A 121,896-nucleotide genomic window follows, 5' to 3' on the forward strand; every position below is an offset into this window, starting at 1 on the left:
ACCTCACCCAGCCTAGGGTTGGTTTCTTGTAAGGCCTCTCACCTTGCCTTGTAGACAGCTGACTTCTCCCTTCACATGGTCTTCCCACTCTGTGTATCTGTGCCCTCATATCTTTTTTTTATAGGGGCGCCAGTCATATTGGATTAGAGCCCATCCTAACAATCTCATTTTAATTTCGTTACCCCTTCAAATACCCTGTCTCCAAATACAGCACATTCTGGGTTAGGACTTCAGCATGTGGATATTGAGGAGATGCAATCAAGCTCACAGCAGGCAGTTGCTTTAAAAATTAAATATGTAACTACCATACGACCCACCAATTGCACTCCTGGGCATATATCCCAGAGAAATGAAGACTTGTGTTAACACAAAAACATATACACAAATGTTTATAGCAGCTTTATTCTTAATAACCAAAATCTGGAAACAACCCAGATTTCCTTCAATGGATGAATAGTTAAACACACTGTGGTATATACATAGCATGGAATATTACTCAACAATTAAAAAGGATAAATTATTGATACACACGACAATCTGGATGGATCTCCAGATAATTATGTTGAGTAAGAAAAGCCAATTCCAAAAGGTTTCAAATCATATGATTCCATTTATATGACATTACTGAAGTGGCACACACCCATAGTCCCAGCTACTCAGGAGGCTGAGGTAGGAGGATCACTAGAGCCCAGGAGTTTGGTCTGGCCTGGGCAACATAGCAAGATCCCATCTCTAATACACAGATAAATGGGTAGGTAGATATAGATAGATATTCTTGTTGATTTGCACTATAATGTCACACTAGCATTAGGGAAACCTGCATAAAATGTACAAAGGATCACTCTTTATTATCTCTTACAACTACATGTGAAACTATGATTATCTCAAAATAAAAATTTTAACGCTTTAGAATTTTCCATTGTTCTTGAGCCAAAAACCTATTACATCCTACGTAATCTATACCCTGCCTACCTTTCCAGTCCCACCTTGTATTCACTGTGATCCAACCCAACTGGCATTCTTTCAGGCTTGCAAATGTCCCTTTCAGACTTAGAACTTCACCCACTCTATTCCTTCTTCCTACAGTACCCTCTCTCAACTATTTACCTAGCTAACTCTTGTTTATCCTTCAATTCTTTTATATGTCATTTTTTTCCTTCAGTCACTCACTAGCTGATGGGGATACATCATACAAGAAATATATGGTTCATACCAACAGAGTTTACAGCATTTGATCATCTGGGTCCAGGTTACTTTTGATGTTTATTTTCCTTTTGTTATCCCAAGACTTTAGTAAAACTTTGTCTAAACATCTCAGGCCTCCCCCAACTGTTCTTTGGATTATGATAATTATGAAGGCCAGATGGTCAGAGTATCAAAAGTGTAATGGAAGAAAGAGCAGAACCTTCCACTGAGCTTAGCCAGGGCAGGTAATTACACAGTGAGAAATGCCCAAGGTGAAACTATTAGGGTACAAGAATTGAGGCTGCAAAGAATTGAGGCTCTTCCTTCACAGGTTGTCTGTCTCTATGGAGAGTCTGAGGGTTTTGTTATATATGTTATGATGAAGTTTTATTCTGTTTAAACACACACACACACACTCTCTCCTTATACTCATATGTATAATTTGTTAGCTCTACTATAAATTAGGTTGATGTAGATGAAGACCCTAAATGACCACTGGGTGTCATTGCAGTCTTATATAAAACTTGGTGTGGCTCAGTGTTCAATGTTTTCTGGAGTGTGGTGATAAATTTTGTTCAGTTCTAAATGGAACCAAAGCACATTGTCAATTCAGAACTTAGCTATGTGATAACACAGGCAAGTAGCACATAGCTGAGGACTGGGAAAGAAACAAAAACAATGTCTTGAAATGGCCTAAAATGACATCCCAAAGTCCTTTCACTTAAGTTTGTATACTTTCCTCAAACAAAAGCCATTTGGGCCCTTTTAATGGGAAGTTTCCTTTTTCACTTTTTTTTATTAGAAGTTATTCATTATTAGTACTTCTTGCCTTTGTACTGCCTTTGCCTTGGTTCATCCCATTAACCTAGGTACTATAGGCCCAAAAAAGACTATAGTAGAAGTGGGCTTATCACCCCATGACAAGTCCTAAGCATAATAAGCATGTGCCCAAGGGAAGAGTGACACTGACGTGGAGGGGAGGGCCCCACGTGGCAGGGTAACAAAACTTCTACAATCCTTCACCTTTAAAAGAAAACACATATGATTTGAACTTAGACCTGACAGAACCCCACTAATGATCATTTTAAGACTTATGTTCCTAATGATAACAAGAAGCTGTGCTATTTCTATTCACGGGCTGAATGCACCTAAGAGTCAAATGATCTGAATTCTGTGCTTGGCTCCCAATTCATCTGTTTTCTCACAGATAAAGGATGATCTGGATTTTTTCCCTGTAATTTCCTGACAAAGTCATTGCGCCCTGACTCCAAGGTCATTGTATTGGTTGTGATAACTAAACTGCTATATTTATTTTCAATCCCAAAAGTCAGTACCTTAAAATATGAGAAGCTTATGTCTTGGTCAGATAACCTCCCAATCAAGTGCTGAAGATTCCCTTAGGAGTAATTTTCCTAGGTGATTTCCTAGGGCTATGTCATCTACATAGTTGAAGCTGGTTCCAGCCAGTGGAAGAAGAAAGGGAGCAGGGAGGAGTCATAACTCTTGTCTTAAAGGTCCTGTCCCAGGATAGGCACACACAACTTCCACATCTGTCCTAGTGTTTAGAATTGAGTCACATGGTTACACAGAACTATAAGGGAGGCTGGGAAATGGCTTAACTGCATTCCCCTAAAATCAGATTTTGGAAGACAGCACTTGAACTATTCTACAAGTACTCCTCACTACTCCAGATAATGAAGTATGAAGTTTTATTTTGATTAAACACTAAACTGAGTCACAGAGACGTTAAATAACTTTCCCAAGCTCACAACAGCTAGCAAGTGACCAAATTAGGATATGAGCCCGGAGTCCATAGTTTTAACCACTGTATATATCAACCCTAGAAGTATTAGAAGCAGCCAGGTACAATGGCTCATGCTTGTAATGCTAGCACTTTGGGAGGCCAAGGTGGGAGGATCACTTGAGGCCAGAAGATCAAGACCAGCCTGAGCAACATAGTGAGACGCCATCTCTACAAAAAAAATAGAAAAATTAACTGGGCTTGGGGGCACAAGCCTGTAGTCCCAGCTACTTGGGGAGCTGAGTCAGAAGGATCATTTGAGCCCAAGAGTTTAGACTGCAGTGAGCTATGATCATACTACTGTACTCTAGCCCAAGCAACAGAGTGGGATTTTGTCTCAATCAATCAATCAGTGAATTAGAAGAAAATATGGAGAAATATTTTTATAATCTTGGGGTAAGGATGGCAGCTATAATCATGACCTGAAGACTCAGAAGGCCTAAAGGAAAGCAGTCACATATTTGGCCACACAAAATTTAAAATTTCTTAATTTCTTATTTTTTTTTCCAAGAAAATAAACAAAAGTAAATGAGAAGCAATTAACTGGAGATAAATATTGACTATAAACACAATAAAGAGTTAATCTCCACACTATAAAGATTTCTTACAGATCCATTTTTAAACACAGAAAATGGACAGAGGACATAAACAGGCAATTCACAGGAGAAAATCAAACACCAATATAAGAAGACGAGCCTGGTTCTGCAGCAAGTGCCTGTAGAACCAGCTACTTGGGAAGCTAACGTAGGAGGGTTCCTTGAGCCCCACTGTTGGAGACCAGCCTGGGCAACATAATGAGACATGTCTCTTAACAAAAAAAAAAAATACCTAACTCCACTAATAGTAAAAGCTATGCAAATTCAATATGGCAATATTTTATGCCTATCATATTGGAAAAGTTGTTGAAGATTTCTAATACTCATTCTTCGTGAGGGTGCTGAGAAATGAGCAAAGAGCTTAAAGTGTCCTTTTTTAAGGGGAATTTATTGTTATCTATTAAAAAATTGACCCACAATTTAGTTACTAGGATTCTAGCTTACAGAAATAATTGGACATGTGGAGAAACTCCCCAGAAGATATTTATCAAGTGTTTTTTGTAAATACTGCAAATAACCTAAATGACAATTCATAAGAAGATAAATTATGATGCATTCTGCGTATAGTCCTTAAAAAGAAAGTAGTTGCTCTGTAACCACTCACATGGAAAGAAAAGATTTCTAAAAAATAAAAATGTAAGCAGTTCGATCAAATATTTACAAAATAAACAACATATATTTACATATATTGATGCATACATTTTTCAACTGCATAGAGAGAGCCCTAGGAGGCCTTTTGCCCAATACATTTCTAATACTATTTGATTCTCTGGCAACTGTATATTACTTTGTAATTTTTTGAGCGGTAATATTTCCTTTTATTTAAAAAGGATGCAGGGAGGGCATAGCTGTCCAGAGTCAGTTCCCTGTAAATAACTCGCCAAGTTTCCTCCCCTCATCCCTCTCTCCAGGTTCAAAGAGGCAGTAGAAGCAGCCCACCATGCCAGGCCAAGAAACTATGGAGAGGCTTGGCCCGGGAAAACTCTGCCCAGCATACTGAATAGGGGCGTCCAATGCGGTACTGGTTAGGAGCAGTGTCTGCTTTTCCAAAGTTCAGTGCAGCATGAGGCCCTGCACTTCCCCATACCCAGTGCTGACCTCTTTCCAAAGTACCTGGACCACACACTGCCGCCACCTGGGAGCCCCACGCCCCAAGCTCCCGGCCTGCTCTGGTCCACTGGAGCCTGGAGACAGCGTCCACCCTCACCTCGCCCGGCCAGGAGGCCTGCCTACGCACGGGTGAGCAAGATGGGCAACAGCCTCTCCATCTGGACCTAGGCAATTTAAAACCTGTGGGGCCTGGGCCCAGGTTTCGTGGTGAACCTGGCAGCAGACCACAGAACATGTAACGATGTGTTTCCAGGCAATAATCTCATGAGGAAGGTATCATTATTACCTGCATTCCATAGATGCCAACAAGGAAGCACAGAAAAATTAACTAATTTTTCCAAGGTCGCAAAGTAGCAGCAGTGATTCAAGCCAGCAAAGCCTGGGTCCCCAGCCTGCTTGTCAGCTCATGCTCTGCAACCATAGGAGGTGGCACAACTCTTTAGCTGAGCAATGGGTAAGATGAGGGAGTGGACAGACTGGGTGGAGAGAAAGGAGTACTCTGAGTTCTGAGCTTCCTTCCAAGGTCTCCCAGTCTGATGCTGTGTGTGTATGCACCACTGAATAGACAATAAAGTGAAATGGGCCTGATTCCGGTCTAAGACTGGGAGGCAGACGGGAAATTGTCTCTGAAAGTTCCAGAAACATGCTGTACTGACAGCCCAGCCCTGTGGACGTTGAGTTTGGGCACACGCACAGGGTTCACCTCCGCAGCTCTTGTGGAAGAAGTTGCCATTTCAACCCAACAGCCGGAGCCAACCAATGCGGACACACAGAGGACTCTAGGGCCAGGACCAAGGCGACGCTCCCCTCCCGGCTCCCCAGCGCAGCTCCCCCGCCACCCCCAGCGCAGCGGGGCACAAACGTTCCCTGCGGAGAGCTGGTGGCTGCAGAGCTTAGTGTCGGGGACCATAGGAGGTTGTTTTCTTTCAAATTTGAGAACAAATCTTGTTATGGGCCATTTGCACACCTCTCTTTACAATGCCAGTGCTTCTCTAAGTGCAAAGTGAACGTCCCAGCGGTCTTTTTTGTTCTTAGGGGGGAGCCATCTGAGGGTGTGGGGGGATTAGAGGGAATGTAACTTACTCCATCAGCATTCGTAGCCATCACGACCTGAGCACTGAGATCTGGAAGCTTTTAGCCATTGAAGAACCCGTCTCTCGCTCCTGCTGAAGCTTGCCCACCTGTGCCCTGAGTGTGGGGCTTGTGCGTTTGGGTTCCACACTTGGGCCACTGGCCCAGAGCGTCGGAGCCTGTGGGATCCCTCGCCCCATGCAAGGCGCCCTCGCGAGTCGAAAATCCTAGTTCTTTTTGTTTTAACCATTGAGTAGATAGTAAAGAGACTAGGGTCAGAAAGACCTTAGAAGGCAGACGAGAAATTGGGTCTGAAAGATCTTAGCAGCATGCTGAACTGACCACCCAGCGCTGCGGAAGGGCCGCCTGGGAACGTCTAGTATCCACTCATTCTTGTTTAAGCACCTCGTGCTTACACCACAGCAGGGAGCAAAGGCAATCCCTGGCGGAGTCCCAGCAGGCACAAAAGACCCAGCCCCAGAGCTGGGCTTTTGTGTGCGAAGCCTGGAGGCGCGCGCCTCTCGCCCTCCCCCGCGACGCTTGACACTCGAGTCAGTTTGGGAATTCTCCCGGGGTCCTTCCGGGGCGACCTTCGGCGCAGTCCGGCGCGCTTTCTCCTCTCCCAAGAGAACACCCGGGTCCCCCGGTCCTCTCCTTGGGACCGGAAGGGCGCGGTCGACCTCGGGGCTGCCGATGCCCCTTGCCGTCAGTTCCCTGAGCTTGCAGCACCACGCCCAGGGAGGCATGATGCGGGTTTCTCCCGAGTTCCCATGGCCAGAAACCTAGACTGGAGCGACAGCGGCCTTGCCTTTGTGACCTAGATCTGAGTTCGAGTGTGAGTTCTGCTGCGTGTCCATTAGCAAGTGATTTGATCTAAGCCCTGGTTTCCTTAATGTGGATGATGGCGTACCCACCAAAAGGGCGATTCCAGGAGTCAGTAACTTAACCAAGGAAACAGGCTTGGGGGAACGTCGGGCGCTCAGTAAATGCTCAATAAACACATGCTGGCTATTGCTGTCTCCACTGGCCTCTGCGCTGCTGGAAGACAGGAATCCCTCGCGCCCAGCACACTGCCTATCCCGGTAGGTGGAGGAGCAACGGCTGACAGACTCTCAAGCTCAAGGGGAGGAAGGGAGTGTAGGCGGAAATCCGAGACAGTCACCGGCCCCAGCCGTGACCCCCAAAGAGTTTCTCCAATGAGTTTCCATTGTGTAATCTCGCTGGGTCTATGCAGGGGGCGCGGGGGTGCAAAGTGAGATCCGAGGACGCAGACCCGGGAGTCAGGGATCCTGTCTCCTTAAGGGCTAAGGGGCTGCGGAGAGCTGACGGCTCCTCAAGTCCCTCGAGGCTGCGTTAGGAACCAGCAGGGAAAACCAGGCTGAGAGCACTAGCAACGCGCAAGGGTGGGGCGACAGTTGTCCCATGAAGCTGCCAATGAAGGAAGAACAAGCGCGCTGCGGGTTTGGTCGCGAAAAGGTAGATCTGGGAGGTTCTCATAAATAAATCCACACCCTCTCCCAACGTCGAGTTCGAGGACAAACTCAAAAGGATTCAAAAGCTTAAGTTCCTACAGCTACTACTTTGGGAACGAAAACACGAAGGAATGGTTCCGAAACCGGCACGGCCTCTCGGACCAACGGCCGGGAAACTTGCGTCCCCGGAACAATCGACGAGGAAGTGCGGAGAGGAGGACACAGGGCAGTCCAGCAGCAGCGCGTGTGGCCCCCGAGTGGGTAAGCCACTGAGCAGGGGCCTGGCCCCGCTGCGCAGAGACGGCACTCAGGCGCCCACCGCCTCCACCAGGCCGCTCCCGGCTCCCTGCCGGCAGGGGGAATCCTCTCCCCGACGGTGCCCCTCCCAGGCCGGCGTTCTGCGTAGAAGAAGACGCCCGATAGCCGAGCCCGGGCAAAGCGCCGAGCCACGCCAGCGGTGGGGCAGAGGCCTGAGAGCGAGGCGCAGACCTGTCCTCTCCAGCTCGCCGTCTGCTGGAGACCCGCAGCTGTTCAACCGAGGCTTAAATACCCTTGAACTGGCGCTATAGCAACAGAGAAAGGCGGCTCCTGGCGAGGGAGGAGGAGCACCTAACTTAAAGGAAGTAGTTTCTGTCCTCGAGTCCCAGTGGTCATCTAAGCCGTGGGAATGATGATTCTATCCCTGTCTGGCGCAAGGATTGGCACTAGGCTCCCATTGGAGGAGACGCCGAGACTCTGTGATCAGATAAAGTGCTGTGACGAGAGCCGGGGACACAGGATCCAAAAGCAGAAAAATCTTAGCGATGGGCTTGGAACACGCAAGGCCAGAGCAAAGACACAGGGCTACTCTCCTTCCGTCCCCTTTCTCTAGGTCCCTGCGGAGGAACCCAGAAAGAGAAAACCGAAATCAGAGAAGGGGAAAGAGGCTGCCCTGAGGAGGAGGGAGGAGGAAGCTGGCTGCACTCAAGCATCCGTATTCCCCCCAAACTCCTCTTAGATCACCACGGAGAGGGGCATCACCCTGCTCTGAACTGTGTAAGAAACTGTCAGTTCTCTATGGTATTGTCTTCCTGGCTTTAAACCAAAGTAAGGAAATGGTTTGGCTATTGTGATGTATTAATCAGGTAATTTGGGCAAACCCAAGTTTGTGTTCAAATTTTCAGAATTAATACTTAACGTCTCTATTTGATTCTCCAAATGCAGTTGTGGTTTCCACTTTCTTCTCTCTCTCCCCTCCCCCCCTCCTCTTTTTCTCCTTGCTCATTGCCTGTAGTGTCTTCTCCCCCAACACACAGCGCCTTGTATCCCAGATAAAGGGGGACTCAAGTCATATTTCCATTTAGAAAGATGCCATTTTCCAGATCTTGGCTGACCTGGACTTTAGGCTGTTAATGGAGGTTAGAGAAGAAGTAAAATACAACAAACCTGCCACCGTGAAAAAGTCTGGAGTACATGCTTGCAGTGGGAACAAAGGAGCAGAGAGAAGACTAAGGTAGTTGGATTTTTAAATTTTCATTTTCAGATAAAAATTGTTCTATATTGGGTCAAAGCAGCTAGCACTGTGGTGACAGAAAGAGTTGGAATTTGAAGTTAAGACACCAAAAGGCAGTGGTGATTAAATATCAACCATAAATATCAATATCATGATTAAATATCAAAACTATCATTTTGTACCTGGGGCTCACAAGGCAGGCAGACCACAGGGTAAAGGGAATGTAGTTTGGTGGTGGTGAGCCCCACCGAATGTGTCTAATAATATCATTCTTTCCCATCTAGGGGACTTCTTTTCTTGTTTTGTTTCGAGACAGGGTCTCATTCTGTTCCCCAGGCTAGAGTGCAGTGGCATCGTTGTCATAGCTCACTGCAACCTCAAACTCCCCGGCTCAAGTGATCCTCCTGCCTCAGCCTCCTGAGTAGCTAGGATTACAGGCGAGCAACACTATGTCTGGCTAATTTTTCTTTCTTTTCTTTTTTTTCTTAGAGACGGGGTCTTGCTATGTTGCCCAGGCTGTTCTCGAGCTCCTGGCCTCAAGTGATCCTCCTACCTTGGCCTCCCAAAATGCTAGGATTACAGGCCTGAACCACCGCGCCTGGCTTTCAAGGACATTCTTTAACCAAAAGAAAGCTGGGGACTAAATCCAAGTGGAGAAGGCGCGTTACCCGCCTCATTATTCCGCTGTGCGAATGCTGGAGTTTTAATTACACACTTGCTTTTTCTGGAGAAGAAGTCCAAAGATCATATTTTTCAAAGTATCAACTTGTTTTCCATTAGACAGTTGTTGCAACAAGTTCTTTCAGCGACATGTTATGTCTTTAGGAAGGGGTGCTTCAGATGGCGCGCACTAGCACAATTTTGTGGCTTTTAATTACTATTTTGTTCTTTTCGGGGGTTTCAGAGGCTGGCGCCTGGGCGTGATTAGACCGTCTACCGGACCCGCCGCAACCTCGAACATTGCCCACCAGGTGGCGCCACAAAGCAGGCGCTGCCGCGTGACCTTCGGACTTGGAGTCCCGCAAGGCGTGCGTCCGTCACCGCCCAGCCAAGGTTCCCAACAACTAGGATATACATAGACATGTAGAGGAAGTCGCCACTTCTTATTTAAAAAAAAAAAACAATAGAAGAAGAAATTGCAATGATAGGGCAGAACAGAGTAGTAAAGTGCAAAACTGTAAAATAGGGTTAAATTAAATGTATGAGACAAAAATTTTCTATCCATTGTAATTTAGTAAGACGTGATAAACCTAGTACCTATATTTGATAAATCTGTAATCTCACCTACGTACTATCCCATTTCTTCTTTCTTAAAAATATCGAATTATGAGTTAGAATGAACTTTGAAGGCCATCTGGTCAACCTTTCCACCCTAAGGAGGAAGTCTTAGGGATCGCTTTGCGAGTGTTAATTACCCATCAAATATACATAATTACTCAGCCTCGGTTTGTCAGGAAAGTACAAGGGAAAGTGGTTCCAAATATATTATTAGCAATAATACCTTTGCGTTTATATTGCCTTTCTTTCCAGCAACAAGGGGGAAACTTTTACATATTATCTAATTAATTGTCCTAATATCCCTGTGGATTGGTTAGGAAGCGAATATTATACGTGGTTTATGGATAATTTAAATCCATTGACTACGTCAAGTGCCAAGTGGCTGCCAAGAGTAAGCGCCAGACACTTCGAGGAAAATCGGAGATAGAGCTGGCCGGGCTCTCGGCACCGATTTATTTTGATTAATGTGTTTGAAAACTGACCTTGGCCATGTAAGTACGAATCACTGGAATTGGCACTTCCACACAGAATAGGATGGGGACCGCGCTTCTTCCTCTGAGGCAAAACGCCAGTCTGTCTTGACGACTTCTGTCTTCCCGCGGCGCGCTACCCGACTCCCCCCACCACCTCGGGCCCTCGCCTAGCTGCTGGCTTTCGGCGGCCGGCAGTGTGCACTCCACTGTGCGCTCGCGGCGGCCGCAGCAGCGCAGCGCCAGCCATGTGACACCCGGCCCCCCGGCCGGGCGTTCCCGGGGGCCTGGAGGCCCGCGGCCCGTTGCTTCTGATTGGCTGTTGCTAGGTGACGTGGCCTGTGCTCACGTGACAAGTGTTAAATGCCCACCCTGCAGGAGCCCGCCTGGCAGACAATTGTAAAGCCGCTCCGGGCGGCTCACCTGCTCCCGCCTCCCGGAGCCCCGACCCGGCCTCACCACATCTGCCCCCTCCACTGCCCGCCCCCCCGCCCGAGCCGCGCTGGGCAAGGAGCCGAGCGGGCCACGAGGCCGAGAGAGGATGTGGCCCGCGGCAGCTGCCCGGAGCAGTGCACGGTGATCGCCTCCCTCGGAGGAGGAGGAGGCGCCTAGAAGGTTGCCTCATTTCTTGTTTTTCCCCCCACCCGCGTAATTACATTGGCTGCTGGAGGGGACCGGGAGAGACGGAGGAGGCACCTCGCTTCCCCCGTGCGCCCGCCACCCCTGCTCTTTCCTGTCCCGGGCCAGGATGACTGGAGTCTTTGACAGTCTAGTGGCTGATATGCACTCGACCCAGATCACGGCCTCCAACACATACCACCAGCACCCGCAGCCCCCGAGCGGTGGCGGCGCGGGCCCGGGCAGCAGCAACAGCAACAGCAGCAGCCTCCACAAGCCCCAGGAGTCGCCCACCCTTCCGGTGTCCACAGCTACCGACAGCAGCTACTACACCAACCAGCAGCACCCGGCGGGTGGCGGCGGTGGGGGTTCGCCCTACGCGCACATGGGCTCCTACCAGTACCATGCCAGCGGCCTCAACAACGTCCCTTACTCTGCGAAGAGCAGCTACGACCTGGGCTATTCCGCCGCGTACACCTCCTACGCGCCCTATGGGACCAGTTCATCCCCGGCCAACAACGAGCCTGGTATGCATAACACCGGAGCCAGGGGTATCAAATCGGTCTAGTTACTGGGATGGATGGGTAAACATATTTGGGGAGAGGGGCCGATCCGAAGCCCTGGATTTTCACACTGCCTGCTCACCACCTGCTCTTGCCCTCTACCCTCCCCAAACTCCAGTCTGCCGCGAGTCACCGGTTACATCCCTCAGCGCTCAGCTGGTGAGAGCTGGTGGCCTCCTGGGCCGGGTGGGAGCGCGGTGTATGCCTCTTGGTAACTGCATTTCCACGCCACCTGCTTCTTTTTCTCGGGTGTGCGCCTGTCTTCCCCTTTCCTGGAGGGTTCAGCTCCCGGCGGTGATGGCGCTAGTCCGCGCGCTGCAAAGTTGAGCCTGTAAGCCTCACATCTCAGGGAACCCGCTTCTTGGCTCAGGCCCAGTCCCCTGCAGGGCCCTCCAGGCGGGCGGGAACTCTAGGACCCATAAGCTGCTGCTCCTCATGATTCCGTTTCGTTGCAGAGAAGGAGGACCTTGAGCCTGAAATCCGGATAGTGAACGGGAAGCCAAAGAAAGTCCGGAAACCCCGCACCATCTACTCCAGTTTCCAGCTGGCAGCTCTTCAGCGGCGTTTCCAAAAGACTCAATACCTGGCATTGCCCGAGAGAGCCGAGCTGGCGGCGTCTCTGGGCCTCACCCAGACTCAGGTGGGGCTCTCTCGCACAGCAGGCGAGGAGGGCGCTGGCCTGGAATGGCCGCGAAACAGGCGGGTTCAGGACAATGTTTTTAAGAATATATTTTATGTAGCTTTAAGGATTTCCAGGCCCGCGTCTCAGGAGTCCTAAACTTCTAGGCTGACAGCTGAAAACTTCTAAGGGGCCGTCGCGTGGGAGGGAAGGAAGGACCCGGGTGGGCAGAAATCCTGTACTTCTCGCTTCTGATTAAGCGGGTGACATAACTGGCCCTCTGACCCACCTCCCGCCATCACCATCACCACAGTGCGCATACATCAGCAGTCTTAGCCTTTTGGGGATTACCTCCCAGTGGATCAGGCACCGCAGAGCCTCCGAGGCGGCCACACGTGATCCGCTTACCCCGCCAGAGTGCTCTGTGCGCTCGGGGCCCACCTCTAGCTGGAGGTCTTTCTCAGCGACCTCCCCTCTCCTGCCCCGTGCCCAGGTTCCTCCACTAATGCTCGGGTCTTATTTCCACAAAGGTCAAAATCTGGTTCCAGAACCGCCGGTCCAAGTTCAAGAAGATGTGGAAAAGCGGTGAGATACCCTCGGAGCAGCACCCTGGGGCCAGCTCTTCGCCACCTTGTGCTTCGCCGCCAGTCTCGGCACCCGCCTCCTGGGACTTCGGTGCGCCGCAGCGGATGGCGGGCGGCGGCGGTCCCGGCAGCGGTGGCAGCGGCGCGGGCAGCTCGGGCTCCAGCCCGAGCAGCGCGGCCTCGGCTTTTCTGGGCAATTACCCTTGGTACCACCAGGCCTCGGGCTCCGCCTCACACCTGCAGGCCACAGCGCCGCTGCTGCACCCCAGCCAGACCCCGCAGCCACACCACCACCACCACCACCACCACCACGGCGGCGGGGGCACCCCGGTGAGCGCGGGGACGATTTTCTAACCCCAGGGAGAACACGCCAGAGACTGAGAGAGCAGAGAACAGTTACCCTCAGAGCTCGCCCCCGAAGGTCCCTCCTTCTGGCCCGCTGTCGCCACCCACTCCTCCCGGAGGTTGCGACCTGTGATGGCCCGCCCCAGGCTCCACTCCCTCGTGCAGCCACTGAGCGGCCGGGACCTGGGAGGCGTCTCCTCGCCCGGTGGGCTCCTCTCGGGAGAACCGGACAGCGGCGTAACGAAGGCCTCCTCCCCACGGCCGCATTTCCGACCTGAGCCCGCCTCGGACTTGCCTCCTCTCTCCTCTCCGCCGGACAAGCTGCTCCGGCGCCTTCCTCGCCCCGGGCCAAGAGCAGGGTCCCAGAGAGGGAAGCCTCCCCCGCCCGTGAGCCTTCCCGGCGTTCTGAGGCTCCTTTCTCCTCGCCCGCCCTGGGGCTCAGCTCTAGTCCGCTTCGGTTATTGACCTCCGGGGTCCTGCGTGCCCGCCCTCCCCCACGTGCCCCCTTGACCCGGGCGGCCCCGCCGCTCTTTTCTGCCAGGCTCTTCCCAGCCCTCTGAGCCCCATCCCCTCCCCCAGCTGAGCGCTCCTCCAGGCGCACTCCGTTAGCTCTCTCCTTATCCATCACCAGTGGAGTTTTTTTATTTTTATTTTTTTAAAAGTTTAGGTGCCTTTGCGGATGACCTCATTTTGATGTTGAAAAAATGATTTTTTAATATGTGAACACTGCAAAAAAATGCGTTTAAATTATCTTTTTTAAAACCTATTCAGGATTATTAGCCTGGACTTGGACACAGTTTGTAAATAAAGGTGTCTGTGCAGATTTTCCCACTGATTTATTTGTATAAGAATACTCATCTTTTCAGGCTTTTTTGTAAACCCCCAGTTGTGAAAACTGCGGTTTAGCAGTGACCTCAGCAATCCCTCCGTTTTATTTTTCCCTTTGAAAAAAAATTCTGTTAAATTAAGCTACTGATTTGGATTTGTTATATCTTATCCTAAAGTCTTTGTTGTTGAAATGAAAGGTATTTTGGGGTTATTTATTATGAAAACAACGTGCTCTTAATGTTGATTTTACAATATGAAGAGATTATTTAAATAAATTATTGTTTTCTTTGGATGTGTGCGCCTTTTCCTTGGTCCAAGGTTCGATCGGTCGTGTGGTCAGAGCTTGAGCCGCTGCCCAGGCGGGGAAGCCTGTCAGCCGAGAGCGACATTGACATCTTCCGGAGGTGCGGCGAGGCGAAGACAGGCTCGCTGGCGCGGGACCGAAGCGGACGGTTCACGCTCCGCCCGCGCCCGAATCCTCGCGCGGGGTTTGCCAGCCGGCGGCGCGGTGACTCACTCAGCGCCGGGCGGCTCCAGCCTCCGCCCGCTCGGCCCTTCTGGCGCCGGCGCCACCGCCCCGCGCCTCAGCCCTCTTGGCCGCCCCCGCGTCCGCCTTGCTGGCCAGGCCCTGCATCCGAGCTGCCGCGGGGGACTTGCTGTTCCAGGCCTGAGCTCAGCTGCAGCCTGGGGGTCAGACCCCTACATTGGATCTCCCCTCCGTTTGCCCCGCGGCCCTTTGGGAGCTGGCTGAACCGAGAAGTCTGTGAGTCACCCTGGGGAGGAACGGTTGGCTGCTCTGGAATGCAGGGCGACCCCAACGCACAGGGCTGCGCTAGCACACACACAATCACACACTGATGCACACTCTCACAGTCCCATCTATACTGTTCACATTCTCTGATACACACACAGTCACACTCTTGGCCTCGTTCTCACACACAGGCATATACACGATGACACACACTAGAACACCCTCACCATCACACGCTCATAATCACAGTCTTACACTCACAACACTGACGTACAAATTCATACACATGCACGTACACGCTCATGTATACACAAACAGAAACTGACACCCATTGGGATGAGAGTGACATCTTTTCCATCTCACACTCTTGGAGGGGAAAGGTCCACATATCATGCAGTTCTCTTTCTACCTTGGGCCCCACACAACCAGCGTCCAGCTTTGGAAGTGACCCTACCTTACGGCATTCTCTGCAAAGGCCAGGAGTTGGTTAATGCAGGTTTGAACTATTAATAAAAGTCCCTTTCCTTGAAAGCTCTGGGGCCTAGAGTTGGAAGCTCCCTGGCTTCAATCACTGACTGTGTGACCTTGGGCAACCCACTTAACCTCTCTGTGTTACAGCTTGCAGATCTATAGGATAGGAGAAATAACAGCTAAGGCTTAGAGTTGTGAACATATAATGATGTAACAGTGCCTGGTATGTGATAAGCACTCAATACATTTTAATTAGAATTTAGTATTAACTGTTGTATACAGTACCCCCAAACAGAGAGGCTTTACTTTTGCCTGTGATTGTAAAACCTGGAGTTACCCAGATGCCTTTCCAACTTCACCTTGTGTGGAAGAGCAGCATCCTGGGGCTGGGGGAGCTCTGGCCGCTTGGGGAGGGGTAGGAGAGGGGGTTGAACCCCAGCCATCCCCTCTGAAAGTACTCTCCTTTGCTGGAGAGGATGTTGGGCACAGGCTATAGAGCCCTGCTTACATGGTCCGGGCCTCCTCCCCTCTAGGATGGTCATTCAGGCCATCCATATTGTTGTGTGTCTTCAACTCATCTCCCAAAAATAGACATGGGGCAGAGGTGACTTTCTGGCCTCAGTGGCATCATCCTGAGAGGAATCCTGACTTTTCTGGCCAGACTGTTTTCGGGTGTCCTCTGAGTCTGGTTTACAACAGAGTGCTACCCAGGGAATTGGGGTGCCGGGAGCGGCAACGAAGGCTACACAATCCAGTGTCCTTTTGCGTTGTTTTCCCAGGCTAGGGGGGCCTGGGCTGAACGAAGCCTGTTGACCCGCGTTTCTGGTTTTCCCTAAGCAACCACTGTCTGGCAGACCCCCATCCGTTTCCACCCACCCCCACCCCAGCTCCAAATTCTGTGGGTTTTCTGAGTGCCAGTAGCTGGTGCCAGCCTTCCTCCTGCGGTTGACTGTACCCTCCCCTCCTTCGCGCGCACTCCCCTCCCCCCTCCCGAAACCAGCAGGGAGAGACGGGCAGTAAATTGGCTGGTGTCGAGGATCTGCAGCAGACAAGATGATTAAGAGGCCTACGCCGGAGCGCCCGGGGCAGGGAATGTCAGACCAAGTTGGAATCACGCAACAGGCCTTGGCATGAGCCGAGCCTGGGAGTCGGGAGGGCGGGCGGCCCCAGCTCCGGGGTGGGCCGAGGCCCCACAGACTTGCCGGAGTCACCGAACCTGGCACCCAGCGGCGGCGGGGTCGGGCCGGGCCACGGTGCGCCTTTCCCCGGGGAGCCGGCGAAGCCGAGGGCAGGAGGGTGCAGGGGCCAGGCGAAGGGGGCGTTTCCACAGACAAGGAGAAGGGCAAAGAGAAGGAATCCCAAGGACGCACCCGGGTCCCAGAAGTGAGGGGGCGGGGAGGAGGAGGGGTGGGCCAGGGGAGAGACAAAGCCCGGCTCCGGGAGGCGGGGGCCGGCTCCAGCCCCGCCGGGGGCGACGCGCTGGCAAGCCTTTCTCACAGTCTCCCGGCCCGCCCGAGACGCGGAGCCCTGTGATCAGCCCGCCGCCACGCAGACAGGCTCCCCCCGCGCTCGGCTGCGCTCCCCAAAGCGCGAATGAAAAATGGAAATGGGAAGCAGCGATCTCAGCTCCCTACACTGGGAAACCAGCCGCTCTGAGAACACACATAAATCTCCATTGTAATCCCCCTCCATTTGCTTGGGTGAAATATCAGGCCAGAGACAGGATATGACAAGCGCTGGGAAGCAGGGGGAGGGAAGCCGAAGAAAGAGGGGTGCCCGGCCCTCTCCGCTCCACCCTCTGGCAGGGCTCTGCGAACTCCGGCAGAGCGCGGGCACTGAGTTCCAGTGCCAACTGCGGGCCGCCGGGCGCTCCTGCGTCCTCCTCCCCTTCAATCCCGCTCTCCCCCAACCCCGCGCGCTCTCGGCCCACAGCTACCTCGCCCCAAGTGCGCAGCTCGGCTGGGCGCAGACCCCCCTCCGGCTGCCCCGAATTCCCGGCGGCGGCCCCGCGGCTCCGGGACCGACTGGGGAGGGCAGAAAAGAGAGGGAATGGATCCCAGGCCTAATCAGCCCTGCTGCAATGTGTCCCCCGGCCTTCTTTTAGGATCACTTGTGAAAATTGTGAATATCCATACTGTGTAACGATTTCCGACATTGGTGGGGCGAATTTTGGGGAAGTATCAGATTTGGTGGGGGCGGAGGGAGCGCAGGAAGACTGGAACTTTGTTTACAAACAGTTCTGGGATAGAAGACCGGGCGGGGTAGGGGGCAGAGAGAGCCGCTCAAATCCGAAGTAGCCAAATGGTCCTGGTCCCCTCCGCTGATAGGAGTCCCACCCTGGTCCCCTCTGTTGTTAGGAGTCCCACCCACCAAATAGAAGGATGTTGGGGAGCAAAAAGCCTCCTTGCCTTTCAAAAAGTCGTTCTCACAGCCAGTAAAACCCAAGCACAAGCCCCCTACTCCCGGCGCTCCCAGCACTTGCTCAAAAGTCACAAGCCTGCTCCTTTTCCTACAGGGAACAGCGACCACCAGTGGCTTTAACCTGTTTAGGGTCAGAGACTCCTTTGAGAATAAAGCTACAAATCCTCTCCTCCTAAAATACAGACAGGTCCCTTCGAATTAAACTTTGGGGTTCGGAGTCCTAGAAGAGGTTAGGTGTGGCGCTATCCCGGGAGCCCAGTTACACCAAGTCCCTCTTGGCGCTAAGGGACCTAGGTTTTGCGGAGACTGGCGACTTCTCGCAGGGTCGTGACACCCAAAGCAGCCCCAGGGAACCCAACCCCCCGGACCCTCGGCCGATCGTTCCTCCCCACCCGAGATCTGCCGGGCGAGCGGCGGCACCCCACACTCCCCCCACACACACCGCTGCGGGGAGGATGCCGAGGCCCCACATCCCTCCGAATCCCTCCCCACGGCGGGAGTTCCCCTCGCGGGGACGAGTTTGGCAGCGATTGCCACATTACAAGATATTACATTCCGCCCTGGGGCCTGGGGCCGGGCGGGTTGGGGGAGACTATGTTTCCTGAAAAGAAAGAGCAGGTACGTCTTGGAGTAGCAGCTGCTCGGCGCCTCCACCTAAGAACGCAGATACAGTCTCCAGACAGACCTTTCTTCCCGGGGTCACCCCGGCTCCGGCTTCCCACTCATCCTCCGGAGCCACAGAGCAAACGCTGCACAGTGTCTTAGCAGCTTGGGGGCTGCACGGAAGCGCTCCGGGATTCTCCAGAGGCCACTTTGGGGGTCCCCAGTTGAGTCGAGTCCCGCGCTAGGAGTTGGGGGCAGAGGGTTAGGTGCGGAATGGGGTAAGACGAAGAGTGGGTCCACCAGACGGGCCCAGGCTGCTGGGTAGAGGACTACAAGTTCGGTGAAGGAGAGGCGAGAGGGAGGGAAGGACTGGAAGTGGAGTGCGCTGGGGTGACCCCAGGGGGCCGACTACGGCCCGCAGCGAGCAAACATGGCGGGCTTGCCACACTCCCGCCCATCCTCCCTATTTGGGTCCAGAAGTCTCGGACACCCAGAGGTGAAATCGTCACTCCTGGAACAATGGGGACCTCTGGCCAGAGAGCCCAACCGAGTCCGCGCTGCTCCAAGCGGCCGCGCTCCCGTCGGCTTCTCACGCCGAGCGCCACCCGGCTCCCCCGCCTTAGGGGCAGCCCCCGCCCCGCCCCCTCCTCCGCGGTCCTGGCCTCGGCTTCTTAAAGTCGCAGGGTGTCTCGGTGCCCGAGAGAAGCGCCGCCCAAACGGGGAGTTAATGGGTTTGTTTGTTTGTTTTTTGGTGGGGGGACGCTATCTCCCCGCCGTAGAGACAAAAGAAGAGCCTAGGCAGTCTCAGGGTGGGCCGCGCGGACCCTCAGGTCCTTCCCTCCTCGTCCCACCTCCCCAAAGCCTCCAAATAGCAGGCTCGTATTCGCCTGCACTGGGCGGCCGCTGGCCCTCTCTCCTGAGGTGACCACCGCTGGCACCAACACCTCGTTTAGCCAGCTCTCCCCCACACCCGGCCACCCGCCCCACGGGCCTGGCCTGCCCCTTCCAGGGCCCTGCCCCAATGCACAGAGAAGCGGGTTAGCAAGAATCCGGGAATGGGGCCGAAGGAAGGAGGTGGGAGAACTGAAAAGAAAGAGAAAGGAGGAAGTGGCGGGCGGGGGGATCCGGTTCAGTCACTTTTTCTTTCTCAGTTGCTGCTGTTTAGGATGGGGGGCCCAGGACCTCTGGGGCATCCAAGCGGGGAGAGCAGGCGCGCTGCGAATGGGATTCTCTCCTCGACACGTTCACGGGGAGGACAGTGAAAATTTGCCCTGGGTGGCCAATTTCTTCATTTGCCCCTATTAAAAGAAAAAGCCCAAGAAATTCAATTAAAGCCACCCTGGCCAAGGCGCTATTTGAGGCATGAATGTCTCCCCTAAAGCTGCAGCAATCATGTGGCATTAGACACTTCCGGAATCCTATAGCCAACCTGAAAAATCCCAGACCCCCTTTTTCCCTAATTTTTGCTCTGATCTGTAATTTTATCCACATTTGCACTAGTTTGAGCATTCTGGCTCTCCCATCTGAAAGCCTGCAATTACTATATAATTCTTCGCAATTTCAGATGTCCTAATATGGACTGTAATTTTTGCGCAAGACAATTTCCTGCTATTTCAAGCATCAACATTGTCAAAGTTGTATGTACATAATAAATGGGAATATCAATGCATAGTTTTTAGCATAACATCTTGACTCCTCGATAATTATATCCGTTCGGAGCCTACGCAGAATTAGCCTGAATTGCATGGTAACTGCTGCTGCTTTAAAATTTTTAAAAATTACTCATAATTTTCCCAAAGATTACCAAGATCTCGAGTGCACAATGTCATCAGCGTAATGAAGAGTAAACATTTATGCTAATAATCTGCAATTTTTTTCATCAGCTATAAAGACAGAGGCTATATAGCCGAAAATTTCAGTCCTATTCTGCAAGCGCAGCGCTGCAAAAAGCCTGCGGCGCTCGGAGGCGCCTGGTCCTGGGGACCTCTTTCCACTCTTTACTCTCAGGATAGGAGGATGGGGCTGGGGGAATTCTTTTTGGATTTCTGGTTTTGTTTTGCTGTGGTTTGGTCGATTTTGTGTTTTTCTATTTTTCGTTTTTTTCCCTTTTTTCTTTTTTTACCTTTTCTTTCCCGTTATTCTCCCAGCCAAAAGCTGCCTTCGACCCTTTTGATTTGATGTAGCAAAGAGTGTGTGTCCAGATTATCTGAAATTGACACTGAAGAAGGTAAGGGTGGAAACCGGTTTCATTTTTCAGAGGGTTGGAAGGCTGCGCTGCGCCCGCCGCTGCGGCTCCCGCTCCGGGAGTAGGAGGGTGGGGGAGTGATTATGTATGCACCAGCTAATTCTTCCATCAAAACTTCTTGTCAGCGATGTCAGGATTATTTTTTTTCCTTTTTATAAAAACACTTGATGTTTCGGGAAGTGTTAATCCCCGAAGATTGGGGGATGAGGGAGGGGGTAGGGAAGCGGTGGGTGGGGGTGACATGTTTCTCGAGCCTGGGGAAGGCACCCTTTAGAGACGTTTGCCAGTTTACAATGGAGTTGGGGTTTGTCGTGGAGCTAGGGACCAGAGGAGGATTTCTTTAAGGCAAGGGAGGGAGGGACCCTTGCCCTCTGTATTGCATTTGATGGAGGTTCCTATGGCCAAGTGGGATGAAGAGCAGAAAAGTTTGCTTTAGCCTATGATTTCAAGGGTGTTTAACCCAGGCGGTGGAATGACAAAAACCAGAGAATTCTGAAATCAGTTTACAAAAGATACAGAAAGAAAGAGATGGAGACCAGGTAAAGATTTAAAGCTGGGAAACTTCTTTCCTCCCAATTTTCCTTGATCTAGTATCTCAGATCCTACTCCAGCACCCAGATCTACATTTTGCCTTTGGGCAAAAGAAATTGACAATTTCTTCAAGGGAGAGATTCAGTTAGTTTCTACATCAACTGACTCTCTAAGAATAAATTCATGCTTCTGTGCATATAGATGCAGGGGATTTTAAAAGTTTTTGTGGCCCTAAAAACTAGTACAGAATTAGGAAGACTGAAGAGCCATCCATCCCAGCCCAGGTGCAGATTCACAGCAGAAATAAAAATAAAAGAAAATGATCAGTGAGAGAAAGCTGTGAACTATAAATAGGTTTGCAGTATTACATTTTAAAAATCTTGCCTAGGTTTAGGATCTGAGTTCTTCCCCAATTAGACTACCACTCACAGGGCTACTTAGCCTCTTCAGGCTTGTGAAAGCCAAGACCAGTGAGAAAGGGGCTGTTTCTTCTGTCCCCACCCCTACCCCTACTCCCACCCCCACCCCCTTTTAGAGCTAGTGTGTGTGAGAGAAGATATTAAAGGGGTATCTGTTGTTTGGCAATTTTGCTAAGTCTGTCTTCATTACTTTGCTGCTGTGCATTTGCTAATTTGGAGGCCTGGCCATTGACAAGCTTGCTCCATACACCTGCAAGCAATTTGCCGGCTCCGGTACCGGAGAATTGCAGAGATGGCAGCTCGCACCTATTTGATTTTTTTTTCCCTTTTCTCAATGCACAGCAAATTTGGCTTTCAGTGCGTTATCTCTTTTGTTAATGCAAAAAGATTCCCTGGGCGAAAAAATTGCTCATAATTACCAGAGAGATGGGGAAACTGCATTAGAATAAATAAACCTGAAATTACTGTAATTATGTTGTGTTTGATGGGCCCGGCTTGTAATCAAGAAGAGAATACAGTGAAATGATGCTGACCCTCTTGGGTTTGCAGCTGTACGCGCACTTTGGGGTCTTTTTTTGCAGAAAAGAGTCATTTTGATAATCATTAAGCTGTGTGTAACCTATTTCAGAAGTGTTTTAAAATGAGGTTCACATTTTTTGAACAAGGGGAAAAAATCCCAAAATTGCATTTTGCCATTACAGACTCATACATAAGGAAAGGTTGTGTTTTCTAAGTGACAATTGTTAAGACATAATATTCGAAATCAGTATTTAATCTTTATAATGAGGTATTGTTTAAATATAACCACCTTTAGATTATTCATAGTTTAATTAATATACTCATTATGAAAATCTTTGAATCAGATATTTGATGAACTACTTGTCAGTAACAAGGCAGCATTAATTAGGCCTATATTGAGATTAACATTTTTTAAAAGTACAACCGCTTATAATTATAATAGAGCCTAACTAAAGACCGCCTTCGTTGAGCTAAAACTAATAATTTCTCTATTTGAACTGTTAGCAAGAGATTATTAAATTAGTATAAGCTAATATCTCAAAGTATTAAAATCTGCTTGACCAAACAGATTTCGCCTGTGGCTTGAGGCACTGCGCCCTAGCTGTAGTCTGGGGGACCCGAATCAGTTGCGTGATTCTCCCACAAGCAAAGTCACATCTCCCAGGGGAATCCAAATCTAGGAAGACCCCTGCCCCGGCGCCGCTGGAGTCTAGCCTGGAAAATTGGTTCCCTCTTTCAGCTTTGAGGCCAGTCCAATTGCTCTCGCCCTGGTCTCTGAGATCTGATCTCCCTCATTAGCACTCATGGCTCTAGGGGCCATTGGGAGAGGAAAAGTCCCAATCCCAGGCCCAGAAGGAGCCTCGAAGTCCCAGGCTTCATCCTCCACTACCTCCCTTGCTTCCTCCATCATGCCCCCCGCCCCCAGCCCTGCCACTTCCTCCTCCCCTTCCCAAAGGGCGTCGGAAGAGCCCGGCGCATCTGATCTTTCACCAGCACCAATTGAAAAATGGGTGCTTGTCACAACACAGATCACTGCCTTCCAGGTTTTGCTCCCCACCGCGCGCCTGAAAGGGCCCCCCAAAGGTGGAGGGCCAGCCCCCGCGGGCAGCAGCGATGGAAGGCGGATGCGGGGAAAGCAGAAGTCGCCCAAAACAGCCAGTCTGGGCCTGCACCTTTCCGGAGCTGCCTCGGCTGCTGGGTCTGGGGTTGGGAATGGGGTTAGGCTGGGGCGCGGGGCCACGAGGAGAAGGGAGCCAATTTGGTTTTAGCCCCTTGGAGCCCGCGTGCTTCTGGAGGGAACTGTCCCGAGCACTTCACTGCAGGCGTCCCCAAAACGGCCAGGCCTTGAGACTTTCGGGCTGGGGTGGAGTAGGGATGATGTACTTGACTCTGGTCAGCTACCTTTCCCATAGCACCTCCATTTCTCGGTACACCTAGAGAAAAGCCCCAGATCATTAGGCAGGAACGGGCCTTTGGGCCTTTTTCTATGTGGAGGGGCCAGCCAGGGTGGCTCCCTGGGACAGTACCCTGTCCCCTGGAATGCACTGATTGATTGGGAGGTAGCCTGGCAGACGTGTCCTTCCGGTCCCTGCCTGGCGTCTGGCCCCGTCTTTTCCGCGACAGACTCTAGCGCCTCCGGGCAAGCAAAAGCTGGGAGGCCAGAAATCCGGGTTGGAGGCTAGTGGCAAAGCAGAGTGTTTCTGCTTCCTGGCTTCCAGGCCTCCGGAGATGGGGCTGGGCGTGGGAAGAACTGAAATCTATCAGGCGGGTTGATTTTGAACTCTGGCTTCACCTCTTCTCAGCCGGTCTTCACCGTCCTTTTGGTTCCTATGCCTCAAGCTCTGCCCTGCGGCACCTGTTCCTGAGCCCCCTTACCTGGGACCCTCGCCAAGTATTCTCTCCCCACTCCTCCAACTCAGGTACGGTTCAGACACCTTAGGGGTGGAAAGAGCAAGGCAAGAATGACAGATCCAGTGGGGCGCCCCACAGACCTCAGACGATATCGTGGTGTGTGGGAGGCTGGTGCCCTCACTCCGTCCTCATGAGTTGCCGCTCTGGGCTACCTGTCTCCAGAGCTGGGAGTCTGGCCCACCCAGGCACACTCTCACACAGTGCACGAGATAGCAGCTCTTTCTCTAAATCATAATTTTACTGTCTCAAAGAAACTTTATAACTTATTTACAAAGTTCTTTTTTCCCCAAGATACAAAGCAATAAGTTAACATTCTCAATATAAAACTAAACTTTGACATAGAGAACACAAACACGGTTGATTTCAATTGATCACATTTTCCAAATTTCACAAGTAAAATGTCAAGATTCTCATTTCACAAAGCATGGGGTTTTACAGCCACACAAAACGGAACGGAAAAAGGCTAAGCTTGTGCAACATGTTTACAGAACAATAATAACAATAATAATATGTACAGTGATTAGATCCTGCACTGGAGACTGTGCGTTTAGGGTGGTGACTGGCATTATTCTGTGGTCGAGCCTCTAGAAATTGTTGTAAAGCTGCTTTTGTCTTACTTTAAAGCCCACTGGAATTAGGGCGCTTACTCAAGCCTGCCTGTTCTCTCTCCGCTGCCCATCGGTCCCCTCTCTCTTTCTACCCAAGGTGGAAATCAGGATTTTCCTTCTTGTCCAGGCAAAGCAACCAAGAGTTCCCCCCGGGAGGAGAAAATCGTGTTGGCTTCATTTATCTTTTTAAAAAATTTTTTTAAATCAATACTGGACATGTAAAAAAAATGCAAATCATCGGGCTCCAAACTCTCCATACCAGCAAAGTACAAAACGTACGGTATAAATTAAAAATCACCACGTCCTCCTCATTCGTTTTTCCGGGTGCGTTTAAAGTAAACAGTGCGTTTGAACAGTGTGTTCCTCGCGCTCCACAGAACCTCGAATTGGCAAACACTCAGCCTCAGGCCAAGTCCATTCCTCAATAAATAAAACCCCCTCCCTCCAATTTCCCCCAATTCCCAAACAAGCTACACAGATGGTCAGGCAAAACGTCCCAGGATCCGAAGCCCGGCGGCCAGGCAGGACCCGTGCCGCTGGAATCTGGTGACTTTTTGCAGAGGGCGCAGAATGAGGACAGCGGATGAACGAGGACCTTGACTCTGTCAGCACACAGAGCAAAAAAAGACAAGAGACTGACAGGACAGAAAAGATCTTTTGCTTTTTCTACATTTTTTTTCCTGATAGTCCCACAAAGCTAAGGGTCGGTGGGCCGGGTCGAATGGGTTTGTCTTGCTGCTCAGGGCTGTCTCGGGTGGCTGTGCCTGCCCTCTGAGGCCACTCTCCGCTGTCACCTCTCGGCCCAAACCGGGATTCGGGCTGGAGCAAAGCCGCCGGGAGGGGAAGTCGCTGGGCCGGACCTCGCGGGGAGGAGATGGAGGGTATCCTGCCTTCACTGTTCCTTCTTCTTCCCTCCCTCTGGGCCCTTCTTTTCTGGGCCCAGGGCACGCGGACTGGGTAGATGGACCTGGAGGCGGAAGGGGCCCGGGCGGGGGGAGACGGGAAGGAGGCAGGTGGGCAACCTCACATGAGTTGGGGTTGCTGCATAGCTTCTTGGTGCGCCGAAGGGTACCAAGACGTGTAGCTGGGGATGTAGGACCCCGTGCTTCCGCCTGAGCCCTTCCCGGATGAGGAGTTAGGGTTCCAGCCTGGCGGCACGGGTGGGGAGCCAGCAGAAAGGGCCCGGCCGTTGGCCAGCGCGCTACCCTCCAGAGCCGCCCCTCCCTGCTTCATCAGCTTCTTGAACTTGGAGCGCTTGTTTTGGAACCAGATCTTGACCTGCAAGAGCGGACAACAATGTGACTCGGGCTGGGACCACTGAGCCTACCCTTGGTCTGGGGAGGAAAGACAGGGGACCGCAGGACAGTAAGAGATACGAGCCCCCCACTACCCTGAATAAGCTGGCAGCTCCGTGCCGGAGGTGGAGACCTCCCCCCTCCCCCAATAAGAGCCAAAGGCTCCAAGGCCAGACTGTCTGCCACCGGTCCATAGGCGCAGCTCTCAGAGAGCCAGTGGGGAGTTGTGGTGAGGGGCGCGCCGTGATCCAGGCCTTAGCCCGCCAGGGGCTCAGTCTGACCAGGGCTACCATTTGCGGAAGACGCAGAGCCTGCACAACACCCAGCCAGCAATTCCAATGTCAACATCAATAAAATAATCGAAAACCTAGGAAGGAGTGGAAGAAATTTATTTGCAAAGCTACCCGCCTTCTCTTTGCACCGTCCTTTCTGCCCATGAGTGAGTTGGGGATTAAGGGGGCCGCAAGCTTTTGTTGCACTTTTCTTTGGACTCAAACCAATTTTTCCTTAGGGTCCTTTTGCTTTCCCCAACTCTGCTCCAAATTCCGAACCTGACGTTGGAAACCCGTGCTGGCGGTGGTCAGAATGCCCATGTGCTCCCCGGGGTCTTAGAGAAATCTGGGAAGGAAGGTCCCGTTTCTCCTTGAGGATCTGGGACTTGAGAGGTGAGAGGGCGGAGGAAAGGGTTCGCCCCCACCCCCTGGCCGGTGAGAAGGAGGAGGAGGAGGAGGAGGAGGAGGAGGAGGAGGAGGAGGAGGAGGGAGACAGAAGCGCGAACCCAGGCCCAGAATGATTAGTCACACACTTTAAAGGCAAAGGAGGGATTAAGCCCCGAGTCTATTGTTCCAGTTGTTCAGGCACGTGTGACCTCAGTTCCCAAACAAAACGTCTGGGGAAATCCTTCCTGCGCCCTAATCAGATTGTCCAGGGGCAGAGGGCCAGGCGGCAGGCAGCTCAGGGTATAGAGAGCAGCAGCAGAGCTAGGGCAGAGAGAATGAGGGAGGAAGGAGAGACGCTGAGAGCCAGGGGTGAACACAAACACACACACAGTGACACTCCGACCCTGAGGCCCAGCGAGCAAGAAATGAAGCCCGGGGCGCAGGCCGGCCGCGGGAAGCCTGCTTGGCGCAGCGGAGTGGCAGCTGCGAGGTACCTGCGTCTGCGTGAGTCCCAAGGAGGCTGCGAGCTCCGCCCTCTCGGGCAGAGCTAGGTACTGAGTTTGCTGGAACCTCCGGTTCAAAGCCTGCAACTGCAAACTGGAATAAATCGTCCTGGGTTTGCGGATCTTTTTCCCCTTGCCGTTGAAGCGCACTTCACCGCCTTCCACCACCGTGCTCTTCTCCGAGTCTGCCCCTGGAGGGACAGCAGAAGCGGGAGCCGTTGTTAATGCGAGGGGCCGCCTTTAGTACGGAGAGCCGCCGAGAGTGAGTGGCTACCGAGGGGTGGCAGAGGCAGGGACGGGGAGAGAACGTTCAAGAAACTCTGAAAGACATGGAAGGGTTCCCCAAAGTCCGAGGGCCTGTCCTGGGCTGCTGCTGGCGGGATGGGGCCATTCCCAGGAGCGCTGCTCCTGCCTTTGCAGGGAAAGTTTGCTATTTTTGCAGACGGTAGTTGAGGTTTAATTACCCTTAATTGCATACATTGTTTATAGCGCTACGCAATAAATAATTACCGAGACTAATACGTGCACATGTGGGTTTCTGTTTTCCAGCGGGGCATTGTGTGCTTAGCGCACCGAGCCGCCCAGAGGCCCAGCCTGTGCCAGGAGACGCTTTCGGATTTCTCTCCTTTGCTGCATTGTTGCAAATTGAGTGGATTTTTAAAAAATTTTCTTTGCTATGACAAGGATCCATAGATTGATATTCGAAACCTCTACTACTCCCGCGTCCTCCCCACCCCACCCACCTCTGTCTCCCCCTCTCCTCTCCTCTATTCTTCCCCTTTCTCTCCTCCTTTCCTTCTCTCCCTAGTACCTCCTTCTCTCCCTCTCCCTGGCAAGCGCACGTACCTGGGTCCTCCAGGCGGCTCTGGGCGAGGCTGGCGCTGCCCGGGTAGGACTGCACCGAACTGATGTAGGGGCTGGACGCGTGGCTGCTGACCGAGTTGACGTAGGGGTAGCCCAGCGGTCGGGAGAAGGATGAAGCTGAGCTGTAGGCGCCGTCGGGCTGCGAATGGCCCGCCGAGTGTAAACAGTGCATGGAGTAGTGCCCGTGGGACATGGGAGAAGGAGACATTTGCTGGTTGGGCGGCCCAAACTCCATAAACACCGCCTTGCCCGACACGGGGCTGTTGAGACTTTCTGGCATGGTGGTCATGGTCATCTCTTCTCGCGGGGTCTGGGTGTGGGACTTTCTCTCCTCTGCTTCCCTTTTGGGGGTCTCTATGTTTCTCAGGACAGGAAGGAACCCAATTTAAGCGGAACAGGGGTTTTCACTTTCCATTCATAAGAAAATGGAGTTTGTCTCTTTGAAAAGTCTAAGCATGATGCTGCCGAGCTCCCCAAACTCGGTTCAAAGCTTTGACTCAGCCAAGGTCATAAATATTCATGAGCTGGAGGAGCTGATTGGTCCGCTGTCTTGCATAATCACTGGGGATTGGTCCGAGGCGCTCGGGCTCCGCTGGACTAGAGCGGGCGAGGCGGCCGGGCCTCTGGAGAGACGCGTCCACGCTTCCCGGCCGGGGCTTCTCTGCAACAGAGCGCGCCGTGCGGGACGCACAATGGGATGCGGCGTCCGCGCCGGGACCTGGGCGGCCCGCGACTCTTCGGCCTCCCCCCTCCCTCGAGCGCTTTCCTCCCCAGAAACCACTAGCGGCTCGGGGCCGCCGCCCTCTCCCCGACTGTCCCCACCCTTCGCCCGCCCCCAACGCTGGGGACCCGGGACCGCTTCTCGTCTACGCCATCCAGTCCAGCCCTGAGCTAGGGAGGCTCAGGAGCCTAGCCGCGGCCTCCAGAGCTCGGAGTCGCGCACTGGGGGGCGCCCGAGGAGGCCAACAGACTGCGGTCCTCCCGAGAGTCTTGTGCCTAGCGCAGCGCCTCCTGGCCGCGCCTCTCTGGCCCGGGTCCGCTGTGCCACATCCCTGGGGTCTGGGTTTGAGGGCCCTCCGGGCGAACTCACTCGGCCGCCGCGCCGCCGCCGCCGCCGCCGCCGCTGCTCCCTGGGGCCCGCTCGCATTTCTCCAGGCCCAACTGGCCACTCCAGCTCGAGGCTGCACGGGTCTGATTAAAGCAGTGCGCGCGGAGAGCCAGAAACCCGCGCTTCTCCTCCCAGGAAAGGCGGCCGCACCGCCCCCTCCCCCAACACATCCTCTTTCCCTCCCAACCTTCCTCCGCCCCCCTCCCCTCTCCACTCCCTCTGCGCCGAGCGCCCCGGGCTCACTCGCCCCGAGGGCGCAGCGCGGCGTGGAGCCCAGGGGCCGGCGAGCTCGAATCTGCTTGAGTTGCGGACTCCAGGGGGTCATTCTTCGGCCTCCTGGGGTCTGGTGAGAGTACCTAGGGTTTCGAAGTCCCTGGGGGACCGAAATCCTCAGCAAAACCAGGCCTGTGGTGGGCTTGCATGTCTGCGTGTAGACTTATCTCCCATTGTCGCCCACGATCTTCCTCACCTTCAGTGGCCAAAGCGGGCGCCACTGGGCCTGGGGGCCAGAGCTGGTGGAGGCAAGAGCTGCCGAGGCGCCTTCTGATATCTGGGGTGCTAGGTACAGAAAAGCGCACAACCACCGCCCCCCACCACTACCACACAGCCACCCCCTCGCGGGGTGGCGCACACCACCCTGGCTGCTAGGGGATGTTGTTCCCCATCCCGCCAGCCCACGGTGAATCCCAAATTACTTTGTTAGGTAATTAGAAAGTGTTGATAATTATTTCTTTCATAATTTAGCGGTGTGACGGGAACGGGGAAATGATCTTGTGAAAGTTCACACGTGCAGATGTATTAGTTACTGATTCATTTGATTAAATGGTAGTCTCAAGTGCTCAAATCCGCAGCTGAAGGCGCCCCATTAGCATAACACTGATGTTTAATTTTCATACGCATAATTAGCCATATATTTAACACTAATAGCAACATGCAGCCTTTCAGCGTTAAACAGCCCGGGATTTGATCTGGCCTGAGCTGAACCTTCGTTGCTGCACCTTCCCCTGTCTGGAGTGTGCAATGATCACAGGACAAACCTCTGTAATCAAGCACATTTTGGCAGAGGGAACACCAATAAAAATGAACATTCAAAACAAATTACATCGGTGCTGTCGTTACAGATATTAGTAAGAGGGGGTTTCTCTCTTTTTTAACTTGTGTAGCAGCTGCTGGTGCCCGCAGAATTCCTCTCCTTTGGTTTAAGGGCATGATGCTGGGGGCAGAAATATTTCAGGAAGCGTGGTTGGAGCAAAAAGAAAAACAAAAGCCAAAAAAAACCCACAAACCCATACTCCAAACCAATAACGGGTTTGCCAACGTTTAAAAGATTTTTTTTTCTTAATCACCGAACCCCACACGGTGAGGCTTTGTGGCAACAACCAGCTAATGACTCCGCCACCAGACAACACCCAGAGCCGCTCGGCTAGTCCCGATTTCCGAGTCGCACTTGTGGTTTTAATTGCTCCTTTCTAGTGCCTGTTTTGGGGTGTGGAGTGCCTTGCCGCGTGCCCAGCACAGCCGCTCGGATGCCGCACGGGCCCCGGGTCTCTTGCGCGCGCCTTGAGGGCCCTGCCCACGTAAGTGATCGCCGCGGTGGGCGCCGGGTCGGGTTTGGGACCTGGGAAAACGGAATTGGTGACTTCTCGGAGCTCAGGGCAAAGCGTGAGGAAACCCGACGGCCGGGCTGCCTAGGCACAGTTTATTCCGGAGAATTGCAAGGTGGGGGAAGGGGAGAGACCGCGGCACGTTGTGGCAGTCTCCTGGTTGCTCCGTCCCTCCACATCTGAAGGGGGATCGAAGACCTTCGCGGCGCAGGGGACCTGGTTAGCTCCAGGGAACAAAAGTCTAGCATGCGCCCCCTCGGGAATACGGTTTCAGAGCCTTGTTTAATTTAAAATTGAATTGTGTGTGGGCGAGGAAGTGTCTACACGCTGAAATTATTTCTTAGCCCAGAGAAGCAGGTCTGAGGAGGGGCGCTGAGCCGCCTGGCCCTAGCAAACTTGTCAATGTGGGATCTCATCTGTCCTCAGTGAGCTTGGAGTAAAACCCTTCCACCCCACTGCTAAGGCGACACCTGTTCTGAAATTTTGGTTTGCTTAGATCGTTGCCTGTCCCAACTCTGAGAGGAAACAAAACTCTTCCATTTGTCCAGAGGGTTTCGGATTCTGAGTAGAACCCACTGGGGGGTCACCTCAGGACGCGATGGCCCTGGTGGTGGTAGCGGTAGCCACACTTGGCTGGAATCCCGGTGGCTCTGCGTGAGGTTTGGGGCCAGTTCAGCTGGCAGAGGGGTAGGGAGGCGTGGACGAGGTATTTTTAAATCTACTTCTTAATCTCTATTTCAGAGCATGTTAAACGGAGTTCGTTCTAATTCAAGTTTGTTACCTAGGGAGCTGCTGAGTGTTGGCAGTACTGACATACGCGCGCGCGCACGCACGCACACACACACACACACACACACACACACACTTTAGGTTAGTCACTTTAATAAGTGCGATTTTAAGCCTGTCCCATAAATACCTCCACCTCGAAATAATTGCTGCACAAGCAGTGTGTTACCCAGTGGTTGGTAAAATCCTGTGGTCCTAATAAAACCATCCTTGGGGAAGCTCGGAGTAAACCGATTCGCAGATAAAATACAGCACTAATGGTTGTAATCCAATTGCTCTAGGAGAAAAGTGAAGTCATTCTCTGGCAAACTTTTCAAGGACAGCTGGGCCCTGTTCCTCTCTAGAAAAGCCTGATTGTTCTAGGGCAGCAGCCCCAGTCTCTGGGCCTCTTCTTGGCCAACTCCTGAGCACACCTAAAGTTTTTCTATGGATGTTGTAAACCCTCAACCCCTCCCTCGTCTTTTCTAGCTGTCAGACCCACTAGACTCAGATTCAGCTCTATCCAAAAATCTACATTCTGGACGCAGAGAAGCTGAGCTGGAAGGGCTGGGGGCAGCCGAGAGAATCCCATGTTCAGGGAAAAGCTGGAACTTATCACGTTAGGAGCCCACTCATAGTCCTCAGTTTCCCATCTTCTTCCCCACCCACCACTCTGAGTGTCATAAAGATGAGCCGGCCCTTGGTCCCAGCCATGAATGCCACCTGTCCTGGTAACTACAGGTGCCCATGTTTCCTTGGCAGTCCCTCGAGTCTAAGCTATATTTAGCTGAAGGCAACTTTGCAAAACCCGCTTCAGTAGAAACAAGAGTTAGCACAACCAGTGACCGCCCCACACCCTCACTGTGCTTGTTCCTAAAACCATAACCAGAAGGGGACGGCTTCCTTCGTGGACTGCTAGAGGCGCAGCCGCTCCCTATCCTTGAGCCCAGGTGTGAACAGGTACTGGAGAGCAAGCGCAAGGGAAGGAGGGTGCTGGGGCCGGGAGGGGCCTGGGGAGACAGAGCGTGGGCCCTTGGATTCCTGCTCCTCAAGCGGGTTGGAGATGCCGGCTGGACGAACCGGAGTTAAACCCGCCAATTCCAGCCCAGCCAACTAGGCCCTTTCTCCCAAATGTGCGGATGTCACCTCTCGCTGAGACCTGGTCTTCAGAAACACCAGATCTTCGCGAACTCTGCAGCGCCCCAGCACGGGTTCGTAGAGGGCCAGTCTGGGAAGGGGTCAGTTTAGGGACTAGACGGCCCGCTAACCCGCCAGAACATTCACTTCTGAGCGAGGGGGGCCGAAGCTTTATTATCCTAGTGGAACAAACGGTCTAGACTGCGTGTGTGGGAGGGGGTTTGGGGGGTGGGGAGGGTCTCAAACTTAACCTCTGGGATGGCCCGGGAGGGCTGGATGCGGGTGGGGGAGGAAGAGCCACAGGGGACCGGGAAATTCACGTTTCTAGATTGATAAAATCCTGCGGGCCAGACCCAGGGTCCACTGCCAAGGAAATGTTTGTAATCAGTGCTTCGGTTCGCGGGCTAATCTTTTCATCGCAAAGCCGCGATGACGGTGGGTGAAGGTGAAAGAAATGCAAGGGCTGGGGGTGGGGGGGCAGGTGCTGGCCTCTGCGAGTGTCCTCAGGCCAGCCAATGTGGGATACACAAAGGAGAAAAAACAGATTTTAAAAAATTCCCAGCTAACAGGTTCCAGTTTTTCTCTCCGTGTGCACGCGTTTAAAAAGTTCAGACACTCCAAATTAACCACCCGCACTCTCTCCCTTCTAACTGTCAGAGACGCAAGGCGCGCTGGCACAGTGGGTTTAACAGTTTTTATTTTCTTACTTGGGCAGTGTCAGTGTAAGAGAAAGAGGAAACCGTGCTTCTCCTGGAATCTCTTGTCTCCCAAACGAGGGCGTCCCCGTTCCCCTCCAAATGCGTTTCCCCAGCTGGGAAACCAAGCCCGAAGCCACATGGCCCTGGCAGGGCTTCGGATCTGAGTCTCCAATTGTCCCCAATCCCCACCGCGTTTCCCAGGACGCTATTAGGTGCTGGGTAGGTTATCGCGCGACCTGTCGTCCCCCTGTTTCTTCTAGAAGTTCTTCCGCTAGATTTCAGCAATTTAGAAAAGTAAGACGCCTGGCCTCGGCGACCTTCGGGCTGCTCCTCAGGCCTCGTGGGGCAGTTTGGTCAGGATCTGCGCGCCCCCCGACGTGATGAGAATTGTGTGCTCGAACTGGGCCGACCTGAAACACACATCGCAGCCGTCAGGACGCGCGCAAGCGCCCGCGGGGCCGCGAGCTTTAGCGCTCTCGGACCAGTCGTCCCTCCTGTACAATTTAAAAGCAATGGGACAGAAAGCAAACACCTTTGATTGTCTAAGGAGATCGCAGTCCATGCATCCTCCAAGACTTTAAATTCTGGGGATCCTTCGGTGATGATTGGCTCTGTAAGAGGGAAAATATTTACTGCAGTGACCTCACCAGATTCTTGTCAAACATTGTTTCGGCTGATTATCAAAAAAGAATAAGAAGGTTCTCCCTCCCGCCCCTCAAGTGCTTCCCCCGTGGGTTCATGTTGTCATCTTGCAAGGGCTGATAATTGATGTTGCCTACATAGTATACTACAAACAGTAGGAAAAGGAAACGCTACGGCATTCAAAAATGTATGAAGTTGCCTAGTTCGTAATTTTTTAGAGAAAGAAGGGCATTTTAATCAAGACTTAATTAGGACCCCGTGGATAATAACCACCCAAACACCAGTCCCACTTATAAATACCCATCACTTTTTAAAAATATTTGAATTTTTAAAACATGCTCAAAATGTTCATTAATCAGCAAATAACAATTTTCTTATTTCACTCTAATTGCTTCCCCATTAAGTCCCACAGTCAGAAATATGATGCCTTTGCGGCCCTAGGTGATTGGAATTTGGTGGTGACACCAATCACATGGGCCGCCAGAGAGCACATGCCACTTGCTGACAAGGAGCAAGGCACATAATCGCCTCTAGTTACTGGGTGTTAATGAAAAAACAAAACAAAACAAAAAACCAAGCATCACATTATGTTGGTAACAGAATTAGAGGTTGGATGACTGCCGTCTCCTAAATGTGTCGGTAAGTATCTGATTTAGGAAGATGGGGCTCAAGGATATTATTTAATCAGATTTACTATGCATCTGAATTATTTCATTATGCTGATTGGCTTTATTAGTCCTTCATGGGACTGCCGGGCCTAGGCCAGCACCGCAGCTTCTGCCCAGCAAGCTATGGCCCTGGGAAGAGCTCAGCATTTACCTATGGTGAATGCCATGCCCTCCTCCATGAGTAGATTGTTGTCATTTGCTGCAAAACAAAAAACATGGGGGTGGGGGTGAGAACATAAAATGGGGAGGAGAGAGAGTAACAGGACTGGGGGCGGGTTGGGGCCCCTTTTAAAAACGTGGTCATTTTGTTTCTTTTCTTTTAGAGGAGAAGGAAGGGTGGAGGATCCTAGAGTCCTAGACTCCTGGGCCTCAGTCTTTACACTATCTGTGCTCTGACTCGAGGTCCCTCCAGAAGAGTCTGCCAACGCCTGGCAGGCAGGGGCAGCCTGGGCATTTTAGACACATGTCTGGCTTCCTCTTCCCCTCCCACTGTCCCTCCAGGCCACCTGTTGGGTCCTGACCCTTGCCCCCATCACTCTCAGAAGAGAAGGAAGTTTTGGGAAAGTATAGAAAGGGAGGGCAGCCTCCTCCTGTGTGGGTTGGAGGAGGAGGTACGGTCCCAGCTTCAAATAATTTAACTCCAGGTATTGGCACCCAGTAGGGCACAGGGCTGATGAGATCTTTCTGCACTGTCACCTGGACCTCTTCCGAGCTCCCTCAAGTGAGGCTCTTTGGCCAGAAAGGAGTTCTGACCTGCTGGATCTCCAGGGATCCTCTAGGAGTTGGGTCCCAGGCAGTAGTTCCTCTATGGACCAATCCAACCTCAAATGCACAGGTCAAGGCCCCAGGACCAAGTTTCGTTTGGTCCCTGTCTAGGAATGTCTCTGTCCATACAGCTGTCTCCTACCTTAACCCAAATCTCACCCCTTCAGGCTCACCCCTGCCTTCTCACCGTAGGGTGCACACCCAAGCAGTGAAAAACAGGAGATTCTAGGGAAGGAATACAGGGTGGGCATAATCTAGAAATCACTAAAGAGTACATGCTGCTAAATACATCAGCTGTCAATGCTGTGTAGGATGTAATGAAGTTTAACCACAACAGTCAGCGGTTAGAAATGGGGGTAGAAAAAGAAAAACAGAAAACAGTCATATGTGCACGCTGCTGGGACATTGATGCAGTGTTGTTTTGTTTTCAGTAACTTTTTCTAGACAAATATCCCTTGTGCCTTCCAGCCATGTACCCTTCAGGAGAAGACAAAAAGCAAAATAAACCTTATTTTGGGATTGAAAAAACTGCTGGGCTCTAATCCAGTAACATAGTAATGTGCTGGTTAAAATTAAGTAGACACTCCCCTACCAACCTCACACACACTCACACACACTCGCACACTCACACATTCACACACACGGATGATAATGTGGATTTGAAGTTGGAGGAAGAGCTTGAGGGGCAAAACTGCCATATACTGAGCCCATTCAAGAAACAGCTTCCAAATTAACTTTCTTACCATGATGCCAAATTTCTGGATGTCCGTGAAAGTAAGATCCTATTCCATGTCCTACAAAATATGGACAGACTTGCAAACCATTCTGATGAGTTATGTGGCTTTAAAAGTGACCAAAAAATATTTAATTAAATTAGGCATGTTTTTAATGCATACTAAGATTAAAAAGTCATTTAAAAATATTCTCTGAAAAAGAAAAGAATCAGTTATAGCTAAAGTCAGATGATAACATTGTTTTCATCATTCTGTAATAATTTTAGTTTTTGCTGTTGCTTGTAACAACTCCCTTTGGATATATGAAGAAAGAATGTATCTAGCATAGTAGGTTGAGTTATTTACCTTAGTACACCATTCAACAAGGACCCTTCTAGACAACAAATGAGTGTGCATACACACATATAGGTTGATATACATAACCAAGATATATGCACATATAATGCAGGTCATAAAAGCCTGCCTGGTTTTTATAGGTTTTCACAAAAAGACTGTTCCAATTACTACTAATTTGGGAACCAGAGGAAAAAAATACAATATAGAAATATGAATTTCTACTTCTATGGTTCCCTTTATTCTTCTCTATTTCAAAACATTATGCATTTTACAGACACATTCACACAAAAGGTTGAATCTGCTTTGTCAACATTCTTGAAACCCTCCAAAACTTTGTGATCATTTGGGAATTCTATTCAAGACCTACACCACTAATAATATTCATAAAGAATGCTTTTTAATCATAAGGATCCTTAAGAAAGCTAATACTGTGATTCCTAATTCTTTTATGTTGTCATTGTTGTTGTTGGAGACAGGGTCTCACTCTGTTGCCTGGGCTAGAGTGTAGTGGCATCATCATAGCTTACTGCAACCTCAAACTTTTGGGCTCAAGCAATCCTCCTGCCTCAGCCTCCTGAGTAGCTGGGATTACAGGCACACACCAGCAAATCCGGCTAATTTTTCTATTTTTTTGTAGAGAAAGGGGTCTCACTATGTTGCTCAGGCTACTCTTGAACTCCTGACCTCAAGCGATCCTCCCACCTCCTGAAGTGCTAGGATTACAGGCATGGGCCACTATGCCCAGCCTGTGATTCCTAATTCTTAATGCTTCATTACTTACTTCTACATGCAAATGTTTTGGGTTCCATCTATCCCACATAAATGAAACCTAGCACATAGAATCCAACCCTAAAATCTTCAACTACAAGTTTGAAAAGCTGTTGAAATCAGGCGAACATGTTTATTTTGGGGAGCATCAGACAAGAACATATATATCATTAACAATTTATATTTTCATGTTGTCAAAGGGCATCATGTCCCTAACTCTAACCATAACAATGGATTTGGACTTATAGGAATACTATTTCAATTCTTAGCAGAACCAAAGTTTCTAGTTATCAAACTGAATTATCCAACAGACCCTAGGTTTACTTTAACATGAACCCAAAGGCTTTTAGCCAGCATCCTTATGGGCATTTGTGTCTATATACTTTTTTCTAAACACTCCAGACTTTTAAGATATCTTCACTTAGACCAGGATGTCACCATAACCAGCAACAGAGAGCCTCTTATTCAGATTTGATTTTGATGTAACTGATAATGCAGAAATAGGCAAGCTATGCATATGTGGAGGACAGGAATGGTAAGTCAACGTTTTCATCTCTTAAGTTGTATTTTATGGTTATTTCTGCTGGTCTTTGCACTTTGGGCAGGAGGTATTTCTATTTGAGATGGGTGTTTAACCCTCAGCTGTGAAATCCTCTAACCTCTATATCCATGACACGTTTCCCAAAGTGTTTCTATTTGCACTACACAATTTCTGAATAGAAAGTGAGGATAGAGAATGGATAGAAGAGAGAAGAGAGATTATTACATAAGACATAATAATTTAGATTTTGTTTTAACAGGAATGGGTTCTACCCAAACCTATAAATTATGTTAGTTTAGTCCCAATAAATCTCAATGATGGTGATATGATTCTAAGAGCATTCAATATGAACTATTCTATTTTCTTAAAAAAAAAAAAAAAAAAAAAAACTCTAGGCTTTTTTTTTTTTTTAAGAATCCAGCTGATTGGCAGGTATCACAGCTACATCTTAAATGTGTGTTACAATGGCAATGTTATTTTAATTTCCGATGAGAGGAAAGGAAGAAAGTCCATTCTGGAAAAACAATTGGGGTCCCACCCCCATCATACCTCTCATTCCTCTTCATATAATAAAAGAAGCTGTGCAATTACTAGGTGGCTAAGGATCTGAGTGCATTCTCCTATAACTAGCTACTCCCTGGTCCAGCTGGGACTTCTGGCTATAGGAGGATCACAGAATCTGTGTGTCATGGATGCAAAGGTTAGAAGATTTCACAGCCAAGTGGAAAAGAGAGGACAAATTTTGCTCAGTTCCTTGGTTGAGCACCCATCCCAATACATGATTCCCAGGAGCTAAGTATATACTTTTGTCTGCTTTTCAGGGTATTTTCCTTTTGGATTGGTAGTTAGTTTTTAACACCTATTTATTGGGACTAAATAGGATAAAATCTCACTAATGTTCCTAATTACTGTTTAAAAGCATGCCTCTTCTACTATTTCAGGATAGACGGGGAGCACAAGATTCTTTACCTGATTGTAGGCTTTAAATCTGATTCTTAGAGACAATCCAAGTGACTTGTAGTAGCAAATCCCACTCCTCTAACATGAAAGCAAGAGCTAGTAACCCTAATTGTGGGTAGGTGGAGCATGTCTGCACCTCTTGGCGGGTGTGTTGGGGGAAATGGAAATAACAGAGTGGGCAGGAATGTCCAAGAAGTGCCACAATTGCTCCCCAACACTGGCCACCGCGGGGCCATGACCCTTTTCTTGCCTGGACATTTCACCGATGAAATCTGCCTTCTCTTTGCTAAAATCTACTGAAAAGAATGCTCCTGGTATTAGCTCTTCTGATTTTTTCTAACTAAAAGTCCTTTAAGACAGTACAACACCTACCTACCCACAAACCCAAGCACATTTATGATTTGAAGCCCTTCATATGGAATATTTGGGGAGGGAGAAGAGGAAGGTGTATAAAGATAGTTTATGAATTTAGGTTTCAATTATACTGTACTATTACAGTTCATGTTTCAGTTATGGTTTATAGTTGAAAGAAAAATCTCTTTTAAGGAATTTCATCTTGTGACCATCTTCTTCTGTTTAATTCCCTTTCATGAGGCAGTTGTTCTCAACTGAAATGCTGTCTAGATAAATTTCTTAATACATTTCAGCTACTTTTTGTGACTAAAAATACATTCCCCAAGAGGGCAGAGGAGTACTGTGTTTAAGTACATGCTCTTATAAAGAAATAAAAATGCACATGGCAATAGTTTTATTGCCATTTTTTACATGAATCCTGTAAACAACACTAATCTCCAATGGTCACATCTCTAATAAAGGATCTCAAATGACACCTGATTTTGTAAGTTAATGGAATTTTACTTTGATCTTTCTAGATATTTATTTTAAGCAGTAGTCTCTGAATGAAGGAATGCACAAATCCAGGGATTCCCTCGAATGACAAGGGATGTTTAAGTACAATTGGTAATATTTTTGAAAGCCAACAACTGTTTTCAAAAAAAGTGATATTTTTTTTTGTTTCAAACTGGATCACAAATTACTGTATTTTTCTTACAATAGTGCTGAACTTTTATTTGAGGTTTTCTGTTTCTGAAAAGCAGACATGATAGATTGAAATAAAAGATAATTTATTGCAATGCTTACTTTCATGTGCAGAGAGAAGCAGTGTAATTGTAATTTACAGTAGCTGTCAAGAAAAATCCATCACAGATGACATTAAAATGACTTATTTTGCCTGAGCCACTTATTGTTTAAATGTGCATAATCTAATAGAAAGAGATTATTTTTTAAAAATCTGCTTCATATTGTTCTAAATTAATATCAAAACATATACTTATGAATTAAACATTAAAAACCATTTATTGATACTTTCATCATGACATTTACAACTCTAAGTTTAAATTATTTTTGATTGAACTGTCACATATTTGTGATGCATGAATCTACACATTCACAATATACTTGTATATACAGATCATATAATCTAGAGATAATTACAAAAATACAGATTTAGAAATATTTTAAAGCAAATGGAGGTGCAGTGAGTACAATAACACTGTGACCTAAGGATCACTAGGCATCCCTCCCAAAGCAAAAGGGCACATAGAGAACTCTTTTCATTAAATCATCTTGACTGATACTTTTTGAGAGACATCATCCTATTCTTTAGGTTTCAGAGGAGAATTTCAGAATTTCCTATAGAGAGCTCAAGGTTTTTGGTAACATAATACTAAAATAAGCTGCTTGAATGCTCTTTTCAGAGTGTATCAGTAGAGGGGAGGCTATGCAAAAGATGGTAAATATCTTTAAATAAATGGGACTGAGTTGAAGAATGTTTGTAAACCTTTGGTCTGTAATGATTTCAAGTACTTTTGGCTTAAAGGTGGATATCATTTGTTTATTTACTCCCTTAAGATTTTGCCTGAATAAGAACAGGCAAAATAATAGATGTCCAGCAACACAGCTTTAACACATCAGAACAAACATTTGTTAGAATCAGGGCAGTTTCCTCTCCTGTGGCAGACATGAACCATCTAAATAATGAAATATATTAGGGTAAAAGTAAAAAGTTCATTGTCTATTATTTTCCACATAGTTTTGTAAGTGCAGTTGTTCGGACTGATCTGGTTTTCAAAGGAGCTTGTACATGCAAATTCATACTCTGCGAAGACTGACCTTTGTATCCAGATAGCTAAAATCCAATGTCACTTTCAATTCTACTCTTCTTCTTCTTTTTTTTTATGTAGCTAGAATTAATGTAGTGAATATGTAATGAAATGCATTATCCTGCATGGAGATTTATCAGATTTTCCAACTGAATGCTATGCTTTGCTAGTACTAGCTGGAGTTCACCTGCATGTTGGTGTGGCGTGTGGCTCTTTTTTGTAAAGAGTTAAGTCGTACACAAAAAAAGGGAACAAAGGTCAGCACCCAGCCGCCACTTGAATGTGAGATTTTTCTTTTTATTCCCCTTGATGTATACTAGGCTCTGTGTTATTAGTCTTAATGATGGAAAATTGTAGTGTTGATACAAATCTTTTTTTCAAAGTAGTAGGCGGGAGCTCCATTTGTTAGTAAGTTTTTTTTGTGACTAAAAGCCACGGACAGTACATTTATGTAGCAGTAAAAGGCCTAGATGCTCTTTCCATAGCAGAGCTAATTATTCCTACTGTGACCTTACTGATCTAGCCTGTTCCTAGTACATCTCATCTGCACGCCTGTTCCTCTGTGTAGATGGTGTCAGAGAATATGAAAAACCCTATAATGAAACCATTTTCATGATGGAGAAAGGCTACTGGAGTTGCACTTGCTACAAAGAGGCTCAATTATATGAGTAATTGTGATAATTTTCTACATTCATAGCCTTCAATGGGGAAAAAAGAATGAGAGCCACAAAGGAAAATTACTTTAACAAGAAAGTACAGAGAGTAAAAATGGAAGAAGAGACAAAAAGGGGAAAAAATAACCAGAAAAAAAGTTTAAAAAATAGATCTGGAGGGAGGAATAGCGAGACAGGGAGAACAACAGAAATGCTCAAAAGCCCATGTGCAGCTGTGTTGCACAATTAAATTGAATTTTTTTTTCTGCAGTTGATGAATGTGACTACTGCAAATGTGCCTCTGTAGTTAGCTATCATTTGTTGTTCCGTGACAGGAAAAGGATAATTACCTCTCAGAGAGAATCAAAGGCTGACATGCCCTTTAGACACAGCCATGAATGCAGAGCTCGATAGAATGCTTGAATAAGAATCTAGTGTTCTCTGCCCCCTTCTACTGAAGAATAAATTTTGTTAAAATGCAAGAACACCACCAGTAAATTTGTTGAACCCTAGGTGTTCAAAAATATGAGGTGCATCTATCGACTCATCCCATTTGCAAAAATAAAACTGCATTTTGAATTCATTTCTATTATATTCATGGACAGTAAGATAGTGAGATATGCATTAAATTTCTTTTCCCAGTAGGGGTCTGATTCAACATTTCCTATGAAAGAACAGAGAGACACTATCCTTTTTTCCCAGGCTAGTTAGCCTATAATTTAAAACTGTCAAAAACACAATTTTGTTCAAAGTCTTCAATAAAAGCTTCTCAGATATAACCCAAAGAGATTTTACTAAAGTTTGATTCAGACACTGTTACAATATTTTTAAAGCCATAAATACATTTAACTGATATTTTACTGCCTTTTTTTTAAAGTATTTGAAGGCTTACAAAGAAAAAAGGCAGCATCTTTTCAAGGTGACTAAGCCTTCCATCCTTTAGACAAATGGGAAGTATTCAATGGTTCATATTAATGAGAACAGTACTTTAAAGGGTACTGATGTGATCATCTTTAACAAAATGCATTACTTTAAAATGAAAACACATATTCTGCATGTCTACTTCAAGACACTTATGGGGAAAAAAGACCTAAAAGTAGGTAACATATTACAAAGAAAAGTCTTAAATTCAGAAAATATACATACACTCAAAAAGTAAGCATAGAACACTGTGTGAAAAATAAACAATGGTTTAGAGGAAAAATGAATCAGACCAAAAAAGGACAGAAGATCATCCTTGCAGGCTATTTGCTAATCTATTAATTTGAAAGGTAAGGCTTGCTTCAGCTAACACTTTTTATCTTTGTATCATAGGAATACATTTCACTTCATTCCTTTATAAAACTTCGCTTTTCTCCTGTCTCATTATCCAAAGATTGGAATGCTTATCCCTTCTTAGGTACTTTCTTCCATATGGTGTGATAATATGTCAAGCTAAAACAAAAGCAGCTATATAAATATTGCTTGCTCCTCCTAGAAGTTGCTTTGCTGACCCTGGTATAATTCACTTGTTTAAAACCCTTTTTTTTTTTTCCATCCCAGGGAACAACATTGCAGCCTGGCAGTTCACATACTGATATCAGACTGAAATGATGGTTCTGAATCACAAAACATGTCATCAACTTTATACCAAGCCACCAATAACCTTTGTACCATTTGCCAACCCTCCCTTTACTTGTCAATGTAAGGCTTACCTGATTGTGTTTCCAATTACAGAGAAGGGAGCCCCTGCTCTGCAGGCTGCAATTGCTTCATCTCTACACCTTCTGGCAACCTCCACTAACTTTTTCCCACATTCATCCACGTTGCCCACCAAAAATGTTTCAGCGGTGTCTCCATGATAGCCATTGTAATAGACCTAAACACAGGCAAAAATTTTAATATATGTCCTTGTTTAAAAATCTACTCTCCCTCAGTATATATTGTGGTCATCTATGTATTTAGTAGACTCATGTGTTTTACCCTTCCACAATTACTCTCTAGTTTGTATATAAAAAAGAAACAGGTATACCAAAGCCTTGCAAAAATTAAAAAGATGAAGCCATAAAATGATATCGTAAAATTTAAAAACAAATAAGTAACTACTATGGCTAGTTCAGCATTATGATTGGAATACTGGTGTAATATTTTGATTCCTCAACTTATTTCTAAGAAGACAAAAATATATATCCAAAAATTAATGACCAAAGACAATGATCTACAATTACCACAATAGGTTTAGAGAACCAAGAAGTATTTAACAGAGTGAAAAGTTTTCTTCAATGTCATGAAGACTTACTTGATCTTTTCTTTACCAGTTCTATATTTGGAAGTAATATATAATGACAAGAAGAAATAAGATAGACGTGTTGCTATTATAACAGACAGTAGGAGAATTTAGTTCTAAGAATTGAAGTGGACCAATATAGGAGTGCAATATGGTATAGAAAAATCCTATGTCGAGACTTGAAATCTTAATCAAATGTTCCTGATAGGGGGGTGGGGGGCCATGGGCAATATACATAACCTAAACTTTTGTACCCCCATAATATGCTGAAATAAAAAAATCTTAAAAATAAATAAAATTTAAGTTTTTGTGAAATTACAAAGAAAAAAACAAAAAAAAAAGTTCCTGATAGAAGAATGTTAACAGAAAACACTATATATGAATTTTTAAAGAATTAGAATATAATAAAACAGGCTTAAAAGTAAAATTACAGAAAATAGAATTTTATCAGTCTTCATTGATTCAGTAGCCCTACAGAATCTTGAAAGATACCAGATTCATTATAAAAAATCAATGATTACCAAACACTATAACAGATATAGAAGGCAAAGGAGACTGGTTGAATACTGATCCTTTGATGTAGCATGGAATCTGTTATTTTGCATAAATTGTCCTATCTAATTATTTTTCATATTTTTCTCATAAAGTATTAGAATGCAGAAACTATTATAAAAATATATTTGAGCTTTCTGTTTTGACACTGAATTATCTTAAATCTGTATACTATCCTGCATTTTAAAAAAGCTGCTTTCATACACTTTGTGAAGGTAGCAAGAAAGGTCTTCATTAGATCTTCACTTTATAATTCAGGAAACTGAGGCATGAACAAGTAACTTGTTTAAGGTTAGTGACACAATAAAAGGGCAGATTCAGACTAATATGATGCATTATTGGGTTCTAATCAAGTGTTTACTATATCAAATTATCCTAATTACCTTGCGATAGAGTAGTGTTTTATACACTTATTCTCACTGACAGTATTTTGCAATCCAGGAAAATATAAGTTTTGATTTTATATATAAGAATATAAAATTTGCTAATATAAGCATGATTATTCAAGAATATTGGCAACTGTGAATGTTTATATAACTGCTATTAAGTAAAAATGTATTATTTTTTAAAACCTTTATTCATCTTTTCATATTATTGTTACCTTTCAAAATGACTACTTGAAGGATTCAAAATATATGGAAATACAATACTTTTGAAAGTCTATGGGGCAGTCATCTGTAACTTCTGTTTGTACCCACAAACTATTCTTATCTTCTACTTCATTTATTTAACAAATATTTATTGAGCAACTACTATAGGTATGGCATCAAGTCTTTTTTGAAAAAACATTCAATTTTCAAGAGGGAAAGAAATCCATTTTCTTGTGATGTATACTAGATGTATGTAAACAATTATAAAATTCAAGGAGTATTTTCTGATAAAAGTATAGGATCTGATAATGGACTTCTTCACTTAATAAAATATTTCATAAAAAATATAATTTGTTAAGATACTAACCTGTTTCCTAGATTCCTTCACATTTCTAGACACTTGAAAGTATTTTACTTTGCTTTATGAGTTTCACAATTGTGAAAGAATCTGAATGTTAAAAACAACTGTTTATTAAAAGTCTTCAGGAAACTTAGAAAAGGAATATGGTATTCTCTTTGGACACATAGGAAACAGTAGGGAAGAATATGCTGATTTCATTCAAAGCAGCAATGTTTTATAGAGGGTGATTAGGTGAGATAATAAATGTAAAACCCTAAAATCAGATACAATCCAAAATAAAAGCATACCATGAAAAAGATTTTACTCCAGGTACACTTCAAAAAATACCTCCTTCGACATGATTCTGAGTTGGAAAGATACCAACATGATATATGTGGAGCAAACATTCAAGTATTCTAAGTAGGACAAAATGATATAGGAAATAGTATCAGCAATGAAAGAATCTTTGCCTATCTCCCCACACAAATTGATATGAAGAAAAAGGTTAAATTAATTTAACTAACTAAAAATCTCACTGAATACAACTATCAGATGCCTATTTTCATCTCATTCCCACTCCTGCCTAGGTCTCATGGTCTAGATACAATTCTTAAAAATATTTCATTAATAAAAACCATATTCCTTGAATAATGTCCATCTCAACTAGTTCTCATCAGATGTCTAAATTTCATTTATTTATTTAAAATTTGTTAATCATCAGATGTACAGAATTTATTTACGATCTACCTAATCCAGAAATACCGTTACAAAATTTTTTAATAAAAGGAACTGTGAAAATATAAATAATCCAAGTCTGAGAAAGGTTAAGAAAATTAGAAAAGGGTAGAGCTTATACAATTTGAAGTCCCTATGTTAAATTGCTTAGGTTTGTTATTTAAAAGAAAAGCTATTAACCATTTAGTGAAGACTTAAGTTCAGACAGAAAATCACTCTGCTTGTATGCTTTGAGCTCAAGGCTCTCTATACCAGAAATGGAACATGACGATACCTTCAGGGATTTTAATAAATCTAGGGAACACTGCTAGCGAAAGAGTTGCTGTCCAAATAGACTGACACACACAGGCCAATGTAGCCCCTAATGACAGAGTAAGATAATGACAGGCCCCACTCAAAATCAGCAGGAAGAGGAAGATCAATCTTGGCAGAGTGAAGGAAAAATGCTGGCTTTCTTCGTGTTAGCTCATCTCATACATATCTAGCTTCAGCAGCTGCCCAGTGCTATGGTGCTCTGCGTTAACTACACAGTGGATCAATAACAATTACACCTTCTCAAAAACATGACACATAGCAGGATTGGGTTGACATTTCACTTAGGCCAACATTGATCTCAGTGCATCTGATTCCAGCCCTAAATTCAAGTCAGGCCTGGGTTTACTTGGAATAAACACAGAGTTAAAGACAAAAAAGGAAACCAGCTGCTTGCGTCTGGGTCTAGAAGTAAACAGCACTTCCACCGGTGCAGTTCACATTTTCAATCCACTCTTCCTGTTGCTACCAGCAATTCTGAAGTTGATCAAAGACTATTTTTTATATGATTTACTCACTGTGACATCAATCTTGATAATATCTCCATCCTGAAGAGGTCGACTGAAACATAAACAGAAAAAAAATGGTGATAGGCAGATCTCAATAAAAGGAATATAAAAATAAATAGCTAATGACTGCTATCATAAACCCAATGAGTTAACAATGATGATGTGGAGTGAAGGAGGAATAAATGGAATAACTTATGTTTAACTTTATGTTAACTTATGTCAGACACATCACATTTTACAAGCAATACATAATATGAACACATTGCCACTGTTTAAAAATCAACTATTTTTTTCAAAACATGCACTTGTTATCTTAATTTTACTAAGAACTAAAACAATAGTTGATAGCAAATATTTGCCTATATTTGGATTTTTACCATGTATATGGTTAAAATCTAAGAAGGTAAAAGAAATATTTAATGCACAACCTCTTCTCTAGATTACATACTGCTTTAATAAAACATTAAATGGTGGTGTTATATCCATTTAGAAGCAAAATACTTCCAAATTTCTATTTTACCATATTCAACTTCAGAAGTTTGTCAGTAGGTTTCAAAAGAATGATAGTATCTTTCAGCATATGTTATAGATCTTAGTTTCATGTTTTACTTTCCAAAGGAACAATATGTTATTAAGAAATGAATACCTGTCAGGAATACCATGACAGAGCACGTTGTTTACAGAGGTACAAACAGATTTTGGAAAACCTCCATAGCCTAGAGGTGAGGGATAGGCATTATGACTGATGATTTCCTGATGAACAAGAGCATCTATCTCTTCAGTTGTCATGTCAACCTAAAATATTAAATACAGAAATTGTGCAGTGACAGTTGAAGACATCTCCTGTATTTATCAATTACATCTATAGCAATGGCACTTCTATATGAGACTGTATAAATTTACTATGATAAACTTACGGTACAATATTTTAATTAATAATGATTAATGTTACAATCCTAAATTGTGCCTTTTTTGACAATCATTTGGGTATATGATGGTGTTATAGACTATTGGGAAATAGGAATTTTAAACTCTAGGATTCTCTAAATCATTTGTGAATCATTAAATGATACAACTCCATTTTAGCCTGAAGATTTCAAAAATACGTTCTTCAGCAATTCCTTCTTCTTTCTTAATGGTTAGTGTCCTGGGCTAATGAAAGCATATAAATAAATGCTCAAAAGGATCTTGAGTTTAGACAACAAAGCTTAAAAAGTAGGTCAACCCACACCTTTTTATCTCAGTGAAACATTACATGGGTTTTGCAGCAATGGCATGGATATTATGGGGCATCATTTAAAAACTGAGTCTGCTATATTTTGTAGAGATTTGATTTTCACTAATCTTGATTTCTTTCATGCCTAAATAATTTTTTTTTCTTTTTTTGGAGACAGGGTCTAGCTATATTGCCTAGACTAGTCTTGACTTTTGGGTTCAAGTAATCCTCCTGCCTCAGCCTCCAGAGTAGCTGGGATTACAGGCGTGAGCCACTGTGCCCAGCTAAATAAATGTGTTTCTAAAAAATATTTTTCCCTCACTAGAGGGTATCCCAAACTAAATTGCTCCCAAACTAAAAGAAAGCTGAAATTGAGTTTTCTAAGTTCACGAACACTATCTCCATGAACTTACAAATAGCATTCTCAACCAAAAATAAAATCTCTTATTAAACATTAAGTATTTATTCAACAATGTTCTTTGTGTTATTTTATATTCACATTATGCTTAGTCATGTTGCTATAACAAGTTTATTACATAGATGATACCATAAGTTATTTCATCTTTGAGTATTACTTTCTTAAGTCTGCAGGCCCTTATTTTGGAAACTATAGGCTCATATTTTTTTTCATGATCCTTATATTGCAGGGTATTTCAGATTATTATGAAAGAACTAAATCTTGCAGGACGGTTGTACACAATTACATTGCTGTATTACCTATACCTGTGCATATCTGGTCTGATCTTTCTTTGCAAAGCTAATGCAAGAAAACAGGAGACAAAGTACAAGGCAGGGCAAATCTTCAGGCACACACCAATAATGTGGGGAATAAAAGCAGAAGCAAAAGAGCAAAAGTCAAAGCTATCTGCCATTGATCAACCTGGATTGGCTGATTCAGCCCAAAGTATCTCTAGAATTCTGTTAGTTAAAACTGAATTTGGATTTTAAATTACTTCTTGAATGAACACATAAAATAATAAAATTCCTTTCTCCCATATCGAGGCTTTACTTAATGCTTTAAAACAAATTAGATATGTACAAAGAAAAGTTAAAGAGTTAAAAGGAAAGAAAAAAAGCAGTGTTTGTGGCCCCTTATGCAAGTCGTTCTGAGGCTTGGTGAGACGCCACCTTTAAACTCTTCCCAGCCAGGAGGAGGACATGACGGGCCAGCTGACAAGCCTGACGAAGCCCTTGAATCTGATCTTCATTCTTAACTTCTATGCTGTCTCCCCAGTCGGGTACAATGCCTGTCGTCACGTAGTCTGGCTTCTTTATGTGCTTGAGGAAAAAGGATTGAAAACGAAGATCAGAACCCAGCGCACGACAATGGGATCATTTTTTCGGACACAGCCTCCTGCTTCATGGAGCTCTGCCCTTCCTGCCGGAGCACCGACCTCCGAAGCCAGCACAACAGACCCTCCAGGCTGCCCTGGTTCCTTCCCCTGCCCTTTTGAACTTAACATTGCCTGTTAGTGCTGCCTCTGGATGGTCTGTTAACCTTACCAGGCTTTGAGTCAAACTGGACTGAAGTAGACTTCTGGTCAAAACAAACAGTAGTTTTCTTTTCTTCCTACTCCCAACCCGGTTAGAAGTATGTCACCATTGATGAAAAATAGCACCAAGCTTCCAATTTGCCAAATGGTTAATTAAGAGCACTTTCATCTTCTTAACACAAAGATAAAATTTATGCAAAGGATAGCTCCCAACACCCTCTTTCCATGAAAAATATGTAAAAAGGCTGCCTGTCAAGTTCTCTGAAGCCTATTACACACACACACTTCTTACACTTTGCAACCATACTCAAACCGAGAGGCTAGAATAAAACAACTTTCTTTTTTTCCCCAAGTACATAAAAATCACCTAGAATATTTCCATTATCTGTCAAGAACAAACAAAAAGCACCTCCCAAAACTCAAAACAGACGACTCTGATCACTCTTACAGACCATTCTCCACCACTTACTTAAACCCGTGGGCAGTATTGAGAAAATAAATACTATCTTACACACAGAGCTTCTTTCAGTCCAAGGTTTTGCACAGTTCTTTACAAACTATTTATAGTTTGTAAAGCATTACAAACGATTAACATTGTTGAACCATACATAGTAAGGCTACACAGCAGTTTAGGACAGGAAGCTGAGAGAGCTAACACTATTCAGTTGAAACATCGGCACAGCTCCGGAAGAGCTGAGGTTAGGGCTCGCCTCTTTGTGAGGTCCACCACGCAGGACTTCAGGATCTTTACTTATTCTCCTGCTCAGATGGGCTTTTCTGATACAGGTAACGCCGTTATCTGGCTTGCCACAGCTGAGCTCTGGAGGAGCACCTGCTCTCCTGCAGCTCCACTGCACGTGCCCACAAATGCTCACCCGGTCTCCCCCAAAGAGCCTGTGTTCTTGTATCCACTCTGCTCTGTGATCGGGCAAGGTTATAGCTACAGGCAGAAGGGCTGTTGGGTTGTCACTGAAATTGACTGAAATGTCTAAAACAATACATCTCCTCTCTGGAGATTTCTTTTTCTTTTCTACTAAGGAAAAATAATGTCAATTTTGTGACTAATTCCAAACGCTAGCTCTCACTGTGCTGGCCAGGCCTCAGCTGAGCCAGGGAACGTACTCTGGATCTCGTGGCTCTTCTGTCACAGCAGCCTTTGCCATGAAAATGGGCCACTCATCTTCAGGAAGCATAGCACACTTAATGTGGGTTCAGTATAAAAAAATGCATAAAAGGGAGAAAGCAGGTGATTTTTGTGATAAATCTATATTTCTTTTAGCTGTTCTTCTTCCTAAAGGACTCACACACCTCCTTTATATTGCATTTTGAAAAATGGATAGACTGCTTTCCACAGAATTGCAATCTCTGGAAAAAAAAATCAAGAATGCTCTGAGGCAAGATGTTTTATTTAATTTACTCTAAAAGACAATTCAAAGACAGCAGCAGCATCAATAAAACGGAAAGTATAAGAGCAGGCTTTCAAAAAACTCCACTGTATTAGTTTCGAGAAATCTCTTTGGAATCACCCCAATTTTATAGTCAATTTTTTTCCTCTAAAAAAGTTAGGAAACTACATACATGGAGTTTTATCTTCTTCTTAGGAATTTAATATAGAAAATTTCATGATAGAAATTTTAATTCTAAATAAGCTAAGCAGTTGAAAGCGCAGAGCTTTATTTTTAAAAAATTGATGTTACAGCAATGCAGGATGTTAAAACTTCTCACATCACCATTTTAAATCACAAACCAAGTTTTAAAATTATGACTCGAATGGCTCAGAAATCAAAGATACAAAAACGTTTGATCGCTTCTACAGTCAACCTTTATCTTGGCTGGAAAAAGCAGCAGATAATAGGCGACACAGTACCTTAGGGACTGGATGAGCTGAAGAAACTGCAGCCGGCAAAACTATATTGTGTGAAATATCTCTTTGTCTCCGAAAAAAGAAATTTCTTCTTTGTTGACTGCTTGACTGCTTGTGTAAGTAGATATGATTGAGTGGTGAAGAGAAAATTCTATGACAACCTATGAGCAGAAATAGACATATGTTAAGTTAAAAAAAAAAAAAACCTAACATACTCCATTTGAAGATGTTGTACTGCTATCTATTAAATCATCATTCTAATACTTTATTGACTCAAAAAGGAAAAGCCCCAAATAGAAAGGAAAGCAGTGGTATTCTGAGCTCTAGTACAATAGTAGCACAGCATATTTATTAGCTAATACTATGTTTACATAAATGCTTGACAATGGAAAACTCTAGTGGGAAACTAACATATAGAAACATCTGCTAAGCACCAGGTCTGTAAAAAGAACAATTTCTGCTGTGATACCTTATGTGGCAATGTCCAGGCTAACCCTGGATTCAGGGCACTGTTTTGATGGCTTTATACTCTTTAAAGCCGTTTTCCTTTCAAGAATCACGGACAAATTGCCAGCTGCACTTTTTGCCCTCCATAGGATTACTACCCTGTGTTAAGTTCTCGGGCAGTGAGGCATTACACTGAAATTCATTGTGATGAATGCTCAAGGCAGATAAAGACTAACTAGCAAAAATGTAGTAGGTGTAACCTCCCCCCATAAATGAACATAGGGTTCAAAGTAGTCACAATGGCAATTTAGAAATATCTATTAAATTTTTAAATGCACGCATCCTTTGACTCAGTAGCTTATCTCTGAGGACTTTTTCCTGCAGATATTATGCAATGATAGATGTATAAAAATATATCCTCAATGTAGCATTGTTTATGGTGGGAAAAAAAAGGAAACAACACAAATGTTTCTAAATGGGAAACAGCAATAGGGACTGGTTAGATATATTATGGTATATCTACACAACAAAAAACTCTGGAGCCATTAAAAAGAATAAGCTAAATCATCTCTATGTAACAATATAGAAAGAAGTCACAATACACTGTTAGGAAAAAAGCAAATGCTGAAAAATATGTATAAAAAGCCTACTAATGTAAAAAGAGCTTATACACTTAAATAAGCTTATACATGTCTATAAAATTTCTGGAAATTGATATTCATCAATAGTGGTTATTTCTGGGGTTATGAGATTGGGGCTGGAGGTAGGAAGGAAGACTTTTTGATTACTTTTATTTTCTCCTATACTGTTAGGATTTTTTAACTATACATTTCCATTATTTTTATAATAACAATAATTTTAACAAATACCCAACAGGTCACAACTGCATGGCAAGAATTGGCAAACTACACCCCAAGGACCAAATCTGGCTTGCTGCCTGTTTTATATAGCCCAAGACCTAAAAAACGATTTTTGCATTTGTAAATGATTGCAAAAAAAATAAAAAGAATATATTGTAATACATGAAATTCAAATTTTGGTGCTCATACATAAAAATTTATTGGACCATAGCTACCCTCATTTGCTTACAATTGTCTATGGCTGATTTTAGTGGTAAAGTCGAGTAGTTGTGACAGAGACCATATGGCCCACAAAGCCTAAAATATTTACCCTATGGCCCTTTACTGAAGAAGTTTGCTGATTCCTGGTCTAGAGCACTGATTCTCAAAATGAGATTCCCAGGCCAGCAGTATTAGTGTCACAGGGGAAAACAATGCAAATTCTCGGGCCTTTTGTGACTCAAATTCTGAGGATGAGGCCAGCAATCTGTGCTTTAACAAGCCCTTGGGGCGATCCTGATGCACACTCCAGTTTGAGAACTACTGGCTGAGAGTAACATTTCAGCTGTGAAACGTAATGAAAACATGAATTGCAGGTGAGCACTGGCCCCAGTACTCAGGATCTCTCAGTTGGGGAAAGACAATGATGCAAACAAACCCCAATGGTCAGAGACTCGGGGTCACAAGGTTCACTTGATTATTTTCTTCCATAAAGTTGAATGGGATATTGTTGAATCAAACCTACGGAGGTGTTTTTAAACAATTCCAAACACCAGAAAAAATGCCAGTAATATCATTTCTTTAAAAAAAAAAGTTGCAAAAGCTTAGCAGGGTGCTTCATACCTTATCGTCCCAGCTACTGGGGAGGCTGAAGCAGGAGGACCACTTGAACTCAGGAGTTCAAGACCTGCCTAGGCAACACAGCAAGATCCTATCTCAAAAAAAAAAAAAAAAAAAAAAGAGAGAGAGAGAAAGAACAAGAGAAAGAAAAAAGAAAAGAAAAAGGGAAAAGTGGCTTGATAGAGGTAGGTATATATTCCCTAAAACTTACGAAGTACAATCCTTCCCTAATGACAATACCAGCAGCCCTAGGATTGTCAACTGATACATGAGGGATTGGGTTGTGTCCTAGGAAAAGCAGATAGTCAGAAAGCAGAAGCCTGGACTTTGTTTCAGCTCCACCACTTGTTAGCTGAGTAGCACTGAACAAGTGTCTTCTTTTGAGTCTCAGGTGAAAAGTAATTGAAATAAGGAATGTGAAGGTCCCTTGCACATTTAGTAGATGCCCAATAAACAATAGTTCTTCCAAGAATACATAGTAAGTAAAATAGGAAAGAAAACATGGGCTCCAGTATAGCTTCTAATAGTTAACACTTACTTTGTGTCAAGTACTGTACTAGACACTTTACATATGTTAGCTCATTAACCTTCACAGAAACCCTATGAGTTGTAGACTGTCATTACCCCACTGCACAGCTGGAGATACTGAGGCACACAGGGGACATGCAGTAAGTGCCAAAGCTGAGGGAAAGCAGGTGGAGTTGCCTCCAGGAAGTATAGTACCTCTCTCACAGCATTAGAAAAACATGAGCTAACACACATGCCAACACCCAGAAAATATAAAAGTCATCATAAAACTATTGTTATGACTATTATTATGTTATTTCTCTAAAAGTGGTAATGGGTTGACCCAATCCACCCACTGCCTCCAGCCAAGCTCCCTTCACTGACCAAACACAGGCTTCAGGGAGGTGGCTGACAGAACTGTTAGCTGGGCAGTCTGTGGGTATGGAATGGAAAATGTGGACTCAGGTGGACTCAATCCATGACTCCAGCCCCCTAACTGCATCTCTAGGTAGGACCACATACAAGACACAAGTTCACAAGTGCTTCCCTTTGGAGGAAAGTATGTCTTATGATCACTATTAATAATGATAATACTAACAGAAATAGTAATAACAATAGTGGCTAACATTTCATGGACACTTTCTTTAATTAAGCTCAGTGCTATGTGCTCCATATACATTATCTCTTACCAGCTCTGTCAGTAGGCAGGCAGCTATTAACATCACTATTTTATGGAAACAGAACTAAGGCTCACATCTCTCTGGTAATCAATTACCTGGCCCCAAGCTTAGTCCTCTGAGTCCAAGTCCAGAGCTATGTCTGGTATTCCAAGCCACTCTCAACAGTGTGCACGGGTTCCTATAAGTTTTATTGGCTAGAGTGCTTTGCTATATAATGTGTTCTTTCAGGGACTGGATTTCAAGGACATTTTTTTTTCTCATCATGAAAAATGTAAATATCATGTGACCAGTTAACATTTAGAATAAAGATATTTTTTCATGAAAATTCCTAGAAATGATCTAATGGGAGGCGTTGTGGTAGTGAAAATAGCATGAGCTTTGAAGTCAAACAGATTTGAATTACCAAAACTCCTGAGCCTCACTTTTTTCACTATTAAATGGGACTAATAGTGCTCTCTCTACCATGAGGCTGATCTGAGCATTTGCTGAGATAACATATATATGTACACCATCTTTAAAAAAATAGGTGCTTGGCTGGGTGTGGTAGCTCACACCTGTAATCCCAGCACTCTGGGAGGCCAAGGCAGGAGGATAGCTGCCTTGAGGTCACGAGTTTGAGACCAGCCTGAGCAAGGGTGAGACTCCGTCTCTACTAAAAATAGAAGGAAATTAGCTGGACAACTAAAAATACATAAAAAAATTAGCCAGGCATGGTGGTGCACAGCTGTAGTCCCAACTACTTGGGAGGCTGAGGCAGAAGGATTGCTTGAGCCCAGGAGTTTGAGGTTGCTGTGAGCTAGGCTGACGCCACAGCACTCTAGCCCGGGCAACAGAGCAAGACTCTGTCTCAAAGAAAAAAAAAAAAAAGGTGCTCCATAAACATTCATTTCTTTTCCTTTCCCTTCTCCACTCTCTGACATGTTCACCTCTAGGACCTCTCAGTTTATTCTTTCATTCAGCAACTACTTACTGAACTCATTGTATGTGCCATGCTCTGGATGCAGGGAATATAGTGGTGAACAAGGTGACAAAGTCCTTGCTCTCACTGAGCTTTCATTCTTGTAGTGGGAGGCAGGCAGTAAGCAAATCAACAAATACATTAGGTTATATCAGACAGTGTTCTACATGATGAGAAAAGGACCACAGTGACACAACATTGGGTGGCACCTTGCTGTTTTACCCCTGGAGCTAACTATGTGACCTTGAGCAATACAGTGGACACTGACCAAGAGCTTACTGGTGCCAAGCTCCGTGTCGAGCACTTCACAGATGTTACCCACTGAGATGCAGAAGCTTTGTAAAATGAAAGAGTTGGACTTCATAGTCTTTGAGGTCCCTTCAGCTCTGAAATTTGTGCCTTCATAACAACATTTGATTGTCATGCTTCATCATAGGCAATGGGATGATGTAGCCTCTGATCAATTTTAGGACTCATGAAGATTTTTTGCAACATGGCTGATTACACAAAAGAGAGAGCATCTTTATCAGTATTATAAAGTTCAAGGACATAGTCATTTGCAGGGGAACCTTTTCTATGTACTTAAACTTGAAGCACAAAGTCATCAGGCCTCTACTAGGACATCTAGATGAGGCTTTTGAGACATTCACTTTTAGGATGAACAGTGTTGCCAATGTACCTGTGCTGCCAAACTACGGCCTCAACGCGGAAAAGGTGCAGGCGCACCCACAAGACTGGATGGCAAAATTCTAAACATCGGGAACACAGCCTGAACAGATCCAATCTGTTGACAATTATGGTTCTGCAGTGTACTCAGCAATTCCACTTTCATAAGAGATTTTTGTATTTGAAGTGAAATCTTTTCTTTCAATCTGATAAAAGACACCCTTATAAATGTTGTCACAAAGTAACAGGATAATAAGGTACCATACTGTGTTTATTCCACTAACTATTCATTACAAACGAGAAAAAAAACTAGTATTTTCACAGGTGAAATGAAGAAATGGGCTTGAGTCATGATACCGTTAGAAGATAATAGTTCTCCAATTAACCTGGAAAAAAAATGGGGGAGGTCCCCAACGTTATCATATTGTAATTAATAAGTAGTAATTAAATTTTCTAAATACAGAGGGAGCAAAATTAAAATCCCCAGACCATTACATCAGGGTTAAAAAAAAAAACCCCAAACTATAGTATCTGATATAGATCAACGTAGAAAAGGTGTGTTGAGTTTCCTACATATTTTTTTTACAAAGCACAACTGATACCATATAACCACATGTAACAACCAACTTGCTACAATCAATGTTACAACTAATTTGATGGGTGATGATCATCATCAGAGAAAGGGACTCCAGCCAGTTCCCACCAGCCCAAGGGCTGGCCTCGCTGTCTTCGTCGCACTTTCACCCAGGACCCCCACAGCACACACTCTTTTGGTAAAGCTATTTTGGGGAAACAAGACGCAGGTGTGTACTAATTACCACAGGGGCAAGTAGACTATCTGACGCTCAGGAGACGCCTGTGGGAACTCATCAGAAACCTCAGAAGAGTAGGAGAGCCCAGAACAGCAAGGAGTTCCTTTGAATTAATTTGATCTTGCAAGAGATGATCATAGTGAGCATTGTCCCTAACAAAAACTTTATAAAGGGTTTTCTTAGGCAGTAAGTCTATACATTATTTGTTACAAATACTAGAATATTTACTGTTACCAAAGGTAATAAGAATTAATTTCAGTGGCACAAAAATTCTATCAGCACCTAGTTTGAACTAAATGCTGAAAATTATAGGCAACTGCTTCTTTCACTCCATGGAGGAGCATACTGTGCAGCCTGAACACCTCTTGAAATTGCTATATGTCCTCTGGATCCTGCAGCACATTTTTCACATTTGAAATATGCGTTTGGAATGTAAATCTAGGTTATGGTTTTAAATATTTTCATATTTGTACTAACATCAATTTCTAAATGCTGCATTTTATTTCCCTTTACAGATTAAGTCTGAAAGGTGGGATTATAGAATTCAAGCATGATGGAGGGAGGAATGCATTTTAAATAACTAATGTTGTTGCACACAACATGCCCTATATTTATTGGCCTCTTACTCAGGGTCCATTTTAATTGTCATCTGCTCATGCATTCTATACCACATAATGAAACGCTTCCATTTCACCCACTGTGCCCTGGGTTTTTATGTGCACCTTTACTAATGACCCTTAATTAAGCTGATTTCATCCTTGAAAATGTGAGTTTTCTTTTGGTCAACAAGTATTTTTAAGGGAGAGGTCTGAATGAACTTTCAGAGAGACATTTAAAATGCCTATTATTTTAAGCAGTTGTAAAACCGAACAAAGTACATTTGTACTCAACTGTGGGCTCCCAACACCTATATTTTTCATTGTACGTTTCCAAGGAAGCACTTTCACCCTGCAGCATGCTCTCAATCCTCAGTTATGTTATATTTCAGAGGTATCAAATATCTGGGTAGAAAACAACACAATCAAGTAGCCTGGCACTACTTTACAACAGCTAACAATGTCAACCAGAGATAATATGTAATTTAAAAGACACCCTGTAAAATGTCTTACTGAATATATTTTTTCATAATGATCAGTAAATGCCAAAGTCTAGTAACAAAACTATTATTTATAGCATATTAACATCTAATTGATTTTACAAATGGAGGCAATTATTTTGGATGAAGGGAGGAATGCCTGCCAGATTTAAATGATTTATGATTACCAAGAGAAAAAACAACAATGTTTTGCTAATTCATTTTCAAATACGGTTCTTACCTTCATTGAAGACTTTAATTTTAAACCAAATGATTTGCCTTAAATACTATATTAACTTTAACAACCAATAAAAGCAATATACTTTGCAACAGCAATCTGATGTATTTTTACCTGTTTAAAAATGTTGCTTCCTACAGTAGGGTCAGAAGGGACTATACCATAGGAATACATTCTCAAGGTGCTGATTTAGAACCACAGAAAGATCACACTTCATAAACTCCAACCAATTACCCAGAATAGGAGCACAGGCTCTTACAGTGCTGTGAGAACAGCAAGTCCAAGAGAACACTGCAAATGCATGTAGACCTTATATTTCTTCACCTAAAACACTGTCTGCTTGACAGGTTTCATAACTTGTGCAAATGTTATGAAAGAAAAATTAAATTGTCTGCATCACTTGATATAACTTTTATTGATTTTTATAATCTAGTACTAAGATGTACATGTTTCAAATATAAATGAAAAAGATTGAAGGTTCCTTCCCATTTCAAGGCATCTATAAAGCAGAAGAGAAGCTCACATTTCACAAGAAATAACCTGTGCATTTGTTGAAGGAAAAAAAGAAAAAACACCCAACTAGGGAATGCCCCAGGCTGAAGCAGATACTGATTGGGCAAAGCTAAAGGACAAGGGCCCTTGAAACTAAACAAAAGCAAATTCATTTTGTTGACAGATGTTGATTACATCAAAGCAACAAGGAACTCCCCCAAGTCCCAATTTTTTTTTTTAAACAATTAATACCACTCTACAATCTACACAATAAGGACAAAGTTAAGTTTTTTAACCAATCATAATAAACATTATTAAACTTGTTTTAAAAGAGTTTCAGTTCAGTTAGAGACTATTCCAGTGTGTTTTTAGCTATGGGCTTCTCCAAACAGTGGTTTATTCATTCCCATGGACATGTCTGGGAAGCCAAGCTGGCCATGCCATCAGCCCCTTCCCTCCAGGGGTTAACTGCTCTGGCTGCCAAATAAAATACAGAGCGAGCCATGTAATTATGGAGACAGTCAAAGGGCAGGCTCTATTTTGAAATCTATTTGCACAGACAAGGTCTTCCAATTGAACTTACAGGAAACAAGCTGGTAAAGAGCCTTCTTCTCCCCAGATGCTTTCCACACTTTTTCTCCAATTCAGGAAATCATGGATATGGACACCATACACCACTGCTTCCTGGATTTCAAGCTAAGATGCCATTACAGAGAGAAGAGTGGATCTGTTTCACGAACCTATAAAAAACACTTTTTTTTTTTTTTGGCCTAATTAACAGCATTTGGCAACAGCCTCTGGATGATAAAGCTACACTGTTTATTAAAGAACATTTCTGAAGAGGATGCAGGCCCAGTTGGTATGCAGGTGTTGGAAAACAGCTCATTTTTTTAAAGGCCCAAAATAAAGCACATAGTTGAGTCTAAAATATACTGGCATAAATACTTGTCTGAAATAAATATTCTACTTGACATCCAACAGTGTTGTCCTTGAAGTTATTTATAGCTAAAACTGTTAAAAGAGTAACAAAGATTCCACAGAAATACAATGGAAATGTGTAAAACATTTTTACATGACAAAAAAGTCATAACTCACTTTTATGCCAAAACATAAAAGTTCATCCTAGTTGCTTGATGCTCTAAGTTGGCAATTTCTATGAGGATGCATCATCCTCATGTTAAAGTAGGACTGGGCCACTGCTACTGATGAAACTTAGTAGTCAAATGAAGCTGAGATAGTTACTAGTCTGTAGATGTCAGAACTCATCTTAAAACCATAATCCTGGGAGCCCTGGTCCTAGAAAAGATGAACTGGAAAGTCGGTCACAGTTAGAGGGTTTCTGGGGAGGGGAAATGTGGCAGCCTGAGGGTCCCCTCTTCCAATAATAACAACATTCAAGAATGGTGCCCAGGTCACAAAACATGACCTTCCCTAAGGCTCCATCAGGAAGTTGGCTCTATGCTACATGCCTCCTCCTTGTCAAAAATTCATCAGTGGCAACTGATAGAGTATAATATCAATGACAAGTTCAGAAATGGTTTAGGAAAATACTTCATTTTGTTTCTTTACAAAAGCCAGATTTGATAATATATGATTATTCATTAGTGTACACCACCAGCACCCAGGGATCTATATTTAAACAAGCAGCATTGCCCTCTTCTTGGGAAACAAAAACACCCCAACTTACTCTAGAAACACAGATCAATAAATAGTCCAATGTAATAATGTAGACTCACGTTTGTGGGCCTAGAAAAAAAAATTCCTTTAGGTGGGCCCAGCTATAACTTGGGGAAGGGTGCCAAAGATTGTAGTAAGAACTCAAAGTGTAAAACTTAAAGCAGATCATTTGGTGGATAAGTGGAAGTTATACAGAAATGATTAATTTGTACAAGGAAATAGAGCTATTGTATGAAATTTCTCCATTTAAGATAAACAGTGTTTACTTCAAAACTTAAATTGAAATTCATCTTTATAATCATAAAATATTGAGTCCCACTCAAATAGTATACACTTAGCAAATACCATTGTCTCTCAGCTAAAGTTTAGAGAAAAGCAGCTTTTTAGCACTTCAACAATACATATACTCAGGCAACTTCTTGGACAAAGAAATATTGTATCCTTCCAGAGAAAATAAAGGAGCTGTTTATTAGGGCCATGGTTAAAATGTAATAATTCATTCTAGTTGAGCCCTGTGAAAAATGTCATCAAAATATCATTTTCTTTGCCAGATTTTCTGGATGCCGTAATATCATTAAAATACAGAATAAAAGACAAGCTCTGATCACAGTAGAAGCAAAACACCAAAATGAACCAAATGCTCCATCAAAGTAATAGCAAAGAATTTCACACAGTCCTGGTACCCAGGGAATGCACACTTCTAGGTTAGTACAGAACATCTGGCAAATTTCAACTTTCCAAAGTCTCTCAAAAGAAACATTCCTGTTACCTCACACACTTTGGTTAAAGAAGAGGAAAATAGAACAATTTTATATTAAAGCACACAAATAGGAACCAGAAAGAGCAATTTCATAGAAATCATCCATGGAATTCAATTTTAGAGAAAGTCCATATAAAAACATGAGTTTTAAAGAAATTGCCATTGTAAGAAAGCCCTTCTTTAATTCTTAAAAAAAAAAAACTATTTATAAATATTACTGTCATGTAAAATGCTACTCAAAATATTAATTATTTGGATTACAATACCTAATAATAGAAGATGCAAGGACTTATAATCTATGATCAAACACAGGCTTTAATATGAATATTTTAAAATTGTATGAAAGCATTTGAAAACAGAATAATTTTAGTCTTCATATTATAATAACGTCAACTGAATTCTATATGCAGCATTCTCTAGGTACATTGTTGGATGCATTTCTTTCTTCCTTTCTTTTCAATGAGCTATTTAAAGTTATTGTTACATAAGCAAACAATTGGTATGAACTAGTGCAGAGCTCTGACCAAAACTGTAGTATCAATACAAAAACAAACAAACAAAAAACCCCAAACCAGCCAAAAACAAAAACAAAAGAAAAAAACCCTACATCTTAAAGCTTTTCTGAGGACGTTTTCACTGTACAACTCCAACTGAAAGGCATGAAATAAAAAGAAAATATTTGAATATAGATCTTACAGAGGTATTCATTAAGGAGTTATTTTCAGCAGAAAAATGAAGAGAAAGTATACAGTAGCCTCTTTAGTACAAGAGAAAGTTACAAATATTCTGAAGGCAGCTTTTTGAACTGGTATAGATATGTTGCCATAAATAATTTTATATTCAATTCCACTGGGTAGACTTGGTTAATCATATGAGTAATCACTCCACAGCTTTAGGCATTAATGCAAAAAGTACAATGTATTAAAATGGTATAGGCTTAAAAGGGGAGTTCCATAGAAGCCTGCTTGTTTGGCCCTTTTATCTTTTTTTTAAGATATAGATATTCAACTCTTTGTTATTTTTGTTCTAAAGATTAAAAATTAATACTACCACCCCAACAAAATATACTCTTTACCTGTATATAGCAGGCTGCTTCTCATATCTGAAAATATAATATTACTTGAAAACTTTAGCCAACTAATTCACACTTACTAGAATGACAAATTCATCATCTCATTTTTAGATTAAAGTCTTCAACATTGCCAAAGGACTAAAATATTTGATGTGTAAAATATCTGAAATATATTTATTGTCTAATGTGAGTATATTGTACACTTTTTGAACTATACTTCTACCAGAGTGTTAACAAAAAGAAAAACAAGCCCCAAGTGCCTAATAAAACACAGCCAATGGGGGTGGGGGGTAAAAAGAAGGAAATTGTGTGGAATTTAAAACACTTTATATTTTGCTTGTGAATGTATGATGGGAATTTCCCCTAAAAGATGTGCCTTCCTAATTATATTTACTTGGGTTCTTGTTTAAATTGGTTTTTCTTCTCTGAGTACTCATTGGTTTACTTGGACAAGTTAGATAAATTCTCTATGCCTTAGTTTCCTCATTTGTTAATAGAGATAATAATACCTTCCTTACAGGGTTGCTATGATAATTGTATGACATGATATTCAGAAAGTGGTGGAAAGTAAGCACTCAATAAATGCTAATTACTATCATTGGTTACCTGACTCTGGAAGGAGGCCACTCTAAAATGGACTAATCAGTACGTAGAAACCAGGATGAATTTTGCTTGGATAATCCACAAAGTAATTAATTCACAAAGTAATCCATGACATGCTTAGGCTGGGTCACAGTGTTACTACTTAAAAGCCACGCTATCCAAAGCACTGGGTCTCTCCTGACCTCATCACGGGGCCAGCCTGAACATCAAGTAAGACTGTAGATATAGAAGCACTTTACAAACTGGACAGCATCTCATGACTGTAGTGTATTGACAGAAGGCTTAAACTCAGTAGAATGAATTATGTACAGCCTAATTTTGATGTTTGTCTGAGAGCTCCTTGCTAGCAGTGGGCCCTTGCTAGTATGCTATGGTTAATAGTGAGGTCTAAGGAAAATCTCCTCTTCCTTTCACAGGCATAAAAGATCCTGGCTTTTTTTAAGAATCATATCCTTCTAAAATGTATTAGTATACAGAATAGTTCTTAAATTTCTGCAAAGGCTGGGATGGGAGAAATCATGTTATAGAGTGATTCCACTTTGCAGTGACGACAGCCCCTGTTAAGCTCACTATCACAAACAATTTTAGGAGTTCGATCAGAATGCTGCTATTTTTATTCTGTTACTAAATAGTATTCAGTCAATGTTGTGCTTAGCCATAAACTGTAATGTTGTCCTTGGTAACTTCAATAACTTAATGTTTGTAAGAATTTAAACATATTTGTCTTGGTGTGCAATCTGTTTAACAGAAATATTCTAGAGCTCACCAAACCTTATTGTTTAAATGTACCAAGAAGTATTCTTTGCATAAAAATTCCTGTTTATTAAATAGTGATACAGGAAGAACTTATTTACATTTCAAGCACTACCAACATACATCATTTATGACAAAAAAGGCAAGCACTCCATAAGAAATGTTCAATCACTGTCAATCACAAACACTAAAATATACATAAACCAAAGCACGCCGTGTGAACTGTATTAAATTCAGCTAAACACAGAATTACTAACAGAACAAACAAAAAAACAAATAATTATCAGTGACTCACAGACCTATTTACACAATACACAAAATAACTTGGAAAGGTGTAACCATGGAAACCTGATAGCCTAAATTCAGTGCCTTTAAATTTTGCATTTATTTAAACACTGTGCAAATGATGTCCTTACAAAATTTAAATATTTTAAAAGCTGCCAAGGCTTATCTTTGTTATCAGATCACTGATCAAAATAGTTTGAACTATAAATTAGTTGTCTTTAAAATTATTCACAGACCAGTCTAATGAAACTATGATAAAAATGTCAAACAAATTTTTCCTAAAACTGTTATTTTCACAAGCACTGATTAACAATTGAAAAAACTCAACTATTTAGAATAAATCCCATAATAGTCAAGTAATATTAAAATATACTTTCACATAAAGACTTTTCTTAAACTCACACTGTTGCATGCAACCACTCTCACTTCCTCTAATTAACTACTAAAGCAGAAATGCTATTAGTTGTTTTGGTTTGTAAGTTATTTTCACTGACAATTACCATTTGAATTGTTTAATATTTAATGCTATAGTTAGTCCTAATGTCTTATACTTTATTTCATAACCTAAATAACTAAAACATTATTTTGTAGTTCCCTGGCTCCCACACTTAAGATGTAATGTTCAGTGTGTATTTCATTATGTAGATGAGCAATGGATGTTGTTTGACATGATTTAAATGGGTCAACAGTATTTTCCTAGTCACATTAATCATTCAGACAGCTAGAATGGGGAGAAAAAAGGCCTTGAAAACTAAAACTAGAGAATCTATTCACACAAATGACACTTAACCATTGGCGGGTTATCCAGGATGTGGTTAAAAAGAAGGAAGAGTTACAGACTTTGAACACGTTTCGTTATTTATTCAGAAGCCACTTCAAGACCCTAGCTCTATTTTCAGAATCCAAGTGAACACCCACAGAGACAGATTTCTGAGATACCAAATATTTTAATTTTTAATAAAGCATTAGATGGAAATCTATAAAAACTTTTTCCATTCAAGAAGAAAGAATAAAATTTGGGGAGCCCAGCTTTAAATGAGGCTGAGCCCTGAAAAACGGGGCCAGGACTACGGTATGTATAAAAATACACAGCAGTACAGGAACGCAGCCGACACTACAGGCAACAATCCTGTCTTCACTTGCTGAAGAGGCCTAGGAAGTAAAGACGAGAAAGGGAAAAAGGAAAAGCAAAACTGGCCTTTAGAAATAGCTGCAAATCATTTTGCCCCAGCCCTGAGTCAAAAGAAAGTCTGATGAAGAGCATAGAAAGCAACAGATGTGAATTTACAAATAGCAACTCCATAGTTTCCTTTTTTTTGAGACGGGGTCTTACTCTGTCACCTGGGCTACAGTGCAGTGGGGTCATCAAGCTCACTGCAACCTCAGACTCCTGGGCTGAAGTGATCCTCTTGCCTCAGCCTTCCGAGAAGCTGGGACTATAGGCGTGCACCACCACATCCAGCTGAATTTTTTGTAGAGATGGGGATCTCACTATTGCTCAGGCTGGTCTTGAACTCCTGGCTTCAAGCCAGGTATGGAAGTGACACACAATCACTTCCCTCCCAAGAGAAGCTCTTTGCTGGGTCCGTAGCAGCCGTGAAGACAGTGTCTACCAACTTTTTCATTCTGGACCCGCTTCTCAAAGGTCATCCTCCTGAGTGGATGTGCTCTGCCCTCTCCTGAAACCACAGGGAATGAGCCACAGAGTCCGTTGGAAGTCCATGTTTTGTTTTGTCTTATTTCTGATTACGAAAATGGTATATTTGTGGTATCAAATATTTTTATAACAATACTGAAAAAGGTAAAAAACTAGAAATAGTAAAAAGCTTCCTCAAGTGATCACTAATATTCAGCAAATACACTTTAGAACACTTCTCTATGCATCTACTAATATATATTTTTATCATATATTAATTTATATTTTATGCATATTCTGTTTGTACACACAATTTTATCAACTATTTTGGAAGCTGTTTCTCTCCCTAATATATGGAAAGCATCTGTCTCTAACAAAATACGGATTTACATGCTCCTTTTTAGTGGTTGCATAGCCGTCCCTTATACAAATGGGTCATATACCACTTTATTTAACCAATGCTGAGCATTTATGTAGGTTCTTTTCAGGGTTTTTTGGGGGGAGGGGAGAGGCTTGCATAATGTGCTTTTTACAAGCACAGCTGCACAGGTGATGAATTATTCTTTTTAGTTTAAATATGTAGAATTCTTGGGTTAAGAAACATGCACAATTTTAAGATATTTGCAAAACTATTCTTCATAAAAGTAGCAATTTATATTCCTAATGATATCTACTTCCCTACAGCTTCATCAATATTTTAATGTTAAAATCTTTGTTAGTCTGATAAATCTAAAATGGTTTATCACTTTTACTTATTTTTCTTCTGATACTGCTGAGCTTGATGATATTTTCCTTTGTTTATTTCCATGTCCTCTTTCGTGAAGTCTGCATTTAGGTCTCTTGGGTTTTTTAACCAACTTATTTTAGAGAGTGCTCTATGAATTAGACACATTCAACATTTGTGTACTATATTGTTTCAAATACTTTTTCAGTTTGCTTTTTGCATTTCAACCACGTTTAAAGTGTTTTTGGCTATATGAATGGGTTTACATTAAATTTATAGATTAATCTATGAAGAATATGACTCTTTAAAATATTTAGTTGTTTTAGTTAAGACGAGAAATGTCTTCACATTTCCTACAGTCTTCTTTAATGTCCTCAGTAGAGATCTAAAGTTTTCTTCATTTAGATCCTGTATGTTTCTTGTTATTTGTCTATTCCTATGTATTTTATCTTTTTGGTTGCTATTACAAATGAAATTTTTATAATGGAATATAATGGTATTATATATAATATAGTAATTTATTTTGTGTAATATTAAACTTATTTTTCTTTAAAAACTTAAGTTTTAAAAACTGAAGTATAACACTCTAGTGCCATATTTTTATGCTCATTCGTATATCAAAAATCATACATACAGACTCACACACTTTCCCCACTGGAGGGTAGTGAGCTGGGACTGACTGGGCTTAAGTAGACTTTCCTTCCCATCACTGCCAGTTGACCCCTTTCTCACCTGGCCTTTCCCCAAATATTAATATCACCTTCCCTCATCACAAACACGGAGTGCTAGACTGGGTGGATTAACAGATGATGGAAGTGCCAGCAAACTAGGACACCAAAAAAAAAAAAAAAGGAATATATATATTTTTGGAAGGATTTGATATTTAGATTATTTCCCATATCTGGGCACAGTGGTACTCAAGAGGCAGAGGTAGGAGGATCACTTGGGCCCAGGAGTTCAAGGCCAGCCTGTACAACACAGTGAGACTCTGTCTCCATAAATACAATATTTCCCCCCAAAAAGCAATGACCTAAGTATCAGGAGAGGAAATTAAAACGTTTTTAGCCTTATTGTTCTTATTTATTCTAATTTTACAGCTTAATCTTGGTTTTTCCTTTTTTTCCCTTAACTACATCTGAACAAAATCTTTTTTTTTTTTTTTTTTTTGAGACAGAGTCTTGCTTTGTTGCCCGGGCTAGAGTGAGTGCTGCGGCGTCAGCCTAGCTCACAGCAACCTCAGACTCCTGGGCTTAAACGATCCTACTGCCTCAGCCTCCCGAGTAGCTGGGACTACAGGCATGTGCCACCATGCCCGGCTAATTTTTTCTACATATATTTTAGTTGGCCAGATAATTTCTTTCTATTTTTAGTAGAGACGGGGTCTCGCTCAGGCTGGTCTCGAACTCCTGACCTCGAGCGATCCACCTGCCTCAGCCTCCCAGAGTGCTAGGATTACAGGCGTGAGCCACCGAGCCCGGCCCAAAAATCTTTTTTTATTAAGAAATTTCTCTTATGGGTACACAATTGTATATATTTATGGAGTACATGTGATGTTTTGATATAGGCATACAATGAGTAATAATTAAATTATTATATATTTATAATTCCACAGGGTAAGTGAGGTATCCATCACCTCAAGCATTTATCATTTCTTTGTGTTAGGAACATTCCATTTCCACTCTTTCAGTTATTTTAAAGTGTACTGTAACATCATTGGCCAAAGTTTCTTTGTTGTGCTATCAGATATTGTTCATTCTAACTATCTAATTATTTTTGCATCCATTAACCATCTCCACTTTATCCCCCACTCCCTGCTACCCTTCCCAGTGTTTTTGTTTTGAATTATGCATCTGGGTTAGGTTGGGGCAACATATTTTTTTCAGTGCTAGAGGTCCTGTCTCTAATAAAAAAAAATATAGATCTACATGATCCTTTTTAGTGGTTTCATAGCATTCCTTTGTATGGATGGGTCAGATAGCACTTTTTATTTAACCAATGATGAGCATTTAAGTCAGTTATTTTTTTGTTTTTTGCCTTACATAATATGCTTTTTGGTGGTCCCATCCTGATTCAGTCTTTATATAACTGTAACTGTGGTTATCGGGCACAGGAGGACCTGAATGTATTGCATGAACAGCACTATCAATTAGAAAATTTTCCCCAGTCTTACAACAGGGAGAGAGACCAAGAACTTTCAACAAAAATAACTTTAAAACTAATCTGCCAGTCTGCTGAACAAGGACTCTGCATAGCTCTAGTTCTTAGAATCCTCCTGCATTCAGTTTGATTTCCCCCTGGGAATTACACTATGTCTTAAAGTTGTAGAAGAGGGGGTAGGAATCCTCTCACTATTGCTCCCTTAGGGCAAATGCTCTCCTGATGCATGTTCCTCCATGAATTTCAGAATACTACCTCCAACTCCACCTACAAGTTTGGAAAATCACTGTGCCATATAGTTGATTTAAACAGTTGACTGACAGAAGCACTGGGCGGGGTGGCTCACACTGGTAATCCCAGCACTTTGGGAGGATCCCTTGAGGCCAGGAGTTTGAGACCAGCCTGAGCAACATAGCAAGACCCCATCTCTACAAAAAATAAAAATAAAAATTAGCCAGATGTGGTAGTACACACCTGTAGTCCCAGCTACTAAGGAGGCTGAGGGAGGAGGATCTCTCCAGCCCAGGAGTTAGAGGTTACAGTAAGCTGTGATCATACCACTGCACTGTAGCCTGGGCAACAGAGTGAGACCCTGTCTCAAAACAAACAAACAAAAAAATTGATGGAAGAGAAGACTAATTTTTTTCCATTAAAAATATCTGATCTAACTGGGCACAGTGGCATGCCCCTATAATCCCAGCTACTCAGGAGACTGAGGAGAGAGGATCACTTGAGCCAGGAGTTCAAGTCTAGCCTGAGCAACATAGTGAGACTCCCCCATCTCCCAAAAATCCCCAAACAACGATAAAAATATCTGATCCGGCCGGGCGCGGTGGCTCATGCCTGTAATCCTAGCATTCTGGGAGGCCGAGGCGGGTGGATCGCTCCAGGTCAGGAGTTCGAGACCAGCCTGAGCAAGAGCGAGACCCCCGTCTCTACTAAAAATAGAAACAAATTATCTGGCCAACTAAAAATATACATAGAAAAAATTAGCCGGGCATGGTGGTGCATGCCTGTAGTCCCAGCTACTTGGGAGGCTGAGGCAGTAGGATCGCTTAAGTCCAGGAGTTTGAGGTTGCTGTGAGTTAGGCTGACGCCACGGCACTCACTCTAGCCCGGGCAACAGAGCGAGACTCTGTCTCAAAATAAATAAATAAATAAATAAATAAATAAATAAATAAATAAATAAATAAATAAATAAATAAAAAGAAAAAAAAATATCTGATCCACAGATAATAGCACAGAGGAATTGATTATACCCTTTCCTCTACTTTTGCCTATATTTGAAATTTTCAATAGCGAGAAGTTTAGAAAGTATTTGATCCAGCACCAAAAAAAAAAAAAAAAAAAAAAAAATCTTTCCTAAAGAATTCTAAGAAGTGTAGGAAATGGAAGAGTTATTTTAAGTCTAGGATGCTCTATTCATATGTGAAAAAACAAAGCACTTAAAATGGACATGACCTGCAGTTGCTCCACGGCTGTAAGTTAGGAATTGCCTTAGGACTGCTGCTTCTTAATGGTAGAAACCATGCGATTGTTCATACATTTTTAATTTGCAGTTCACAGCCACACATGCTTCTTGGAAAAGGTCCTGGGGCTCAGAGTTGTAGCTGCTCATTACATTGTACAAGTCAAACTCCTAAAAGTACACTAGAGCACAAGAGAGCACACAGGTCTGGACGCTTAATTGTTGCTGAGCACAGTATGATATAAAGTGCTGGCAGATATGTGAAAGTGTTTCGGGCTTGGCCATTGTGATGATGTATAGAAGGACAGGAAGTCTTCATGGAAGTTAAGTGCAATAAGGGTTGGAGAAACACTACAGAGCAAGGAAAGTTCCATTTCCACCTTCGTGTTAATTAAACCTTAGGTGGCAAGTAGATTTTTGCAGAATGGTGTGGGGACTTTCAGGTAGGTATCCCAGCGATAATATATAACACAGGAAGGCAATGAATCCTATAACGGAGGCAGCAGTGGACTAAAATGGACAGAATTTATACTTATAGCTAATACTTAATCATTGCCAAATCTACCCTGCTCTCAACTCCATTGTCATGACTACATGATGCTGACCTTAATGAATAATCTGAAACACTGGCAATACTTGGGTTTCGTGATGGCTAACTTCAGATCTCATAAATATTATGTAACCCTAGTCTTTTTGCCTCTAGCCAATCAGCTTGACTGCACAAGTGGTAGGCTGACATTGAGAATTTATGAGCTCTGCTGCATTAGTAATGCACATTTCCTTTTGAATTATTCTAGCCTGTAGCCTGAAGCAGATTATAATTATCATTCCTTTGCCACACAAGTCTGAAGATCTACAAGTGGTTCAGGTAGTTACATTAATATATTTCAATGTTTTAGGTGGGTTGATAAATAAAAACCCATATGTGATAAATGAAAAACAGATGAACTCATGTATTGCGACAATTTTTAAAATATCTTAGCTAATTAAAATTTGGTCTCAGTCACAGTAGGTCCGTACAAGATGATTCTCTATTAGAGATGTTTTTCACTTTGCCATTAAAAAAGTGATGGTATTGTTCAGTTTGCTTGGAGCAGAATATCCAGGTAGTCAATGATCTATCTAAATTACAGATAAAGTTAGCTCTACACTAAGATAAACATGTGGTCTTAGCTATTTGCAATGCATTTTCCTGCATAAACAATGTGGCTAAGTTCTCAGGCTAGCCCATTCAATAACTGAAATACATTTTTACAATGAAAACAAAAAACTATTATAGGAAACAATTCAGCAAGCACATATTTTACCTACATTATGACTTTTTTGAGCTAGCCTGGGAATGTTACTGCCATTTATTAAATACAACATAGTTTTTAAAGGAAAATGTATTCCACATTGTTAGACAATGAGGGAAAGCAAAAAGACCACTCTACTGCTTCCTACCTCCCATTCTCAGCCTTTTCCTTTCAAACCCCAAGTGGAAAGAGATGAAAGCTGAGTACTCCTGAAAAAACTAGAGCGGAGAGGAGAGGGTCAAATCCCATCCCTTCCCATGGAACCTGTACCAGCCCCCGAGTCAGGACTCTCATGTCCTTGCAGCTTCTTCCACCTTCTATAGCAAGTGCAAGGAAGCAAGTCTCTGTCTTAAAGTTCAAGCCACCCTGCTTACCTACCTCTTAGCACCAGAAAGAACATCTCAAGCCCCAAACAGCCACCTTGAAAGGAAACATGGTGGGTCTGGCAGACTAACATCACTCTATCCAGAGTTCACCAATATGGACAGGAGGTCTAGATTTTAGCATTCATAACTCAGGTGTAACCAGTGGAGCTAGACTGTCTAGCTTCAGCTCTGGTCTGTGATTTACTAGCTGTTAAGTAACTTGTCAGCAAGTTACTTAACCATTTCATGCCTCAGTTGCTTCATCTGTTGAAAAATGGGAAAATAGAAAATTATTATAAAGAATGGGTTTATATGTATTAAGTGCTCATTAGCACAGTGCCTGGCATGTAGCAATCAAAAAGTTGAGCTATCATCATTATAAGTTTAATATTACAATGAATGAAAAAGGTACAAAAATGCTCTCTCTTTTTTAAAAGTGACACCATTTTTTTCTGGTCTCTAGAGTAGTGTAGTAGTTGGTAGACAGGAGGATGTAATTTAGCAAATAGATATTAATGCCCAGGAAGAGTTTATGTACCTCTGAAACACTTCTACAAGCGCATGCCTGCACACATACACATACACACACACAGACACACACACACACACTCACACATACAGTCCTCAAATAAAACCCAGACTTTAAAATTACAAGTACATATGAGTAACAGACAACAGTACCCTTACTTTACCTATGTTGTTTTTAAAAGAAAGTGTTTTAAAAGTCTGACAATACCAAGTGCAGATGAGGATGTGGGGCAACAAGAACTCTCATACACTGCTGGAGAAATTGTCAACTGGTACAACCACTTTGGAAAACTGTCAATATAAAGTCACTAATTCAATCCTAGCTGTATACATAATAGAAATGCATACAGAGATGCACCAAAAAGACAAACACAAGAATGGCTGTAATAGAAAAGAAAAAATGGAAACAATCTAGAAGTCCTTCAACAGTAGAATGGATAAATTATAGTAAATTCCTAAAATGGAAGACTATACAGCAAGCAAAATGAATGAATTACAGCTACAGACAATAATATGAAAGGATCTTTAAAATATAAAAATCGTGCTGTTTAGGAATCTATACATAAGGGGTAAAAGGAAAGCAAGAAAGTGAACACTGCTAAAGTCAGGATAGTGGCGACCCAGGGATGGAAGAGATTTGGACTGGGAAGGGACATGTCAGAAACCTTCTGAGGTACTGGAAATGTTCTGGGGTTTTTTTAAACTGGCAGAGTAGTTACATAGGTATTTGCTTTATAATCACTCATTAAATGGTACACTTGTTTCACATGTTTCTCTCTACATATTTCACAATAAACTGCTAGAAGGGAGGGAAGAAGGAACTACAGAAGGAAGGAAAGTAAGAAGGAATAAATAAGGCCAAAACAAGAAAACAAACAAAAAAAACAGAAAAAGCATTCTAACAATCAGGTTTCTGTATATTATGATGTAAGAAATTTTAAATATTTATGTTAAATTCACGCATTTTTTTTAAGTCAAGAAAAATAAGAAATCAGAAATTATTGGCGGGGCGCGGTGGCTCACGCCTATAATCCTAGCACTCTGGGAGGCCCAGGCGGGTAGATGGCTTGAGGTCAGGAGTTTGAGACCAGCCTCAGCAAGAGCGAGATCCCCGTCTCTACTAAAAACAGAAACAAATTATCTGGCCAACTAAAATATATATAGAAAAAAATTAGCCGGGCATGGTGGCGCATGCCTGTAGTCCCAGCTACTGGGGAGGCTGAGGCAGTAGGATCGCTTGAGCCCAGGAGTTTGAGGTTGCTGTGAGCTAGGCTGACGCCACGGCATTCACTCTAGCCAGGGCAAGAAAGCAACATTCTGTCTCAAAAAAAAAAAAAGAAATTATTCACAATTCTTACTACACAGTGAAAACATTAATATTAATAGCAATAGTCTATACTATATTTAATTGACTAGGCCATGAGAAATTTGTGTTTGTAAATTTAAAAAAATGAATTCTTATAATTATTACTACAAACTACTTAATAAATGCCCTTGATAGCTACTTAATTACATTTGTATTCCAGAGCTTTATAATTGATATAGTGTACCTGGGACAACCATACTGTTTGCTGAAGTAGAAAAAGCTACTAAATTTTCTTAGCAGAAAAACTGTATCCTTTTAGGAATTTTATAATAATAATAAAACAGCTGACATTTGTAGCAATTTACAAAGTAAACTCATACATATTATTTAGTTTGGCCCAGCAACCTGGACCAGGTAAGGTACACTGGGAAGATACCCTTGTACTTACTTTACAGGTAAATCCTCCACCCCCCCCCCCAAAAAAAACTCCACAAAAACCAAAATAGCTGAGACTCAAGGAGGTTAAGGAATTTGTTCAAGATCATAAAAGTTACAAGCAGTAAATCTAGGTTTCAAACCTAAGCCTATTTTCTTAAACTTTTTATTATAGAAGATTTCAAACATAAACAAAAGTTGGCAGATTGGTATAACAACCCTCCATGTACCCACCATTCAGCTTCAACAACAGCCAACTCATGGCCCATCTTGTTTCACCTATAACCATGGTCCCTTCCCACTGAATTATTTTGCAGCCAATCCCAGACATCATATCATTTCATCTGTAAATATTTCTGTATGTATATCTAAAAGATAAGGACTCTTTTTAATGATCTAACAGGATAACATCATACCTTTAAAAATTAACAGTAATTCCTTAATATAATCAAATATTTGGTCAGTCCATTAGATACCCTCCTTTTGTCACATATATATTTTTTCTTTTTTTAAAATTAAACAAATGTTTTATTGACATAGAATCTAAATAAGATCTATTGCATTTGATTGACATGTCTCTTATGCCAGTTTTAATTAATTCCTCTCTTCTTTTTTTCCTTGTACATTATTTGCTAAGGAATTGAATTTGTTTGTCCCTAGCAGTTCCCACATTCTATAATTCACTAGTTGTATATTGGAGGTGTCATTTAACTTGTTTCTCTGTCCCTTGTATTTCCTGTAGTCTGATGTTAAACCTAGGGACTTATTCTGATTCAAATTCAATTTTTTTGGCAAGAATATTTAATGGGCAGTGGTATGGCTCTTCATGTGATGTTAGCAGCCATTGATGATCAATTCCTAGATCCATTATTCATTAGGGTTTGCCAAATGGTAATATTGTATCAGTCTTTTTTAACTCATTGGCAGGAATATTTCTATAAAAAGAAACTGTCTTTCATCAACTATTTGGTCATCCTGAGGTTCATTTCATACAGGAAAATCAAATTAAAGGCATGATTCTTACCCTTTACTTAATCAGTTTTCAGAATAAAAACCTAGGGCTATGAACAAAAAATTCAGTGTTCTTAATCAAAGATTAGATAAAATGTCTATCTAGAAGATTATCTACTTCTATTTAAATGATTTCCATATTACTTAGAAGTAAAAATACTGGTCAAAATCCGGTAAAACAGAAACATTTTACTAATTTTTATCATAAAGTAAAGATTTTAATTACCCAGACTTAGTAAATCACATATCTTCTCTGTCCTTTTCTTCTTACATTGTCATTTTGAGGGTGGGATGGGGCTGGGGGAGTAGAGGTAAGAAGGTAAGACTGCAATTTAAAGGGGGGAAAACTCAACTCCAAATAGATTTTTCTTTAAGAAAGAAACCCAAGACCAAAAGAAAACAGGTAAAATTAGCTATTGAAATTATGGCCATGTGAATCAACCCTTGCTCCCTACATCTGGCAGTACTTAGCTCCGCGAGGGCACGCTTGGTGTCCTAGGGCACCGTTACACATGTTTGACCAGCCAGGCAACAACAAAGGACACAGAGGCTATAAAAAGAGGCAGCAGGTAACCATCAGGCCGACCAAATGGCTGAGGCACTTTGACAAAACACACAATGAAGCAACTGGTTATTCCCATGCCTGAAAAGTCAACGATGGAGGGCTTTATTTTAGGATTCAAATTCCACAACATGCCTCTTTAAGTCACTGGGTTACTTCCTTGGTTTAATCAGGTCCTCCAATCCGCCCTTTTCTTTCAGACACTCAGTGAAAAGCATCAGAGATGAGCTGTATAAAGCCACCTTGTCTTCTTGCCAAAAACGCATCTGAGAATTCAACTAGACTGTTTTCTGGACTCTACCCCCAGACTGTGCAGGAAGTGAAGATGCCAAGTTATTCTGGAAACATTTTGGCGTTATGCTCAAAAAGAGAGTGAAAGCATGCATGAATAACGTCTTCCATCTTATGATATGATATCCATTTTATAATACAATTCAGATGAGTACAGTATTATAGATTTAAATACTGGTCCCATCTAAGTGAACATTTTATAATTATAAAGGATGGGCTTTGCCTGCCTTTTCCACAGCCTAAAGCCCTCTTTTGGAGCCCCTGATAGGTAAATCCCTCCCTTCTGCTCTTCCTCTGGGGTCTGTACCAAGACTATTAGAAACATATCCAATTCACTCCTTCTAATGCAACTTCAGCAAAATACAGGAGTAATAACTCCTATTGCACTAAGGCTTTTTGGGGATGCTCCCTTAACCCAAAGAAATAATTCTAATATGTAGTTAGAAATTTTATGTTCCAAGCAGGCTGTAAGGGAGATATTTTGAGGCCAGTGGATCTTTCCAATTATGTCAAATTATACCATTTGTTAACAATCTGTTTTGTAAATATGAAGCTCTGGGGTGAAAAACTATAAACATATTTAGTCTCCCAGTAAAATATTTCTGAATTATGAATTTTTGAAAATGATGAGCACTTAAGATAAAATATTCCTAAATTTTCAGTCATTGCTCCTGAAAACAATTTCTTAGAACTATGCAACAGAAGATATTTTTAATGTATGATTATACATATTACACATACATGTGAGTATATGTTTAATTGTAGAATTAAGACATTCTTTAACAAATATATCATATAAAATTAAATACTTGAAGAAGCTAAGTATATTTTCATTTTTAAGTATACAAGAAAGTTAAATGGAAGACTCTCTTAAGAAATAGACTATTTCCTGCTAATTGATGTTACTCCAGTGTCTCCAATTTAAGACAAAAGGCAGAAAGGTAATTGCTGACTGCATTACTATCACTAACGACTTTATTACAAAACCAGAAGCATATCAAGGATGTGAATTTAGAAAGATACTTTCAAATGCTGAAGGCTGAGGCTAGAGTTCATGGGTGAAGAATGCAGACAGCGGTTTTGTGTGGCATATCCCTCCCTCAACATAGCAGCAAATGTTTGTTACACAACCTTGGACTCCCTTACTTCTTGCCTGCTTTAGTTCATTTCCACCTCTGTGATACTTTCTTTTAAATGTAGACTTAAAAATGAGCTACATCAGGGCCAGGCAGGGTGGCTCAAGACTGTAATCCAATCACTTTGGGAGGCCAAGGCAAAAGGATTGCTTGAGGCCAGGAGTTTGAGACCAGCCTGGGCAACACAATGAGACCCTGTCTCTATTAATACAAAAACTTCAAAAAATTAGCAGGGCATGGTCGTGCAAGCCTATGGTCCCAGCTACCAGAGAGGCTGATGCAGGAGGATCACTTGAGCCCAGGAATTCAAGGCTGCAGCGAGCTATGATCACTCCATTGAACTCCAGCCTTGGTGCCAGAGAGAGATTCTATCTCTTAAAAAGAGAGAGAGAGAGAGAGAGAGAGAGAGAGAGAGAGCGCACTACACCAGGTGCAGTTATTTTTGTGGGCTATAGCTTTTTCATTTACCTGCTATTCTGGAAAATGTTTGCCTGCCATACATGATCATATTATAGGGAACTCTAAGATCAGAAAACATAATCCCTATCTCTGCTTCACTGTAATGTAGACAGTTTCTTCAAGCTTTTGCCTATATAGTATTTTATAAATGGGTAAGAACTAAAAGATGCTGGAGTTTTTCTAGTTCAAGGATTTTTTAGGCATATTTTTCCACAAATATATATGTATATATTTGAGATGGGGTCTTGCTGTGTTGCCCAGGCTGATCTCAAACTCCTGAGGTCAAGCTAGCCTCCTGCTTCAGCCTCCCAAAGTGTTAGCATTACAGGTCTGAGCCACCAAGCCTGGTAAATACATTTTTAAAGCAGATAAATCAGTACATTTATAACTATTGGCAATAGTACACTGTATTTTGAAAGGTAATACATTCTCTGTGGAGTTTTAGCATCTCCTGGTATGTTATGCTTTGACCATGCACTTCTACTGAATTCTTATTCTTCTATTTTCCTACTTTGTTCAGGCTGTCCTGTATCTAGAAGACTAAAAATGGTCTATAAAGTTATTAATACTTTAACAATAAATACATAAAGTAACATTAATCATAACAAGTTGATGAGAAAATCAAGAATCAATTCATAATATATTTTTAATGTCCTTATTAATATTAAAGGGAATTCATATCTCTGATGGGCATTAAAAACAAGGACTGTCCTTTCTTTTTTACTTCTAAGAAACTGGTTTTCCACCATAGCTTCAAATTTTTACATATCTAAATCTATTTGTTACATAGTTCACAGCAAAACAAACTTTTTTCTTTACAAGTCTTTGTTTCATAGATGTCCACGATATTATTGGTAAATAAAAAAGTTGCAGATCATGTACAGCATGATATCATTAAGAAAGCACACACATGGCCGGGCGCCGGTGGCTCACGCCTGTAATCCTAGCTCTGGGAGGCTGAGGCGGGTGGATCGCTCGAGGTCAGGAGTTCGAGACCAGCCTGAGCAAGAGTGAGACCCCGTCTCTACTAAAAATAGAAAGAAATTATCTGGCCAACTAAAAATATATATACAAAAAAATTAGCCGGGCATGGTGGCTCATGCCTGTAGTCCCAGCTACTCGGGAGGCTGAGGCAGTAGGATCGCTTAAGCCCAGGAGTCTGAGGTTGCTGTGAGCTAGGCTGATGCCACGGCACTCACTCTAGCCCGGGTAACAAAGTGAGACTCTGTCTCAAAAAAACAAAAAAAAAAAAAAAAAAAAAAGAAAGCACACACATATACAAACACACACAGGTTTGCACCTGTATAGGAAAAAAAGTCTAGGCAAGGATCATTACTAAAGTTTTCCTACTTAAAACTCTTCACTGTTTGTCAACTGCTCTTTGAACACAGTTCCAGCTCCTCCTTATGGCCTCCAAGGGCCTGCACAGTCTGGCCCCACCTTCCTCTCCGGCCTCCCTGTCACTCAGTGCCCCCCAGCCACAGGGCCCCCTTCCTGCTCCTCAGACACACTAAGCCCTTTCGGCTCTGCGTTTGCTCTTTCACCAGCTCTTCTCGTTGCTGGCCTGTTCACATCCTTCAGGCCTCAGCTCAAATATCACCCCATCATCGAGGCCTTCTGGGACCCCTCTCTCTAAAGTGGTCCCCCCAGTTAACACTCACCCTGTTAACTCTATTTCCTTCCAAGCACTTTCTCCATTTTGTAGTTATCATGTCTATTTGTCTAGCAGTGTCTTATTGTCTCTCCTATCAGAATGGCAACTCCGTGAGGTCTGGGACCCCGGCACCCACCAGCCTACCCGGACACGCAATCATGTCACACCTTTCTTCAGGTCTCTTCAGCCGGGTAAAGTCTTATCACTCTGCACTTGAATTTTCTTCTTTTAGACTCTAACTTTTATAATTTGGACTTTACTTTCTTGTCAAAAGAACTATCCATATGAACAGACACAATAGGAGGTAGAAAGTATAGTTACTTAAATTGTTACCTGAAAAGCTGGGGGTGAGAAAACTTCATGCTTTAGTACAAATGACAGTTGAAGATAAATAAAAAATAGAGAAAAAGCTTTTTTAAAATTAAAAAGTCAGAAGAGAAAATAAAATACACATGTATGTATACGTATAAAATTAGATATATATAAAAATCAAATACACATACACACACATCCTTACATACACAAATACAGTCATGTGTCACTTAACAATGGGGATATATTCTGAGAACTGCATCGTTAGGCAGTTTTGTCATTGTGTGAACATCACAGCGTGTATTTACACAAACCCAGATGGTATATAGCCTGCTATACACCTAGGCTATATGGGACAGCCTAATGCACTTAGGCTACAAACCTACACAAGCATGTTAGTGAATACTGTAGGCAACAGTAACACAAATACATAATGTATTTATGTTGAAGTATTTGTGTATCTCAATATATCTAAACATAGAAAAGGTACAGTAAAATACAGCATTATATTCTTATGGGACCACAGTCATATATGAGGTCTGTCATTGACCGAAACATCATCATGCAGTGCATGCCTCTAGGGGTGTGTGTGTATTTGTTTTACCTATAAGTACAAGATAACATATGATGCCTAATTCTAGATGCAAACGTATAAGGTATATTGTTTTATGTATTAGGTTGGGAGTTTTCTAGTATTTATCACCTATCCCAGTGTCTGACATATAATTGGCAATCAGTAAGTTTGTTGAATAAAATAGTCCATTCATTCCCAGTGTCTGAAATCTATCAGGACATAAGATCTTGGCAAATCCAACCACATTCTTCTGGCCCCTCTTCTACACACACATGTAACCCTTTGTATTGCCCTGAAGGTAGAGACTGGGGTGTGGGGAACCAATGTGGTTATTGCTATATGTAATAATTATCTGCCCCTGATCCAGAAAACTTAGGTTTGCTTTCAGGACAAAATAAATATAGTTGTTAAAAACTCATCACCTTCCCTCAGGATAGGATGATGGTACAGAAATGGTGGCTCTGACTCACTTGTACTTACATGTTGGTCAACTTACCTGCAACTGTGATTTCACCATAAGCCCCCAAACTTGCTGTTTAATTGTGTGGTTATCCATTCATCTTAACTTGTTTCAGAAACTGAAATAAATGTTGGGGCCACTAGCACAAATTTTAAAGATTTATACTATACTGTCAAAATGAAACTAAGACATGAAAGCAAGAAAGCTTTTGTGGTTTCTGTAGCAAACAGAATGTCTAAATAGGCAGCTCCGAGTTCACTGTGAAAGCTCTAAAAGCCTAACTCAGAAAGGAAAAACCCATGATGAGATGGAGAGGTTCATGAGCTACTTACTAGTACGGGGCTCTCCCTAAGGAAATAACGGACTGCTCAGCATTGATCATCAATGGCTGCTACCATGACAAAAAGAGAGACAACCAAACACTGGCCTCCTGATGGATGTGCATGACACTACCTATGATATATTCCTGCCACAAAATAGAACTTGAATCTGATCAAACTTCAGGACGGAAGTGATGGAACAACCAATTTGCAGGAAACAGGAGGGGAAAAAAGGTAAATGACATCATAGAGATGTACTAAGCAAAATCTAGACTGAGAAAATCTACAGAACAAATGACCTGATTTCTTCAACAAATAAATCACAAGGAAAAAAAAACAGGGAGGAGAAACCTATAGATTAAAAGACACATAAGTCAAGTGCAATGTATGGACTATTTTTGGTTCCTGATTCCAACAAATCAACTATGGGGAAAAAAGAAGAGATAATCAAGGAAATCGAGACACTCACATACTGGATACTAAGAAATTATTCTCAAATTTTGTAAGGTTTAACAATAGTATATTTTTAAAAGAGGACTTATAGTTTAATATTTTACAGATGCTTACTAAAATATTTACAGATGTAAAGATGTATCAACATTTGCTTCCACAAATCATCTATGAAGGAGGGGTAAAGGAACAGATGAGTGTAGAGGCGAATCAAGATTATTGGCCACGTGCCGTGGCTCAAGCCTATAATCCCAGTGCTTTGGGAGGGGCCAAGGCAGGAGGATTGCTTGAGGCCAGGAGTTCGAGACCAGCCTGGGCAACATAGCAAGACCTCATCTCTACAAAAAATTAAAAAATTAGCTGGGTATGTGGCATGCACCTGTAGTCTCCTACCTACTGGGGAGGCTGAGGCAGGATGATCACTTGAGCCCAGGAGTTCAAGGTTACAATGAACTATGAACCTCTGCACTCCAGCCTGAGCAACAGAGTGAGACTCTGCCCGCCCCCCCCCCAAAAATTATTGAAATTGAAGTTGGGTGATGGGTCCACAGAGGCTTACTATACCATTCTCTTTAATACCTTTAATATGCATTTAAAATTTTTCATAAAAGCTAAAAAAATGAGATTCTCTCAGTTATTAATAATATTCATCAAAACACATCTATGCCATATGTCATGTAGTCCAAAAATTGCATCAGGATCACACTGGTGCTTATTAAAATGCAGGTTTCTGGGCTCTGCCCCAGACTTACTGACTCAGAAAACCCAGTTAGGAACCCAGGAATCTGTATTTTAACACACTACTGATTTTTTTACATACTAATGTTTCTTACACAAATGACTTTTACATACACTTAAGTTTGAAGACCACAGGCTGGGCACTTTCTGTCAGGTTTTGTTTCTCACTTTCCAAATGAGAAAATCAAAGGATGGAAATAAATTGGCCAGAGTTCACTATGAAACCGTGAAGGAACTGAGATCTCTGAACCTCTCAAATCTTGACTTTCGAATTTACTGCTGAAGTACCAACTGAGCAACATGGCCTTATTTAAAAATATATTATCATTAGCTTTTAAAAGTTTGGTTCAAATTCCACCAGAACCAATTTACCCTTTTGACCATTCAAAATTAAAACAGACACACATACCCATATCCCATATAATATATCTTTAAAAAGAGGGCTGTATCACGATGTAAGAGATAGCTTGGCACTCTGATAAAGTGGAGGTGTTCATGGCCAAATCCCTGGGATTTGGCTGAAAACTGAAAGCCTATTTTCATTTGATATGGTTTTAGTATAAGGCAGCGGTCCCCAACTTTTTTGGCACTGGGGACCGGTTTCATGAAAGATAATTTTTCCTTGGGTGGGGGGATGGGGGGACAGAGCTCTGTGGCCCAGGAGTTGGGGAACCACAGGTAGGTAAGGTATATGGGGGCGGTGGTGGAGACCTGCTTGCTGTTGCATGTCAGGAGGCCATGGCCTTTTCCATGGTTAGGGTTCTGGAAGCCAACTTTTATCTGCCCAGAGAGGTCACTCGTTGAGCTGTGTGGTTTGGGTTTCTCAGAGCTCTTCTTGTTTGTGAAGACACCCTTAGCTTCAGTGCTTGGTAATGGTCTTTCAGCAGGTAACTAGAGAAAGTATGAGGTGGGCACATTTTTCCATTTATCTAAATGGCTATGTTCATACCACTCCCCCTTTTTGGTATTAATCCAAGTGGTCTGATTTGGAATTAAGGGAGGGATTAAAAATGGAGGTACACAGATCCTTCAGCAAAAACAAGTACCTTCATTTTCTCCCCATATTTTATGAAAAATTTCAACATACAAAAAAGGTGGAAGAATTTTACAGTGAATACTCACACTTACTACCTAGATTTTACAATTTTCATTCTACTATAGTTGCTCTTTATTACATTTCTAAACGTTCCACTATCCATCCATCCATCCTTTTCTTTTTGGATGCATTTCAAAGTAAGTTTCAAAGATCAAGATCAGTACCCAACCTTACCACACTTCAACATGCATACATTAACTAGACTTCAATATATGTTTACAAGTTCCTTTTTTTGTATTTCAAGGTAAAATTTACATACCATAATATGCACAATTCTTAAGGGTACCATTCAATGAGTTCTTACAAATGCACACACCTGTGTAACCAAACACTCATTCAGATATAGATTTTTACCAGCATTCCAGGAGGTTCTTTTCCTCCTTCCCTAGAAAATCCTTACTTTCACCCAGGACCTATGGAAATATGTGATCTGATGCTTTCATGTAAGGGACTAAATCACTGTAACTCTTCCCAAGAGAGACAACTTAGGCCAGACAGAGATTATTTTTCTTAGATCACATTAAAGTGACAATGAGAACAAAAACCAGTACTTGAACAGTTTGTGCTTTTTCCACTTCACTATATACCAAATTTTCATTTTAAAACTTCTAAATTAAATTAAAATCAGATTCATGACTTCAGACTGTTTCCAAGCAAACAACATTTTTAATATAACTTTTTATCAAGACAAACCTGCAGGAATAGCTAGTATAGAGGAAAGGAATCATAAATGCATTAAAAGACTAAAAATAATTCACATAGAAAATGCAATTAAGTTTAATTACATTGCCTGCTAATACTCCCCCTGCAATCTCAGAAACAAGTGTTTGAAATATAGTCTAATGAAAGGGACAGCGCCTAGTATATTACACAGGTAAAAACCATACATTTGCTTAACACTGAATTTATATTATTACTCCAAGTCTAATACAACACAAATTTCAAAAATTCATTAATTATAAAAAATTAATAATTCTACCACTTTCTACTCATGCAAGCAAAGGCAGTAAGATTACCAAGAATATTCTTAGGATATCTGAAAACTACCAATAAGCAGCATCTTTTCTCTTATTTGTTTAATAATTGCAGTCATTCTTTTTGTAAGCAGAAATCACAAGATGTCAAACAAATTCTGCCTTGACTGTGAGTACTGATAGATGTCTCTGCTTGTTTTTATTAAACACAAAAACATTTCCCTCCATTAATCACCAACACTGAAGAAGTAGGGGCACTGCGGGATGTTCACCAGCCTCTGGGCAAGCAGAGATACAGCACAAGAAAACCACAAAGCAAATGTGAATGCTAGAACACATTTTTCTTTAACTCCCTTAGGGATCTAGTGACTCAAAGTCTTAGATTCCTTTAAAGGGAAAAGCAGGAATATGCATGGGGGCAGGGTGGGATCATGTTTATCAGTCACAACAGTTCATCTGGGCCTGGATCCAGGTAGTCTGCATGTCTAAATTTGATGAAATATAGGCGCCACCAGGTAACAGTAGTGGTCAGGGAGCTTGCCAGAAACCTGTAACTCAAAACTAAAAAATGAAATTAAAAGACTGCTTTAGCTGGGCAATTTCTTTCTTCAGGATGCAATAACTGCAAACTACAAAGTTGAAAGAACAGACGATTCTTTGTGTGTTTTAAAGGTTCTTCTTCCTAATGTGATACAACATCTGGACCAAAAAAATACACGCAAATATTTTCAAACTTGCATTTCAATACCGAACTGTAACGTGTCAGCAGAACTTGCCCTCCTCTTCCTCCTTTCCTCTTTCTCCCCTCTACATTCTGCACCGGGGTTTGGCCTGTGGCAGGGGGCCGAGGCCGGGGAGGTCTTGGGTGTATCCGGAGGGCAGGTACTGGGGCAATGGTGGCTGAGCAGACGCCTGACCCTGTCCTGTCAATAAACCTTAACCCCGACCTGCCAAGCCCCTGAGCCGCTCTTCTCTGTCTAGCCTCTTCTCTAATTGCTCTAAAAATGACTTTTCATTTAAAAGTACCTTTGTGTAAACACCCCACAGGAACTGACAGTCATCAGAATTACCACACAGTTGTAGTATTTAAGAAGTGCAAGAAAAGTCTTTCATTGTGGTAGGACTTTGAAAAACCATTGCAACTGCTGTGCAAAATAATACTCATCTCTCGTTTAGCTTGCTCTGCAGGTGACATTAATTTTGACTTTTAAGACTGTTTACAATGAAATGCTAGATCTTTTGATTAACTTATTTGAGAATAAAGATGGAGACGTGATTTTCCCCACAGAAGCAGACCGCTTCTCTTACTTCTAAGCACCCCCCAGAGAGGTAAAGCTAAAGTCCCTATGCTTCCTTTTTTCATACAAGGAGGCTTCCCCATAAATTCTAACAGGACCAATATCTTTTTACCTAAATGTGAAAATGTAAACAAACAAAAAATTAAAATGGAGAGGTGAGGAGATTAGAGGTTTGGGAGTAAAGGTTTTTGTTGTGGTGGTGGCTGTTTTTAAATAATAAAATTAACTCAGCCTTGTAGATAAGTGAAAACCACTTTTTCCTGGTTTGTGGCTTTTTTTTTAATAGTAGTAAAAATTTATATCAACATAATTTATTTTTGACTCCTTGGAAGCAATTCCCTGAGCCACTAAATTATTTCTTTTCTATTGACATAACGAGAAAGCCATTTACCATCAATTTTATAAAAAGAAAACCAGACCTGAATTTTGCAAATACAAAGTTCTCTTCTGACTGGGCATAGGTTACTTTCTGCCTTTTAAAGTATGGCTTATTTAAATGGCTCAAATTAAAAAAATTACTAACTCTAGTAATTATTAAATATTGACAAAGTCAAAGAAAGCCCCCCTCATGTTCTGTTTTCTCCATAGTACTTATTGTCTCCTAAAATATTCAGTGATTTACTTAGCCTATCAGTGCAAGCTCCTTGAGGGTAGGGATTTTTGTCTGTGCTAATGTACTCCAAATGACTAAGACAGTGTCTGGCATACAGTAATACCTCGATAAATAGTTTTAGAATTAATGAATAAAAATTGGACACATTAAGCAAACACTCTTAAAAGAAATAAGGGTATTTATCTTATTTCTACTGATCTACCTTGTCCTACATTTCAGTATAATAAGCTATCTTATTGTGGGCATAAAAGACAACTGCCCATGCTTTTTTGTTGTTGTTTTTAATCAACTACCCAAAAGCTTCCCTCCCCAGTACCACTTAAATTGTAAGGAGGAAAAGCCTTGATGTTTCAGAGTTGAAGAAGATTTTAGAAATCACTTAAAACTGAGGTTGGAGCCATTAGAATCCCCCAAAGAGCTTGTGGAACATTCAGATTCCCAGACCCCATTCCCTAGCTACTGATTCAAAAGTCCCTATATTCAAGTGATTTGTAGTCTAGAAGGGAAAAAAGATAAACCAATTAACCACTAGAGGTATGACCTGGATGTTACTGGAACCAAGAGTTGGTGCATATAAATCAAATTGTACTTGAGCTGAATTTTAAAGAATGAGCAGAATGTGTTGGTAGGTGAAGATCAGTGGCAGTATATGCATATCACATAGAGAGTAGTCTTTGTAAAAGCCATAGGTGCTATGGCTTGAGTAAAGAGGTCCATCGCAAAATTAGAGATATAGGCTGAGGGTCAAAAGAAAAAGGGCTTTGTGTTCTAAAATAAGGAGTTTAAATTTTATCTTAAAAAATATGGGAAAACAATAAAGTATCTTGAGCACAGAAAAGTTATGATCACATTTAAACTTTAGAAATATCTGCAGAATGGACTGCCTGGGGTGGGGCTGGGATGAGGGGGAGGTTGGAGACACAGATAAATGAAAAGGCTATTGTAGTATGCAAGAGGACAAGAGAGGTGGGCCTAACTGCAAAGCTACCCAGGAGGCAGAATCTACAGTGGCTGTGTGTTGGGATGAGTAAGAAGTCTAGGAACTACCTACCTACCCTTTTCCTTTCCCACGTTCCTGGCCTATGACCCTGGGTGAATGCAGGAGTTATTAACCTAAACAGAGAAAAGAGGAGGAGGAGCAGATTTTCAGGCAAAGATTTGGGACATGTTGACACTGCAGTGGTGTGATTCTTTCCGAGTAGCATCATTAGCATCACCTGGGAACTCATTAGAAAAATTAATTCTTCTAATGGAGCTCAGTGATCATTCAACAAGCCCTCCAGGTGATTCTAATGCACATTAAAGTTTAGAACCACTGGGACAGACTTCATCTCCAGTCCAGAGCACAGTTAGATTTGTGGAGTCATCAGCAAAGGAAAGGCAGCTGAAGCCATGGGCGACCAACTAAGAGAACTGCATAAGGTTGCGAGGTTATTACTCCTCCTCTAGTCTTGTGTTCCTGTCTCCTCACTAACCCAAAAGTGTCTCTTACATGAGCCTCTTATTTCACATAGAGATTTCTAATACAATTTAAATTTGGTGTCTTAACATAACAAGTAATCACTCAAACCCCGAATCCAATTTATTTTTAGAGTCCTCACATTCTCATGAATTGTCGATAGCCATTAAGTCAAGTCGATCACCTTTGCTATCTATGGCATGAAAATCCCCCCTATTCTCCAAATGCACATATAGTATTTTCTAATAACTTCTTTTAAAAACTTCTCTGCTTTATCCTAATCAACACAATAGGTCCATCTGCCTCAATTCCCTTTTTTTTTTTTTAGACATGGGGTCTCACTACACTGTCCAGGCTGGAATGTAGTGGCTATTCACAGGTGTGATCATGTGCATTGCAACCTCGAACTCATAGGCTCAAATGATTCTCCTGCCCCAACCTCTGAAGTAGCTGGGACTATAGGCACAAGCCACCATGCCTGGCTTGCCTCCATTCTTAATAAGCAGACATTGGTTTATAGGGCTCGATTCTGTTTACTATTCTGAACCTTCTCATTCCAAACATCATGTGCAACAGCAGTTGCACCTCCTGCAAAGGACACTTCTTTTTATTCAGGGATGTCAGGAGTATCCACAGGCTCTCTTCTCTCCAACATTGGAAAAGAAGTTATTTATAGCTAGAATCTCAATTCAATTTCTATTTTTTACATAAACAAACTGAATTTTCCCTTAGAGTTTTTCAGATTTCCTTCTTATTATTACCTTATCTTGTCTTGGGTTAATATTAAAAGGTTTTTCTCTTAAATCCAAGTACTGGTGCTACTTTTGGCAAGATGACTGAATTTCACTCATTCAGCAAGCAGTTATTCAATTCTTACACTCTACAGACCCTTGTGTGTTTATTGTGCAGGGGGTATAGGAATTACTCATACACATCTCCTGCCTTAGAAGACTTGATAATCCAGTAAGCATGATGAGGTTACTGTAAAAATTAGCATGAATAGAACAGCTCCTGGCTCACAGTAAATGAATGTGGAAGAAGTGATGGACTCGGCATTCACTGAAATTTCCTCCTAAGCTGTCTTCTGTACTGCAAAGACTAAAGAGCTAAAAACTACATTTCCCAGACTCCTCTGCATAGAGGTTCTACACCTAATTTGGCTCTACGAATTATTAATAGATGCATTCCTGGGAGATTTGAGAGGGGAAGTACAGAGGAAGCCTCATCCCCGTTGCTTCTGCTGTTCTTTTTCCTGTTGGTGAGCACAGCTATGGAAATGGTGGGTTTTCCAGCAACAGCATTGTAGTGTCCCATAATAGTTTTGTGAGTATTGAGAGGTAGTTAGAGGTGGTGACAGCTTAGCCTCCCTGGTGGGCCAGTTCAGAGAAGCTATTCCAGAAGTTGTTCCTGTAGGCTTAGCCTACAAGCTATTTCTCTAACCTCCCAAAAATTAGAAACACCCAATTCCTATGTTAAAGGCACCTCCACTTGAAATAGCAAGGGATTTCAGTTTCCTGCAACTGAGCCCCAACTGGTGAGGTTCCAGTATTGGTGGAAGGAAGTAAGGGGTGGAGGAAGGTAGGCAGACAGGCAAGATCACAATTATCAGGGAAGACCAAGAAGGGCTCTATGGAGAAGATGGTGCTTAAAATAGTCCTTGATATATAGACAGGATTTTGACAGAGATGATGGAACAGCATTCTAGGCTGAAAGTAAAACATGAACAAAGGTGTAGTAGAGCTATGAAAGCCCATAAGGTATTATGTATATTAAGGGTTTACTGGTCTGGTTTTTGCTGAAGTATTGAATAGGCTTATTTGGAAGAGTAAGCTTTGACCATACTCCAAAGGGTTTAAAGTACTTAGGATAAAGAGTTCATATTTAATCCAGCAAACCACTAAAGTCTTTCAGTAGGGGATGCCAATAGCAAAAATGATTCTTCAGGGAAAATAAAAGGGTAGAACAGTTTGGAGGCCATTACAAGGGGACAGATGAGAAGCAGAGGGATTAAACCTCTGTGGTGATTTAGGGAATGTAGAAAAGGGATGGACACAGGAGACTGCAGAGGTATCATTTGCATAATGTGACAATTGATTGAATATATACAGATTAGGGAAAAGGAGTCAAAGATGCCTCTGAAGACAGTGGTGCAATTAACAGAAAGAGGGAACACAGGAGGATGAGTTGGTTCTGGTCCAGGAAAGATTCAAAGTTTGGCTTTGGATTTACTGAATGTGAAGTAGCAGTGGGACCCTACATGAGAGTGTCTAGAAGCCATTTGAAAATGCAAGGTTGGTGCTGAGGAGAGAGGTCAACCACATTGCAGCTGGAAACTTACATCAACAACTGATGACAATTTATCTAAAATGTTAACCAAAAAGTAATCAACTACAGAGCCTTCATACTTCTCTAGCTACTCCTCGTCCCCTTCTGTAGGCTTTTCTTCCCTGATCACCTCTTACACAGCAGTTTTTCTTAGAGTTCTGTCCTTGGTCCTCTTGTTCTCAAGCAACCCACCTTCCCTCGGGAATTTATATTGCCAGCATATGTTCATGACTTCCAAATCTACACCTCCAGCCCATCCCTCTCCAGAACTCACCTGACCTGTTTATCTCCTCTGCTTACTGAAAATCTCCACTTGCCTATCTCCAGGCACTTCACACTCAATGTGGCCCAAGTTAAAGCAATCATATTCTTTTCCATATTCTTTTTTTAGAGATTTGATCTTGGGGTCTTGCTATGTTGCCCAGTCTGCTCTCAAGCTCCTGGCCTCATGCAATCCTCCATGCTCAGACTCCTGAGTCACTGGGATTATAGGCACACACCATCGTGTCTTACTCCCCCAACCCACTTTTATTAATATATAGAAGCAGACATAGAAGCAGACAACCATGAATTTCTAGATATCTGAGAAAATCTCTAATATAAAAGATAAATAGTAAACAAAAAAAAAAGAAAGAAAGGAAAAATTTGGAGGCTAAACAGAGAAGAAAATTTCTAGAAAACTATTAATAATATACTCAAGAAAAATACTCCACCACAAAACAAGAACAGAACACTATTTTAAAAAAACTTTTTAAAAAAACTTTCAGGGAACAAGAGAGACTCTTAGAGATTAGAAATAAGGCAACAGAAATGAAAACCTCAATGGAAGAGGAGAAGAATAAGCTGACAAACTCTCCTGGAAGGAACAAAAAGACAAAGTCCAGAGAGGATCTGGCCATTAAAGAAAAACCACGCAATGGACATGCAATTTTAAACTGTGAAACGCTATGGAGAGACATAGACCACAACAACAGAATATATTTGGGGCCCCTCCTTCGGGTAGAGAGGGTCAGGAAAGCTCTCTGTTGAAGTGATAATGAAGCTAAGACCTCAAGAACAGGCAGGAACTAGCCAGAGAAAGAGCTGGGGGAACAGCATGTCCAAAGATCCCATGGAACAGATGGCTCAGGGAATTTGAGCACCTGAGGAGAAGGCCAGGAGACAGGAGTGCAGGGACTGGAGAGTCAGCAGGGACAGGATAAGACCAGTGGGCCTTGGAGGTCAGGATTTTCCTGATGAGCACAACGGGAAGCCAAGAAAAGATTTTAAGGGGGAGTGAAATGATCCGAAGTACTTTTTTTTTTTTTTTGAGACAGCGTCTTGCTCTGTCTCTTGGGCTAGAGTGCAGTGGAGTCATCACAGCTCACTGCAACCTCCAACTCCTGGGCTCCAGTGATCCTCTTGCCTCAGCCTCCCAAGTAGCTGGGACTATAGCCCTGTGCCACCATGCCCCACTAATTTTTCTATATTTTGTAGAGACAGGGTCTCGCTCTTGCTCAGGCTGGTCTCAAACTCCTGGGCTCAAGCGATCCTCCCACTTCAGCCTCCCAAAGTGCTAGGATTGCAGGTGTGAGCCACTGCGCCCGGCCCTGACGTACTTATTAAAAGTCCACGTGCCTGCAGTGTGGAGAATGAGCCAGAGGAAGCATTACAGTTTAATGGACAGTATTTTAATGACCATACAACAGTCCATCTCAACATATGGATATATAATTTACTTAATCATTCCAGCTCTATGCTAAATAAGCAATACTGAAATAGACATCCTTGAACCTAAATCTTTGCCAGCATCTCTGAGTATTTTCTAAATATAGATTTCTAGAAGTGAAATTAAAAAAATGAATTAAAAGGTATGAAACTTTGTGGCTATTTTGTAAAGGTTATTTTACTTTTACAAAAGATAAAGGTTTTGATCATTAAAAAAGAAAAAACTCCTTTGCAAAATGGATATCTTCTCACCTATACGGTTGACTTTCCACAGAAAATTACCTGCTTTAAAAAGATGAAAAACTAGCTATATGCAAAAATTACTGACTTTTAAAAAGTGAGTAGCAAGCACTTACAGTCATCAAAACCAGTACTGTCCACCTTCGTGGTTGGGACAGGCCTCATTTAAAACACTCAACATGCCATCCAGCAGGCTCCGATTCTGAATCAAATGACTATGCATTTGAGACACCCTAAAATAATCCCAATGTAACGTAATGTGCTAAGTGTATATTTATTTGTGGTTTACCTTTTTATAATAATAAATGTTTTTGTTATAAATATATTTACAAAGAGGAAAAAAATGCTCTGTCAGACGGGGTCTCCCAATGGCATGCGGCAGGGCTGTTGTTCTGCTCTGTCCATTCTCTCACGTGTGGCCTCTTTCACACACAAATTTGCCTCTTTTGTTCCTCATCTCAGTGACTGGCATCACCATGGCAAGCTCCTTTGCCTCCTTACCTACTTCCCCTGCCATCCTGTCTCACGGCATGCATGCCTCACGCTCACGTTCTCACACGTTTATTCTCTTGTCAGCTGACGTGCTCCTCTCCACTCCCCACCCCCCACACTGCTCCACTCGCACTTACATGTCCCCTCAAACTCCAGAGACCTGTCACCTCTTCTCTCACGTTCTCCAACTCCTGAAACTGTTGGTCGGGAAATCTGCCAAGGATGGCTGAGGGGACAATTGGGGCAGGTGCATAGATGCTGGGCATGAGGACACCAGGTGGCCAGCAGGGGTTTCCCAGGCCTCTGAGGCAGGAGGGGGTGGGCTGGAACTAAAGGATGGGGCCAACGAAGCAGAGGACAGAGGCCGAGTCCTGCTGCTCAACAGCCGGAGTGCACACAAGCCACTCCGAAATGCTCTGTGGCCTGGATGGGCTCTAAGAGTTGCCATTTGGACGTACTGACCTAGACAACCAATTAGGCGTTTTCAAGGTCTGCTGCACAGAACAGTCTTTCAAACGAGGCTAACTCCCCTGTTAAGAGTTACTGATTTTTCTCCCCCTAAATTTCCCAGATTTACAGTCACCAGGAGATCTGGAAGACAAGTCAGACGAGGGTACTGAAAATCTGACACACTGAACATTAGACTTAAGGTTCTTTTACGTATTTTTGGAAACAAACCAGGTAGTCAGTGAACTCTGAGAGATCTAGTAGGTATGCTTGATGAGAATTTGTACTGGGGAGGAATTTGAGATCAAGGTCAGGAGTGATTAATATGCATGCAGGAAGTCATCAACATTTAAGCATAAGCAATATGAATCTCATTAAATCTTCAATAGCTTCCTATTGCCTGAAGGAACTAGTGGTATTCTAATGATTAAAGCAGTAACATTAAAGTAGAAAACAGCATTAGAAAATTAATCTGACCCTTGTAAAAGAAGCTACCACGAAGTACTAATCTACCTAAAGTGACTTTGTAAGATTCTCCTCAGCAGCTGTGATTTTCCTTTAATATGCAAGATGTCCTTGCCCCGAGTTGGAAGGCTTTGCTGAAAAGTGACTTGTGACAGACAGGTTCAAGGGCACCCTTTTTTTTTTAATCCAGGTAACTGATAACCTTCCCCACGCTCCACCCCACAGCGAGGCCACCACACTGCTATCTAGCTGTTTGTGCTGTCTCCTGCCCGCTGGCCCTGGCACAGCCTTCTCCCTGCACTGTCGCTCACTCACTTTTCTGATGGCAGCACCCCTGCGCTGGCAGTGCCCTACAGCCATGCACAGAGCACAACATAGCGGGGAAATGACAGAGACAACAAAGAGGAGTTGTCTTTTGAAATATCGGTTCTTGGAGGGGCTGGTATTCAGCAGCATTGGGCAGTATGTGAGGAATACGGCCAGCGTGTTCTTTTCACTCCTGATCTATTTCTATTTGATCTTACAGGAAAATCAAAATCTTACTGATCGCACAGACAGGGTGTGTGAGGCCCCAAATTCAGAATTATCACAACACTGAGTTGAATGAAGGGAAACAAGGTTGTGATATATATACTCCAAATATGAGTGATAAAAGGGATAGCAAAAGTTAATTTTCCTAAGATAGTATTTCAGTAATTAATAAATTTTCTCTTGTGGATATGGTAGAAATTTTTAAAAATCTTAGTCATATTACTAGCAGCCTTCCTTAAGAAGAAAAAAATCACTTTAAAAAAGCCTACTCTTTTTATCTAAATGGTGGTTGATATTTACTCTCATTTCTCTGTCTCAGCACTGCCACTGTGAATAGTTATTGTGGGCTTATGTGTCATGTACAGTGCTAAGTGATGTTGTAGTAGTTGGCCTCCAAGGCAGCCCCCACAGCCCAGCTATCAGTCCCTGATATTCACACCCTGATCCAGTCCCTGCCACACTGTACTGGTCTGTGTGATCAATAGCATATGACAGAAGTGACAGGAAGTCGCTTCTGAAGTTTGGTTATAAAAGACTGTGGCTTCTGTCATGTGCACTCTGGTTCTCTGTCTCGAATCATGAGCTCTATCTATGCTGTGAGCAGGCCTGTAGAGAGGCACTGGTGGCAAAAAACTGGTCTCCAGCCAACAGCCACGTGAGTGAGCTTGGATGTGGTCCTTCAGCCCCGGGTAAGTCGTGGGGTGACTACAGCTCCAGCCAGCAGCACCACGGCAACCTCATGAGTGATTCTGAGCCAGAGGTACCTACCTAAGCCACCCCTAAATCCCCAGCCCTCAGAGACTGTGACTTAAGTGTTTGTTGTCTGGGGATAATTTGTTATACACTAATAGGTAACTGACACAACTGTGCAGCCATGATTTCTTCTAAGCCTCATAATAGCCCAGTAAAGTAGGTATTCTCACCTCCATTTTACAAATGAAGAAACTGAAGCTTAGAGAGGTAAACTAATGAGTCCAGGGCTTGAGGGATCTACAACTAGTAAGCTGCAGTATCAGGATTCAAACCTAAGAAGCCTGACTTGACTCACATTTTTAGCACGGCTTTCCTTGTATTACTTTTATAATCAGAAAATATATTTTTGAAGTATTTTTATCCCTAGAAAAAGAAATTTCTATTCTTCCTTCATTCTTGCCTCAGAGGGAGAGGCCCCCTCCCCACTTCCAAGAGGAACCTTCCCCCCCCACCTCCTCCCTCCATTCCTTCCCATCTCTTTCAGGTCTGCTGTCTCTCTGGGAAGCCTCCTAATTTCCAGGATTGCCTGCGGCCCTTTTTCCTTACCAGCTTCTTTCCTTCTCTCTGCTTCTAAACATAGCCAGGGCCTCTATTTCAAAAACAAAACAAAACATATGCCCACAAAAAACTTGTACACAAGTGTTCACAGCAGCATTATTCACAAGAGCTAAAAAGTGGAAATAACCCAAATGTCCATCAACTGGTGAAGGGGTAAACAAAATTCGATCCATTCCTACAGTGGAATATTATTCAGCAATAAAAAAGAATGAAGTACTGATACATGCTACAATAGGGATGAATCTTGAAAACTTCATGCTAAGTGAAAGACGCCAGGCACAAAAGACTGCATGTTGTATGCTTCCATTATATGAAATGTCCAGAAGAGGTAAATCTATAGAAACAGAAAGATTGGTGGTTGCCCAAGGCTGGAGGAGGTGCGGGTATTGGGGAGTGACTGCTATGGGTAAGAGCTTTCTTTCTGGAGTGATGAAAATGTAAAATTAATTGTGGTGATGGCTGCACAACTCTGTGAATATATTAAAAACCACTGAATTTATATACCTCAAATAGGTCAATTGTACAGTCTGTGAATTACAGCTCAAAAAAGTTATTAATATTTAAAAAAACAAAAAGGGACAAAACACCTCCATTGTTCTCTACAACTATCACCAATGATCACCGTTCATAATTAGTTCCTGTTATTGCTAAATTTTGGTCCAAGTCACTATCATCTCCTAGTGGCCAAATCACTGATCTTTACTCAGTCATCCCAAAACTTCCTCCTGAGACTCTTTCCTGACTAGGCTCTCGGTTCTGCCAACTCCTTCTTTTCTGCTTCAAAGGCTCCTCTCCATCCTCAGGTCCCCTTTCCAACAAGTCACCAGATCCTGATGATTTCTCCTCTGCACCATTTCTCTTGCATCCATCTCTGCCTTTCCACCCCGCAGTCACTACACTAGTCCAGGCCCCTCACTTTATTCCTGCCACTCTCTTCCCGCTGACTGCAATGGCCTTCTCTCCTAATACACCCAGAACACGCCAGCAGCAGGTTAGAATGGAGAGCCCACTTCACTTGCTTGTCGAAAACCTTCACTGGTCTCTGCTGCCTAGAAGATAAACCCTAAGCTGGTTCTCCACAACGTGATCCTGTGATATCAGTCTTCATCTCCTATGACTCCTCTACACAAACTCTCAGCTCTCACGAAGCTCTCCAGTCCAAAACCCACCAAACATGTCTTGACTTCTGACCCACATGGTTTTGCTCCCCCTGCTCTGCCTCCTCCCTGTTGGATGCCCTCCACAGCCCCTTCCTGACCGCCTTACTCATCCTTCCCGGTCTAATTCAACTCCCGTTTCTTCTGTGGAGTGAGCACTCCAGGCCCAAGTTATCTTTCCCTCCTCTTATTCCCAGAGCACTACCATACTGCTCTGCATTATTACACAGATGAGGCTGCTTTCTCCAATTAAACTAAAAACTGTTTGCCCCAGTTCAGAGTCACCTCCACCATGAAACTCCAGACCCTACCTCACCCTTCTGGTTCTCTCACTCCTGCTTCCCATGATTTCTATTCTTTGACCTCACTGGAAATTCTCATCTTTGGACAACTCCTTTTTCCCCAAACTACCAGCTTCTTCTCTTTTGACTTCTTCTGCCCTCCAGGTTATTCATTTTAACAATGAAGGATGCAAATACAAACAAAACAGACATAGTCTATGTCCTTATGAAGTTTCCAGCCCAGGTACACTCTGTGATTCGTTAGTTCAATCCTCCTCTTGCCAACCCCCTGCCTCTGTTACTCCCTGGTCCTAATGTATCCATCTGGAAAATTCCAGGCAATCCAACCATCCACCTCCACTCTTTTACACATCCAGGGTGGTGTCCATTTGGAGAAAGTCACACAAAGGCAATGAATGGGGTCACTACAAATACGCTGCCTCTAATGCCACTTGGGTCTCAGCTCTGCTGTGCAAACAATCCTTCTACTTCCCCCTTATCAGTTTCTTCTCCTATTTCCCAATCCCCTTCCTCATCATTTTTCATCTCTAATCGCCGCAAAAATGTAGAGCAAGAAATAGAAGTCACTGGGGACAAGGAGCTTCTTCAATTTTCTGTGCCCTCTCCCACATGAAAAACTATCTGCAAGCATATCTATCATTTCCTCCAACCCTAAGGGAATAGGCGTCTGCCTAGCTTCACCCCTTCATGCCTCCACTGTTCCATTCAGGTGATCCCCAAATCCTGTATATTCTGCTGTCAAAAGCAGTTACCTCCAACCTCCTCTCTGGCTACTTGCTAGCTCTCACCCTACTTGCCTGCCATGTTAAACTAGCAGAGATCCCAGAAGGCTACATATGCTCTCACTTCTCCCCCTGCCTATGGACCAGAGGCCCTCTCTGTCCAGACTTCTTCCCCTGACCAAGCCCAGGACTCGAAAGAAAGGACTCAGGCTCGGGCCAGTCTTCATCTCCTCTGTGAAGCTGACTCCTCAGTCTCTACTGGATGATCCCATTGCACTGTCTGCTTATGTCTACCTGTGCATCCACCTTACTCTGTTGCAATAATTGATTTACATGTCTGATTCCCCCAAAGGACTGTGAACTTGTGGAGGACAAGAACCATGTAGTCCAAGGCCAGTACAGTGTAAACTGCACATCTAGGTTCTTTTTGTGTTTCCACAACACTTAGGTCAAACATATTCTCTCTTCCCATTAATTTTGTGCATTAATGCTTTGTGGTCAGAGAATGTGGTTTATAACCTTTTTCTCTCTAGAGGCTTTTAGTGACATAACAAGTTTTTTCCTATTTCATGTGTATTTGTAAAAAATAATCTTTAATCCAAGGTACCAAATTCAATACTAAATCAAATTTACTATAATAATTATAACATTCTGAACATCAATAACTTTATTATGTCTCCTTAAATTGCCAAATTCTTAGAGGCATGCTAAAGTTTTCCACTATACTTATGGTTTTATCCATTTTTGCTTTTATTTCTAATAGCTCTTGCTTTATGTATTTCAACATGTTATTTGATTCACAAAGGTTCATTACTAATAACTTTATTACATCACCGTTAACTAGCCACTTTTTATTCATTCATTCATTCATTCATTCAAAACATCTTTACTGAATGCTTATTATGTGCCAGGCATTGTTCCAGATGCTCAGGATAAATCAGAGAACAAAACATACAAAAATCCTCCTCCTTGTGGAACTCGCACTCTAGTGTAGAGAGTCCCAACAGACAATAGGCTTGAAGGATCATGCTAAAAAGCAGTAAGTGCTATGAGCAGGACCTTACAGGACATTATAAGGAATTGGGTTTACTCTGAGTGAACTAGGTTTTGAGCAGAAGAAGGACATGATCTGACTTACATTTGTAACAGAGACTGGCTGCGGTCTTGAGGATGGAGTATAGAGGGCAAGTTAGGAGCAAGGCCAGAAGGAAGCTATATAGTAACCCAGGCCAGATATGACAGTGGCTCAAATCAGGTGGTAACAGTTGGGGCGACAAAAAATGCTTGAATATCTGGGTATATCTTAAAGGTAGATCCAAAATGATTTCTCAACATATTGAATGCAGAGTGAGAGAAAGAAAGGAATTGAGGATGATTTGAAGGTTTATGGTCTGAGAAACTGACAGGACAAACTTGCCAACAACTAAGGTGGGGATATCTTTGGAGTGGAGCAAATTTTAGGGGGGAGGGAGGAGATTAGAAGTCCACTTTTGGAGTTTTGGACACGTTGATTTTGAGATGTCTATTAAAACATCAAGTGGAAATGTTCAGTAGGCAGATGGATGTATGAGTCTGGAATTTAGGACAAAGGTCTTGGCTAGGGGCATAAATTTGGGAGTCAGCAGTTTAATGGATGTTGTTTAGAGCCATTAGACTCATGAGAACATTAAGGGGATAGTGAAAGTAGACACAGAAAAAAATCCACGAACCCCTTTCTTCTATTTGATGCTTTTTTGTCATAAATGCTATTTTGCCCAATATTAATATTGCTACCTTGCTTTTCTAAATGGATACTTCTTTATGGACAAATCTGACCTTGGGTTAACTTTCTAGCTCAGTTGCCCTGGAAACCTGGTAAAGGTAAAACATCAGCTGTGATACGAAACAATATCACATGATAAAAATGACTCCTAAACTTCATGTAGACTGTGAAAAAATGATAAATATCTGGTAAGAAGCCATACTTTGTTGTAGAGGTGACTCCAAATTTTGGGGAGACATTTTGTTACTGCCCACAGGTGTTCTCTGCAAGTGGTTCTTTGGATTTGCCACTGAAAAATAATTGTTACTACTTATAAGACACTATACTGTTCCAGTTACTAATGCTGTGTAACAATTACCGAAAACTTAAAGGTATAAAAAAAATCCAACCATTTTATTGTGCTCATGGCTTATATGGATCAAAAATTCAGAAATGAATGTCTGAGGCTGCATGAGTCTAAGGCCTCAGTCAAGAAGACTGGAAGGACGGGAGTAACTCAACGGCTGGGAGCTGGAACCCTCTGAAGGTTTATTCACTTATATGTCTGGGGCCTGGGATGGATGACCTAATGCCCAGGACTCCTGACTGGAGTACCTTCATATGGCCTCTCCCAGTGGCATGGCAGCCTCAGGGTAGCTGGGTTTCTCCCAAGGCAGCTCATGCTCTGAGCATGAGGGTTCCAGGGAACAGAGAAGAAGCTGCATCCCCTTTTAGGACAGCTTTGCAAGTCACACAGCATCGCCTCCCCCATACTCATTTGGTTGAAGCTGTCATAAGACAGTCTAGATTCAGGGGAGGGAACAGATTCACTGCTTGATGGGAGAAAGTATCGAAGAATTTTCATACTTAATGGGAGATGCTAATTTTTTAAAAAAAATATATCTTACTTTCAGGAATTAATGAAAGCCAAGCATATTTTCCCTCAGGGAAATGTTCATATACACAAAATGTTGCATGTCTTTTGGGAGCTAATTCACTCTCTCTCCACCACATTCAGGAAACAGCCTTAGAGTGTCAAGATTCTTCTACCCTTATCCCACCGATAGGGGCTCTATGTCCCCTCCCCTGAATCTGGGCTACCTTGTGATTGCTTCCACCAATAGAGGACAGAGACAGGACCATAAGAGGCACATCTGATAAGTGGAAAAAGGCATTTCTTATGCTAGGTGCTTTCACCTTTAATTACTTTTTTAAAAATAGACTTTATTTTTCAGAATAGTTTTAGGTTCATTACAAAGTTGAGTGGAAAATTAAGTTACTTTTTCAATTCATGTAATAATAATTTGTAGGGACAGGGTTCAAAACCAGATCTTTACCCAATTGCCTTGTCATCTTATATACAATCACCCCATGGATGTTAAGATTCATAGTTATATTTATTCTAAGCACAAGGTCTGACATTTCACTATATCCAGGAATGAGCATCTTGTTATAATGTGAATGCCTAATACCCTGAGACCCAACCTGCAATAAGCTCTGGAGGGTACTCAATCTTCTCTTACCCTACAATCTTTCCCTCTAAAATTAAGTTATATTAATAGTAAGAATTTTCAAATTCCATTTTTAAAAATGCTACTTCCGTCAACAGCTTTTGCTATTCTATCTTGAATCGTGCAATCCTACTTCAGGATTTCAACATTCCACAATCCTCTCCCATACTTCCAGAAAATTAAAGAAGTAGATACACAATTAAAAATTAATCCATATAGAACTCACTGGTTACTCTCAGAAGATAAACTTGTTACAGTAGTCTTCCCTTTATTTGTGGTTTTGATTTAGAAGATTTCAGTTACCCAAGGTCAACCAAAGTCTGAAAATATTAAATAGAAAATTCCAGAAATAAACAATTCATAAGTTTTAAATTGCATGCCATTCTGAGTAGTGTGATGAAGTCTCTCACTGGCCCACTCCATCCTGTCCAAGATGTGAATCTTCCCTTTATCTATCAGACCCACGCCCTGTATGCTACTCGCCTGTCCTCTGCTCCTGACAACCAACCATTGAAATCATCATGGCTGCATGATCCTAGATCACCCAAAGCAGATGATCCTCCTTCTAATATACAATCATAAAGTCAGTAATAGCCTAATGCTAAGTCACAATGCCTACATCCTTCACCTCATTTCATCTCATCATATAGGCATTTTATCATCTCACATCACCACAAGAAGAAGGGTGAGTAAAGTACAATAAGGTATGTTGAGAGAAAGATGATATTTACATAAATTTTATTATAGTATATTGTTATAATTGTTCTATTTTATTATTAGTTATTGTTGTTACTTTCTTACTGTGCCTAACTTATAAATTAAACTTTATCATAGGCATATGTGTAGAAAAAAAACATAGTACAATATATACAGGGTTTGGTAATACTTGAGGTTTCAGGCATCCACTGGGGGTCTTGGAACAAATCTGCCACAGATAAGGGGGGACTACAGTATTTTAAAAACTGGTAAATAAAGAGACCTAATGAAGCATTTAACTTTCCCTGCCAAGATAGGGCCTAGTAGGATAATCAAATACTTGATGAGAAAGTTTCTCTTTGTAGATATTTTCTAGCTGAAAAATGAAGAAGGACTAACTAAATTAAAATATTATATCATTTTGTAAACTCCTAATGAATTACTGGAGCCAGGTAATGATCACAAATGGCCACTAATGTCACAAAAAGCAACACCACCTATTAAGTACTTTTACAAAAAAAAAAAAAAAAGTCTAACCTAAATCAAGTCAGGCCTTGGATCTAACTGCCAGTTTACGGAGGAACATCTTCAGTGAGACCAGTGGGATATAATGCAATCAGCAAAATCCAGAAATTGGAACACTCCATATGGCCAACAGATTAACCAGTTGCTTCAAAAAATAAATTTCAAGAAAAAAGGAAAAACAAACAGGGAATGTAAACATAATAGATTTTTTAAAAAACTGACATCCTCTTCTATGCATGATGGCATAACTGGTACTGGAATTCCCTCATGCCTTAAGCATCTAGACAAAACATGTGAAGCAACTGGTTTTGGGCATTGGATATCAGGCAATGCAGGACAGTGAGTCTTAAATGAAAACAGCACACAACGTGAGCCCACATTGGCCCCAGATTTCTGCCTGGGAAAACCTTCCCAACTGTGGCATCGGGGGTGGGGCCCAGGCAGAGCACAGTGTCTTGCTGCTTAGCTAAGGAGTCAGAGAAGAGAGGTCCAGCTGCTGAAGCAGCTAGAATCTGTGTGGTAGTGTACTGGAAAAGAGTCATCCAAGAGCTGGGTGACACTCCACAAGGTCTACCAGACAGCATCTGCTGCAGGCTGAGAGCTGAATGGAGATTCCAGTGCTGGGAGAAGTTGGAGTCTTAGTCCAACCAGAGTAGACAGACCTCACTGAGCCCTTCTGGCATTCAACTGAGACCTCAAAAAGATGATTCCTTAGAGTAAGAACCATGCACTAGCAGAGCAAGGGTGGGCAAATTAAGGCCCCTGCAGGCCAAATCTGGTTTGCTGCCTGTTTTTGTAAATAAAGTTTTATGGGAATATAGCTATGCTCATTTCTTTATGAACTATCTATGCTGCTTTTGCACTACAGTGGCAGAGTTGAGTAGTTGCAAGAGAGACTGTATGGCCTGCAAAAGCCTAAGATATTTACTATCTGGCCCTTTACAGAAAAAGTTTGCTGACCTCCACACCAGACTAAGGGCTACCTCCTAGGACTAAACGCAAAACACAAATTGATCCATCCTAACAAAGAATAAAAAAACTAAGCCTGGTAGAATCAAACAGATTTAACAAACTGCTTGCTGGAACACTCAATGTATTTAAAAAAAAAACAACAAAATGTCTGCCAAGATATGATCCATTATGTCACTTATACAATTATTACATGACACATGAAGCAAAAAAAAAAAAAGTAACATACAATCAAGAAAAAAAAGCCAATAAATAAAACATAAATAGACCCTGAGATGACCCAGATGATAGAATTAACAGACAAGGACTTTAAAACAGCTGTTCTAAGTATGTGTATTCAAATATTTAAAGGAAAAGATGAACATAATGAGTGAACAGGTGGGAAATCTCAACACAGAGATGGAAACTATACAAAAAAGAATCAAATGGAAATTCTAGAAATGAAAAGTACAATATATGAAGGGAAAAAAGCCTCCTTATCTTTTAGAGATACATGATGAAAAATGTACAGATAAAATAAAATGATATCTGGGATATGCTTTAAAATAACCCAGCTGTGGGGAGGTGAAATGGCTGGGGGTATAGTTGAAACAAAAGTGGCCATAAGGTGATGACTATTGTAACTAGAAGATGGATATGTGGGAGTTCATTATACTGTTCTCTCTGCTTTTGTATTAACATTCTCCATATTCAAAAGCTAAAAAAGAAAATCAATCTCCACAAGAACAAGCTGCTTTAACTGTAAAACAAGATGTTGCTCAAATGAAGCTCTGTGTACATATAATACTTCCCCCATCTTTGCCAAGTTCCCTAAGATATGCAGTATCCACTCTGCATTTTCACTGATTTCCAATGCTTGGGGAAAGTCAACATTTCATAAACACCATGAATATTTAGGTGTATGCCAGTCTCTCCATGTTCATGTCATAAGGTTAAGAGACACATAGACACAAATGGAGATATCGGTATTTGATTTTACAAAATGGGACTGTATTATATTGTTCTTTAACTTGCTCTTCCCAAATAATATATTTTGTGGACATCATTCCATGTCAACAAATATAGGTCAACATCATTTTTTAAATGACTGCAAAGCATTCATCACTGAGAGTCTACATGCCCTGTACTATGCATTGAAATTTCATAACTTCAATGAAAGGCAGGAGCTATTTGTGTTATAGAAAGCTGTTTCAAGCAGAGGAAAAAACATACAAGTACATATGGCTTTAGGAACACTTATGACTTTAGGACCATAATTTGCTTGTAAGCATGTCTTAATCTATGTAGTCACAAGCCATACTATAATACAGTTGGAATAAATTTGTTAAAAAATACTGTACAGTAAAACTCCACTTCCATTCTCTGGCTACCAATAGAAATATAGTTTAAGTAATAAATAGGAAGCTCCTTATCAACATTAGCACTTTCTGGCTGGGTGCGGTGGCTCATGCCTGTAATCCTAGCACTCTGGGAGGCAGAGATGGGAGGATTGCTTGAGGTCAGGAGCTCAAGAACAGCCTGAGCAAGAGCAAGACCCTGTCTCTACTAAAAATAGAAAAATTAGCCAGGCATGGCAACACACACCTGTAGTCCCAATTAGCTACTCAGGAGGCTGAGGCAGGAGGATTGCTTGAGCTCAGGAGTTTGAGGTTACCGTGAGCTAGGCTGATGCCACAGTACTTTAGCCTGGGCAACAGAGGGAGACTCAGTCTCACACACACAAAAAATTTAGCATTTTCCAAATAACCCACAAATTGTATTCCAAAAGTTTAATTCTAAGTTGCCTTGGCAAAATTGAGTATACATTTTCCTACGGAATCTATACAAGATAGCAAGGATCTCAGGTCAGTTGACAAAGTTTAAAGTACTTAATTCATGATGTACAACAGCCCCTCCCCTACTAAATTTTTAGAAAACCACTAAGGTAAGAGAATTCTCATTGGAGGAATCTATGACCACAAGTGAACAAAAGCACTTTTCAATATTTTTTATATTTATTAAAATAAAAGTAAGTAAATAAAATATTAGTAGCATTATATGTATCTTAAATTATATAATAGTAATGAATATATTTACATTTACCATTCTTTGATCAAGGAAATCTTAAAGATGTTCCTTTCCTATGTTACAAATTACATAGATATTTTGCTTTGTTGCAGAGAATATGCACAGTAAAAGATATTTCCCTGTGGGTCTGGTTCCACTCAAACATTCAATGCCTTTTTTTTTTAATAATGACAATAAAATATTTGTTTTCTTGTTAACCTACTCCCCTAATTCTTCCTCCAAAAACATAATAACATTGTTAAAAATCTGGCCTTTCCATAAGCCATCATAGTAAAATATAGAGCTTAAGCTTTACTTATTTTTGGATTTTTCTTAATAATTTTGAGAAACATAATATATATAAAGGATTTTTAAACTAGTACCAGTGAAAAATTTGTTGACTAATAAAAGAGTACACATTGTCACACATTTTAATAAAACGATTTACACATAGGTACAATATTTTAAGAAATGAAAAACAAAACAAAATGGAAACGAATAGTAATCATCTCTAAATGGGAAAAGTTATTCTCACATAAAATAATGAAGTAATCACAAAGGAACATATTTATGCTGTCAATGCCTTTTAATTCAATTTTTTATACTAAAAAAGAAATTACCTTTTTAGGTAATAAAAATGCTATCTGCTCAGTATATAAAATTCACACATATCAAATATAAAGAAAGTAAAGATAAATTCAATCCGATCATCTAGAAATAACAGCTATGACTATTTGGATGAACATCATTCCAGATCTCTTTATGCATACATACGCCTTAAGAAACATAGATATGTAATTTTACATAAGTGGGATATACTGTTCTATACTTTGCCTTTTTTTTCCTTCAATACATGTCAATGACTATAAATCTACAGTACATCTACATAATCTTTTTTAATGGCTGCATAGCATTCCACCGCATGGATGAACCATAATTTATTTAGCCATTCTCTTACCAATGGACATTTCAGATTCTGTCCACTATTTCCCACTTATTATTAATACAAAGTTACAGTCTTACTTATCCATCTTTGCACACTCAACCTTTTGTTTTCTTAGGATAAATTCCTAGAAGCAGACCTGTTAGGTAAAAATTATGCATACTTTACACCTTGATAGAGGCTTCCCTCTGGAAAGGCCAAACTATTTCACACACCAACCAACTGGGCCTTTCTGCTTAGACTTTCTGCAGGGCTTGCCACAGTCCACTGCCTCTCCCCTCACTAGCTTCAGCTCCCTCCAAATGGACTATGGAAGGACAGACAGCAGGATAGAGCTTAGGTCCAAGGGTTTACTTCCATCAGCTTCCTTCATCTCATCTCTCCCAGGGCTACAGTGCTCAAACCTCAAGTACGTCTCCTTTAGATTCTTCCCTTCCCTGTTCCAACCTCTTTTTTCTAATTATCTCCAAAAAGTCTAACTCACAATTCAAATTACCTGGAATGAAAATGAAATTCTCACAGTTGCCAAAAAAGGTGGGCAAAAGTAAAATTGCCTTAAATTATTCTTGGAGGGAGGTGGAATGAGAGAAAGAGAGAGCGTGCGTGCACACACCAGCACACAAGCAACCAAGCAAGCAAACAGGAATAAAGTCACTATCTTAGCCTACCACGTAAAGAAAACTGACATTTAGGGACAAATTACTCTTTAGACATACCATATAACTTTTATTCAAAAATACTACCATAGGAGGTTGCAATCCGAAGGCCATTCTTTTAGTTATGAAATTGAGTACTTATTAGGTGCAGACACTGTACTGCAGGCTTAACGGAGACTAAGATGAAGAAGGTAAGATCCTTGCCTGTAAGAAGCTCATATTCCAGCCAGCAGGAGAGTTATCAGGAGAAACCTGATAGAAGAGCCTAGTGAAAGTGTGACAAAATCAAACAGGAGGCAATCCAGGGGAGATCCGCTCATACAGGAAACAAGGGCCTAAAGGAGAAAATACGCCTCCTTACTTGCCTTCTCCATTCTTTCCCATACTCACTGGAATCTTGGTTTGTGCCTTCAGGAACTAGAATAGGGATTCCAGTAAAGTGAGGGTTAGGAGTGGGAGACTAAGCTAGAAGAGAGTTCCTGGCGCCCCAGGGTAGGGATTCTGGGCTCTTGAGTCTGGGATTTCCTGCCAATGATAATACCTGGGAATACTTTAGTTCCTGAAAGTCTCTTGTTACCTTCTCTCTTGGTTCCAAAAGGCTGATCTGTCTTTTCCCCTTTCTAATGTCAATATTCATAATTTCTACCAATCCCTTAGGCCATGATGAAAGAGAACAAGTCTTAACAGCCTCTCAATTCTGTATACTTTTAATGATCTTAACTTTTAGCCAGGTACTATGCTTGTAAAGACAGAAAGATACATAAGACACAGTGTCTGTTCAACAAGAATTAACAATCTAGTTAGGAGTAGGTAGCTAGGTAACTACTGTTATATAGGGTATACTGTGGTTAAAGCCACAATAAGTTAAGGCATCATGAAAGAAACTTCATGCCCTTCTTAAGAGATTAAAAAATGTCTTCCTGTATTGCACAAGGGAAAGATGCACATAGATGCTGATGATTAATCCTGGTATATAAAGACTTGTAGTGGATTGATTTATATCAAACTAAATGGGTGAAGAGGGAAAAGTGAGTAGAAAGAAGTCTTCATGAATTTATCCTCCCTTTTCAATCCAGGGGTGGGGGATGGGTACCAGGTGGCAGGAAAATCTGTCTGCAATTTAAAACTAGCTATGGATAGTCTAGAAAGGGTCCCTTTTCCCATCACTAAAATCTCTTCCTGATGACACATTTTCCCTTCCTCCTCTAATCAGAAGATCCATCTCTTGCTTGTTGCAGCACTTTGGGGTATAGTGGGATGGATTATAGTGGATTATGGATTATGGATCGCAAAATCATAAGTGATCGAAAAGAAAAAAGAAAGAAGAGATTGTTATTTCTGTAATATACAAAAGATTTTATATATACACATAAAAATACATATATACATACATGTGTCTATATTTACACATACATATGGTTTGAGGGGATTTTGGGATCTTCCTTTACCTTGACTATCTTCCCATCATCCCACTCATCCTCCTCACCACTACCTGAAGTGCACAAAAATGAAGTCTAAACACCATTATTTCTTGTGAAAAGAAGGAACAGAAAAGTAACTTAATTAGTAAATAGAGTTTGGACTGGAGCCCAGATCTTAAGAGATGTAAATTGGCTCTCTTTTCATAAGGCTACACTTTCATGTTGACCTCCAGTCTTCCATGCAACCAGTCCAAAATGCTTGCTACATCACCTTCTCCTTACACATCTCTCACCTCAAATCTTCCTGTGGCCCCTTACTCATCTCCACTAACACTGAAATACTGAAGTCTATTCGCCTAGGAACCTTCTTCCTCTCTAAAAACATCTTCTTCACTTCTTATACACATTCATCATACTTGTCCTGTCTCATCTAAACTTTGCACACTGACTTCTATGGAAAGACCATGCCAGGCAGGAAAGATAAATGAGCCTTATAAAAAAAAAGAAAAAAAGAAAAAGTTAAGGTCATGTTCAAATGCACATTTTGCCTCTTACCATCTGTGTGACCTTAGTCATATTACTTAACTTCTCTGGCCTCACTTTTCCAGTCTGCAAAGAAGGAATAATTTCTAGCTCACTGGGTTTTAAAAGGCACCTAGCATATGTAAAGTGCTTAAAAGGCACTTAATAAACAGTAGCTATTACTATGAAAATGATATTTACCTAACAGCACTCTTCCTACATGCCTGACACTTAAGTAGCCTCTGAAAATAAGTTAAGTTTTCCTGTCCCCCGTCTTTGAAACAACTTCCTAGTTCTTTTCTCAAAAACGATTCAGAACCTAGTTCAGATCCAACAAAGATCTCCCCAATTCAGCTGCAAAAGTATCTGTGCATTTATTAAAATCTCAACACTCAAGCAGAATGACACCTATTTAGAACTACCCAGACGTCGTGTCTTCTCTTAACTTTAAGTCACCGGAAGAGAATCACATTTGGCAAGTTCCCCAAAAGACATGACTACAGAATAGCTTTAGAGAAGACAACTGGGTGTCCAGATGCATTTCAGAGTTACTATAGGTGTCCTCACTCGGCAGCTAGAATAAATGTTGGTTACACTAATCATACAATTTAAGTGGAGGAAGAAAACTTCACACAATGGCCCGTAAATATCAAGGAGTAACTGCAAATAGATGCGATACAGTGATGTGGTCTGGGCGAGTGATAAGCGAACAAATTTGCGTGTGTGTTCCTGCGGCGTGTGACTGTGTCGTCGTGTGTGCCTGCGAGTGTCCGTAGGACTGAAAGTACATTTGTGGGCGCCGAGAAGTCTGAGCGCGGGGGTGCATCCCTTTGAACCCGGGTGCGTAGCGAGCAACCGACCGTGCGAACCCTTGTGGGGCTGTCCTCCAGGCTCTTACCTCTGCGGACGAACAGGTGGACGCCGCTGGGCGCCGCCATGTTGGCGCCGGTCACGTGGCCGCGAGCACTCGCTCGCCGCCCCTCCCGCTGGAGCGGTCCAGTTGCGGCGCCGCCGAAGACCGGAGGCGCTGAAGCCGCCAGAGGGGAGCGCGCGTGCGCGCCGGGGGCCGACTGCGGGAGCGCCGGCGGGGGAGCGGCTCCGGCACCCGGGCAAGCAGCGGAACCCGCGGCCGGCCGAGCCCGCTCCGGCCGCGAGAGGCGGGCTCCAGCCGCGGCTCGCGCGCTCGCTCCGAGCCCCGGCGCCCAGGTGGGATGGAAGAAGCCTGTCAGGTAAGCGTGGCATCCAATATTTATAGCATCAATATTTTGGTGCATGGAAACGTGAAGTTGGGCGGAAAAAAATAAAACACAATCTAGTGTTCAACATAGCACTTTGCATCGCCTGCCACTCTGTTACAGATTATTTCCCTGGATTAAGTTAGAAGGTAAAATTTGATTCAGAGTCACAGCTGCCCCTTTGCTGTCCCAGGATCTACATTACTCAGCAGGGACTCCAGACAAGATAGGATCTGTGTGCCGCTGCAAAATCTATTCTAGGTATCCCAGTGGGTATGTTCTGGGGACTTCTCTTTCCCCAAGGACACGTCCCTCTTGGCAGTATTAACTGGAGTCTTAATCCTAAATTTGACATTTAAGAATAAAAAGATGACGCCTGCCAATTGCACTGCCAAGACATGAAGCCTACCGAAGGCCAATTATGGTCAAATGAGGGAGCTGATGTATCCCTATTGGTGACGGTGCCCATTTTACCAAATTCGTTGTTCCTGTTACCTGTATTCTGGGGTAGATGCCATCGTGTCCATGAGCCAGTTGTTATTCATCTTGGTGGCTTGCGAGCCTAGCACAGAACCTGATACCCAAAGAATGTCTGGTAAAGGAACCAGTCAAACCGAAAATGTGATAGTTTCAGGACTTTAAATGCAGTAAAGATTGATAAGGTTTCTTGGGGAATGTGTGTGATGTCTCCTAATTCGTTTTTAAGAATTTAGTTTACACACTTAGTGAAAAATCTAGACAGATCAGAAATGAGCAAAGGAAAAGTGCAATTCGAATGTGTGTGATGTCTCCTAATTCGTTTTTAAGAATTTAGTTTACACACTTAGTGAAAAATCTAGACAGATCAGAAATGAGCAAAGGAAAAGTGCAATTCCCTTCCTCACCCTCTCTACGCTGCACAGCCCCACTCCCCAGTCAACTACTGTATCCCTCATTCCAGACCTTTGCCTTTTACAGGCAAATATGTGTAAGTATTTTATTAAACAAATGGAATCATATACTTATTATGACTTGCTTTTTCTACTCATCATAAACATCAAATCTTAGAACACTTAGCTCAAGCTCATTTTTTTAATGACTGCATAATTTTACATTTAAAGAGAATTTTGGCATTTCATTAGAGGCACATGCTATAATTCTTAGAGACCTAGTTTTGGATGGTTTTGGGTCACCTTGAAAGATAAAGATAAATAATGCTTTCTGCTGAGGTAAATATGATGTACGAGGATGAGAATGAAATGTACTCCTACAGGTTACTTCCAAGTCCTGCCTTTTACAAACTTACATCAATTCCAGGGAGAAGGGTTTTGAATGTGGTAAATCTGTTCTCTGTATAACTGAAGCCAGTAATCTGAGTGCAGCAAAGGAGCCTGAGAGTTAGCTGGGCACAGTGTCTCAGGAAGTGTGCAGAAGATAGAAATCTAGACGTTCCTAGAAAAATTCTTAAGGCATTAAGCCCTATTTCAAACACATCTGAACTAGAACACATGTTCATGTGATTCAGCTTGGCCAACCCTTGGAAAATAAATGCATGATCTGTTCCCCTACAACTAGAAGGAAAAGGAAACACTATAAGGCCCCAAGTGGCACCAGCATAGTGGAATCCAGTGAGGAAATCCCTAATAAGTTCATGATGCAATGTGAATGTCCAGGATGAACTAGAAATGAAGCCTATGTGAACTTGCACAGGTGATAGCTCATTCACTAATGCTTCATTTGGCTTCTTTCATACACATCCTTCTGACATTGGAAGGATTAAAAGCTGCCAGCATGTGTCCTCCAAAGTCATCAATTTGTGGGATATGTGCATACTGACCAACAAGATAAAGGGCTAGACCACTGACATCTAAAATACCTTGCATTTTTAATGTTCTGTGATCCTGGGCATTCAGAGCATTAGAATGCTTTTATTTAGATGAGTAACCACTATTGAGTCACTTTTTCTACTCCCGCGGTCCCCAACCTTTTTGGCACTGGGGACTAGTTTCATGGAAGACAATTTTTCCATGGACCCAGGGTGGGGGGAATGGTTTTGGGATGATTCAAGCTGATTACATTTATTCTGCACTTTATTTTTATTGTGATTGCATTGTAATATATAATGAAATAATAATACAACTCACCATAATACAGAATCTAATGCTGCTGCTGATCTGACAGGAGACAGAGCTCAGGCAGTGATGCAAGCCATGGGGAGCGGTTGTAAATACAGATGAAACTTCGCTTGCTCACCCACCCCTCACCTCCTGCTGTGCAGCCAGATTCCTAACAGGCCAGAGACCAGTACCGGTCTTTGGCCCAGGGGTTGGGGACTGCAACACTACTCCAATTTCTGCCCATGCTCCTACCTGTGAGATGAAGGTTAACTATATTGTGACACTTCATGGATTTGAATTCTCACCATTATTCAGATTTTGTATTTGGGATTCTTGAATTAAAAGTTGAATACTTTTTCAAAACCAGGGTTCAAGAAATAAAGGATATCTTCTCAATACCTTTAGTTTCTGTGTCCAAAAATTCATTCTTGAATGTTAAAATATTTTTATTAATAGTGATTAATTATTGTTTTATAGGTCTTTTACTTTGAATTTGTAAAGATCACATCTCACTAGCATCTTTTAAAATCTTACCTTCATTTATAAGAGAAATAAATCAGAAATAAATTCTGATATGCATATTTTTCAAAAGTCAAATTTTCCTTTCTCCTTCTTCTACTTAATGATATTATAGACTTATACCATGTAAGTTTTTCTAAAGTTGTACATAGTTTGTGATAAAATTAAATTATACAGGTTTCTGTTATATATGTATTGAATTTTTAATTTAATATTCACATTTTTAAAATGTTCTAAGGAGTTATGTGACATGAAGTAAATCTTTTTAAAAATAAATTTTGTTGTGTAATACATTATCCTGTAACTTGTCCCACAAGTTTAGATTTTTATATATTTATTAGGATTGCCTATAATGCAAGGTACTTTAAAACATAGGCTATAAAATAGGCGCTAAGATGCTTACATCACTCTAGGAAAAAAAATTGTTATGTATGAATACATTGTAAAATTAACTGAAATAATGTGATATTTCCTATTGGGCGCAAAGCAGGTTCTATGGCCTGCTGGGGGAAATTGGTGTCTTGGGACCTACACAGCTTCAATGGGTTTCTCATTTAGACCCAGGTGCCTTCATTCTTCCTTCTTGACCCTGTTTCAGTTTTGCCATCTGAATAAGAAAAATTAGCTGTTCGACTTGATTTCAGGATCATTTCTTAGCATTTTACTCTGTGGCTGCAAAAGAATATTTCCAATCCTGCCTTCTAGTTTGTCTAATTGTATGTGGAAATGCTCTTATTTATTTACATATTCTGAGTCAAATAAACATTCTTTTCAGGAACTAGGAGTCCTGCATCAACACAATCCGCACATACACAGAGAACTGTCTTACTAGCTGATTGGACCCCTCTAAAGTTAGGGTCCAGCTTTGAATTATTATGTGTTCAGGAAGATAGTTTCTAGGACATTCTCTTAGCTAACTTGCTGGCAGAATGTCATGTTTCCTATACTAATCATTTGAGACAATCATGGATATGTTACTGAGTAATGTAGGGGTACTTTTAGAGAAAATGTGTACATATTCCATGTTTTGTAAGGAAAAGTAATGCCATATGTGAGGCAGTTGTGGAAAATCAAGTGGATTTCTCCTTGTTGTTTGTGCCCTGTTTCCTTGGTCTTTAGCAGTGGTAAGAGGAAGTCAGGACAAGAGGAAGAAGAGGACTTTAGTTGTGTGTGACCCTCCTGCCACTCCCATTTTTGATTTGTCTAATGATATTTTCTCAATCATATAATTCCTATGCAAATGAACCTTTAAGTCCCATTCCCTTCTAAAGAGATCGCTCTACCTGAACACCTATCACACTGAAATTGTGAAGATTTCAGGGATATATAGCCACTTATAGGCATAATCCAAATGGGCTCAATGAATAGCATGCTGTATCCTCCTGGGCAGTCTGTCAGGGTAAGGGGGGTAGGATGGGACCAGCCAGGGCTAACTTAGCTGTAGGGTAAGACCAAATCATCATTCCAAGGGAGTAGTTGGTGTCCGTTCCAGTCTGGCCAGCATCCATTTCAAGCTGGTTCAATCCTTTGGTTTGAAATACAGTGATAACGCTTCACCATGATACTGTATCATTGTTGGAGGAGTAGCCCACCTATTACAGTGGCAGGGGTTGAGGGAGGGAAGGGGAGGGAAGGGAAGGGAAGGGTATAGGGAGGAACATGAGGGTGATCCCAGACCCCACTCACTGGTGCATCAGAATTTTCTGATAATAATTCTGCTTCTGTCTAGTTGGCTTCAGAACTGTGCAGGCTTGAGAGACAAGGCTTCCCTGACCTCATCTCTTGGGATTGGCTCTGAGGGAAGTTGGGTTAAAGCCCAAGTGTGCATTTGCCCCATGGAATCTCAATAAAAGCATGAACCATTAGAGGCTGCCATCTATTCCCAAATTGGTAATCCCTGTAAAAGTAGCACCTCCTTATACACTTCTGGAGAATGAAGAACTCCATTAAGAGTAGAAAAGAAAGGCAAAAAAATTCCAAGAGAATTTAGCGGTAAATCAACCAATTAATAAATATGTAAGTGCCTACTCTCAGCTCCAAGGAGATACTATATTGTCTTGTTCTGAAGAAACTAATAAGAAAGCTGAGAATAACATGCTCATAAGATTGTCCATAAAGAAAGACCAAATTGTACCCTTAACTGTAAACTCCATAGGAACAATGCCAGCTGTGAGGGGTCACGGACTGTAGCCATCCCTGGCTGCCAGGAACTGAGAAAATTGCTGAACTCTAATGATAGAAGTTCCCAGGAAATTATACCTGTTTAATCTCCTTCACTTCCTGCAAAGATGAAAGTGAGAGAAAGGGAACTAATGCTTCCTTTAGCATCTCTAATCCATACTCATAGAAGAGAGAAAGGAAAATGCTCTCTTCTTCTCCTTTTTTTTAAAGTCTGTTTTGATTCTTCTTCTCTGTTTACACGTCATACTGCTCTTTGAAAAACATTCCAAAAATACAGAAATGTATGATACAGAAAGTAGAAGTCCCCCAGATTCTTCTCAGGTAAGCACTGGTACCAAGTTGACGTGTATTCATCTGTACTTTTTTCTAAGCAAACACCATTGGCTGGACTTTCTAAGGGAAGGTGTCCAATTTTACCATGACCAATCACACACCTATATAGAATAAAAGACAGAAGACTAGGCAAATCACATGCAAAAGGAAAGGAACGCACAATTATCACCTACGTCTTTACTGCAGTCTACCACGCATTCTCTTTCCTTTTGCCTGCACTCTGCAGCTGTTTCTCGTCTTTCTTTGATTTTTTTCCACTGTTCTGTAAGGTTACATATTTTCCTATGGCTTTTCTCCCTTTCCCTCCTGAAGTGATGGTACATTCCTGGTTATCTTCTCTTGTTTTTCTATCTTTGCTTATTCTTTTGCTAGATTTATGGTTCTGTGTTTGCTGTTAAATTCTTAGCAGGTTTGGTTTAAGATATATAGTCCTGTAGGACTGCATGAGGCCAGTCGGTATGGAGAGCAGTTTGACCATTAACATTAGAGATTGAAAATTTTTATGGTTTTTATATTTCCTACCTATATGCATTAAATAGTATTCCTCGGTCAGTTAACAGTTACACAAAATAGACTGCAGTAAGAAGCTCCAAGGTGGAGATTATGAAATAAGAAGAGATTTAATAATAGAAAAAGAAAACTAGCTGTATGTCCCTTTCTCTGCTCCCACTCTCCACCTCCACTCCCCAAACTGGCTGAGAAAAATAAGCAGCAGTGCATTTTTTAACTTCTTCTGCTCGCCTCTCACTCGACACATTCTATATTCCAGACTGAAACTGTTGAAACAAACAAGGGGGCAGATGCTGCCTCGACCTCTCTTCCCATTGAGCTGAGCTCCTCTGTGCTCACCCTGTCCACTTTAGCCTGGAGAATAACCTGTCTCGAGTGCATTCTCCTCATCTGAAGCACGCACAAACATTACGGCATTTTCTTTTGCTTGATAAAGGATAAAGGAAGAAAAGCGGCAGCTGCTCTAGGAGCAGACAGCAAACAAGCCTCGCTGTGGTGGCCCCCACAGCCTTCACAAAAGGGGATTCAGAGAGCCAGTTAAACAAACACGTACAGCCGAAGACTTCCACACAGATTCACCTGCCAAAATTATTAATTGAACATTTAAAGAACTGTCCAGGTGAACTGAGAGTCTGACCAAAGCACATTTTCCAACCAGTCTTTTATTAAGGTAGAGGAGAGTGAATACAGTTGAAGAACTGGAAATGGCTTCAAAGATCACCTTATCCAACTCTAACCCTGCCCCCTCTAATTTTAAGATAAAGACAGTGAGGCCCAGAAAGATCGCAGGAAAGAAGATTCATTCCTTTTCCAGCCTGTGTATAACACTGGAAGTTTTAAAAAAAAATACTTTGTTACATTTGCACAGTACTCCTTATAGTGTCCTATACATGAGAGCTCATCAGATATTCATAAGTGATGACATTACACTTTTATTGCATTATATTTCTCCACAGGGTTAACGGCAAGTCCAAGAAATTATGACATAAATTTTCAGAGCTTTGGTTTTACATCTAGTGTCTGTTGACTCATAGAAACAGGGTATCAAAGGTGGAGACAATTTACTTTTGGTAACAAATTTTTTGCAGATTAGTCCTTTACCAAATAAAGTGCATTGTAAATGATTCCCTTGAGAATCAGTTTCCAAAGAAAAGAATTTAGTATTGCTCTTTTTTTTTTTTCTTAAAGAAAGCTTTTTACTGTCTTTTCTTTGGGTGAATTCTGCTTTGTTCGTGGAAGTCAGGCAGAGCACAGTCTCATTATTTAAAGATGCCACTTGCCTGCTTCAGGTAAACTTTTATTTTTAAAATTTCCTTCATTTACAGTTGTCTCTTATTTGACAATTATATGGAGCTTCAGTTGCTGAACAAAATACCTGTAGTAATTTTATTTAAACTTAAAAATTTTTATATTAAACTAACATTGGAATAGTTTTTAAAAACCCATACAATTATAAAAAGGTTTGCAATGAAAAGCAATATTCTCATTCTACCCTTTCCCATTCTGACGCCATGCTGAACCAGTTTGAACTGGTTTTGTTTCTAGTTACTGCTCAAAGCCATGCCAACTGTAGTTTATTATATTTGGACTTTGACTTGTATGGACTTGTTTTCTGGAGTTCCTAATTTCCTATTCTAATTTGGACCAATTACTTTCTTAAACGTGTTATTCAGTTGCCATCCTGAGGTTTCTTTTTATTGAAATCAAATTAGTTTTACTATTTCTTGGCTCTCCATCTTACATGCTCTTTGATTTCGCCTTCCTTTTGCTAAAATAGATCTTCAAGTAACTTCATCAGAAAGAGTGTGAGGTAAGTTTTTTGGTTTCTTATATTTCTAAAACCACCATTAGTTTGCTCTCACACTTGATTAATAGTTTGGGTATTAGGATTCTAGGTTCAAAATAATTTTCCATCAGAATTTTGAAGATATTGTTCCATTATCTTTTAGCATGCAGTATGGCTGATAAATCTAATGCTAAATTTCCTCTCTTCCCCCAGATTACGTGTGTTTTCCCCTCTGAAAGCACTTAGATCTTTATGTTCTGGGTTCTGAATCTAATAATTTAGCCTATGAGTGGACCTTTTTAGTAAGTGGTACAGTGGTTAAGAATCCAAGCAAGTCATACTTCATGGACCAAAATCCCAGCTCTGCTGTTTACTAGCTGTGTGACCTTGGTCAAGATAACCTTCTTAGGCCTCACTTGAGGATAATACTATGTACCTCAGAGGGTTGTTATGAGAATTGAGGTACCTGTGCAAGTGCTTAGCAGACAGTAATAAGTGCTCAATAAATGTTATGTTGCTCGATCTTCAGTGAGCTCTTCTAGTTTGAGGATTCATTTCTTCGCCTCTGAGGAATTATCCTTTCTTTGGTAATGTCCTTCTGTTTGCTTTTCCTCTCTGAAACTAAAATTATTGGCTATTGCATTTCCCATATTGATCCTCTGTTTTATCTTTTCTCTCACATTTTCTGTCTCTCTTTTTGACATTCTGGGAAATTCCCTTAACTTTATATCTCAGTCTTTCTGCTGCTTGAATTAGAGCAATCATTTAAAACTTCTAAGAGTGATTTCCTCCTCGCTGATTGTTCCTCTTTCATGGTATTGTTTTTATTTCATATATGCTATATCTTCTTTTCCAATTTTTATTTTGAAAACTTAAAGATTGAAAGAACCATACAGTGACACCTGTATATACTTCCACTTATACTCAATAATTAAAAATTTTTGTCACATTTGCTTTATTTCTGTTTATATACATATATATTTCTATGTATGTATGTGTATGTCTATATACACATACTCCCAACTACACAAACATAAATTTTTCTGGACCATTTGAATGTAAGTTGCAAATGTCATGACTCTTTGCTCTTAAATACTAAAGCATGTGACTCCTAGAAATAAAGACATTGTCCTACACAATCACAATACCATTATCACAACTATGAAAATCAAAACTTATCATCTAATAGTGTCCATATTCAAATTTTCCTGTTGTCTCAAATGTGTGCAAAATGGCAAAATCTACCAAAATGTAAAATGTCCATGCCCTTTCACTTAGTGATTCCATCACTATTTATCCTGCATACATACTCCCATATACACAAAATCGTGTATACAAAAGGGATATTCATTGCAGCACTGTTTGTAGAAGATAGGAAACAACCTAAATGTCCTTTAAGGTAGTATTGGGTTAAACACATTGAAATCAAACTATGGAATATTATACAGCTGTTTAGAACTAAGGTATTTAGAACTGAAGTAATATGTACTAGTAAAGATACAAGTTAAATTTACCTGGAAAAGGCAAGAGTCAGAGTACTGTATGTAGTAATTATATCACATTTGTCCTTGTAACAAAAATTATGGATGTTTGCAGACTAATATTTAATTCAGATAACAGAGAAACCGGTCAAAGTAATTGCCTCTGAAGAAGTGAATTGGGTGACTGGGCAACTTATTTCTCATCAAATAACTCTCACTCATTTGAATTTTATACTATGTATATGTTACCTAATAGAAAATAGTGCTTAAAGTGGATAGAAGTTCAATCCTATAGAGCAGTGGTTCTCAACCAAGGGTGATTTTGCCCCCCAAAGGCCATGTGGCATTATCTGGAGATGTGTTTGGTTGTCACAGCTGGTGGTGAGGGTGGTACTACCGGCATCCAGTGGGTAGAAGCCGGGGATGCTGTTAAACATCCCACAATACACAGGTCAGCCCCACAAAACAAAGAGTTATCTGGCCCAGAATGTCAGTAGTTTTGAAATTGAGAAACCCTGATGTAGAGTAATTCTTATAGATGCCAAGGTTTGAGAAGAGCTAAGCAAGACTAAAGGAATAAACAAAAATAAAGTCATGTGCATATGCCTAAGTATTAAAATCATTATGCATTTAAGATAATTCAAATTTCTAACCACAAAAGGAGATGGAGAAGTCCAATACACTCCTGTTTGCATAAAAGAATTTATTTCAGATTGGTACATTATCAAGCTTTTATAACCTTAATTCATGTTAATTTTAACCGTTGTAAAGATAGTTACTATAAGAATGAGGTTAGACTAAAGTCCGTGACTTCTAGGACCTTACAGGCATACACTATGCGTGTGTGCACAGCACATATACAAGAATATGCATTGCAGCATTGTTTGTAATGGAAAATATTGGAAACAACCTAAATAAGTTACTAGTGAAGTGACTTATGGAATACCCATACAGTGGAATACCATGCAGCCATTAAACACTACAGCTGTAATAATCTCCAGAATATAGGTTAGGCCAGGCACAGTGGCTCATGTCTGTAATCCCAGCCTTTTGGGAGGCTAGAGTGGGAGGATTGCTTGAGGCCAGGAGTTTGAGGCTACCCTGGGCAACATAGTGAGACCCTGTCTCTACAAAAAAATAGTGGAGTAAATGGCACACATCTGTCTGTAGTCCTAGCTACTTGAGATCCTCAGGTGGGAGGATCCCTTGAGCCCAGGAGTTCGAGGCTGCAGTGAGCCATGATCATGCCCTATTGCACCCCAGCCTGGGTGACAAAGCAAGACTCTGTCTCAAAAAAAAATATATAGATTAAAAAAGCAAGTTAGAAAACAATGTGTGGTAGGTTATCATGTATATATGAGATATAAAAAATACACATGATATGCTCATTTATGCATATAACATCTGCAAGATATACAAGATATTGGTAACTGGTTGTTTCTGGAGGATTGGGGCAAGAATCTTTTCACTGTATGCCCTTTTGCTTTTTATTTCTATGTGCATACTTCCTATTGAAAATAACTCATATGTACGTAAACACAGCTCTACCTGAGTCAATGAGTAAATTAAATGCACTATATAATTCCACTGCACCTCATAATACAGGAAGAATGAAATACATACAATACAGATGTAAAGAAATGGGAACACAGAAAAGTTACAGATTAAATGTTGGAAGGAAATGAGAAACTTCAAGCCATATTTCAAAAGAGGCATCGATTACTTCAGTCATTGCTATCAAATATCCTTTTCTTAATACTTGTTCCTCTAAAGATATAAAACCAAGAGGGCAGTTGGGTTATCTATCTGGCAACAAGGGCAAATGTTATGCAAGTGAGGTATTTTCCAGATGGTGAGGAGAAAAGCACCCCTCTTAGGAAAGAGGGCTAGTGGTCTGGCATGCTCAACGTGGTTGGCCTACTTGATGTAAGATGGGATGGAGTGGAAGTGAGGAGCTCAGTGTACAGTCATATTGTGACCTTAAGCAAGTTACTTAATCTCTGGATCTATTGTCCATTTATAAATTAAGAATACAGATTGCAAAAGATACATTTTAAAAAATCAAATGGATAATTCATATCAGGGAAAAATTTCACAAAAAATGGAAAAATAGTCAGCCTTCCTAGTAAGTAAAAGAAATGTAAATTTGAGATTTTATACCTATTGAAACAACAAAGTCAACATCCCATGCCTTTGAAATTCTGTTAAAATCAGCATACACATTCATATCTGGTTTTAACAACATGGCACACTTACGTAACAGAGCCACAGACATATTCCTACTGTTTGACTCAGTAACTACATTTCCCAGGAATTTATTTTAAGGAAATTGTTTAACAGATACAAAAATATATATACACAAAGATACTAATTCATTTGAATGTTGTCTAAAATAGTAAACACAAAAAAACCCCTAGGTAAACATCAACATGAAATATTGTACATTTATGAGAGCCATTCTGAACACTAGAAATGTTCGTTAAAAATATTATGTCCAATGTATACACAGAGATAATATACAAGTGTAAAAATTTTATTTGGAAGGAAGAATTAAGGGTATTTATTAAATCAATTTAATACTGTTAAACCAGGTTTTATATTCTAAGAAAAAGAATTTAAGAATTAATTTAAGGAACTAAATCAGTTGATCTCTAAGGTCTGTGATTCCTTTTTTTTTTTTTTTTTAGCATGAAATGCCTGGAAGGTCTGTGTGTGATTCTAATCATTCTCAAATATGGCTCTGGGGACTTTGCTATCAGCTCCTCTCTAGTGGGCAAGGATGATGGTGGATCAGAGGATCAGATAAACCTTCAGAAAAGACAAGGTTCTAGTATAGTAAACCAGGGAGGGCCCTAGCAATTTGGAGACAATCAAGGACATACAGTGCATTTAATTCTCTCTCTCACACAAGTTATGTCACATATAAACTGTGAATTTGTGTGATTTAGAAAAATGTTTTATTTTAGACATACACCACATTTACTCCCACATCTAAGTATAAAAGCGTAAGAATGAGAAGAAAAGATATGAAAAGTATAATCACCAAATTTAGAACAGGGAGGGAGCCTAGATCACTCTAGTACAACTTCATTTTTACCGATGAAAAAACTGATGCTCAGAAGGAAACATGTTATTATATGTAGAGAAAATATACTTTGTAGAGGACAGGGAAAAAGTAAATTAAGGGTGGCAGAGGAGGGCATTGAAAAAGGAGGTAAAAGCAATAAATAAATGCAGTAGATATGTCTGTGGATGACAAATGGGGTGAAGGCTAAGACTGGGGGTGGCAAGTGACCAGTAGGCCCTAGAGGGTGGCTATGGTGGGTTTCACACACAGTCATATACATCTATCCTGATATTTAATTACCCTACAGGGTGCAGGTCTAAATATCAGACTTTTACCATTTTAACTCCAAGTGAAGGTACAGCCTTCCAAGTCTCAAAGATTAATGCTAAACCAGATCTTTTTTTTTTTTTTTTTAACATTTTGTCTTGTAAATAGACAAAAGTAGATCTTTATCCATGAACTGAACACAGGAACATTGCTTTTAAAAAAAAAAGAGTAGGGAAATTATCATCACATTGACTTTTTCTGGTTTCTATACACACACACAAACTTGAATGACAATTGGTTTAGATTGTATTGATATTTTTCCTCAGAGCTCATCTTTAAGTATCAATTGTGAATTGTCAATAAAAAATTTAAAAATTATTAGCCAATTTAGATGAAAGACAAATTGCTTTCATAGTT

General features: G+C 42.0%; 3 protein-coding genes across 4 annotated transcripts; 1 reads left to right on the top strand and 2 right to left on the bottom strand.

Moving 5' to 3' along the window:
• The first annotated feature begins 10,866 nt into the window (after nt 1-10,866).
• On the top strand, nt 10,867-14,028 carry DLX2 (distal-less homeobox 2). The gene is made up of 3 exons (XM_045558793.1): nt 10,867-11,620; nt 12,112-12,296; nt 12,806-14,028. Exons 1-3 carry the CDS (start codon nt 11,224-11,226, stop codon nt 13,211-13,213), a joined length of 990 nt encoding a protein of 329 aa, XP_045414749.1. The 5' UTR covers nt 10,867-11,223; the 3' UTR covers nt 13,214-14,028.
• Nucleotides 14,029-24,129: 10,101 nt separating this feature from the next.
• Nucleotides 24,130-28,325, bottom strand: DLX1 (distal-less homeobox 1). 2 transcript variants are annotated; one of them, XM_045558785.1, is made up of 3 exons: nt 27,815-28,325; nt 26,960-27,159; nt 24,130-25,789 (listed from the first exon to the last, which is right to left on the bottom strand). In XM_045558785.1, exons 1-3 carry the CDS (start codon nt 28,125-28,127, stop codon nt 25,535-25,537), a joined length of 768 nt encoding a protein of 255 aa, XP_045414741.1. In that variant the 5' UTR covers nt 28,128-28,325; the 3' UTR covers nt 24,130-25,534. The 2 variants fall into 2 exon arrangements, with proteins under 2 accessions (XP_045414741.1, XP_045414742.1); XM_045558786.1 differs by lacking the exon at nt 26,960-27,159 and having other exon boundaries at nt 27,815-28,297.
• A 5,057-nt stretch (nt 28,326-33,382) lies between these two features.
• Nucleotides 33,383-109,330, bottom strand: METAP1D (methionyl aminopeptidase type 1D, mitochondrial). The gene is made up of 10 exons (XM_045559541.1): nt 108,903-109,330; nt 51,254-51,411; nt 49,022-49,171; nt 47,324-47,472; nt 46,687-46,729; nt 43,068-43,231; nt 35,963-36,060; nt 34,606-34,653; nt 33,677-33,755; nt 33,383-33,554 (listed from the first exon to the last, which is right to left on the bottom strand). Exons 1-10 carry the CDS (start codon nt 109,276-109,278, stop codon nt 33,476-33,478), a joined length of 1,344 nt encoding a protein of 447 aa, XP_045415497.1. The 5' UTR covers nt 109,279-109,330; the 3' UTR covers nt 33,383-33,475.
• Nucleotides 109,331-121,896: the final 12,566 nt, after the last annotated feature.

Source organism: Lemur catta, chromosome 8 (genome assembly GCF_020740605.2).
Source record: "Lemur catta isolate mLemCat1 chromosome 8, mLemCat1.pri, whole genome shotgun sequence".
Lineage (NCBI taxonomy): Eukaryota > Metazoa > Chordata > Mammalia > Primates > Lemuridae > Lemur > Lemur catta.

What these genes read in the sequence shown, in the direction of transcription:
- DLX2 (XM_045558793.1), top strand. Translation starts at nt 11,224, where the DNA reads ATGACTGGAGTCTTTGACAGTCTAGTGGCTGATATGCACTCGACCCAG. An exon ending in CCCGGCCAACAACGAGCCTG is followed by an intron (nt 11,621 to 12,111) that starts GTATGCATAACA and finishes GTTTCGTTGCAG; the next exon opens with AGAAGGAGGACCTTGAGCCT. An exon ending in TGGGCCTCACCCAGACTCAG is followed by an intron (nt 12,297 to 12,805) that starts GTGGGGCTCTCT and finishes ATTTCCACAAAG; the next exon opens with GTCAAAATCTGGTTCCAGAA.
- DLX1 (XM_045558785.1), bottom strand. Translation starts at nt 28,127, where the DNA reads ATGACCATGACCACCATGCCAGAAAGTCTCAACAGCCCCGTGTCGGGC. An exon ending in GAGCCGCCTGGAGGACCCAG is followed by an intron (nt 27,160 to 27,814) that starts GTACGTGCGCTT and finishes CTGTCCCTCCAG; the next exon opens with GGGCAGACTCGGAGAAGAGC. An exon ending in TGGGACTCACGCAGACGCAG is followed by an intron (nt 25,790 to 26,959) that starts GTACCTCGCAGC and finishes CCGCTCTTGCAG; the next exon opens with GTCAAGATCTGGTTCCAAAA.
- METAP1D (XM_045559541.1), bottom strand. Translation starts at nt 109,278, where the DNA reads ATGCACCAAAATATTGATGCTATAAATATTGGATGCCACGCTTACCTG. An exon ending in CCACCTGTTCGTCCGCAGAG is followed by an intron (nt 51,412 to 108,902) that starts GTAAGAGCCTGG and finishes TTCTGCTCATAG; the next exon opens with GTTGTCATAGAATTTTCTCT. An exon ending in GGGCATGGCATTCACCATAG is followed by an intron (nt 33,756 to 34,605) that starts GTAAATGCTGAG and finishes TCCCTCTTACAG; the next exon opens with AGCCAATCATCACCGAAGGA.